This window comes from Catharus ustulatus, chromosome 11, assembly GCF_009819885.2.
Source record: "Catharus ustulatus isolate bCatUst1 chromosome 11, bCatUst1.pri.v2, whole genome shotgun sequence".
Taxonomy (NCBI): Eukaryota; Metazoa; Chordata; class Aves; order Passeriformes; family Turdidae; genus Catharus; species Catharus ustulatus.
Window position 1 is genome coordinate 7,891,849 of NC_046231.1, and position 105,054 is coordinate 7,996,902.

Here is a 105,054-nt window from a genome sequence, read left to right on the forward strand (position 1 = left end):
TGAAGGCACAGCAGAATTAGTCTAACTATTAACATTATTAAATCATAAACCTTAAAGGATTTGTTCTTGACTTGCCTTTCACTTCTGAATCACAGCATATCTCCTATACAAATTACAGTCACTAGAGAACAGAAGAAGTCACTTCACACTGCACAGGCTCTGCTGCCACTGTTCTGAATGCTTTAGAATCATTCATGAATGTAGCCTTATAACATTACACAGAAAGGGAGTCAGTTCTGTGCCACAGGGGATGAACTGTGGCAGTGAGAGAGAGTAGTGTGTGCCACGCCAGATGTGGCACTGCCAGACAACTGGGGCTGGTTCTCCTGGGTCCCTTTGCACTGCTGAGTGTGGAGCAGGGAGGAGAAACAATGGAACCACAGCAAAGCCAGGGCCTTTGGGATACTCAGCACCCCTCTGCCTCCAGTTCCCTCCTCATTTTTTGTAAAGGGCACATGGAAAGAAAATGTCATTCTTAAAGTGAATTTCCTGTAGACATAGGACATTCTAGACATTAAAACCTTTCCCATAGAGTAACAGTAGCTTTAAAGTTACCCTCTCAAGACAATGGTGAGTTCTTGCCACTTCTATAAGAGAAGAATTTTTATTTACAGTTTTAAAAAAGTGTTACATCTACCAAGGCCATTATATAATTGTAGTCAGCCTGGTGATTCTGTGACATTTAGAGCCCAATAACCAGCTTTACCAAACACAGAGTTGTGAGGCTTTGACTGTTCAACACCTTCATGGAAGAGTTTGAATACCAAGCAATGACTTTAGAAGAAAACCTGGCACTTTGTGACATGGCACTTCTGAACAAAAAGGTTATTTTAACATCACTGGTGTTTTCACAGTGGTCTGGGATAGAATGGTGCAAGTTATGTGATATCCCATACAACACAGCTCTGTCTTGAAGGTGTAGGACATGGGCGATAAACACCTTGCAACTCTACTACTGCAGTTGAAGAATCAGAGTTTTTAGCCAAGTGCCTCCAAGTAATTCATTCTTTCAAGCCCACAAGCATGCTCGATGACAAAAGACAAAAACAGCCAACACAATTCACTAAATCAAGAGTATCTGCTGAATGTTGTCCTGTTAGGAACAAGAAGAAAGTGGGAGAGTCATCAGAGTGTTGTATTTAAAATGAGACAACTTACAGCAAATACTTCACCAAGGAAGCTTAGCCACAGAAAATCATCCCCAACTGCACACTCAGAACTCAAGCTGCCACCACCAGTGTGCTATTCCAGGCACAGCACATACCAGGAAATAATGCAAGTACAACCAGAGAGCACAAGCAGCCTCTGGGTGTGCTTCGGGGCAAACAGGAGTCCTGCAAAACCTTGAACTGCCATCTTAGTTATTTAACAACTGACAGCAAAAAGCATGAGTGCTGCCCAGATGTTATTATCCAGTGTCATTATTCAGGTAACTACTGATTTAATCCTCCTCCTGTACAAGGGACTGTGGTAAATGCTGTATGAAGCAAAAAGTGGGGCTTCAAAATTTAAAAAAAAAAAAAAACCATCCTTTTCTCCTCTGGATTCAGCACTGTGTATTCCAGCTACATGGAACAGATTTCACCACCCAACTGCTCACACAGTGCTCTGAGAGATGTTTAAGACGATGCTCTACAGAGAATTCTTGCTAAAATTACGCAGCAAATATTCCTTGCCAGTGTAGTCTGAGGAACAGGGAAGATACAGCCATAACTGCCTCCTACTCAGGTACAGCTCTTTGATTTATTACACTACTTACATCAAACTGTGCATCCATTAACAACTGCAAAATTACAGATGGGATGAAGGACAGAGAAGGAAACCTCATTTGGACCAAAAGAAAGTTCTAAACATCTGTCACAAAGTTAAGGTCAGCTTTTCCTTATTCTTTTAATTTTCTCCTCCACTCTCTCCCCTTTTGCACTGCTGGCAAACACACAAACAGAAGAAATGGCTCTGGCAAGTCCAACAGTTTGCCATGCCTTCAGGATGATAATATGCTCAAACCCTGGCAAAAACCCTTTTATTCCTTTTGCTTTGAATTACAAAAGCAGGCAATTGTTGCTCAGAACATTGATTCAGTGCCCAGTGTTCAGCTCTTGCTTGAGCAGCCTGCAGAGAGTATTTCCATTGCCAGTCCTAAGCCTTTCAATAGTTACCAAAAATAAGGGAAAATCCTAAAATGCCTGACATCACAAAAAAGCACAGCTGTTGTGATAAGTGCCCCAGACCATCAAACTCACTTTTTCTTTGTGAGGAGCTATTGCTTACAATGACATTTTGCACTTAGATACCACAACCCAGGGTTCTTCATCCTCAGTCCCCGAATTTCACAGTGCTCTATGAACAGCAAATGCCAGGGAATGCTGCAGGACTGTGCAGAGAGCAGGGTTATGTTCAGTCATCCCTGCTGGCACTGCCAAAACTGCTGACCCACAAGGCTCCATCATGGTCTGGATGTAACTTGAACAAATCTTCTGATGACAATTGGTCTCTGTGGCTTCCTGCTCATTTCTTCCAGGTACCAAGAAATGAGCCCTAGGATCGGGAGTGTGCAGGCACTGCCTTGATTCCATTGTCTGTGGACTGAAATGAACTTCTCTGATCCCTTTAAACACCTCCAAGCTCTCAGGTACTTCAGGAATGCAGAGAAAAGGAACACACACGCTGGAGAAACAGAACTACAAGTGACCTTGAACCAGTGATGCCAAAGAGATTTCTATTCTCAAGGGGGAGAAGAGTTAATTCCTCTTTGGCTCACACCTCACACACTCTCCCAGTTGTGAGAGATGTCAGAAAACAAGAGAAAAACTCAGATTCAACACAGAAAATCTATCATATGGCAGCTCAGTTAGAATTCTTCCTTGCTAGGTCTGACCCAAAGGAAGGAAAAAAATCCTCAAAGATGGAGTGAATGGAAAACAAAATATGTTTAAAAAAAAATCTACACCATGTACTGAAGTGACAGCAGAGACTCATAACCCAAACAAGAAATGTCACAGAGGTTAAAACCAGCTGCTCAAACAGATCATCTCATTAGATTGTTGCATTGCTTCCAACAACATTGTAAAACTCGAGATGGCTGACAATAAATAAGAAAATGAAAAAATAACTTTTTATATGGCCTATAAAAAGCCAAAGCTTAACATAGAACTTAAAGGCTTTGGGAAAAGTTTGCAGTGCAACAGAGTTCTAAGGAGATGAAGAACTGAATGTGGCAAAACATCAGGAAATTACAAAAGGAAAAACCAAAGCAAATAAGCTCAAAGCAGTCTGGCTACATCTCATAAACACTGCTCAGAAAAAAAAAAAAAAGTTTTTTTTTACAAATATCTTTTACACATTTAGAAACCAGCTGTCAGCTTTTCCAAGTTATAATGAAAATCTACTTAATTTACATCTAATTGCTGCAGCTCATTAACATACATTTCCTACTTTTCTCCCCAGCAAATCAAAGGGTAACTGAACCTTTTTAGGGTGCCTAAATTTTTGAATTACTAAACCTAGTTTCTCATGAACAGCACAAAAGGTGAAGTTATTACATCCACAGGTTAATTGTGCAGCAACAGAGCAATTCTAACAATGGCAAGCGCAAAGAAGGCATTGGCTCTAATTCAGAGGAATAACATCCAAAGGCAAGACACAGTTGGGTAAATCCAGCCTGGATAAATCCATCTAGTGCAAAGGCTGGCTTTGCTGCTGGGACCAGATTGCCCTGGGAGCTGGAGCACATCTGCTTTAGAAGGCCAAGAACCCCACATTTCATCTATCACAGGTCACTGCTGGTTGAAATCCACCTGCCCAGTAAAAGGATCTGTGGAACACTGTTGGTATCCCCAAGTGACCCTGGCAAGAACAGCTCAATATTGTCTGTCACAACATGAACATGTCCTGTGGTGCCAGGTACACTCAGCCTTAACAAACTCTATGGAAACTTGGGGGTTTCTTGTACTTAATGAGACAGAACTGCTAACACAGACCATTAGGATGTACCCTTGCAAGTCCTGACTTCCTTTCCCACTTCCATTTCTTTATTTTTCAGACAACTGAATCCAAGGATGTCTCCAGGCAGCAGCACAGCTGAGGATAGGTTACTGAACCCAGTATCATGTGCACTATTGTAATGCATCTCAGTCAGGCAGCTGACAGCAGAGAGCTGAACAGATCAATTATGACATTTCATTTACATCAAAGTGATGAGATTTCTAGATAATACTGTTTACCATTTGCCCTCAGTCCTTCACCAGGTTACTCTGCCCCTCAGGAGGCCAACAGGCACCTGCTGTCTGTCCACATTCCCTCACTTGAGCCCAGAGCTTATTCTCACTTATTCTGTTACTCACAGAAACTACATTAAGGAGTTCATTACTTGGAATTTTCATCCTTTCAATTTATTTTCTTTTCAAGCAGCTATCAAACTATTTAACTAACTTGGAGCAAAGAGTGGTAACTGAGAATGTGTCCCTGGTGTGGTGGCAAGGATTCACCCTCCCATTCCCTCCAACAAAGACCTCTTCTCTGGAAACTGAGCAAAAAGTCATGTTGTTCCTGCTTCCCCTGCATTTCAGTGGTTTTACATCTAATGCAGTCAGTTCCTCATAAAGCCTGCTGATTTTATGGGTCAGCCACAAAAGCTTCCCTCAGATTCAAGAAGCCTCTTATTGGCAAGATGCTCTCAGTACTGCTGGGAGCTCAGCAGAGAGCCCTGAGGCTCACTTTGACCCCTGCCAAAAGCTCCTGTGCAGTGGCAGCGTGCTCAGGTACGAGTAATTCTGTGTCAGTAGGGATCCACAACACAGGAGCAGCCCTGGCAGTGCAGCAATGCCAACAGGAATCAATCAGTAAAAGCAAATTCTCCTCTCTGAAGTGGTGAGGGAGGGCTCTCAGGGAACACACACAGGGAACAGACCTGTGCATAAGAAAGGGTTACTTCTATCTAGACAGTCAACTTTTCTGGAAAACGAACTTACATAACCCAGAGTTTGCTCCAAAACACGTTAAAACCAGCACAGCTGTTCTTGCTGACTTGAGATTTGACTGGCTTCAAATCAATTCCCTCAGAAAAGGGATTTTTCTCTACTTTGCCAGCAACGTGCTTTTGTTTGAGAAGATGCAAATCCCCAAACTGCACTGTGCTTTTTGCACCTCTGCTCCCTTCCTACTTCAGGAGATCTTTTTAACTTCAAGTCTGAAAAGACACAACAAAAATGCACACTCAAAGCTGTACTAACCTGTTAATTTATGACCATCATTTCCAGCTTCACCTTGTTGTAAAAATACATCATACCACTTCCTTTGCTTCTCCACCTGCACTCCCAAGGTTGAAAAGCAAGAACTGTGTCCTCCAGCCCCCTTCTGCCCTTCATGGATACTGACTGAGCTATGAGCACCTCGAGCACAATTTCACATTGCAGTGGTTCAGGTCTTTGACAGGTAAAACACACAAGCACCTCAAATCATGCTGGATTGCACTGGAATTAAGTGACAGAAGTGTTCACAGGCAGTCCCCAGCCTCCAAAACCACCCAGCTGAACTCCAGCATCCCTTGGCTACTGCCACACCCTTGGGAACTCCTCCAGGTGGGGTTCACAAAAGCAGCTCCTGCCACCATGTCAGGCCCTGCATAAGCTGCCCTGATCTTTTCCCCTCACTCACATTCCCACCTGACAGCTCCCAGCTGTGGCACAGCAAACACCAAACACTGTATTCACTGCTCCTTGCTAATAATGGTCTTTACAGGAATTTAACAGTCAGGGGATTTTTTAAGTAAGAGCTCTTTGGCATTGCTATTCCTCACTAAAACCCAAAACACCATGTTGGCAAAATTTTAGATCAAGTAAATACTTTTCTGCCCTGTAATGAAGTGTGTAATGTGCTGTATTCACCTGCTGGTTTAGAGCTCTGATATTTTGCTTTGACATCATTCACAAACACAGGAACTATCAGTTCAACACAAACTGCTTTGAAAAAGATTCAGAATAAAAGAGTTTGTGTACAACAAGCAGTGGTTTTGCAAACTCTTCTCAGTAGTCAAAACTCACACAGAAGCCACTTGCTGCCCCTTAGGTGAATGTTTCAATGTCTGGCAAAAAAGCAGAGAAATTTCTGCATCCATCTCAGCTGTGAAAAACATCTCCAGCTAAACTTGCAGTAGTTTTTATCAGGTTGGAAGAAGTATACAGGAAACAAGCAAAAGACTGTGATCTACAGAAAAGCTTCCCTAAAGGAACATTATACCACATGCCAGTGGAATTGCAGAAAGCAACAACAGGAATGAAGTTTCTCAGAGCAAGGAATGAGAAGGCAATTTTTAAAGTTTATCTCTCTAAAAGCAGATAGCTTAAGAACAGTTGGGTGTGAATTAGAAGCCTTGAATTAGGGCTCCAGTTGTATGATTAAGCACAGTGATCCATTTTTCCATCTGAAGTTAGTATCTCAGTACAAATATCTGGTAAAAACAGAAATCCAGAGCACATGTGGTACAGCCATTTCCACTCCCAAAACACAAAGTACCCCCCAGTGCTTCTCTGCAGGGCTTCTATCAGGACTCAGGAAGTTTTGCTTCTGAACCACTTTTCTACCTTAAATCAGCACTCAACAGACTCCAGAATATTAATTTTCCTCAACCATTTCTCTGCACTCAAAGCAGTCTCCTGAATTAAAACTAATAAATCATCGATTTTGGAATTCTGCTATTAGATCAGTGACAAATTAATCTCAGCTGCATTGCAGAGACAGCTGTAGTGTAAATGCAGACACACTGATTATCAGAGCTAGACTACAAAAACAGCCCCAAGGCCTGGCACCACAAAGGCAAAATCACTCAGAGGAAAGCAAGCAAACAACAGTGCTGATAAAAGATCCAGGATATAAATGGTTTGGATTTCATATTAGCTGATACCAGGAGTATTTGTCACTAATGTCTAGTGGGGCAGTGCCAGCCAGAAATCCAGTAACAGTACATCAAGATCTTCTCAGTGTAAGAAATCAGGAGAGGAGTTAAAACAAGGGGTTGGATGCTGGGAAACACTGCTTTAATATTCTGCAGAGAGGCAAGCAAGTTACAGCTGGCAAGAGTCCCTACAAAATATCCCTGAAAATGGTGAAATACAGGGGTCTCGTGCTCTTGTTCCACCACAAAAGGAGAAACAGGAAAACTCCAACAAAGTTTGTCCAAACTGAATCAATCCAGTGAAGAGTGGATCCTGGCCATAAAACAGATAAAAATGCCCCAAAACAAGGTTAGGGTCCCACAGCAGTGACTGGCAGCTTTCTCCCTGCCTTCCCAAGACAAGCCATCCCTGCTGGCCATGGTGACAGCCACCTCACACGGTGGGATGACCCACAGCCATTTGGTAGCTTGTGACAAGCCTTTTCTGGCCCTAAACCTGATAATTCTGCATAAAGCAAACCCAGAAACAAGAAGGCAAATCAGTCATCAAATCTGTAGCAAACTATTTTCTTTTTATAGCCAGACCAGTCAAGGAAGATGCAAATCATGCTGATTCCTAAAGGGGTGCTGAGAATTAACCAGAACCCTAAAGCTTCCCACACTGAGCTTCAGCTGAAAGTGGGAACAGGAACCCACCAAGAAAACACCCAGAACAGAGTTATTTATAGAAAAAGGGCATTTCTTTTCAACTCTGTCCAGCCCCACACAGTATCAGTGAACATGCAATGACAGGGCTGGAATGAATCAGGTCTCTGAAGGGAAGACTCAGGATCTGAAATCAGAAGTATGCCTAAGATAGGTGAGTCAGAAAGCACATGGACTGCTCAAGCCTGAACAACAAAACAAGGACACAAATGAGAGAGTGAAAGGTGAGCCACAAATATAGAAGACAACAGCAGGAGGACCTGTTTGCTCCTGCTATCTCAATTCAGCCATGGAGAAGGTGAAAACAAACCTGGTTTGTAATGTCAGAGACTATATATAGTTTACTACTTTAGTTTCTGGGATATGAACTGTCTGAAAGGATACTCAATAGAGTATATTTAGATTGCAAACCACTATGGTGCAAAATTTAAATTGGAGCACATGACATCTTCCTCTTGAGTTCCCACAAAACCTGGGGAGACACTGTTAACAACTGAGATGCTCAGATATTTTCCAATCATGTATTTTTATAAAAACCCCAATCCTTCAGAATGGTTTACCAATTCCATTCATTTCTTCCAGTCTGTGTGCCTCTGTGGGCTCTGCACAGCAGTGTGCACACAGCCCAGGAGGGCTGGCTGGGCCCTGCAGTGCATGGGTGGACAGAGCCTGTGTCCCAGGGGATCTGCTGAGGAGAGACAAGAGTGAGAGCCCAGCAAACTGGAGCCTGAAGGTGCCAAGGCCTGATCTCCAGCAGCAGCTCTGCAGTTCAAGCATCAACTCCACAAAACAGGACACGACTGTTCAAAGAAATTAAAGGTAATTGTGTGCAGTGCAAGAACACAAAGCTCATGATGTGAACTAACAGCACCTGAGGAGTTCCAAATAACTCTACACAGGACTCAGAGAAATATCAGAAAAAAATAACTCAGAAAAAAGCAGCAAGATGTTAGCTCCTCCAGAAAACCCCAGAGAGTGGCACACAAACATGAATGAGGAGAGGAGCATCAAGATTAACGTAGGGAATGACTAGGTGGCTTCAAACATCTCATTAAGTGGCTGTGTCCTAAATAAGAAAAAATAAATCAGATCCAGCAAGTCAGAAGAAAGACAGCAGCACCACTGAGGTTAAAAGGCTTGATGTAGCTGAATATCAAAGCTGTTCAGCTCCAGAAAGAAAAAGCCTGAAGGAAGTACAGGTGACTTGATCTTCAGGCACACATTAGAACACTCCTGTCACTGCCTCTCCTAAGAGTCCAATTAATTTCAGAGAAAAAAATGCCTCATCTTATTGCTTGAGCACCAACTCCCCCTCCACTGTACCTCTGAGCAATAATAGATTTCCAACCCATCTGTAAAAACATGCAGGGCACTGCTGCAGAGCTGCTGGGGTTATGAGTCCTCCCACAACAGCCCAGGCAGCTGAGCTTGTTTGAGCAGCACCAGACCCCCAGGTACTGCACCAGGAGACTGCAGCCCACAAACATGCAAACACAGATTCCCCCTGCAAACACTGACATCAGAACTGCACATACACCCACCAGATCCTGCTGGGACAGGCTCAAACCTCACCTGTAGGCTGACACTGGGAGAAGAGAGCTCTCCCTGGGGTTAACACTAAACTTACACATTAGAGCAGTTCTCACCAGTTTTACTAAGAATTGCACATGTGGTCCAAGACTACTCATCCTTGTATGTTCTCTGCTGGTCCCATCCTCCAAAAGCATCCTTCCCTTTGCAGTGTTCCATGAATTTGAGTACTAGCTTTGTGAACAAAACAAAGAATGATTTTCCAAGAGATAAACATAATGAGTTTGGTAAACTGGCCAGAGTGATGTAATGGAGACATGCAATGGAGACATCCAAAACAAAGTTGGTTTTGATTGTTAGTGCACTGAGGACAAGGAAAACCAATAAATCAAACTAAACTTAAGGTAACTTTTACCTGTGGACTTTAATATGTTTCCAGAAGAGAAGCACCATAATCACTAATTTTACAGAAAAGGAAATTGAAGTAATGAATATGAAAGAATTACTCAGTCACCCAACAGATCAATTACAGAGAAACAAGATATTCTGAATCTCATTATAGTCTTCATTGCAAAACACTAACTCTGATCTGCACAGAGCCAAGCCACAGAATACCACAGAGACAGATAACTGCAGTACTGACTTATTTACCCCCAAGACATGACTAGTGCAAAAAACCCTGGCTCATTTATTTTTAGGGTTCTAGGGCCACGTTCTATAGTCCTGAAAATATCTTTCATTTGCACTCCTTCAGAAAAAAGCAAGAGAAAATTGCATGTATTTCAGGCTGTTTATTACCTTGAACAAAAAGCTGAACACGAACAATTTAAACACATCATTATCTCTTCAACAAGAACAACAGTTGAGTAGCATATTCAAATTAATAGACCAAAATGTTTTTCTGTTACGTTGCCATAAATAGACAACAAAACATGCATTAGCCAGGATATGAAATGTGTCTGGTCAACTGAGCCTGTTTCTTATGTAATATATTATTTAAAAAAAAAATCATATCGTACTCTTGGCTATTAAATCCACTACATGTTGTTACATTAGAGGAATTTAAGACTTTGGAACAATATCCTACTTATTGAAATTAGTAAAAAATTTTGTTCTTTCTTCAACTGAGCCAGAATATGGTTTATTGTTGTTGATTGTTCATTTACCCCACTGGTTCTTTAAAAAACAAAGATGATTATAAATACAAGCTCTTTAAGAAACGCCATTACAGCTATTATTGAACAAAATACATGAGGAAATCCTTTCAAAATTTTGAAAGAGAACAGTTTCAAAAAACCCACAAAAATCTGATCTATTCTAACTTGAAATGCAACTCCTGCAATTTATTTTTTTAATTTCTTGAACATTTTTATATGTCTGTGAAATTCTTTTTAAAGTTGCTTAAGTACATTTTCTGCTACTGGTTTTTTCATCGGCTCAAAAAGTAAGTAAATGGAAACAGGCTGCTGAAAATAAATACTTTTCCTAGACTTTCTACCATGGTAGCAACTGAAACAATGTCCCAGGTAGCTTGAGAACCCAGTGGGTTTAAGGAGTAGCTTACAAAGGCAGAAAAGCAGATTCCCATTCTCTGTGCCACCCACGGCTCTCCTCGGCTCTCTGCGCTCACAGGCTCTGCGCTCTGTCCATCAGGGCTCCAGCTTTGGGGTGAGCTCTCCTCTGCTCTGCTCCTCACACCTTTGCTCTCTGGGGTTCTGATCCCTCAGCTTCTCAGGACGACCCCAGAGCACCCTGCTGAAGGTGACTGCACTGCTTTTCCTGCAGGTCAAATGGGCTCATGCAGAACTTGGCTGCTCATTAAATCACCTCAGGTCAGCCTGCCCAACAGAGTCCTTGTCTCAAAACTCACAGACATATGACCAGCAAAGCTAAAAGTAGTGACAACCAACCTCCACACAATTTGAATGTCAGTCTGCCATCCTATAGAACAAATATTCTGGTCAGAATAAAAGTTTTAATGTGCTGAGGCTCCCATGAAAAGTAAATTTATTTTCAAAGGCAGAGCGTGCAGTCATCATTTCAGAAACACCTCCTTGACGCTGGCAGGTGTTTTGCAAGCCAACAGGCTGCACAACCAGGCCAAGAATGTCAAACACACACAGCACGTTACAAAAGGCACAGAAACCAATTCTGTGCCATCCAGAAAGTTTTCAGTTTCAACCCAGGCTCACAATAAAGCACCAAGGAGTCCCTTACCGTAAATCTCTTTATGTAATCTGAAACACAAAATCCTCCCATGCTCAGACGTAGGGATCTGTGCAGGGCAGATTCTTGGTATAAAGTCCCCATTCTGTTTGTCTTGTCTGGTGGTCACCCTGGTAGCCTGCAGCCTTATACTGAATAAAGCTGCACAGCCTCGCTGGATCTTGCTAGAATTCTGCTTGTGTGATAAACCAGGCATTTCATCTTATCTGACACTACACCAGGCATTTCAATCATTTCACTGCCTTATCAGCAGCACTAAGTTCTATCCATATCCCAGCAGTTCACTTCCTGAATCGCTGATAACAGATACTCCAGGGCACAGAAACAACACAAGATGACAGCCAGACCTCGGAAGCCACTGAGCAGAGCCTTCTTTGCATTTTTTTTGTTCCTTCACTTATTTTAATCCAATTTTACTTGGCTTTAGCTGTAACTTAAGGACAGCACGTTGGCTCCAGCCAAACAGTGACAATACTGTCATTTATCCAAGAGCTATTCTATTTTTCAGTGGCACTGATAACTGCTGCAGGATATTGGCTTCAACACAACACAAATATAACACACGTGGGAATTTCTTGCATGTCCAATTTTTTAAGCACAGGAATAGAGGGAACAATGAATGGACTCAAAATGACCATTCAGGAGGGTTCATCCTCCATCAGAATTCACATGCCTATTATGCCTTAAGCACTGTTTCTACATTTGATGTTAAGCACACAGAGCCATTCCCTTCAAACACTTTGCACATGTGTACCTGCCATGAAATCCATGTAGGCATATGGGTGAACCCCCTAGATCCAGGATCTTCTAATTTATTTCTACCTACACAGTTTAAAATGCAGCCACAATGCACTCAGATTATGTTCCTCTCAGCTAACAAGTTCCTTTTTGTTTTGCCCTGTGTAAAATACGCTTTTTTTTTTTAACAGAATTCTTACCTGTAAATTTGTGTCCATGGAGGACAAATACACAAACAGAACAGACACTAAGATATTGGATGACTAAGAAGGAAATTAATTCTAGAGAAGTAGAAGCAAATCTCTTTCAGTTTTAATCTGTGCCTTCCTTTCCCTCTCAGCCAACAAGCTGTAATAGAATTACCTCTGATTACAAGTGATCTAACATTGAGATGAATCCATCAGGCACAGGCACACGAAATGACAGGCTCTCACTACGGCCCTGCCCTTGAGCAGCTGGACAAGCAGCTCAGGCAGCAGGAGCAGGGTCACATCTTCACTGCTTCAGTCCCAACAGAAGTGTGTTCTACCACAGGATGGGTGCACATGCACTCTCCCCTGGAACAATCAGGGGAGTGGTGGAGATAAGATACTGTACCTTTAACATTATGATCTAAGAGATGTCAGGTCCAGACGTGTGGGTACAGAGCTGGCTGCCCCTCTCACAGCAAAAACAAGTGGTGTGCTTCCAGCTGGGTTTGTACAGCAAAATAACAAATATGCTGTTGAAATATAAAATGGAACCAAGGTAAGTACAGACAAAAGCACAAACAGGTGAGTGAGGAACTCTTGCAGGGCAAAAGCCAGGAGGAGATGGCCATGGTTGCTTTACTGCCTGGCAGGGAATGTTTTTCAGGCTATTTAACAAACAAGGGGACAGGGTTGCCTGGGGTACAGGATGACTTGAGCACAGCTCCTAGAGGTGAGATAGTTCTACCAAGATGTTAGATGTTAGTAGTGTAACACCCTAAAAGGGTCATAGACAACCTGAGGCTGCCTCAGAGGCTGGACTTAAACCTCCAGAGCTGAGACCAGTCTCAGCTGCCAGACCCCTGTGTAATCCCCAACTCAATCTCTGTGCCTGGGCTTTTCCACCTGTAAAAGAGTCAAACCTTTCCTAGCTCATAGAATATTGTCACAGCCGTAAGATCTATTATTACCATTCTGCCCTTTTAAAGTGCAAGAGTAAACCATAAATTCTAGGTCAAAACTGCCCCAAGATTTTTAAGATACATCAGCTTGGTGCATGCAGTGGCACAGGGACACTGGTGCCCTCTGAGCTGACAGCCCTGCCCCTGCCAAGCCATTCCACATGGCTGGGGCAGGGATGATGCTGGCCTTGTGGCAGCACCTCCAGCAGCTTTCCTGGCACTGGGAACACCACTCAGCCACTCTCAGTGGAACAGGAGACCATCCACATGGGCACCAAGCTCTTGAAAACAGCCTTCAGCTTCTTTACTACCATTGATTGTGGGAATTAAAGGCCCCCACTGCAGTACCTAAGAAAAGGACAAATATTAGAGCCGCTCAAGAGGTGTAGGGCTTAACAATGACCTTAGACCCAAAGGAGGGAAAGAAGTATTTTTATATATTTGTGACTTCTTCCAAAAGCACAAATAACCATGCAGTTACTCTAGACACTATTACTTAATGTGGCAGCAGAGGCATGTACAGCATGCAAGCACCATGCCATGGGGGAAAGCTTGCATGACAAAGAGAATCCTCCAGAAACTTTGGCAAGAACTCTGGAATGAGCAATGCTCAGCCTGCAACCTTCCATTAGCAGATCTAAATACAGAACCATAGTGTAAAACAACACCTTCCTGCAGTATTTGCATTAATCAATATAAAGAATATAATTATTATGATTAGTTTCACTGACTGCTTTTTCTCCATTTAGGTTCAGAAAAATAATTAATTTGGAGCTTCTCTCTCCCTCAGTTTAATTTCCAATCTCACTATGTCAGTTCTGGACTATGTGATTCTGTGAGTATTAAAGGCAACAGTTTAGTAGCAACTATATAACTTTCAATCCCCAACAAGGAAATAGCTCACAGAATTAAATAGATTTCTGTGACAATGGACATGGTCTTTAGTATCTTTACTTTATATCTTTAGTATCTGGGTGAAGTCTAATGGATTTTACATATAAGGAAATACAGATCTTGGTGCCTTGCCCTTGAGCTAGAGGCAAAGAAAGTGAACACTTTGAGTATAGGCTTTGTAGGTGTCACAAGACACATTTTACTCCTAGAATAAATGCAGAACTTTACCAAAAGTCATGCACATAATATCCAACAAATGAAATCAAGATCAAGGTTAGTACTTCAGCTTTTAGAGGAACTCTTCAAATCTGCCATACTTACACTCCAAAACTCCTCTCTCAAGCTAGAGAAGTTAGCAGCACATCAGTGCATTTGGAGCACAGACCAAGTCAAGGGAAGAGGTAAAGAGGTTTATCAGAACTGGCTTCTCCAGCCAGCTCCTGACAGATTTGCCAACTCCTGCCTACAGAGTAAAATGAAGGGACTCAGCATTTTTGAGGTGACCTCTCTCACCTCCCAGCATCAGCCTCTGTGAATTAGGAGGTGGGCTGATCCACAAACATCCCATTTTCAGGGAATTTATAATTAGATCAAATGGTTAATATTCCTGAAAATGAGGGGAAGCTTCAGTCACTTGGCACATTTCTTTCACACACACTTAAGAGTTATGAACTCACTTAAGTATTTTAGAACCTTTTTGTCATTAATAATCAAGGGCAGGGAGCTACAAACACAGGTGCCCAAGTGACCATGACTATACCCCAAAGTGAAGGTTGCCAGCTCTCCTCCAAAGGCACTCCAGGCTGCCCTGGTAACTCACCCTTCCATTACGCTTCCATCCATGCAACGAGCTGGAGCTGAAAGCCAGCATGCAGCAGTGTCCCCAGGGAAATGCACACAGCTCCAGCAGGCAGGGGACTGACACCAGAAATGTGCAGGTGCCCTTCTGTATCTGATCAGGACCAGTATTCAGGAGCCTGTGAAGACTTTGACTGATGAGGCATTTTCTAAGAGCAGTCGATCCTGGCTGTCCCTGTGCCAGTATCAGCTCATTGCTAGAGCTGCTCCACTCACAATGGATTAGTATTAAAGGACAGGTCTGCAAGCCTCCCCACCTCATTAATATTCATTTCAGATTTTAAATTCCAGTTACACAAGGACTCATGCCCAAGGCTAGAGCCTCATAAATTATATTCCATTTTTAAACCTGCAGCATTTGCTCTCATTGTTTCAGAAGGAAAGCACTAGCAGAGACAGTTTTAGGCAAGCTGCTTTTGTTTAAAAGAATACTATCTAAAGCCCTGCTTTAACTTCATTGGCCCACAAAGATTTGCACTACAACGAATCCTGCCTGCAAAGCACAAATACAACTGCCAGAAAATTTTAATTCTGTCATTATTCTGCTTTTGTTCCAGCTGCCAGAGCAAGTGCATATAATGTCTGCAGCTGAATAAACTCACAAAAGGCAACTTAGCAAGGGAAGACTTGAAAATAGCAACAACCACCATCAAGAAACCAAATTAAGAGATAAAGTGACTCAATATGTACTTTGTCTCCTGGCACACATGAGTGGGTGATTAAGATGATTTTGCATTGAGAGCTACCACAATACACAGCAAACCTGGTTTTGGTGGTCAGAAGAAAGGCCCAGAGGAGAAGAGATTGAAGCCTTCTCTGTAAGGATGGGGGCCAATTTTTAGGTAGCAGTCTCTTCCTCTGTGAAACACTGAGCCTTGTTACACAGGTGAACCTGACAGCACCTGTATCCTTCTAATCTCCACTGCTGAAGGAATGAACAGTAAAAGCAAAAGGAAAAACAAACTTTTCTCATTTCACCTTCACAAAAGGTAAAAGCTGCTGCAGCACAGACTTCACGTTCAACAGCCTGTTGGTTTAACACATGGAGAAGTAACTGGAAACTAAAGTATTTGACATCATTCTTCTACTTGCCTTCTAAAAACCCTTCAGCAGGGAGAGGAGCAGAGCAGGCACGTTTCCCAGCACAGGGTGAGTAGGCTGTCACTTGCATGGGATGAGAGATTTCTATCAAGTTCCTATTCTGCAGATGCACTATCCAGTCCTTTTTACAAAGAATTAACACATCCTCTTGCCCACCCTGAGGCAGCCACACAGGTGGCAATTACAGCCTCTCATTTAATGGTCCATTAACTAGGGGAGACATAATTTAAGTGAGTAAGCCCCATAAAATACACATGAAGCACATGAATATACATGGGGAAATTAGAAATTATAGAATCCTCTAGACTGAATTTGAAATTCAAAGGTAAATATTTTAGCAGTACTTTAACTTTGACAGCCTGGATTGATTACTTTTTTCCCTGTGTCTTTAAACCACTGTCCCCTAACCAGGTTCATTCTAGCCCTCAAAAACCTTCTTTACAAGATGTTCCCCCATTTTGACTCGGCTGTGAAAAACAAAGATTAACACTCTCAATCCCACTCCCAGTGGAGGTGGGATCTTGTTCAGCTTCCATATAATTTCTGAATCTGCTACCCACAGAAAAGCCCAGTAAACTCACAAGTAATGGTACAGATGGGGAAGACCAAACACAGGAACAAAAGAACACAGCTCTGGAGAATTCCTTTTCCCAACCAATTTCTAGGTATAAAGGAACTGCCCAATTCTGGGAACAGCTGGAATAGCAATATCCTTACTCCTCTGCAAATGCAGCACCTCTCCAGTCACTCTCCAAGCTGCCCTGCTCCTCCTCCCAGCTCTCACAGGCTGAAACAGCGCTCTGCTTCCTTCAGTGATATCCTGCACGTTTCCACCTCACTCTCTCAAACAGCCTGGACACACTCAGTGTTAATTCCCATCATCAGACCTTTCTCCATTCTCTAGCCAAATCCAGCTTGTCTTTTTCCTCCCCTCTCCACTCCTTGCTCCCTCTGTCCCTGCCTGCCCCCATGGCTGGAGCCAGCTGCAGTCACCTTCCTGCCTTTGCTATTTAAGGAAACCCCACTGCAGCTCCAGTGCTGGCTAATAAGGAAAACTGCATGTCTGAAACCCCAGAAACTGAGAGAGAGTACTGCAATATAACACAATTCAATACCAGTCTGTCAGTGGCCTTTTAAGTCACCATGCTTTTGAGTATTACTGCAGTCACAGAGTGCAAGCTGACAAAAGCCCATTAAGATTTCACAGCTTGATCAGCAAAAAAAGCACTGGTAAACTGAAAAGCAACAATCAACAATCAGTAGTAATTAATCTGATATAATGTCAACCCATCTGTTAGCCTCACAAAACATCATTTTTATGACTTTATCAGATTCCCGACGTTTAAATAACAAATCTTCTTGTTTCCAAGGACTGCATTTGTAACACAGGCATTCAAAACAGACATGTCCCCCTGATCTTTACCATTTGTTGTATTTTTATTTTTGATCTTTCTGTAGTTGGTAGGAGTAGGGTTTTGTTCATTTGGATTTCAAATTTTTGCAATACATTAACAGTCTAATAAAGAATTAAAAAGACAAGGTATTTTGAGACTAATTTTCCTACGTACTATTGCCATCAGTCTCAATCACCGAACAGTACAAATTGTTCAAGTATCTGTTTCCCCTTCCAAAGTCCTTTAACCTTTTATTATTTTCCAGAACCACATTTAGATGCACACGCATGAGCTGTAAGCAAACGTGAGCTTCCCTGTTGCTAAGTAACTGTGCCAGAGCCAGCCCTGCCACTGTTGTAAGCAACAGCACCACAGCTGCCAAGTTTGGAATCCGGTCAGCGTCAAGAAATGTAAGCTAAATATCTTGGATGAGACTCCCAGTCTTCTTAAAATGGGTGTGAGCAACAATGAAAGAAAAATAGATCTCGAGATGACCAGACTCATGAGTAATCCTAGCCCTGCAGGACACTTTTCCCTATGAGAACACTCAGGTTGTATTTCAGAATGCAGCTATTAGTATTCATCTAAATTAGGCTTCTTGCTCTAGCTCCACTCAGCCCATAATACACTGCTTTGAGGTACTATTTTCAAAACTTTCCTCTTTGTAAGTGTAAGAAATAATAACTGTGCTCATTCAGCTAAATAAAAAGTTTTAAATGTGCCTTTTTGAAAACCTTTCACCAGATGTCAAGACCTGCCATTGTAAAAAAATCTTGAAAGTAAATTCAAATGCTCAGCTTCTAATCTTGAAATAGGTTAACTGCCCACACAGTTTAGAAGGGAATTTTAGTTGTGCAATTAAAAGCACATTTTTATATAGTTTATAATTTAGTTTCTTGTTTGTCAGCACAATCAGAGGTAAAACTACCTCAGGATCAGGCTCTGAATCACTACTTGGCCAAGACTCAATATCTTGAGCATTTCCTAACTTACTGCACTTTTCCTTCTTTGGAATTGCCCTGTCCTAAAGAACAGAGATCTTTGTCAGTTTTCTAAGATGACAGGAAACAGTCTTTATCCTCCATTGTTTCAGAAAGCAACAATAAAAGGCACTTTTACCTCAAACCTCAGTCCACAGTTCCACAGTGAACTGAAACAAATTGAGCCTTATTCTAACTTCATTCACCTGAGGTTACACACCAACCTTTCAGTTTTAATAGTCCCCAGTTGAGAGGTTCCTGCACAATAAACAGCTGTGCTTTCCCAGAGTTTCTTACACTGGTGACTCTGCACAACAAAACCTGCACCACCTGCAGGACACTGTGTGTGGTTTCACAGATAGATTTCATACGTACTGCACTCTTAGGTTATGACAAGTCTAGACCTAAAGATCCCTGAATTCTGCTGTTACTGTATGCCATTCCTTAAAAATGTCCTTTAACACATCAGAATTTTGTATTTGCTGAAGAAGTCAACTCCACCAATAAACACTATTTTCAAATACACTACACACTGCTGTGCTGGTAAAATCATTTATTCATTTTACTGAAAACCAGAACTCCTGGGTCACCTCTTGCTCCAGCGAGTTCACTGACCCTGAAACACTTCTGGGGTGCTGCTGAGAGCCAGGGGCTGGAGCCCAGAGCAGAGACCCCAACTCCACCACTCCAACCTCTCATCACTACACCTGCTCACATGGCCACACACACAAACACACACATTTTGCTCCACAACTTCTCCAAATAAAGCAACTCTGACCTCTGTCTGAAGATTTCTCTTTATTAGGATGATATTTTCCATTAAATATTCATAAGCTGTTTGTTCCAAGACAAAACCACAGAAACTTGGTAACCTGCCAGACTATTAATATTTGTACTCCTGGTATCTGGAACATTTACTGTTCTTAACAGCATTTTATGGTCCTCAGTGCTGTCCAGGATTAAAAATAGTATTGAATTCTTAACTCCTATTAACAAAATTAGTAATGTATAATTGAGAAAAATAACACATAGTAGAAGACCAAAGGCAGCAAACTAAGGGCTCAGGTTTGATGTACAAAGTTAAAAAGCACCAACCAAAGCAGCTTATGGGGGGGAGTGAGAGGAAGAGGAGGTACCTGACCTTTTTGTGGGGAAATGCTGCATGATGACACCAAATTATTCATGTGAATCATGTTCTGGTTCCTTGAAATTTTAAACCACTTTGGTAAAAGCAGGTTTAGGTTTTCCTCTGCAGAAAAAAAAAGGAAATACAGAGATTTATTTATTTTCATTGCCTCCTGCCTAATCAATTCCTTGCCTCTTGGAATGGCACATCTCAACCAACAGCTGGCAGTGCCAGAAACCCTTTTAAAGTAAGTGCAGGGGGAAAAAAACCCAGACACTTGAGTACATTGATTCACAGATATTTTCAGATCATTATGAACTCACAGTTATCTCTGGAAATCACAGAGTGTCTGATCTGCCATAATACAGAAAAACTGATCTTCATCTCAATCAAAAAACCTGCTTAATCATTTATAATGTTAAGATAACCAGACCTAGAATTCTGTAATCTGTTTTGAAAGTGGTAAACTAAAAAAAAAGGAAATAAAATTATTCTATTATTTATTAGACCTGTCCTACCACCTCTGCAACCAAAGTGGCGACCTCCTTCAAGCATAGGTAAATAGCTGGGGAAAGCAAGACCTCGGAATACTGCAGTTAGATTTGCCACAGATTATTTGCCAGAATCCACAGTGAAATTAATAAGGAGCCTACTACAAAAAAAACTGACAGCACTGTCAGTACTTTGAAGGACAAATTATTTTTAGACTCACCTGAAAGTGTTGGTTGGTAACACTGGCTCTGCTGTATTTCCACAATAATCACAAAGTGAGGCACAGGAGATCTGTGGAGGGGAACAGCTGGTACTGAGAGCCCAACACTGTTACTGGTAGCCCAGGTCCTGCAGACCAAACACCCACTGACAGCTGAAGAATCTTCCAGGTCAATTTTGCTGTAAAAGTCATGTCCATCCTGCTTCCCAAGACTGCTCCATGGTGCAGATCTAAGCACTGAAGTGCAGAGTGCCATGAGATGTGCTTGGAACACACACTCCCCCATGCAAACAAAAGCACTTGCACAGCTGCACCCAGAGGTTACAACACACCTGCACATGTTCATGCACACACAGGGATTCTCCTCAGACCCAAACTAAACCATGGCTTAATACAACTCCCTGCTTACACTGTTTAACCACAGGCTGTCAATACCTCAAAGGTTATCAGAAGCAAGCACCATGTCCTGTTGGGCAGTAAGGTACTAAACATCCTTGGTAGTACAGTCCAAGATACAAGGAACACACACAGAGCTGTTAATAGCCTACATGGTCACTGGTTCACTCTAAAACACCCCAAAACCTAGGAAAACTACAAAAGGGGAAAAAAAAAATCAAAAAGCACTACATAAAACCAACCTAAAGACCTTGTGTGGTAACTGATATTCAAAGCCAGTTATCTTATTTTCAGTCTCTTTCTCAATAAATGCTGCCCAGCCACATGGCAATAATAATCTGTGAAGTATTCCCCAATACTTATCCCAATTTTAACTTCTTCTAATCAAATATAGCAGTATCAGAACAAATAAAACTTGCCAATTAAAAGATGTTCGTAAAATTTGACCAAAGAAAACTTCCAGGGGACTTCCAGGGGAAGTGAAGAATTTCCTTAAACCATTTTCTATTTGACTGCCAATTTAAAGTTCAGAATTCTTTGGTCCTGACAAATCATCCAACTCCAGCAATCCTCACCCCCAAGAACTGATGTTCCACACAGCTGATGAAGCAATGTTTCAGTGCAGACAGCCACTAACACCCATTAGCAGCATCTTAACTTCCCATGTTAGGTAGGAGTGATGCTCTAAAGAAAAATAATCTTGGAGCTTGCTTTCACTGGAAACTTTATAAACACTCCCCTCTTCCTGGCACGCGTGGTGAGAATGCCTGAATCCTGTGAGCTGTTCAGAATACGGCTGCCATCTAGGAGCAGAGCAGAGGAAATGCAGAGAAATCTCAACCAAAATTTGAACTGTGAGCCCACTTGATGGTCAGACATGCTATTACACAAAGTTATAAACGTTGGAAGCACCGTTCAAGGGAAAAAAAAAAGGAAAAGAAGCGGCAGAAAGGAAAACTTGTTAAAAGGTCGTTTACAAACAGACAGTTCCCAATACAATCCTAAACTATTTAATTCACAACAAACAGTTTATCCAGTCGGGCAAGTCAACATGTACAGAGGTGCAGGGGTACTTCATCTTCTTTTGCTCATTAAAAAACTGCAGTCTAATTCACTTTTTCTGAAAGACTCTTTTTCCATGTGAGGTTGCAGGCTACAAAAAATGAAGTGAAACAAATGAAGTCATCCTGAACCACAATGATAGTCAAAAACAGAGCCTAAAATCTTACACTGAAACTAGAGTCCCAAAAAAACCTGTACGTAATCAACTTCCTGAAGCCTTACCATATTTATTCTTGCTTCTCAGAAACTATGCAGTCTCCAAGCAAGTCAGAGCTGCAGTACATAGAATTTTACTCTTTCATCATTCAGCTGTCACTGGCTTTATTTTAGTTTCACAGACCAAGAACAAATACAATTTACAATTATAATCTACAGTGATTTGCCAGTGTTTCATCCATGGATCATCTCTAACACAGAAGAAAGAGCTCTTGAGACCCATCATGTCGATGCCTATTATGTACAAAGCAGATACTTTCCAGCTCAGTTACTGAATATGTTCCAAGAAATCTGTCTTGGCACACCAGTTACCAGGGCTTTTGGAAGAGGCTGAAATGTCCAGTCTACACAGGGAAAAATGGTTTGTTTCTGGTTAGTGGGAAGAGAAAGTCAGATTTCTTGCTTTGCCAAATCCCCTAGCAAAGACCTCCCTAAGGTGTGTTCAAGGCCACCTGTTTCCATCACAGCTTTCTCAAAGAAAGTTATCAGGGGAAGAAAAGTACCATGAGGATATGTGGCAAAGAGATGACAGAAGAGACCTGGGAAATACAAAGAGAAGAAATACAGAAATAGAACTCAAACAGTGTTTCAGGAGAACCTACACCAATGAAGGAGGAAAAATGGCCTTGCACATTTGAGAGGGACAAATGTGATTTTTCAGAAGTATTAAAAAAGACACCAATCTAAATGCAGAAATGAACTAACAGTTTTCTCACATTCAACATCATTAACTTGAGTCCTGTGACAGTAACCAATTCCATGTGCAGGAGCAGGGATAGAAACCAGTAGGAAAGCAGGTCAGAACACCAAAGAGACTGCACTGGCAGCTCCCTCTCTCCCTTCCCAACACAGCACATCTCATTCCAGCAAAAGGAGCAAACACCAGCCTGAGTATATCCTTAAGTCAAAACTTCCTTTTTGTCACTTTAACAGCTTACCATGCAAACATACTCTCTATTCTTAAAATTGTCTCATCTGTCCTTACTACTGGTGTCTGTGACAGGCTACAGTTCTGGGAAGCACAAGTTCAGTGGCGCAGAGAAGTCTTGTATTTGCAATTTCTCATTTACTGGAATAAATACAAATGTGTTTTAGTAGCTTAAGCACATTTCCACACCATTTCTCTCATCCAGTGTTAATAAGGATGCAAATTATTCCTTAGGAGTTAAGAAGCAAAAACCACTTTCCATGCTTCCTGCTTTCACTTACACAGTTTGCATTTGATCAGTGCCTTGTGGCTTAACTTGAAGCTATCACGGCTCCTTCTGTTAATCAGTAACTAATAATCAGCCAGTATTTGATAATCCAGCTTTATTAACAAACACCTTGGCTTCCACCCAGAGATCAGTTCTGTAGCAGAACCTCATTAGGCAATTCTCATTACTCAATGTGATATTGAAAACCACCGCTGATACTGAAGAAAATGACATTTAGTTGCATTCCTCCTCCTAGAATAGAGCAAATGAAAGGTGACTAAACCCCATTGGGACAGATTCTATGAATGTAATTATCTCCTACACCTCCTCCCTTAGGATTTTACACAGCTTGAGGCTTTGGGTTTTTTTCTTGGTAACATAAAGCCCCCACATAGTCACTCAAGGAAGAGTTTTGGCTGAAACTGCACTATACCACTTTAAGGAAGGCTGCTTTGTTGAATGCCTCCCCAGAACTACTGCTATCAAAACTGCTCATTTCTGCACACTCAGGTAGACTTTGTTTTAGTATTTACAGTCAGCAATCCAAACACAATACCAGTAAGAACTATGCTTTTAAAAGTCAGACAAAAAAAAGCTATGGGGAGTAAAAGGAACTACCACATCCTTGTGTTTTGGAAACACCAGTCACAGGATGCCAACTGCAGATCTACATTTCTGATGTCTCCTTCTCTCCCTCTGCAGTAAATAATGGATCAAGAAAGAGTATAAGATAAGAACTTACCAGCTGGACAAGGCAGATACTCAGCAAATAGTTGTTACAAAACAAGTGCTTGGCTCTCAAACTTCAGGAGTCTGACTCCCAAAGCATATGATTTTTAAATGACAACTCTATGGAGCAAGAAATTATTTTCTAGAGATAATTTGTGAAAAACATGAAGTTATCTAACAAAATAATCCTCCCAAATCAAACCACTTTAATTTTCTTCCTACCAGAATTATATCACACCGATTAAAAAATGTAAAACTGAAGTCATACTTAGGATGAATACCAGATTTGTAAGAGGATTAAAACCAACACACCCTGAATATCACAAATGTACTTAATTCTCAGTTCAATAAAATACTGGAATATCAATTTATTAAAAAGTTATGTGAACTGTACATACATAAACTGCAATATAGCTGAAAAATCTGAAATATATAATTTTAAAGGAAAATCATTTATTTCTGAAAATATTTAAAATATTGCATTTCTGGCAGCAAATTCAAAAGAAGTGCTCTGGAATGGGTGCAGTCTCTCTGTGTATTTGTCTTCAAGGCGTGAAACAGGTCTGCTTTCTGATTTTTCACAGCACAATCTTGTGACCACTTTCTTTCTGACTTGTAGAGACAGAATTCAATTTCCATAACAGGAGCAGGAATTTAACAGGAAATGCTATGGTCCTTGTTGGTGCAAACAACACACTTTCCGAGAGTCCATGGCACCTTGGAAATCTGCTAGCCATCCTGCACAAAACTGCATCAGATTGTGCTCACAAGTTACAGAATAAGTCTTTGATTGATAATTTTTCTGTTTATTTCCGCCAAGGCCACTGAAAATACGAAGGCCTTTTCATCTGAAAGGTTAGCATACATGTCAACTTCTTTTTCTTGTTTCTCTGTAGAAGAAAAAAAAAGTCACTATTAGATTTTTCCATTATTTGGAGTTAATGCAAGTTACACAGAAATTAATAAATTATGTGAAGTAGTAGAACTGAAGTTAGACAATCAACTCCTATGCACAGAGGGAGTGAGAAAAAGGAGGAAGTAATAGAGGCACACAAAGGTGCTGGAAGAGCCACAGAATGAGTCAGTCAAAAGCATGACTGAATTTCTTTAACAAAGGAAGAATGAGTCGTTAACATAAAGATAAACAAGTATTCAAGTGTTCCTTCAGGTCTTTTTGGTTTTAGTGGTTTGGGGTTTTTTTTCTTTTACATAATCACCTCCCATCCAAGAAAACAAAGTTATTTTACAATATCCTAATTAAACACAAGATTTGCCCCCTAATTTTACAACTACATGAAAGAAACTCATTAGTTTAATGACAGTGTCAAAGGCCAAAGAGCAGATACTTGAATGAAGTCAGGCTCCAAATTTATCATCATGCACATTTCTGGACTTTCTACACTGCAAATTTCCATCTTATCCCAGCTGTAGAACAAACCTAACACCTCACTGAGCAAGTAAAAGCCCATGAGTTCCCTGTGCTGATGTTGGTTTGTTTCAATGCCACAGACACACAACAGGAAGCCATCAAAAAGTTTTCATACTGCAGTGCTCAAATAAACTAAGCTACACTACAAAAATTCATAAAATCATACAATTTGAGAAATATCACTTTCATAAATACCACCTCCTCCAAATCATGACTAGTTCCATCCCAGTTTAGCTAGCCACAGGGAGCTGACACTAATTGTTAAGAAAATAAAGCCAACCAAGAAACAGTTGCCAGCAGAAGACCAGGCTTGTAGACAGAAGGAAAAGAGAAATAAATTCAGACCTTTCAGCTGTGGAACTCCACCTCTAATCCAGGTTCCACAGTGGCCTGGACTCATTCACAATCACAACACAAAGCTCACCTGAGAGACCCCTCTGTCTCACTAACATACAGTCACACAGGTCCACACTCTGGCTCCACCAAGACACCTCAACTAGCATGGGAATGCCAAAGAAAAGGCAGCACAGGAAAAGCACCATCAGGAAAAAAAGCCAGCATCTCCTATCTTCACCTACCCACACAGTTACCCTTCAACAGGTTCACATTCATAACAATGGTTTTAGATTTGGCTTCAGATTAGTGTCACAGCTATGGAGAGAGCTCCAGCAAACTGCCTTGTGTGTGAAATCAAGTGATTGTGTTCAACAGCTATGTGGAAGAAGCTCCAAAATCCTTTACCACTGTGTTCTGATGTAATACTGATAGAGAAACAGCAGAAAACAGATTTTTGCTGACTTCCTGGCTATGCAAGGCAATATCCTCTAGTGTATTGAGTCTGAAATGAGTTTGAATGCGAGTTTCATTGCCAGTCCTACCCTGCAGTTTAAGACAAATCAGCTTCTGTATGTACACTCTGGGTTGCTCCACTTCCTCCCTCTCACTATTTAAAAATTAACAATGCTGGGAGTTGTTCTGAGCACAGACACTACACACACTGGTTATTCCACATTAACTTTTCTATTTTCACATCTAAGCCCCACCGCTTGTTTCATACTTCCTGATCCAAACGAATCCAGCCACAACTTTAACATATCAGCACCCAGCAAAATTAAAAATACTCCCTCTGCACCACACCCTGGTGCAGTTAACAGACTGTGAACTTCTTAGTTTCCCTTCCTCCCATATCAGCCTTATTCTGAGACTTCAGCTTACTGAAATCTTGGTATCAAAGAGGGATTAACACAGATGTGCAAGCTTCATGCACTCTCAAGACAATTGTAATTCTCATCAGTAACAAGTGAAGAGCTCACACCTGCATGACATTTTATCATGCACTACTCCTAGGACACCACAGCTTTCACACACACCCTGAAAACCTTCCACTTCAGTCTTCAGAGTAGTTTTGACTCATTTCTCTATTATGAGCAAAAGAAAAATAGTACTGTGTTTCTACAAGACAGTAAGACATTAAAAACCTAGGGGGTTTGCTTAACAGCTAAGAAGCTATTTGGGCAAAACTAGTTTTTCTAGTCTCTTGCAACTCCAGATCTCCTGCAACCCCCTTATACTGCAGCCCTTAAAACAGTGATTATGTATAAATCACATATATGATTCCTTCACACATTTTGTATGGAATCATTTTTCAAGATAGCAAGTTACTTCAAATATGCACACTGGGCAAGCAAATGCAGCTTCATAATGCAGCTGGACAACACTGGAAAAAGAAACCTTGCATCAAGAAAATGCATTCAGGTTAAGTTTTATCAGGATACTGAAATGTATGTGTATCAGTTTATGAAGATTTAGCTTGCTAAGTAAGAAGTTCTGCTTTAGCAAGTCTACTGCTCTTACTTGCCTGCTGGTAACCTCTTTCAGAATAACCAATACCACTTCCTCCAGTATATAAGGGTTTTTGTTTGCTTTACAAACAAACACAGCTAGGGTTATTACCCAGATAACAAGGCAACCTGGGAACCAGTCTAGCTGTGTGTCACAGTCCCACACAGTAAAACACAGAACACACCTCCACAACAAAATCAGAGTCAAATTATTATGGAGTGTTTGTACGTTCAAAATACATTGTAGTACATCTGACAAAGAAATTAAGTGAAAATTTTGACAAGCCCAGGTTGCAGGGAGAAGTTCCTGTTTTCCAGGGTCATCACATGGCTCTGAAACATGTGATAGGATAATTTTCTGGGTCCCAGTACTGTCATATCCCCTCCATCTACATCTGCTTCCTCTTTCCTCCCCCTCCACTCCTTCTTGCTAAATCTGCAGGGAAAATAGCTTGTTTTGAAAAGCCTTTATGCTTATTCTGTTCTTCTTAATTGCTGCAGCTCTTTGCATTAATGTAAGCCAGTCACAAAGGACACAAAAGAACCAGTCAAAGGCACAGACATAACTGGGAACGAGCACACTGTGCACAGAATTGCATGGCAAGCAAGGAAGCAAAGCTACAGATGCTACAAAAGCTACCCTCAGCAGGGTCTTTAGGAAGGAAATTTTCACAGATGGATCTCTTCTTCCATGTTAATACAACTGAGGTGTTTTCTGTCTGCCTTTTTTCCATCTACAAATAGATTAGGAGCCAAATAGCAGTGGCTTCTTTTCAAGTCTTTGGGGCAAAAGCACAGCCTCTAGTGGCAAGTAACACATACCCAAGATATCCTGGAGTCATACAATAGGCAAGGAAATAAGATACTGACAGCTTGTACTCCAGAGCTGACTTTCAAAACACACAGACTGCTACAAGGACTAGCAACCACCCTAACTGTAGTAGAATTACAGTTGCTTAATACACACAAACTACACTATCAAGCAGCAGATCTGACAAAGGAATATTATTTCTAAAGTTCCTGCTAATTACTCCACACATAGTAGTTTCAATTCTGTAAGCAGCTTGAAAAGGGAGAGGTCAATGTTAACTTGATTTGGTAATTACTCACAAAAGGATGAGTTCCCTGCTGAATCTATTTTTATAGCCATGACAGACTTATATATCTTTTTTTTTTAACCTGCCTGACAATCAACACAGTAGTCTACACACACTAGTCCGACATAACCAGAAGTAAGAAAATATTCTAAGTCTTCTTACTCCTGAACAATAAGATGAGCTGCACTGGGGCAAAGACAATGACAAATGGGTGTGAGCCAAATCCCTGCACAAGAGGTTGAGGAAGAAAGCCATCACAAGATCAAGAGAAAGGGATGGTAAAAACAGCACAAGATGAAGGCAATCTTATCAAGTAAGATTAAACTTTAAGAAAATAGCAAGAAAAGGCACACCACACACACTCTTATGCAAAGATCCCACTATATCCAGATTTCTTGTTTTCTGCCTCAAAGCAGTGCAGTATTGTCAAACTTTGGAGCTTGCAGCAAGAGGTTAGAAACATTCAGCCTAGTTTTGCATAGGAAAACACATTCTCTAAATATGCCTCCTGCTGTCAAATTCTTGCTCTTTGGAAACTATGAAACACGCCTTGAGAAAATGAATCTTTTCCTTGGCTGCTTAGGCTGCTTTTCTCTTTGTCAGGGGACAGAAAAGAAGATTCACTTTTATAGGGTAACCCAACCAGCTCGCTGGAATTTTAAAACCAAGGCTGTTTGTGAACTGGACTGGCAGCTAAATGCCTAGAAAGGATCCTAAAGGTACCAAAATCCATCTTGGGTCAGTAACAAATAGGGAAGCTACACACATCAACAAGTGATATGCAGTAGTAAAGAGATTAGATACTACAAAGTGCATTTCTATTACAGTAAAACAATTGCCATCTGGAAAATATACAGAAATGCAATTCCATCTCTTCTTCCCACACTGAAAGCACTAAAAAAACCACCAACAAATCCAAATTTATACTTGGTTTTTATATGAAAGAAACATTAAGAAACAGATTTACATTAAACAGTAGAGATATCAAAATTGGTTTTGAGAAGTCTGAAATTAAAGGAATTTTCAACATGGATTAACACCCTTATTTTAAGGTGGAAAGGAAGAAATAATTGCATTATGCTAATGAGTTATGCTACATGATATATTTCAAGACTTCAGGAGTTTTAGGAACAGTATCTGCTGAATATTTGTATGAAGTCTCATTATTCCCTTTTTATCTGCCTTCCAACCTTTTGAAGCTCATGCTAAGTTTTGGACTCATAATTCAGGTTTAAAATTACTATCTCCAAAAACACAGCTAGCAAATTGTCTGGGGTTACAATACAGAGTGTGATAAAAGGTATCTATTCTATCACCATCTGTTGAGGGTGGGGGCAGTGATCCTTATCTCCAAGGGAGACATTCTGCTAATGGGCCATCCATTGAAACCAGGCGGGGCATTGTTCTTTATCTTTTCACAACCCATCCTTCCTCCAGCAAGTCATTTTCTGCTCATGGCCATTGAGTCCCACTGTGGGACTGATAAAATTACTGCATCCCACTGGAAGTTGCTCCAGCCAGGGGGAAGAGCCCAACATTTCTTACCAAGATAAAAACAGAGGTTTTGGGACACTAAGGGAGCCCCTTTCTCCACTGGACTCCAGAGGAAAACCGGATTTCTCCACATCACCACTGGAGCTCCAGAGGGAAACTGCACCTTGTACAGGAGCACTGCTCCAACTGAGCCACATCTGTCACTGCAGGAGGATGCAGCCACCATGGAATGGGACTGCTGCCAACACCCTGCCTGACGGGTGTCAGGTTGTACTCTGACTTTGTCAGGGTTTGGAGTTTGTTTCTTTGTAGTACTGTATTTCTATTTTAATTTCCCTAGTAAAGAACTGTTATTCCTAATTCCCATATCTTTGCCTGAGAACCCCTTGATTTCAAAATTATAATAATTTGGAGGGAGGGGGTTTACATTCTCCATTTCAAAGAGAAGCTCCTGCCTTTCTCAGCAGACACCTGTCCTCCAAACTAGGACACAAATGCAGTGTCAATAGGCTCTTAAAACAAGAGGAGACCTAAGTGACAGTTACACTCTTGAGGGGTTCTAGAATTACTCTAGCTATGTAACAGCCTCTTAACTGTATAATGATTAAAAACAGCAGGCCACTAAGGAACCTTAACAGGCAAGGAAGAATTTTTTCCTCCAGAAATACAGGATGAAAATTCAGGTCACAGTAGCGATTCAAGATGCCCTTTTTACTTTGGCCCTCCAAAAGGTTTCAAGAAACTTTTTAAGTAATCCAGTCATCCTAATCCCCTCTCTGACAACAGATATTATATGGTTTGTCTTTGTGATACTGGCAGCAGCACCTCAAAAACAAAAAAAACAGAAAAAAAAAACCAACCTACTTAACACTTCAGTCCAATGGCTTTCAACCTACATGTGGAAACTTGATACAGTGGCTAAAAATACAGATTTAGATCTTTGTAGTTAGTTTCATCAGACACTGAAACATAAAACCAGAGGTCTCTACACATGCAAATCAGTCTCTTCCCCACATTAAGGTATCAGGTACTGGATGAACTAGTCTAGTTGAATGGCTTGAATGATATAAAGGTTTAGTGATTAAAAAAAGATACAAATAGAAAATCTAACAAACAGATTTCTCCAGCTCTCATACCTCTTTCTTCCTCGTGCTTTTTCGCTGAGGCACTCTTAGGTCTTCCTCTTCCTCGTCTGCTATGATCTGAATGGCTGTTAGACCTGGATCTTTTTCGGTTTTCTAAGTCTTTATTTACTGCAGAGTTTATCTTCTCTCGCTTAACTCTCTCTGTCCGCCTCCTTTTGGCCTCACTCTTGTTTTCTGTGCAAATGAACAGAAATGGCATGATCCAGGGTTGTTCTCACCTTTGTTCTTAAGTTACTCTTAATGCTTACACCCCTCCCCAATCAACCTTTTTCTTTAAAGTGGTCAGATGCCTATACCTTCACAGAACAAATGCATCTGCACGCTATCCATGCAGAAATTAAGGTGCCAGATCCAGAAGGACGCTTCACTTCTTCATTCCAAGGATCAACCCTTTAATTATTTCAAACACAAGATGTCTGCTGGTACAGAAGAAGCTGTTTCCCAATAAGATGGGAACACAAACTGCACACACCACAGCCTTTAAGATACCCTATTGTATCTGTTCCACTAGCAAAAGTTTATCATACAGCAAACACCACAGCACTTGGGCGTGTTATGACACTAACAATGAGATCATTGCTGCTGCTCAGACAAATCAAATGCTGTCAATAAACAGCACACAACACAGTGAACGTGTCCCACCACATCCAGCTTGTGACAAGGCCTCCTCATGCTCACTGCTGAGCAGGAGTGTGGCCTTCCTAAACACCAAAGCCATTAAAAGAAAGGAGAATTTACAAGTTTTATCTGGAAGCTAAGTATGAATTAATGAGCTTGGGTACCAAATATAGTACAGTCATCACAGCACACTCATGGATTAGCTGCACATTTCTAAGGCTGAAGCACCACTCTACAGTAGCTGTACTACTGAAATTACTGAACACTTTCTAGGAGAAGTTACCTTACCTTAGGAGCACAATACAGACACAGTCCCCTACTGTATCTCTCTGGGGAACTGATTTCCTTTGGCTGCAGCTATCCCATTAATCTTGTACAGACAGGGAGTACAAGCTGGACAGCAGGGTGCAGTCACTAATGCTCATACAGAACCTGTATTTCAGTGTCACAGCCAGGGTGAGGTAGCAGGGGAACCTCTGCAGACCCTGTCTAACCCCTGCTCACACAGGGCTACCAAGAGCCAGCTGCCCAGGACCATGTCCAGAGGGTTTTTGAGTACCTCCAAGGATGGAGACTCAACCTCCTGGACAGCCTTTGCCAGTGCTTGGTCACACTCAGAAGAAAGCACTTTCCAGAGCTGCTTTCCAGCAGGATGACCTTCAGCATACATTCATTTTGCCTCCCCTGGTGCATTTCCTCTGTTCAATGCTGGATTATACAACCAGATTAAGGCCTTCAGCTTCATTTGATAACTGCTTTATCAAAAAAAGCAGGAAGAGGAAAGAAAATTGACCAACACTTATTATCTACCACAGACATCTCTTAACCTCCTCCACCTTGAAAGTTCAGTTCATAAATGCATAATGTCACCTAATTCCTACCAGTGGTAATCTACAGCTATCCTTCAAAACATTGATACAAAACATCAAATAGCTGACTTCCATTTTGTAGCTCTGGTAGATGACTTTTTAAAGTACATATTATAGATCAGATATTTGTTGAATTTGGGTCAGGGGTTTTTGGGTTTTTTAAATATATCTATATTCCCTGTCAGGTTCTTTTTCTGACCAATTCCTACTACTGGAGGAAGTGATATAAATGAACACAAGGAGAATGCTATTCATGCCAGAAAGCACATTCAACTGACCTCTTACTGTGTCCATCAACAAAAGACGCACAAGTTAGGCACAAAAAAAGCACTATATAATTTAATCATGGAGAGAGAAGCAAGATACACCCAGTTTTAGATTAAACATTATGATCAATTTTTTATTTTCAGAAAACTCAGCTCAATCAGCATGTGCTCTGAAATCAGATCCTTTTTGGACCTCTACACATTTAGCTTCAAAACAGGCTTAACACAAAGCATTCTGTAAGGGGTTATTTTGCATAGTGATCAATGTGTGCAGCTACAACATACACAGAATAAATGCCAACATCACGAGTACAAAGGAAGACTGAAAACACCAGTTTTCCTCCTCTCAAAATTCAAGAAAAATTAACATATTCGAAGTCTACCATGCACAAGTTCAAGGGAAAGTGAACTGACAACAGTTAATTTACACAGAGAAGTAAAACACTATCTTTTGTCTCCAGGAAGTAAGTGAATTGCTGCTCCCTTCACCCCCCCCTGCCCCCCATCAGTATTACCTGTGATGGGTGGTGATCTCTCACCACGTTTAGCGTGCAAGAGTTTTCGACTGATAAATATGTAGCCACAGGGACATGATTTACATGCAACAGGAACCTGGGAAAACAAAACACAAAATTTTCAGATAATTTCAAATTATGACAAAGCTCCTGTCCCATGAAGAAAAAACACACTTAGTAACTCGCATTTTGTCCTCAGAGATAACTCTTCAAACTCAGTCTGTACTGCAAACTACGTCCTGTTACTGACTTTAAATAATAAAACCAGATTCTGCTGTAAATCACTCGCCAAGCCTTTTCTTTATGCAGTTTTTAAAAATCAAGCTTGAAATGTACAGCTGTTGTGATTGCTTTGCACTACTTTTCTCCAGACTGACAGGAAGGGGGTGGGGGAAAGTAGAGAGCATTAAAGGAAGGCTGAATTAAAACAGAATTACAATTTCTCTTCAGAGCTCTCAAATATCAGCAGTCAAATCAGTCAGACATTTCCAGTTTTGCTTCCTCTACTTGTAAAAAAAATAATTATGAGTTAAAACCATCAGTAGGTTGTGAATGCACTCACTTTCAGCAGCATTTGAAAGCAGCTCCTTTAGAGAGGAGCAGCTTCAGAGGCACAATAGAGCCTGAAGCAAAACAGATGCATTTGTAGCACACTCTGCTCCAGCGCTGCACACAGGGCCGGGTGGGTACAGAAGGACCTCGTTAATTCAAAATGCAAATAACCCAGCCCAGGCAGGCAAGAACTGACTGAAGGCCCAGGAGTTTGAGAGAATACAGTGCTTCTGATCAGCTAAGCAGACAACAGCAGCATGCTTCCCCAGAAAATAATGTAAAAACAAGAAATGCCACATTTAATATGAAAAATAACAAAAATCCACTCTCAGCAATTTTTAAAAAGCAACACTGATAAATAAAAAAACTCATTACAGTAGTGGTGCCAAGATCTGTTGAGATCTTTTGGAGTAGTAAGGAATCCACCATGTTGCTTTGATTAGGTTTAAGACTGAAAACACAAATCAAAGCAAGTTTAGGCAGAGATCTGGAAGAGATTAAACAACACACATTAAAGTGGAGTCATGCTGAAGCATGATAGTGGGGGAAAAAAGCAGGAGGCAATTTCTCAAATGTAATTCTTTAAGACAGGTCACTACAAGTTTGCCAATGTCCACTGTAACAAACAGGAGCACAGAACCACATCTGCCTCCTCAATTTAACCAGACATGGAGTTCCAAAGTTCTACTGACTCAAAAAACCCTGCCAAATTAGAACGTGAGTTTGTAAACGGAAACATAACTGCTACTCAGAATAAACAAATCATTTTGCTTTCTGGAGCACACCTGAACTCCTGCACTTCACCCTACTAAAAGCTTACAGATAGACTTTTGGATACACGGTTTGCAGAACTAGAGATTTTAACTCCCTTTATGGAGACACTGCCATAACAAAAATGACTCCAAGAGAGGTTTATTGGACTTTAAAGGTCAGAATTTAGCAGACTTGTGCGCACGTTTGTCTCCTTGCTCATATGCCAGTGCAACAGTACCAAAGCCCCATTATCTCGCAGATAATTTGTGTGTTCTTAAGGTGATACAGAATTCCTGCTAAATCCATTTCTGAACACTTGGGTCTCTCCAATAATTACCTTTCCAGGCGTGGCCTAAAAAAACACCCAACTTTGGCAAAGCCACCCAAAGGGACTGGAACAGAGTCAGTATTTTTCAAGGAACTCGAGTGTGTTTAACAGAACAATACAGTTCTCGTGTTACAGGTTTAGCACGCAGGGGCGTGGGGCTGTTTAGCATTTGAGGGTGGGGGGCCTGGGGGAAGGGGTTTATCACCGAAACCCATCAGTTATCCTTTGAAGACCCACACTGATAACATCCTGCAACATAATTAAAGCAACAGAGGCCTAAACACTATTTCACACAGTTTAAAATTTTCCTAACAGAAAGGAAAATTTCTCATACAAGACATTTTACCTGATGCTAAATTAAGAAGTGATAATTATTTCCTCAGATTGACTGCAAGTACTTCAGGCTCCCTAGTTTAACGGAGCTGTGCTTTGATTGTGAAAATATTGAAATAGGATATATTATCTAAATTACAACAGAAAAATGTTTGGAAGTCTAAGAAGCACCAGTATTTCGTTCCAAAAATTCTGGCTGTCTAAATATTTCCATGCATGTCACTTCTACTGAAAAAATCAGAAACAAATGCTAAGCCCTTGCTTATGGAAGAATTTAAGAAACACCAGTGCAGGACACAGTCAATTAAGAATTATATAAGAGTTTTCTCAAAATCTGAAATGTAGGCCTTAGTTCCTTGCTCCCTCTCAAATATTTGGCAGTGGAAAACAAGGTCCTATAAGCAATGTGTGCCAGGGTAGGACATATAAGCACATAAAACCCATGTAAGCCACAGAAGAGTTGCTAACAGAAAAATCTACATTGACAAAAACCAAACTCCATTATATGCATACAAGTGCAGAACAAAGTGACAGTTTTCCCATCCGCTTAAAAAGCCTACAATGTTTGTTTACTTATTGTTGGTAGTTTGACATTAATTACATTTATTTTAAAAATCCAAAATAAACAAAAACATCAGCACTCTCTTGTATGACTTCTCTCCCTCGTTTTCGTTTCTCCTTTCACCAACGGAATAACCAGAACTTGGCACACGATTTCTTTCTCAGAAATAGTATTTCAGTGACGTGCTCAACGTGCATTTGCAGCGCTTGATCTGTTGGTTAAAACATGAAAGGACGCCCACACACAGCTCAGCATTCCCGACTGTGCCAGGATGAGTAGGAATACTGTAAAAACTATGCAAGTCAGAACAAAAATGCGATTTTTTTTTTTTAAGCTATGCAAGTAGAGAAAAATTATATGAGGTTGGTTTTTTTCCTAAGCACGGCTAAAGCAGTGCCTAGGGGTGACTTCCCGGGTCACACACCGCGCCGCTGTCCCCGAGCCTGCGGCAGGCGCTGCCCTCGGCCGAGCCCCACGGGCCATTGTTCGGAGCTCCGCCGGAACCAGCTCCCTGCTCTCACACCGGCCCCAGTAAATGGAGAGAAAGCAGCTCTGACACGGCAGCGGTGCAGAGCAGCCGTGTGTGAGTGTGTGAGTGTGTGAGCGTGAGCAGCTCCATTTTGTGCACAGCAGGAACCCGCGGAGGGGCACGAGCAGCGCCCCACGGGCACGAGCAGCCCCCCACGGGCACGAGCAGCCCCCCACGGGCACGAGCAGCGCCCCACGGGCACGAGCAGCGCCCCACGGGCACGAGCAGCGCCCCACGGGCACGAGCAGCCCCCCACGGGCACGAGCAGCGCAGAGCCCTCGCTGCCGAACCACCCCTGAGACAAGCACCTCTGAGCGCCCTCACACCCGGCGCCGGGCACGTTAGCCACCCGAAGGGCAACCGCATTATATAAATCACCCGCTTCATTGTGTTTTTAGCAGATCACACGGCTACCAAACAACACCAGCTCATAAACAAGAGGCTCTGCAGCCGCGCAGAAACCCCTCAGCACAATGCAACTGCTCTGCCACCCTGCCACAGGGACGCGGTGCTCGACCCGCATTCCACGCACACGCTGCAAAGGAACAACAACGCTTTGGTTCCCACAAACAGCGGCTCGCACCGCACGGAGCCCGCTCCGCCCTCCGCAGCACAGCGCTCCGCCGGCAGCCGCTCACCTGCTGGTCGCACTCGGGGCAGGACTTGGTGGCCATCTTCACTTTCTTGGCCCGACTGGAGGACATGCTCGCTGCTGCCGTGGCTGGGCTGACACGGCCGCGGCCGGAGCGCCCGCCCCGGGAGGAGCCGGCGGGAGGAGCGGGAGGAAGGAGGTGGAGTGAGGAGCCGGCGGGAGGAGCGGGAGGAAGGAGGTGGAGTGAGGAGCCGGCGGGAGGAGCGGGAGAGGAGGAGAGAGGCGGGAGGAGCGGGAAAGGCCCCGCGCGCCCCCGACAGAGAACAAGCTCCGCCCACGCGCGCGCGCGAGCGGCCGGCCCCGCCCGCGCCGCCGGATTGGCTGCGCGCGGGCGGCGCTCGGAGCCCCCTGGCGGCCGCGCTGGGAACGGCTGGGGGAGCGGGAATGGTGAGGGGAGCGGGAATGGTGAGGGGAGCGGGAATGGTGAGGGGACTGAGAATGAGGGAACTGGCAATGGTGAGGGAACTGGCAATGGTGAGGGGATGGGAATGGTGAGGAGACTGGCAATGGTGAGGGGAGCGGGAATAAGGGAGCCTGACTGAGATGTCCGTGCCGCCAGTAAGCACCGAACACCCAACACCGCTCTCCCGTCTCCATCCCTGCCCAGAGAAGCCAGGACCGCAGCAGACGCGGATGTTCATTGCTGGCAGCACCGGGGCCTCTGGCAGCCTGGTGTCCGGGAGCAGGGAGTCTGACCAGGCCTCTCACCGGGGTTGCCCTCACAAACGGGATGTTCTCGAGTACAGTGTCCTCAGACAGCTGCGTGCTCCTGCCAGACCACTGTCAGGACCAGGACCAGACAACAGGAACAGCTATCAGCAGGGCCTGAATTTCTGACACATAAACTGCATTTGTGTCCTAGCGCGTATCCTCCAGATTGTCATGCCAGCCCTCTCCATCCTTACAACCAATACAGTACGATGAATTAAGAATCAAGCATCGTTTGCAATGTCCTCTCCTGTGCCAGTACAACCTGTTGAATTGTTTTCTTCCTCTTCCACGAGTCTCTGCCTCGAGCCTGGTTGCCACACAGGGCATGAGAACGTCCTGCTCTGTCCTTGCGAGCACTGGGCTCCCCATGTGTGTTGTGGTTTCTGGCTGTGTACACAGCCACTAGACTGGCTCATTTGCCCTTTTCCTTTCCTCCTCTGCATTTAAGTTATGACTCAGAGCGTGGATTTGTCTCCCTGTTCTCCCTGAATGTTTTTTCCACCCTAAACCAGTCCATTGGTGCAGGTGTTTCTCCAGAGATACACAAAGACAAGACAGGTTTATTTTCCATATAAACTGTGACTGCTGCCAAAATGCAAACGTGTTCTATGTAGGCACAACATCCAGATTTCATTCCTGAATCCAGAACAAATCCACGCAGCCAGGACCCTGAGCTTGCATTTGGATTTTTAATATTTTTTCCTTAATTTATAAGGTCCAGACATAGCAAAACAGAAAGGTATTTGAGGAGGATTTATAACAGCAGGGGGCTCTGCTGAGTATAGTGCCTGGTAAATTAATGAATATACAAGACAATACCCTGCTTTTCTTTATAGAGCAAATAGTCAGGGACAGCCGTTCAACTACTCCATAAAAACAATTTTTTCCCTTACTGAATGAAAACAATATAGTTCCTAGCTAGAAAACTGATTTACCAGATGTGCATTTTTCATGTTATTCTAATTTTTAACACATTAGTTTTGAGTTCTGGAAGTCCAAGACTATTTCTTTTACATCATTTCAGAGGTTTAATCCAGCACTGAGATAAAAACAACAAATACCATTTTAAGGATACAGATATTTTCTCTCTTAATAGTCAAGGCACTTTGCAGGATGAGGCCTTATTTAAAATGTGTTTTACACCAACTCAAAATAGAAAATAAGAAAACTGTGCAATTTTTCTGTCTTATGAAAAGCTACACATGACTTTGTAAGTGCCTCTATGGGTTCTTTTCTTTGCTGCTGTCGCCACAGACTCCAGCTGAGCTGAATGGCCTGAGATGTTTCCACTACCTGCACAGTATTTTGGTGTGCAACTGTAATTTTACAAGGAAACAAAAACTCCAAAGTAGCAACAATTCACACATCTAATCCACCTTAGAGTAGGGGAGAGAAGCACTCCTGAGCTGTATTTCTGCTCAGCACTCCAGGCACTTTGGAAGCATCCTACTCCTGCAGTGTTCCCTGGGAGAGCTGGCAGCCTCGGTCCTGTCAGCCCCAATGTGTTGACAAAACATAGCAAATTGAGAAATTAAATTCCTAAAGTGCTGTGCAACCTTGTGTCAAAAAGGTTATAAAATACATCCTGGTTAAGCAACAGTCCTAATTAGTCAGCTATAATCAGCAGGGGTATTATTCTTTCCACAGCCTAAGTACTATCTAGAGAATTCTTAAGTTATATCTAAAATACAAGATTAGGATGCATGAAGGCAAAATTACAAATAATAGGAAGGGCTAGATAATAATATTTGCAATGTTACCATAAAGGAATTGAAGTTGTCATATGACAGTATTCAACTGGCAAGAAGAAAGTACTGCATAAAAAAATACATTGATTATGCAGACAAGCTTCAATCCTATTTTATTATTCTGATTTGGTAATTTTGATAATAACAATGATTTGTGGTACTTAATAATGTGCTTCTCACCAGTAGGTTTCAGGGCAGCTGTAATGTGAGTCCCCTCTGAGTCCTTTCATAGGGAATCAAAGTCTTGCCTAACAAGGCCTTTGAGATCCCATTACTCTGAATTTGAGCAAGACCAACACTTAAGTGGCCCAAATGTTGGCTCTGTTCTCCAAGTACAGCTAAATATTGAGTGTTTCCCAATTACAAAGCATTCTTTAATTCACAATGTTGTTAAGCATTGATGCCTCTTGGTTTCAGGAAGCCCACGCTTAGGCTGCCTCCTGCCTCTGGCTCAGCTGGGCACATTAAAGCTTGCCTGAGAAAAAAGGCCACAGTCTCAGATTTTAAAAATAAGCTTTTCTTAAAATATCAGTAATTTAAACTATTTAATAGCAATAGCACCTACTGTTCCCTAAAAAATGGCTTCCAACATTTCATTCTCACATATCAGGCCTTTTTTTGTGGGAAACTTTTTTAAAATCCATATGGTGTTCAGAACAGTTCAGTTTCTACCAATTAATATAGTTTCACCAAAAGCTTACATTATGTTCATACAGCATCTTTTCAATTGGTTCTTATGAAAAGAATTCAATGGATTACACATTCCATCTGAGGTTGGGCTTTTTTGTTGGTTTTTGGTTGGGTTTTTTTTATTGCTGTTTTATCAGGAGATAATGAGAGTTGTTAAACATTAAGGTATGAAGTCACTTAACTGAAACTTTTGCAGTTGACTGCATTGAACCTTGCACCAAATCTCAAAGCTTTATGTTCAGTTTGAAGAACAGTAGAAACAATAATTTCTCTGAAGGTGCTCCTTATATTCTGAACTGCTACCATGAGCAGTAGTCCACAGGAAAAAAACATCCTCCTTACTTTTACAGCACAGAAAACCTTGCTCTTCTAGGTTTGAATAAACCTAGTTTTCATAATGTGGTTTCCATTTACATAGTGTGCTCAAAGATTCCTAAATGTCATTAAAAGCACTTTGGCATTTTAAGCTGTTGAGAGCAGTTTTCTATCCAGTGTCTTTATTTCAATGGAACAGCAGCAGCAGGATGAATGCCCAGTTACCACATGTCATTATTGTAATCATGGGGTTTAAACCATGCAACTATTCATGGCAGAGCAGCTTGTTGGAGGTCTGTCAGAATGGGAACACGTGACAGCAGCTGTTAGTCTGTTTATCATCCTTATTCTCCAAGCCTGCATCTACCTTCCTGTGTATTTATGCATTTGCTGCTGTTCTGTATCTCTAGCTCAGCACCATCAACATGAAATCCATTATTTTAACTTCTTATAACTTCAAGAAAAGCAGCCTGTGCCTCTATGACTAAAGCTGGAATGACACAGAGATCAAAGAACCTTGGTAAGCAGTACTGTCCACATTCAGTGTCTGGTTTGTCTGAAACTTGTGTTCATATGATTTGCACGTTCATTTAGGACCAAGTTTGCCTCAACATTACAAGTTCATCCTACACTATTTACTTTCAGGAAAGCGTCTGTATTAAAATAACCTTTGGAGATACATTTACCATGTATAAAGAGAGAGATACTTTTCTCTAACACCACTTCATACTGCATTTACCATGGAAAGGCTTTGTTTCATCCCATTTACTTCCTGTGTGCATTTCTAAAATTACCCAGACTATTGAATCCCAGTTTTCCATATAATTATTCCAATAATTATTTCCATATAATTATTCCAACTGAAACCATTCTGGCTTGTGCCAAGTGCATCTGCAGGTGTCCAGCCTCATTCCAAGGCTGCCCTGTGTTACACACTAACCAGCAAGGTCTGAGGGCTTGCTTGGACTGTCACCAGTGCAGAACCAGAGATGTCAGGGGGTCTGAGCCTTTACATGTGGGTGATCAACCAGAGACATGGGGGCAGTGCTGGCTGGACACTTTCTGCTACGCCAGCTCTTTCTGGGGGGCGGATTGGGGGTGGAACAGCAGCGTATGGACCAAGAGCAAAGGTTAACTTGTGTTCTTCCCCCAGCAAAATTAGTGTTTCCAAATGACAATCCAAATATTGATCTTTAATAGCCCGGGTAGCATTTAAACCTTGATTTCTAAGGAACCATGAAATACACTTGAATTAAGATACCTGGGAAGACTACTTGTATCCGCTGAACGTAAATTTTAGAATTCAAAATAATTTGAACATTTCAGGTAATGATAAAAGCTTACCATAAAATCTGTTTTTGTGGTAAGTCCAACCTTGACATGTTTTACCACAGCTTGAAATATTTCCTTCTGAACTACTTTATATCAAACCTAGAGAAAAGGCACCATGACACAATTAATTATCAAACTGCCAGATTCAGAGAACACTCGGCTTTCCAGACACACGACTGATGAAAACTTTAAAAGTAAAGTATCAAAACATACAGGCTCCAAAACCTGACATTTCAAAAGTTAAAAAGGCTTCAAATATGGGGAAAAAAATCAGATGCAATGTCCTGGAACAGTTGCTGCGGCTTCAAGTAAACAAAAATGGACTTCTTGGAACTTGAATTTCTAACAGAGCACTCTATTGGGTCATTCTGTGGGCAGAATTTTGGAGGGAGGACAAGCAGGGCCAGAAACTCTCCACGTGGCCTTCACACACTGAACAGTAAACAAGAAAAAGCTCTTGGTAAAATCAGTGACTGGAAACAAAAAACAAATGAGTTTTCTGCACCACCTCAAGAATGTTCCTTCAGCACAAAAAAATCCCATCTCTGTTATTTTGTTAACTATGAATTGACTAAAATCCTCAAGCAGCAATTATTTTTAAATTAGCACAAAGAAAGCACTGAAAAATATTGCACTTGAAATAGAATAAGGACTGGAGCAAATTACTAGTGAAACAAAACACTATGGCAAGTAGAAGCTTGTTAGAAAGAAGAAATAGTAAAGACAGAAAAAAAAGGATCAAGACATAATTGTATGTAGTGAAATAAAATCAAACACATCTTCATAAGCCGAGGAAAACACCAAAACAGAACTGAACTCAAGTCTCAAACCATCTAATTTAGGCACCTAAAATTAGGAAGCTGGTTTGCCATACAAGTGGCGAAAGAGAAAGTAAAAAAAAAGAAGGTTCTACAAAAACAATTCACAAATAAGGCTGATTTACAGCCCATGCTCCCACTCAGGGAGGTAACATTAGGTCATAGGAATATTCCTGAGTGAATGATCCCTTATTCCACTCTCTGAGCACAAACAAGGAGGCTCTTCTGGGCACCCAGGAGGGTAAAAAGGGCCTTCTCCTCCCCACGGGCAGCGAGAGTTTTACCTCTCTCTGCCCTGAATTCTGCTGCTGTTGTATTTCATGGCAGACCTCCAGTCATTTGCTATGAAAGCTGAACTGAACCCGAGAGATAAAAACATTTTCATCATCTGGAAACAATGAGGAAACTGTGAAAGAGGACCGGCTCGTTCCCGCGGGAGGCAAGGATCAGGAGCAAATGCTCCCCTGGCAGAGTGACAGGGTGAGGGACGAGGCTCTGGCTGCAGCCTCGCTGCCCGCCCGGCTCCAGAGCCGCTCTCCAGCAGCCCGCAACAGGTGACCCCCGGCGCACCCGCACTCCCAGCGCCAGCCGGGCTGCGGAACCAGCTCCGGAGGCCTTTTCCCCACGGACAGAGCAGGGCAGCGTGGGCAGCGCTGCGCTTCTCACAGCCAGCACGGAAAAGCACAGCCACACAAAGGGAGCGCCCTGTGCGCGGGCAGGCGGCGGCACCGCGGGCTCCGAGGGCAGCGAAGCGCTCCCCGGCACCGCGAACGCTTGGCTTTGCCGTTCCCTTAGGAACATCCCCTGACTTGCCCTGACCCCGGCTCCCCCCGCATCTCCAGCGGCGGGAGCGCGCCCCGCCCTGCAGACAATGCGGGAGCGGCCCGGGGAGGCCTCTGGGTGCGGTAGTTCCCTGCCCATCACCTGATGCCGTGGGCAGGCGCAGCCGGGACTACAGCCCCCGCCAGGCAGCGCGCCCGCGGCGCGGCTGGTGCAATCACACCTTAGCACGCCCCGGGGCCGGGGCCAGCGCCGGCTGCCAGAAGGATGGGTTTGCCCGGGACTCTTCCAGAGCACTAGCACGGGCACTTCTGCCGGGGCCGGAGGGCTGCAGCGCTATTCGGATGCAATGCTGGGATCTATTGCTCCCGTGGTGGCATCGCAACGCTGCAAGATCTGTCGTATCCATTGCAATTAAGTTTGCGGGATCTGGACATGAGAGGATCGAGCGTGTACGTGTAACTGTGCCAGCTCTTCGGCGTTTGTCCTGACCGCACCTTCTGCTCGCGTACATCTGACTAGCGCCCGGTTCCGACTACAAAACACGCCGATCCCCAGCACTCGTATCCCTAATCTGGCTTTGGGAACGACCCGAAGGACCATGCATCGGTTTGTGCTGGTTGCCAGGCAAGCTGCGGCCAGGCTGTGCGGGCCGGGGGGCCGCCGGGGCGGAAGGACGGACATGGCTCTGCGCTGCGCCGCTTCGCTGGCGGCCGGCCGGCAGCCGCGGGGTCCCCGGCGGGAGGGGACGGTGCGCTGGAGCAGCGCTGCCAAGGCCTCCGCCGTGAAGATCAACGAGAAGGCGAGCAGGGAGAAGATCCTGACGCTGGAGTCCATGAACCCGCAAGTGAAGGCGGTGGAATACGCGGTGCGCGGCCCCATCGTTCTGAAAGCCGGGGAGATCGAGAAGGAGCTGCGGAAGGTGAGGCAGGGGCGGCGGGGCGGGGCAGGGCAGGGCAGGGCAGGGCAGGGCTCCCCGCGGCCGCACCGGCTCTGCCCGGCCGCTCCTCCGCCCCGCTCCCGGCTGGGATGTCGCGGGGCTCGGCCGGGACGTGACACCCCGCGGGGCTGAGACGTGACCCTGTGGAAGCCTCGGGAAAGCGGGAGGCAGTACGAGTGCGGCTGCAGTGCCTCGTAGCGAGTTAAAAACTCCCGGAGCACAGCAGCCTTTCCCCATCCCTCTGCTGCCCCGGGCCGGGCCGGCCCCGCGCCCCTTCCCTCGGGAGCGGCAGAGCACGGAACAAAGGAGCCCGCGGGCCGGCTACTGTTTATCTGCTGTCACTGGCTGCCTGAGGCAGATACGGGACACCCCCATAAAGCACTGTTTACATTTCTCCGGCCACTTTGACCCTTTGCTGCAATCCCGTGTCCTTTGTGTTATACAAAGGGGTTAGTGACCAGCTTTCGTCATACTGATAGAGCGTTTCAGTCGTTCATGAGGATTTTAGTGATACTGCCTTGGCCGGGGCAGGGAGAGCCGGGCTCCTGCCAGGTGAGCTGGCCCGGCTCTCCCAGGCCCTGCTCTGCAGCCTCACCCAGCGCTGCTCTGCTCTGGCCAAGGAGATCACCGATAATGTGCTCTCTTGGTTTTAGCTGCAGAAGTTGAGGTGCCTGAGGACAAACCTTCAGAGCACAAACACTCAGTAGCGCTGCCCAAAGTTGTAGGTGGTGGGTACTCTTTGGTGGATCAGAAAATAAAGTAGCTCCTAAGGGTCTGGGACAATATGTGCCAAATAAAGCATCCAAATCAGTCAGTGCTTATATTTTGTTCTTCATATTTCTTTCTTATTCCTCGAGTATTGAATAAAAGATTTAAAAAATCCCTTAGCAATACCGACACGGCTTTTTGCTTCTGCTGTTCAAACCACTGCTTCTTCTCTCGTCACAAGGACTCACTGATTTTTGTTTTGAATAAAGCATTTGGCAGAGTAGTTTTTCTATAATTTTAGTTATTATTCCCTTCTGTCACTGCTTTAGAGAGTCTTTCTAATATCTTATTACAGGTACTGCAAGACCATTTTCATTAGTTCGTATAAAATGCTTTGAACAAAAAAGTGCTACAGCAATTATAACCATAAGAGAGTAATTCTCTGGTCTTCATGTTACTTGGTTCCCCTTGTTTTAGAGGGTGAAGCATATTTTCAGTTCACTGTAGTATATGCATCAATTGTTTATGTCTGACTCAATAATTATTACAAACAGCTCAGAGTGGTGATGGAGGATTAATTTTGGAGCATCTGACTTTCCCCTTAAAACTTGTTTATAAAGGTGTCATTGTGTTTATGCAAGTAGGTTCCCTAGTGGATGCATTTTCCAGAGTATAAAGTCTTCTAGTGTTCTGACTGAGTATGTTTGTTTTCAAGTTAAGATCACAGAGGAGGAGATATTACTTGACAAAACAAATATAAAAGGCCCTTCATGAACTCCGCCCAGCTCCCCTGCTTACTCCAGTTACCAGCTGAATCACTGGCAGAGCGAATAATTTACTGTGTACTTTTGAGAAAATATAACAGCAAATCATTGTTTATAATTTTATTAAAAGATTTTTATGTCAGTTTCGTGTCATGCCTACTTATGTGGCATTTTCCATTTAATTTTTTTTTCCTTGAACCAGTGTCATGAAATAATGTTTGCTATTGATAATGGCTACCAGCATTCCTAGAGGTGACTTTGCTTTAACACAAAAAAAGCAAACAAACCTCCCAGCTGGCAGGGAAAGGGGACAAAATTACTGCAAAAGTTGAGACAGTGTATCTGCAGAGAACACTAATCAACTTAAGTAGAACTACTTTACTTGCTTCCACATTTCTCAAGTTACTTATTCCTCTTTGCTTTTCCAATAAAAATGCTGTTACTCATTCTCTTGTTTAGTCAAGCTGTCTGCTAAAGCATACAGTTACAGTGTTGAGCAATACCTAGGTTCCTTATGAGTGAAATATTATAGGTTATCTAATTGTCTATTTTTTATGCATATGTGTCTGAAATTTAATTCTGTGTGCTCACACGTCAATGGCACTTCTGTGTTTCCTTTTGATTAAGTTGTACAGCTTTTTTCATCCCTCTCAACCTTAGCTCACAGAGTTAGGCCAAGCACTGCCAGCAGAATTAACACTGCTGGATAAAGGGAAGAGGCTGAAGTGGTTGACAGAGGCAGGGGATGCCCCACAGCATCTTTAGATCCACAGCCACTCTTCACTAACAGCAAGAATCGCCCCATAACAACTCTTCTGCATCTGGTGGGGAAGGAGCTTTGCACGGGGAGGAGAGCACAGGCTCCCCACTGTGAGCTGGAAGCACTGCAGTGGCTGGGGGTAACAAGAACAGGCAGGGGTGAAGCAATGGCAGTAAATCTGCATTTATCCTGTTCTGCCCAGATGCCTTTAGGTAATTTATTTCTAAACTAAACGCACCCTGGCTGCAGTCATTGTCTAATCAGATGCGATAGAGGCTCTCGTGTTTAAACTTGGTTCCATTTGGTTACTCTTCATCCTTGTGTAACTCATACAGCTGTTATGGAGACTGTGAAACAGCTACTTGAAGCTGTTTGCACAGTGTAAGCTTTCATCTTCCTTGAGGTTGTTCTGCTGTCTCAGATCCCAAAGAGCAGCTCCCCTGTTATTTTCTCTGGCACTTGCTGCTTCTCAATATTCACTGCAAATGATCACAACAGGAACTGTAACTCCACAGTGCACACAGAAATAAGGACTAAAAGGTTACTAAAGAAGTCTCTGACTGTACAACTGAAGAGATATTCCTTAAAAAAATAAATGAAAGTGAGGCATTAGTTTTAGCTCACATGCCTGGGACTCAGCCAATGTAAGTGACAAGTAAAATACTCAATCAAAGCAAATTAAGATTGATTGCCCAATACAGGTGGGGCGTGCTGTACCTGGATTTCACAAGTTTTGTTGGTTTGTGACCCATATTCATCTAGGTGGAAATTCAGGGGTTTGATATACACTAAGTCTTTCAAGATGGAAATCTTCATGCAAAATCAGTGATTGAATTACTTTCCTGAACCCCCTTTTCATAATTTTGAAATTGTGTCATGCTTCAAAAGTGAAAAACCTTTTTCTCTTCCTCTTTGCTATTGGTAGCAATCAGCTGATTCTGGCTTACTATGATGACAGAAAGAACTGATTCCAACCATTTTCCTTGGTGTTTCTGGCAACTTTTTAAAGCAAGCTAGAGCACAGGCCTATTTTAATAAATGATTACACTCTAAATAGAACTCAATCAAATAAGGCCTTTTTTCTACTCCCTTTGTGTAGACTTGCTAACAGATGGCCACAGTATCAAGTATTGACTTTAATTACATTCAGACTAGAAAATTGCTTCTGAATACAAATTCAATGCAAGAACAATGCAATCTCTGAGCAGAGCCCTTCTCTTTACCAATCAGTAAAAACAAACTAACTTAAAACTTAACCCAGGCAGGACAAATACCTGATTTGTTGCCTTGCATTCATGCTAATTTTAGCTGATCTTGTTATGGAAAATCCCTTCATATCTGTTGCTCTGATATGTCACTTATACTCTCCTTTTCTCCCCAGCTCCTGATTAGGTTTTACATAATGTCAAGTTCTGTGTTGGGTTAAGTTGCCTTACATCTCCTTGCAAAGTGTGTGCATGTTAAACAGCATTTCAGGATGCACAAGTCAGCTCAGGTAACACTGGAAGCAGTGCCTGGCTCAGTGAGGGTACACAAGGTCCTTCCAAACTTTCCAGGTACTGAAAGAGAATTGTAGGGGGGAAAGGGGGAGAGGGATGGTGTGCAGGGATATATTGGGAGCATGTAGAAGTTCCTTCAGATAGCACAGCTGGGTAACGCATCCCAGCCCTGGGCCTGCAGCCATGGGCCTTCAATGGCATTATACAGTTTCTATACACTGAAGCCCCTATTTTTCTTTTACCTTTTCAGTGAAAGGGTTGTACATTCATCTCCTGTGCCCACGCATTTCATTTGCATAACTATTGCGAATAGGTTCGTGTTTCATGTTTATTCAAGCCACTTGTTCACTCCCTACATTGCTATTTAGACAGTAAAACTACCAAAATCCTTCCACTTAGATAGCTGAAATCTCAGGCAGCTTCTACTAAAGTGTTTTGGTTAAAATACTGTAGAGTTTTTTTTTTTTCCCTCACTAATTCATCTGGCTTTTAAATTGAATAGAAAATATCTGACTTAGAATCCAGCCGTAATAGAAAAGATCTGACTTAGAATCCAGCCTTAATTGCAAATGTGAGTTGACTGTGTCTCTGGGAGTTTTGGAAAGATAAAACACAATTTAGACAGTGACATGCAGAAATATAATTTAACATGCCAAGAAAAAGATACAAGATTGACTGGTACACCCAGTAATGAAAGATGTTAAGCTTAAATTACCATCCTATAATTTTCTGCTTTGAATACGTGACTGTGTGCACACGAAGAAAGTATCTTCCAGGCAAGAGCATCTGACCTCATTAAGACAGAACTGTTGTTCCTCAGTTGTCTGTACATGTTGCATACATAAGTGAATCTGTAGTAAAACCCATGGGTTTTAAGAGGGCAAAACCTACTGCAGATTAAGGTGAAAGAAAATTGGTTTCAAGAGCACAATTATCAACCCACAGAATCCAGCGTTTTTTATATTTTCTGGTTGAATACATTAGCAAAATTTATTTTAAAATAGACCTTTTCCAATAACTTTTCAAGTTAAGAGGGTCTTAATGTATAATCACTTTCTAATGAGCATTATTTTAATTCTGTCATTTGATTCTGTTATGAAATCTAGTGCTTTATCTATATAGGCAAAAATTCTGAATGCAAATCCACTTTGATCAATGTGTCAGGCAAAAGTAACTTAAGGACAAGTCCTGAAGTTCTGTAATCTCTGAATCAGATCTGCCAATTAATGTTCAGCCCCCACTGATTTTCTCATGTGATATGAGGGGTCATGGAAGTCATCACTGCCCTTTTAAGTCAAAATCCAGAATTTGCCTTCTTCTTCCCCAAAACAGCTCATGTCAGCTTGAATTACACAAGCACAATACAAACTCAAAGCCTTACTCCATGGTAAGCAGGTCAGGTTTATTTTTCTGCTGTGAGTTTTTTTAATAAAAAGATTGGAATGCTAATTCAGGTCTTCAGGTCCCTATTAGTTAAGGGCCTCTGGGCAGTGCTTTCTTGGCCTCTTGAGAGGAGGAGAGAAAAAAGCAAGCAAGCAACTTGGCTGCTACAGCATAGATCTCAGCTATGCTGAAATGTTTGGGTTTGCCAGCTCTGATTGTACAGCTTGTTTGTGCAAGTCACAGCAAAAGCAGTCTCAAGGAAATAGTTCAGTGTTTCATAGTGTGATGTTATTGCCTGATAATCAAGAGGAGGCACTAAGCAGTGGTGATGAAAATGAAACAATTGGGAGCAGCCAGGAGCAGGCAAATACTGAAACTCAGAAATAGCTGTAATACCAAGTTCTCTTCTGGGATTAAAAGCAGCTCACATTTTTGTGGCCTCCTCAGGGGAACTCTTTTCAGTTCTTTCCTATTGCCATTACCAAACCCACACATTCTCTCTCCAGACTGATGGTTTTCCTTTGAAATGTGCTGAAGATTTAACAAAGGCAGTGTCAGGTCAGTTTGCACCCTTCTTTACTCTTTCTGGGCACAGTGGTATTTTGCAGTTTGCCAGCATTGTCAGATGGTACCTTTGCAGGTGCACTAAAACTCCTAAGAGACAAAGCAGCCCCTGGCAGGGTGTTGCCCCCATGCTAGTTCTTTGGGGTGGTGTATGTTCTGGCATCACATTGCTTCTTTGATCAAGTAATTCTCCCTGACTTCTTGCATCATGACTCCCTCCTTGAGAGACAGCTCATCATTTCATACTGTTCTCCTTCCCCGATGGGTTTCCTGAGGCTCTGGGGATATCTAGCTGAAGAGGAAACTTCCCCAAACCTGGTTAACTGCATAAAGGTTTATATTGACTTTGCACCAATGTATTCTAGTTCATGTATAAAAATCTCTTCCCCCAATTTTGCCTGATATTTAAATACAGTTGTTAGAATAATTGTGTCCGGCTTGCTTCAGGTTTCATCAGGTTTCTTAAAAGATCCATTTCCTCTAAAAAGACCAGAGAGACAGAGGTAACTGTTGAAGGAAGTAACTTCAAAAGAATATGTTCCAAATCCTTGAAGATTCTTTTATTCCTTTAAAATCCTTTCATTATCCAGAAGATGGCTACTAAAAGACAGTACGTGTTTTTATATTTTCTCTTTTACACGTGGAAGTGAAAGATGGCTTCTACAGCTTTAAAAAAGGGCTACTATCATAAATCTGTTTGCTAACACTGTCAGAAGAGTGGCAGGAGCCTGGCCTTGTTCTGAGCTGAAGCTGAATCACGTTGTGAGCACAGTGTGAGGTGCTGCCAGGGGCGGGAGGCTGGAGCAGAGCTTGTTTTGTAGGGCTGGGCATTGCTGTGCCCTTGATGTGGTTTGTACCCTCTTCACAAGGCAGGAGAATCAGTCTGGAACTTACTGCTCACGAGTTTGTTATTAGAGCTCCTGTTATGCAAGCTTCCCTTCTGCAAAGCTCTGCCTGCTTGAATCCAGCCAGGCTGCCTTGGAGTGCACCTTGCAAGCCTGCCTGCAGCAGGGAGAGGATGAGACACAGGGAAGTGTGGTGGGGGATCCCTAGAGGAGAGCAGAACAACTCCAGTGGCCCAGTTTCTGCTGCCCCTGTGTGTTTCTTGGCTTGCAGGGACATAACTTGTCTCAGCTCATGTGTGTTGCTGACATGGTTAAAGACTGCTTAGCCTTCTGCAGTGAAGGAAATCTGTGACCTGTTGCAGCCTTTTTTCTCTGCTCTATAAATTGATATTGAGGCTATCAACATCACATTCACATTTCCTCCTTTCATACAGATCTTTTCACAGACCTTCCAAAAAGCATTTGGCATAACCCTCCCCTTAGATATCCATATCCATCACCATAGGAGAAACCTTGACACAAGTAGGCATGACTGATGCTGCTCTGAAGGATCTGAGCAGAATTCTGCCTTGAACCCATCTGCAGAGTCAAAGGCACTGTCAAGATTTCTCTTGCTGCCAGCTTTTGATATTCCTGGTTTGAGACTTTGACCCATTAACATTCAGTACTTGTTCTTGCTTGTTGTTTTCTGTTCCTTCTTTTTGAAATGGTAAGATGAAACTTTTGGTTCTAAAGAACTTGTCTAGATTTTTTTAAGAACTTGTTTAGAACTTTTTGTTCTAAACTAAATCTGAACAACTTCTGATACTTCTTTTTTTTCCCTAGAGAGACTGGAAATCAAGTAATAGAAAAATACTAAGTGGCCATAGCAATTTTTGTATAGATTTCACTAGGAGAGGATATAGCAAGTCTCATGAAGACAGTTCTCTAAAGAATTGCTGATATTAACTAATTTTCAGGGGAGGAAAAGGCTCCAGTTATTTAAAAGCATTTCTCTTTAGAAAGACAAAGAAGACAATAGCTCTTGTAGCTGAGACCAAGAAATACAAATTAGTCAAGAGAACCATGGGCCTTTAAGCCCATGTGGGAATTGAAACACAGAAAACACAGCATTCATTCTCTGACAAGATTTTATGGTGAGAGAACTATTGTGTATGGTTTGCTATTTGCTCCAGGTCCATCATTTGAGAAGCAAAGGAAGTGTGGGGTTTGTGGAGTACTATACTAGCAGTAATGGCAAAACCACTGAGTTTGGCCCTAGTAAAGATATAAATGGCATCAATGCTAATAAGCTACATTATTTATGATAAACCTGACATAGGCACCAAAAAGGTCTGTAACCTTTGTTTTAATAGCTGTACCACTATAAAAACTCAAAAAATACATTATGAAATGCCAGGTACCTTTCACCAACAAAAGAAGCAGCTATTTTTTTACTGCAGAACACAATAGTAATTGTGAGCAAAAAAATCTGGTTAGTCTAATGTAAGGTATTTCTATTATTAGGGAGTTGGTTTGTTTTGGTTTTAATCTGATAAACTGAAATATTTCTATTTCATGTTGCTGTGTTTTCAGACTGCTTAACTTAAGCCAAAGAAAGTATCATCCATATTCCTTAACAGATTTGTATTACTTTGCAAATCTAGTGAACTGATTCAATTTGCTGTAAGGACCAAATGCAACCAAAATATGTGAGAATTTTTATTCATTTCAAGCAAATGGAGTTTGTTCTTCTTCTGCATACACCTTTCTCTTCCTATTTATTTGTAATTAGAATGAGACAGTGTTGTGCTCTCAGTGGACCCCAGATTGCTTGAAGAGAACACATTTTTAGCTGTTTACATTACTCATAAATTAGTAAACTTCAGCCCCAGATAAATGTAATGTCTATATGGCATCCCTATTTCTAATTCTTTATTTAGAGCTGAAATGCTGCTCTTAGTTTGGGGGCTCACTTAGATCAACAAGCATAAAAGCAAATGACTTGATGGACTCATTGTGTCACTTTCAATTTTTTAAGTGAGCTTTTTTTTTTTTTCCAATTGCTACTAAATGTAAGGCCATATGAAATTGACCCTTCTCATTCAGGATCATGTAAGCCAAATTTTCTGGTCCCAATGCCATTTCCATTTCTAACTACATACTTAATTTTAAAAGAAAAAAACCCAAAGGCTCTCAGATATTGGATGGACTGGATCCATCCAGTGGGGTACTGTGAATTGTGCAGCCTTAAACCTCCAGATCTTGGCATACCTGGGAATCTGTATCCCTGGTGACTGCCTGTATTATTGTTATTTGCACATCTGGCTTCTGGTCTGTCAATGAAGTCCAACACCATAGTCCATGGTGAAAAACAAAAATTAGTTAAGGCTTGTAGCCACATATTCTATATCCAAATCCAGTCATTGGCTGTAAATACATGGATCAGGAAGAGGCTTTCTGAGTCCATACCAAGTTGTTATAAGTAATTTTCTACAGAAAACCAATCACTCTGATTTTGCAGTTCCTTAGTCCACAATTCTGTCACTGTTAGGATGCCTCCCTATTTTCTCTGAAATATACATTAGAAAAACTCTATTATTGCCTCTCTCACTTATTCATCTTGTAATGTTGGCCTTCCTTTTTTTATTTAAACCACTGGTAGTTTTTTCAACCACGTCAGTTCCTTGCCTTTTTTATGCCCTTATTTTATTTCACTTTTTAAAGAGCTGTGATTATTAATCAACATTCATTAACTTCTTTCCCCGTGTTCTCATGATGTATTCAGTTTCTCACAGCAAAAATGGCTGGCTGTTCAGATTTTGGAGACTAGGAAGCTTTTAAATATTCATGGTGATTATTTAGCACTTCTGCTGTTTATCATACAGAGCCTCACTATGATATATTTTGTGAAACATCTCTACATGGAAAAGTGGGGTCAAGGAATATTTAATCTAAGTGTAAAGTAAGGAGTATCTTTACTATTTTTACTCTAAAAGAACTAAAGGTCTTGAGGTTTCTTTTGTTGGTGGTTTCTCAAATATCCTCAAGTCTTTTTAGCTTCTTGACTGATCCATCCCTCCCTTAGGTGTCTCAAAGAAGTTGCTCTAATACTGATAATTCAAAATGGCTTTTTGTCATCTTTTCTTCTTCAGTGTGTAGTTTCCAGCCAAGTCAGTCTCTTACTTGCAGCTGCAGAAAAATAAAAGCCATCCTATCATTAAAAATGTGTTACAGTCAACACAATTTCTGTAAACCATTTAAGATTTACTGGCAGTATTGTGTAAGAAATGATTAAGCTTTACATTAAACACTGTAGCTGTTCTGAGATGGGGCACTGTTTAGTTACAGCCACATGACAGATACTAAAAAAGAATCTTCTGCTTCAGCCCTAACAAAATATTCTGAATGATCCCTTTCTAGGGAATCAAAAAACCTTTTACTGAAGTGATTAAAGCCAACATTGGAGATGCACATGCAATGGGACAGAGACCAATCACCTTCCTCCGTCAGGTAAGACTACTATAAAATATTATTATTTATTTTTTATTAGAACTCCTTAAAGCTGCCTGATATAGGTATTACTATAAATTATTCCCTAGATGCAATTAGACTTAAAATAGTTCTTTTGTAAAGAATTAAAATGTTCATTTCTGAGCCAAAGTCCTATTGTTTGCTGCTTGTCCTCTTTTAACACAGTAGCTTTCCTTAGTTTCCATATCATTCCCCACCCATACTTTTTCCTGCCACTTCTGTGTTATCAGTCAGCACATTCATTGTCAATAATGTTCTTCAAAAAAGGAAGTGGTTCTCTTTAAAGAAAAAAGCAAAAGCCTTTCTTCATCTGAGAGAATACTTTGAAATCTGCACGTAGCTGGGTTCAACTGCTTGTACTGTGCCTAATTTTGCACATTTTACCTCTGGGGAAGCTACTGGGCAAGCTAATTGGTGGGTTAGCTTTCAGGAAAGATTACAACAGAATTCATATTTCATATTTTATATTTATATATTATTCCTATACACAAATAAGGTTAAAATTAGTATCATATTATTTACTGAGCATCCCTCACACCCTCATGTAAAATCCATCTATAATAATGTAAAGTCAGAGTTCCAGGACTGAAGCCTTATCAAACTAAGAGTCCAGGTGCTGACATTATAAAATTGAGCTATGTAGCAAACTAAGGAGAACTGAGCTTCTTATAAATTATTCAAATGTATTACATGTTATTCCAATGCTATTAAATAAAAAAGGAAATTCATTCTCCCCATGACTGTGTGCACACATGGATTAATTCATTCTCATTGTCCCACAAGATGACAACAGCCTATCATATTACACCATGTAACCATAAAAATGAGAGAGTCTGGAATAAATAAGCTGATCTCAAGAGAGACCTCTCCATTCTTTGTGTCTTACATTCCTTCATTAATTTAATTCTGCTGGGTTGTGTTTCTGCTTTTACTATGTTCTATATCACTGCTTCTTTTTCAAATTAAATATTTCCTGATAATTCAAATCAGTAAGAACTACAAGTTATTTTGGGGAAGGATTATTAGAACATTCCACTATGACTTCAGAATTTGATTGTATTTCTTAGTTCTGCTCCATATTTAAGGTGTTGATTTCTTTTCAGTAAAAGTGGGCCAGTAATACACAAAGAGTGGAGGATAGATCTTCTTGGACATAACATAGGAGTAAATAACTGTGCTTTACTGTGTTTGCAGTAAGCTTAGCTCACCTGCAATCTTCACTGTCTGTAATACAAATACTTAATAATTCTAGAACTGTTTTTACAGCTTAACTTGGTACCCAATAAGATGTTTTTCTCTTCTGTGAGCACAACCCTTAAAAAAAAACAATTGCAAACTCTTCATCAATAACCTGTGTTTTAAATTAGCCAGTATTTATGATCTTCATTTCCAAGGGAAGTTAACAAAATATCATTAACTTAAAATACCCATTGAAAAAGTGGCCAATCGACATTTTCTTGTCACTGCAGGTAGTGGCCCTGTGTACATACCCAAACCTGCTGGACAGCCCCAGCTTTCCAGAAGATGCCAAAAAGCGTGCCAGGAGGATCTTGCAGGGCTGTGGAGGAAACAGCTTAGGTAAGGCTCTGGTCCAGTTGCTCCTGTTGGTGCTAGAAACAACAAATGTGGTTTCCATATCAGCTGATAGGGGCAGTTTGCAATGTGGTAGTGGTGACCAATGGTGCAAACTTTTGGCAGGACTTGTGACAGAGGAGAAGGTGAGGATTATACATCTATGGAGCTCTTACCACAATGACATCTAGTCATAGCTCTAAATGGAATGCTAGATTTTTTTGTACCAGGAAAGTGGCAGAGAATACTAATGAGGCTCTGTTCTGTTGGTATGACATCTCTTAATCTGGGGGTCTGTTTTTCCTGCTAAGACTGGGTGGAGGGTTTTACACTTTCACCTTCTCCAGTTGTTTCTCTGCCAAGGAATCCACTCTCCCTATAATGCTGGTGTCAACAAATAATATATGTCCATCTCAGCTGAATCCAGTGCACACTCCTGGATCTTAATTTTGAACCATCAGTTCAAGTATGTTTTTTGGGGTATCAGAAACTCTGGTACCAAGGTGATGATCCTCTGCAAAAGGAAAACTACAGTGCTGAAAGGTGGTAGTCTTTTACCTAGTTAAGATTGTTTGAACTGAAGTTGTCAGAGCTCTGTTTCTCCAAGGTAAAATAACTCTTGAAAGAACTACAGAGCTCTGTTCTTCAAACACTGCTCCTACAGGAGTACACATCATATACACGTACTTACATAAGTACAAACTTTGCACATTCAGTAAAAAGGAAATGGGGGACAAAATTTCTTTTTCATCTAGTGATTATGCTGCCCACTTTTACCTGGAAATGCCACAAGAATTTCTACTTTGCAGATATTGCAACAGCTGCTGGGTGCAGCAAAGTATCTGGCACACTTACTTTCTTTCAAGTAGGCAAACAGTGACATTTCAGAGGACTTATGAAAGTAATTGGCATATTTCTTAATGTTTGTGACTGCAGTGCCTATTTGCACTGATATATTTTAAGAGTAGGTGCTGTGAAACAATAAAATATACAAAACATAATAAACAAAACATAAACAGTGATTGCATTAGCAGTATTTCAAGCTTGGACTATTCCTAACAACACAGCCTAATACAGAATATATTTTATCTTCACCTTCTTTGTATAGGTTTGTCTTTTAATGTAGATCATTAAAAATACATTTATCAAAACTGAAGTTCCTTTAGCTCAATGAATCCCCTTCCTGTCTTACTTTGGAACAATAAACCCACATAGTACTGTTGGCACGTAGGAGTTACTGGGGATACATTTGAATTTTGACTCAGCCTTTCTTTGTAGTGATTCTCAGATTCAGAGACAAGGAAGGAGTTCTCAGAATGATTAGTCTTGACCCTTGGTGCTCCCTTCCCCTTATGGGCATGGTGGCGTGGGACACCACAACCCCATGTTGGAGTGAACTGCAAGGAATTCAGCCTTGCATGTTTCAGAAATATGTTCCTATTTTTTAGAAGATCACGCATTTCCCATGATTTCTGTTAGCTCAGTAGATTCTGAGGAAGTAGGTCTGAAACAGTTGCAAACAAGATGCTAATTCTCAACACACCCTGTTCATTTCAGTGGATAAATTGAGGTTCTGTAAGTAACTGGAGTCTACATGCTTTTTAATCTTGAAATTATTTATGCCAAGATCAGCTGTACCTCTAAACTGCTGACAACTAAAGCCACTAAACACCTTCCTGATGTGCTGTACTGTTTTCTGCCTCCTCTCCACCCTCTCTATCTCCAGTACCCTGTATTAGCGCCTTCTTTTGCCTCTGGAGCTCTTCAGCCCCTGCACAACATCCCAAAACACGCAATAAGAGGCACAGGGACGTGCAGCTGAACAGAAGTCACCCCTGTCACTTTGTTGGTAGTCTGACAACTTCCTGCTGTTCTCTTTATGGCTGAGAAGGAGAAATTGCCTTTCTCATGAAAAAAAAACAAAGATTAAAAACTGACTCTGCTGTGTTGTATTCAAAACCTTATTTTTTAGCAAATTTGTCAATCCAGCACAAAGGTGAAATCACTACATATGGTCAAATCCGTTTGAACTGCCCCACCCACATCTATACCAGCCTATTTAAATGTATTAATTGTAAAGTTAATATAAATGTATTTTGTTCTGGAAATCAGCTACAATACCCTCACTTCCAATGAATATTTACTTGGCAAAACCCTACTCATGGTTTTGAATCTCACTACTCCCAGGCCATGTATGAAGGCATAGATGTGTCCTCAACTTGTCCTGTGTCCAAACACTCTGGGATTCTACTGACACCACTTACTTTGCATGTGGGATAACTGGCATATCTTTCTAGACATTTGAGACATCTCTCCTATATATAAAAATATGTAATATATGCAGCTTTTTGGGTTGGGTATATTTATTTGCATCCCACAGTGCAAACACTGGGTTTCTATTCAAAGCCATCAGCTTTGCCAACAATTAAGTGTAGAAATACGGTGCAATTAAATGTTCTGTATACCCTCAAAGTAGTAGGACCCAGTACCCAAAAGATAAACTTAGATTTGTTCTCCTCCTTTAACAGCATCCTCCTGGCTGTGGTCAAAGACCCATGTACAGTCCCAATAAAACTTCTAGTCCTGTAAAAGTAAACATTCAGGGAGCTTTGTGCCCTGAATCACCATTTTGTCCCATACAATTGTGCAATACTTGCAAAGGTTCTTTGTCTTTTTAAATCATGCTTTCACAGAAGTCTTACCAGGCAGACTACTAGCAGATAACTGAGCGATAAGAGTTAAGTCAGGCATAATTATTCCACTCCACCCAACAAGCAAAGAAGATTCTGCAGCTTCCTGACAGTGTTCTAAAATAGATGTACACTTGTCACTTCTTTGTCCATCAGTCTTAGGCTTCATAGCTTGAATTCATTCCTCACCTTGACCTAGGCTTATTTTTACTCTTTATTTGCTGCACATTTTCAGCAGTGATGCACACTAACATCTCATTTTATTTACTATTATTAGTTGTACTTTATAAACTGCACGTGAGATTGGGGTGATTTCTGCTGAAAAGTGGTTGTGGGAGATGCTGTGGGGGAAGGAGAGAAGCAGTTTAGGATTTTTTTTGTTTCAGATTGTGGGAGAAAATGATGTGTTATTTTCCTGTTGCAAATAAAATCCTTATATTTATCATGGATTAAAAGGAGTTACTTTCCTTTCTATTGCACATACTACTTCTGTTCCTTGTTCCCACTACTTAAACAGGAGTTGGTTTACGTTCAGGAGTGCTTCCATCATAAAGAAAGCAACTGAAATATAGTAAAAATGGAATTGCTATCCCAGTTTTCAGATTAGACTTAAAGTCACCCTTTTTATGAATCCAGTACATTATTTTTGTATTTTAGTGATACTTATTTTATTTGTCTACTTCTAAATTAATTTTTTTGCTTTATGAACAAACCAGCTTTCTTTCCTCCTCCATGGTAAAATAAAGCAAACCTGTCCTGGGGATCCATATCAATATAGCTTATGTATACAAACTACTCCATACAATGCTGGCTCAGAAGTTTTGCTAGCAAACAGAAAATCTGATGTACATTGCACTCAATTCTCATCTCATTCTGTATTTTTCACAGGATCCTACACTGCCAGTCAAGGTATAAATTGCATCCGCGAAGATGTTGCTTCATATATTGAAAGAAGAGATGGAGGAGTTCCTGCAGATCCAGATAACATTTACCTCACCACTGGGGCAAGTGATGGCATTTCTGTAAGTGTTCAAATAAAACCTGTCCCTTCTTGGTACAAACTGTAGCTTATCAGGTACCACTGCACATACAGATCCCTGTTGAACCTCTGGTCTCACAAAGTCCTGTGAGTTTGGTCTGGCAGATACTGCAGCCACATTCAATGGGTATCCAATACTGTGAACAAACCAGAGAAGTCCCTGTGTGAATGTCAGGAGCCAGCTTAGAAGCATGTGCAAAGCCTCTTAGTATACATTAAATTGCACCTTTCTGTAAAGGTAATATTAAATGAACTGCAGGTGTCTAAATATAAATTTAGAAGATTCTGTGCATTCAGACTAAATTATGGTTGTTCTCAGTGGTTGAGACACATAAACACTGCAGATTAGAGGGTATCAGTCAGTGGCAGAGGGAAGAGGGAATGACCTCAGAGGTGAGAAGTCTCAGCTCTTCCAAGTAAACTCTTCTAGTGCAGATCAATGCCACTGAAAATCCCAAAGATTTATTTCTGTTTGTGTATTTTAGTTAGTTTGAGAAGAACTTCAGGTTTTGGATTCAGCCAAGGGTCAAAGATGGTCCTCAGTTAAGACAGGAACAGCAGTCTCTGTCAGACTGCTCCTTTACACAGGCACTTTCCCTGGTAGTACAGCAGCAGCCTGGCTCTTGCGAAGGGAGCCTTTGGCAGTGTTGTTGGTGAAGTTGTTTTTTAAAGGACATCTAGTGGCAGAGCTCAGAATGACAGCGATCCGGCAGGAGCAGCTCTCCAGAGGTCTGCAGTCAACTGGCTTTCCAGAGTTTCTGACACTGGCACCTCGTCAGGAATGGCAGAGCAGCACATCTAATCTGCACCATGCTGACTTGATCTCACCACTGATGTAAAGTCAGCACTACAACGAGTCTCAGTCTTTGGCCCTTCTAAAGATTAAACAACTATTGTTTCACACCTCAGGGGAGCAAGGGTGTTGAGGAGTTTTTAAATATGCATTTGGTCCTGATTATATGTTTTGGATGCTTGGTATTTTTAAACTAGTGGTGGATACAAAATTATGTTGATTATAAATAATTAGCTTAGCAGCTGAGTATGTGATGAGAGGCACAGAACAGCAGATTTTGTACTAGAACCACAAAGAAACTAAAGGATACTGCTGCTGAGAGAAAAGATATTTTTGGATTTAGAGGCCAATTACATGCTGATAAGGATGCTTGCTTTGATTGCACCTGTACTTCAAAGTTCTCCTGTGGTTATAAAGACAAGAAATCTCTCTGCTTCCTGCCCCTCATGCACTGTTTTATTTAATTCACATGTGAAAAGCTTCCACAGCACACAGCCATTGAGCACAAGGAAATTGTCTGCACTGACCTTAGCACAAACTTTACCTTTCTGCTTGTATCTTCTGGGCATAAGCTACACATGACTTTATTTCCATCCCAAGACATGCAGACTTTGGTCTGTTCTGTTACTAGAAAATGAAAACATAATTGTTCCTAATGTAAAACAGGTTTCTCTGTCCCAAGGGAGAATCTGCACAGGCCCCAGTTCTAATTTCTGGTTTTATTTATTGATCTCTTGTGGTTAATGAGATAAAATGAATGGAAGGCAATGAACAAGAAGTAGCTAAAGCTTCTTTGCTTACAACAGAGCTCAGAAAAAAAATCATGATATTCCTGTTTCCAACTTGCCCTCTAGCCTCGTGCTCCAAATGTTTTTCCTAAATTTTGCAGTTGATCAGGCACGATCTTTGGAAGTTATGACATGGGAGGATTCCATTAAGCTTAGGGCATACTCAGACAGCCAGTAATAACTTGAAACAAATAATTCTCTTTGGCTATCTGCTTCTAGGACAGAAATCCACCTTAATACTACACTTTTTTAGGAAGGAAGTTTAGGAAGTTTAGTAATTTATTCAAGAGAATATTATTAATTCTGGTGCGTGACCTTTTTATTTTTTTAATTCCTACTTTTTCCCCAGGCAATTTTAAAGATCCTGATCTCAGGAGGTGGCAAATCCCGAACAGGAGTGATGATTCCTATACCCCAGTATCCCTTATACTCAGCAGCCATCTCTGAACTGGATGCTATCCAGGTGAACTACTATTTGGATGAAGAAAACTGCTGGGCACTAAATGTGAATGAACTTCGCCGTGCCTTGAATGAAGCTAAGGCATATTGCAATCCAAAAGTCCTCTGCATTATCAACCCTGGAAATCCCACAGGTCTGTGAGAATTCTGTTTAATGAAGGGGGTTTTAAGACCATTTTCTTTCCTTTTTCTTTAATTTGACATTGCAGGCAAATCCTAAGTACAATATTCAGAGATCAGTGCTCTAAGTAGGACAGTATGCTTTACTTTTAGGAATTAATTTTCAGTATTATGGAACTCCAGAAAGGAGGGAGCAGATTCACTTCACTGGACCCCATTTGAAGCTGCTGCTTCCACTGAAGTTTTCCAGACTTGTGGAATGACTTTCAGTCACTTTTGATCTTTAGGAAAGCTCTTGCCTCTGGTATGGCCTGTAACCTCTTGGCTTCTGAGAGGCAATGACTGTGATAACTCAGAACTCAGTGATAAGCTTCTCTCAGAATTTAGCTTTTTGAGTTGTTGAGGTTGATTGGTGAGAAGCTGGCTCCCACCTAACCATCATGCAGGAGAGCATTTACAATGAGTAGCTATACACAGAAGTCCTTGATTGATTACTGTATCTCACACTCCCTTTGTTTGAGATGGACTAAATTACCTTGCACCATAATTCTTCCAAAAATGCTCCTTTATTTCATAATTAATGAACTGAATTCTAAAATTCAATAGTACTTTTCTAGGAAGACGGATATCTTCTTGAAAAGCTGGTAATCTGAGTAGATGTGGGTGAAAAGATTGGTATGTGAACACTCCACTAACTTTCTTCTTGCTTTAAAAATCAAATTACAGGACAGGTGCAGAGCAGAAAGTGCATTGAAGATGTGATACACTTTGCTTGGGAAGAGAAGCTCTTTCTTCTGGCTGATGAGGTAATGGAATAATCTGTTCTCTCAAAAGCACAGCTAAGAGTACTCATACGAGGTATAATTTTGTTCCATGTGTGGTATTGGTATTTTTTAAGTACAGGGAACAGACTCTGTTATCACAGTATCAATATAACACGTGGCTTGATCTGGGTTTGAACTAGAGAGAAAGTGTAGGGGACACAAGGAAGAACTTTACTGGAGCAGAGAAACCTATGTGGTGCTCAGACCACTTCAAATGGAAGAAACAGAAGGAAAATCAATTTAAACTAAAGGTTAAATCATACAAAGAAGCTCACTGTTCTTTCTAAAGTCCCAGCCTTTAAGTGTGATCACATCAGATAAAAAGTACCATTACAGTAACTATTACTTAACAAAGAACCTTGTGTCTTCTAACAGCTTTTAAATTTTGAGTGTAAGCACTGTTTCTTCAGTTCAGATCTGCCTCTCTAAAGGCCGTGTTTTATCCTTAGTTGGGGGAACAGAGCACATTAATGTCTTCTGACTGTTCAGGTTTACCAGGACAATGTGTACTCTGAAGGATGCCAGTTTCATTCTTTCAAAAAGATTCTGTATGAGATGGGACCCGAGTACTATAACAATGTTGAGCTGGCCTCTTTTCACTCCACCTCTAAGGGATACATGGGCGAGTAAGTCTGATTTAGTTTTTTTTTTATTTCATCTTCCTCATTAATCTGGTTGGAGCCCTTTCATATTACTGACCTGAAGGTAATCCACCATAATTAATCCTCTATTAATTTTAACTAAAGACTTTTAAGAAAAGGAAAACAAGCACAGAGTAATGGATTAACTCAGTGGTTTTCAAAGTACCGCATAATAAGCATATTTATTTCAGACATCTAATGCCTAAGTCCCACAAAGGTGAAATCCTAAGTCCCAATATGGACCTGTGATAAAGGAAAATTGGCCTCCAACATTCAAGGGAACAGCTCAATAATCACTGGGATATTACAAATGTTTGGGTTTGGTTGTTTTGGGGAGAAGGAGATGAAAGAAAGTGAATTTTGTTATTAAATGTATGCTGCTATAGCCATATGCTCTTGTTCTGAAATCCATGCTGTTAACTTGCCTACCAGGGAAGCTGCATGTTCACCTTTAGCTCTGTATGGGATACTAGGACTTAATAACATGTCATGCAGCTCCATCTTAAACCATTATCAGTGTGGCAGCTGTGTCAACAAGCTGTGTCTTACCTATTGTGAGATTCTCACCAATTGTCTTTCCACTTCTGCAGTCATTTTCATTGTTTTGTTGTATTTATAGACTTGAGGGTAACCAGCCTCTTCTGTTCACTTTGTCACAGATGTGGCTACAGAGGAGGTTACATGGAGGTGATAAACTTGCACCCAGAAATTAAAGGACAGCTTGTTAAGCTGCTTTCTGTTCGCCTCTGTCCGCCAGTCTCAGGACAAGCAGCCATGGATATTGTGGTGAATCCTCCAGTACCTGGAGAAGAATCTTATGCACAGTTCATAAAGGTCAGCAATAATATGCTTGTTCTTTTGTGCATTTCCCAAACCTATCCTAAGTATTGGGAACTCAAATTATGCACAGAGACCAGAGTTTTCTTTCCTTTCTCCTTGGGCAATCTGGTATTAATACCAATTTACAGAACTATGCAGAGTATTGAAAATAAACTCAGTGTGACATTTAAAAATACTAGAAAGGCATTATCAAATCAGCTTTCTTACTCATAAATTCAACATTTTTCCTGTGTTTAATATGACAAAAGGTTTACTAAATAAGATGTGCCATTACTAAAATCAAAACAGGAATATAAGTTTAAATGAAGTTATAAAATCAATCTTTTTCTTTAATATCCAGTGCCTCTATATACTGAGCAACATGAAAATCTGTATTGAAGTATATATATATAATTTCTCACTTGTAAAAATGAACCTAAGGCTGCTTAAGATATTACATTATCAAGTCAAATCAAAGGTTCAATTAACATGGTCTCTAAAAATAGCCAGGAGTGGATGCTGAGGAAGAGGACTGTAAGAATGAGGGCACACAGATAGAGACTTCTGCAGGTCATTGTCTGTCTGCAACACTGTAATTGTACCCTGCTAAAGCCTTTTTGCACTGGAGTTTTTAAGAGCACAAATGGAATTTGGAACATGGTTTGCTCCAACAGCTCAGCAAAGCCCTACCAGTGTTTCATTTGGGGGAGACCTTTTGAAATATTATTGTTTCTCTTGGTGTTTTTATTGCTACTTGAAATGTGTCCAACTTCCTTTTGAAATGTGAACACCTTCCTTTTAAACAGGAGAAGGAATCTGTTTTGAACAATCTTGCCAAAAAAGCCAAACTAACAGAAGACATGTTTAACAAGATCCCAGGAGTTCACTGCAACCCCCTTCAAGGAGCTATGTATGCCTTCCCACAGATCTTTATTCCTTCCAAAGCCATTGAGGAAGCAAAGGTCAGTCAGTCATTCTTATCCCAATCCATTTAACCTCCTGTCACCTGTGCCTGCCACCTCTAATGATGAACTTTGATTCCAGAGATGGAGTATTTAATGTACATGCAGTATTTCATGGGCTGGGTATGATCTTAAATATGACATAACCTTTATTTGAAGAGAGGAAAACAGAACAGATCATTTCATCCCAGTGCTGAGGCTGAGACTCAATGTCCCCAAGGACATTGATGTTTAAGTCACACAAGTAGCTGGCCCTGTGCAGTTCCAAATTGCTGCCCATGCCTGGGTTAAGGAGATCAGCATGTGTGAGTGGCAGTGTGCTACTGACCCTACCAGAGGAGCCCCATTCACCAGGAATGAGAGAGAGGGATGGAGGTTTCCTTACAAATTTCACCTTTTTGCCTTTGGGACAGTAACTTATGTTAATAAATGAGAAGTCTTTCTGTTCCTAAGTAGAGCTCTGAAACCTAATTTGTAATATTCATTTTGTAAAGGGAATTTTATTAGCACAGCTGAGAACAAAAATAGGGCTGCTTTTCAGCTGCTTATTTGATTAGGTGTATAACCTGTACATATTTAAGAACTTTTCATAGTTATTAATCAGGGGACTTCCTAGGCAGCAGATTATTCTGTGGGAAAAAAATAGTAACTGCCAACAGAACTGGAACACACAGTTCTCAAATTAATTTAATCTTATCAAATGTCAGTGCCTTAGATTTTTCCAAGTACAACTTTCAGACTTTTGACAAAAGTTACAAGCAAGTCAAGGGGAATAACAAAATTACCTAAACCCTTCCTTTTGAAGTGAGTTTTTGTGTAAATTCTTCAGCCCTGTTCCTCCATGAAGTGCTGTTCTTTAATTCAGTGTGAACTGCCCCATTAGCAATTGTTCCTCATCTTCTTTAGTAAATTGAATAAGAAACTAATAATGTAACATTAGGTTTCAGGGGAGAAAAAAAGCAATCATGAAATTCTAAATATTAGGAATATTATGACTTCAATAATTCCAAGGTATCCATTCCCTTAGGCTCATAAAATGGCACCTGATATGTTCTATTGCATGAAACTTCTGGAAGAGACTGGAATATGTGTTGTACCTGGAAGTGGATTTGGCCAGAGAGAAGGAACCTACCATTTCAGGTACGGTCTCTGTTTGTTTAAAAGCAAATTAGCAGTAATAAGCAAAGTATCATCCCAGTTCTTTTGCTTCTGATTAAATACAAGGGGTTTTATTTCAGTTTATGTTGTCCCAGTTTCTACTGGACAGTTGCTGTGGACTGACAGCAAGGTCAAAGACCTGGTCTGCTAGATGAGCTATACAAGTTGTTTGTGGTGTTTTCACAGCTTGCTGGCATAATTTTATTCTATTTTTACATGCTGGCATTTGAAATGCCTTCTCCAGGAATACAAACAGTAGTAATAGTTTAAACTTTCATTTTAAAGTTAGCTCTGGAATTGCAAAAATTGTCCTTGCATTCTTTTGGGGAGAGGAGGGGGTTAAACTGTGTTTCCATATGGAGAAACTGCATGAAAAATGCAGTATCTTCCCTATAAATCTGTTCCTTAAACACTCTGTATAACTTTACCAAAACAAGATGTTGAATTAAATATTCAAATACCAAAACTGTTACTTTTGCTTCCAATAAACAGAACTTTACTTCAGCCAAGCCACTGATAGCTAGAATTTATCAGGGAATTTAGACTTCCTCAGTCTGAAACAACACAGCAGAGGGTATCTTTAGCCTTGGCAGTTCTGCACACAGGCAGCTGGGTCAGATCCCTGGGTACACACAACTCCAGGAAAAACCTAGACTCCATTCCTGCACCAGTGTGGGAAAACCATTGTGTTCTGTGGGTCTTGCACACAGCCTTCCATCCACACCCCATGGCATTTTCAGGGTATGCAGAAAAAGGGAAAAAGGGACTAAAACCTGCAGAATTGGATGTTGCATTGTTTTAATGCTTCTGAACTCAGTTTTCAATTAAAGAAAAAATAAACATTTACTCATAACTGACAACTCTTAAAGCTCAAAAAACGGGGTATAATTTGGCATAACTGCCCAACAGTGGAAACTGAGTTGCATTTATTTCTTACTGATAATCTCCTACAATACTCAGAAGAAAATATCAGTTCTTGAATTCCTGTATTCTAACCAATAGAAACAGTAATTTAATAGTATAGTTCAGTTAGAATAGAGATGCAAAAAAGAGAGAACCACATCAAAACAGATGCTAAACTTAACATATTACTCGCTGTGCCTCGAGATTAATCAAAATATGATATGCAAATATGATAGTTTACTTGGTTCTGAAGACTATATGGGCTGGGTTTTTTTATTTCTTTAAATATTATTTTTCAGAATGACCATTCTTCCTCCAGTAGAGAAGCTGAAGATTCTACTGGAGAAAGTGAAAGACTTCCACATAAAGTTTCTTGAAAAATATGCATGAAACTACTGTGGCTTTTCCCCCCTCATCCCCTCCCCTTCAAGGCAAATGCAGACAATGAACAATGATGTGCTGAGAATGTGCTGTTTATCTAATTTAAGTAAATTCAAAATAGATAGAACCAGACTCAGATACTGCTACAACGTAATGGACTATTAAAGTTGTGTCTGGTGTAGAAGACATTGTTACACCAAGTTTTTTTTTAAGGGGAAGAATGCGAAGAAAGCGGTGAGAAGAAAGTCAGTAAATGTTTTTGTGCCTTGATTGAAAGTTACATTTGTGAACTTTTGACTCAATAGGTTGAGGGAATTGCTCATTAAAATCACTACTGTTATGTGGTTTTTTTCACAAAACAGAAATGCCAAGTTCAATTGTTTAGATAGGAATGTGTTTCCCATCTTAAAATTCTAAGAAACAAACCTCCAAACTCCTACATTATAGATATTGCTTGGTTTAATTTTTGTTGGTTTTGTTGTTAAGTGTGTTCTCCAAACCTGATCAAGATGTGGGGACAGTGAGCTTATTTAAAAAATCTTCAGCAGATGTGTGCAGATACCTTTGAAATGTTGCTGAAAAGAAATCCTGCCATCCCAGTATATTGGAATGGAATATATAGTTTTGATCAGAGGAGTGAACGTGATGTCTGCTTGAACAATATTTTTATGAAACTGAAACAACAAGGAATACAATCTTCTTCCTGTGCCATTTAACACATGAGAGCATAAGAGCACTGAACACTTCCTGCCATAACAGCTCCAGGAGTCTCCAGGAGTCTCCTGTTAACCCACATCTTTTTTACACAGGGAACAGAGTAAGTTACTGTCTCAAAGCAGATGTGAGTACAGTCAAGCCTTTCAAGTAGGGTAAAACACAACCCTTTCAGAACCACTCTGTCTGTGGGGAACATTTGTTTGGAAACATCACACAGCCCCTCTAGCTGGCTAAAATCCAGCTGGAACTTACAAGGACTGACATACTGTTACCAGGAGAAATGCTGGGGCTGATTTCTAATGAAGAGGAAGATATTGAAAGGAAAATGTCTTGCACCAAGCATAAAGATAATGCTAGTACAGCTGACACTTAAATCTTCCACAGTCCTGCTGCTGGCTGAACGATCCTGAGTGCTTCTCAAAGCCCAGCTGAACAAGGTGGCTATCTAGGAGTACAGCTGAGTGACTCCACTAATCTCTGACAGCTTCCTTGCAGAACAAAGGACAGCTTCTGTTTCTCTAGAGCTGGAAGCTGAACACCTTCTGCTAGCTCTGATAAAGGGCTAAAGGAACAGAGTTTTCAGTATTCAGATATGAAAGCATTAGCATTTGTTAAGCTTAGGCTCAGCATTTACAGAATTTATTAATCAAGAATATCACATTCAATCTAGTCATTCATTTAAGTTATTATTTAGAGGTGAACTCATTTTAATGTCTACTGGCACTTTGTGAGGCTGCTGTTGTAGCTGGTTGAACACCCTGTGCAAATCCAGCTTACTAAAGCCAAGGGCTAGAGAAACCCCGTCCAGATAAACCTGTGCCAATCTGTCACGTGAGGAAGGTGAGCTGTTGCCTCTAACTGTCCTTGCCACAGCAGCCCCAGTCTGACCCAGCATTAGCAGTGAGCTTCTCACAGTTCCTTCCTGAGGCTTGTGAGAAGAATTTGTTCCTCTCAGTCACCTGCCAGGGGTCACAGGATGAAGATGGCATGGCTGCTACACAAAGCTGCTGTGGAGGATTGGAGGAAAAAAATTCATTTTTCTCCTCAGAGCAGTGCTCTTCTGGGAGCAGAGCACAGTGAGAACACTTATGCTGCTACCATCCACTGAAAATTACAACCTGTCAGCACTCTACACTTGGCATCCTTAATATGCACTAATAAAACAAACCCAGAAAGCAAAACCGTGGGAGGAGGTCAGAATAATGATGTGAAAATAAGACAAACAGCACTTTCCTACTCTAGGAATGTGTCCAAATCAGATCTGGCTTTGGACTCTTACTGCAGTGTAGATTGAAACTAAGATCTAACAATGGGAGTTAGAATATTTTTTATATTTTTGTAACTACAGCTTTTTCATGGGGTAGTATTTGTAATCTAATAAGTCAATAGATTTTATATTTGCCTTGCATTTGCACCTGATACTTCTGGAAAAAAAATGTAAAGGTTTACAAGTTTATAATGATAATTTACAGGTGTGAAAGGCTTTTTGTTTTAAGTCGGGAGAGCAATTCTTACACTTTTGAATCAAAATATAATGGCATAAACTGAGTTTTTTCTAAACATTCTATTATGGTGCCTTTTCTGTTTCTGACATTATAAGGGATAACAATTTATTCTTGACGCATCTCATACGGAAGGGTGGTGATTTCTATTGTCCATCCACAATATTTGTATGTATTGTGATAAGGTTAATGTGCATTTTTGTGGAACAATCCTGTAAACCTAAAACAGAAAGGCTTGTTTTCCATGTCTTTGAAATATTTCATTAATAACAGACAATCCTTCCTTTCAAATGCATGCTTCTAGGTTTGATCTTCCTCCAGGTGCTCCTTATAACAGTACTTCAGATGTATGAGACTTCCAAATAATAAAGCACATGTTAAAAAAATGGTCATACTTCTCCATTTTCTATGTCACCAGAGCAACACCAGCTGGATTGCACTATGATACATTTAATCCCATGTTCAGACCAGTATTCACTAATATTTAGTGCCCATGTACCAGATCATTAATTTTCTGCATCACTCCAATTTATGAACTTGATATTTGTCCAACTTATTACCACAAAACTATTGGCTACCAGTACAGAACTGTAAACAGAGATGGTCTTAGGCAACTTTATGCTCATAATTAATCCTATAATGTAAGGAGTTGTAACCAGGAGTCAAGCAAGCCTCAGAGAGAGGATCAGCCAGGCAGCTGAGGCTGATCAACTGTGTCCTGAAAGCTTTGGTGAGGGTTTCTTTTTGTTGTCAGTTCCCTTTAAAAAAAACTCCTTACATGGCTTGTAGGAAATAAAATTTACAGAGCAACACTATCTTGTCTTTTTGCAGTGACACTTCAGAATTATTTTGGAGGGGTTTTTTTGTGATTTCAAAGAAAACAAAATCTAGGGAAAGGGAAACTAGTCCTGCTTCCATAAACATATATGCATATGCCAGAACCACCAAAAGCAGGACCTTCTTTTCTTTGTATCAGGACTCTGAGTGTTTTCTGGAACAAAAACACTTAACTGTTTGTCCAGAAAGGTTTGTTTTTGGGGGTGTGGGTAGTGCAGTATGTGGTTTGTTTTACAAACAAGAACATGGTCTGATACAAAATGCTTATATTAAGAATTGTCAGACAGATTTTTTACAGCTCTTTTTGAGTGGCATAGTCTGTCCCATCTGGCTTAGGAGGTGTGCCAGATGCATATGATACAGAAAAAGCTACTCACTTCAGAGAGCTTGCAGCATCTGTATGCACCATGTGAAAACCACTAGTGTTTTAAAGCATTATCCAAATGCCTTCTTGCACAGTTCCTTGCTCAAATTTGTACAAAACCCAAGATACTTACACCTCTGGTATTTTTTTTTATTATTTAGATACATGCAAGACAAGTTTCTTCAAGTAATTCTGTATTTAATGATATGGATTTGAATGTCTTTATGTATTCAACACTTGGTATAGCCATGCCTTTCTAATGTTCCCTGTTACAACACGTTTATTAAATCCTGTCTTCACCCGACCAGAATTTGCACAAGCTGTAACCACTTGCACTGGACAGAGCAGGTTATCCTCCTGGATAGCTCTGAAAGCCTGCATGTTCTGCACACTGAACAGCAGTAACAGCTACACTGAACAGCAGTAATGTAGCTAAACCCAAAGCTGGGCTCTGAAACGGTTGTTCCTATGGAGTACAGAGGCTTCCCAGCACCTGTTGAAGCCCTGGCAGCACAAGCAGCACCTGCCCCAGCCCTGAGCACTCCGGCTCTGGTCACAGTTCCCGGGGATGGAAATGCTCACCTGCTCCAGCACAGCTCCTGTGAGCCCGGGGCTGCTCCAAACAGGGAACAAAAGAGAGCAGTTCATTTCTGCCGCCAGGACCGACTGTGTGTGTCTGTGTGTGTGTGCCTGTGTGCCTGTGTGTCTGTGTCTGTCTGTGTGTCTTTGTTTCTTTGTCCGTGTGTATGAGCCTGCCCAGCTCCTGCCAGGGAATAATGATCTTTAAATCATAGAATGACAGAATGTTGAGGGGGTGGAATGGACGTTAAATGTCAGCTTGTCCCAACCCCCTGCCTGGGCAGGGACAGCTCCCACACGGCGAGGCTGCTCAAGGCCTTTTTCAGCCTGACCTTGAGCACTGCCAGGGTGGTGGCATCCACAACCTCCCTGGCTTCCAGTGTCTCACCACCCTCACAGTAAATAACTTCTATTATCTAACCTCTCAGTTTGTACCCATTTCTCCTTGTCCTGTCACTACAGGTGCCAGCGCCTGAGGCACCTCCGAGAGGGGCACTCCCCGCCCCGCTCCCCTCACGCCGCTCCCTCCCCTCTGGCAGAGCCGGGACCGCGGCCCTCACTCGCCGCTCGCCTCTCGCCTCTCGCCGCTCGCCCTGCCCCGGCCCGCCCGGGGGTGTGTCCGGCCGGGCCCGCTCCGGGCGGCTCCGGGCTGGGCTGAGCCGGCTGGTGGCCATGGCCCCGGGGAAGGGCCCGTGCCGGCGGCGCAGCAGCGACTCGGGCGTGGAGCCGGACCGCGGGCCGCTGCTCCGGGACAGGGAGCAGCTCAGCGCGCTCTCCCAGAAGAAGAAGGAGCAGCGCATCGCGCTCTTCCTCAGCGACTTCGACCAGCAGGGTAGGGCGGGGGCCCGGGGTGGCAGGGAGAGCCCCGGGCTGGCTGCTGGACGCTCCCGGCGCTCCGACTGGATTGCTCCGGATAAATCGCTGGTTTAACTTTCTTTTACAGCGTGGTCTTGCAGTGCTTATATTGGAAACATGTGACACGCATGGCAATAAAAGCGTGTTTTGTTTTAAAGCCAAGGAGCACATCCAGGAGATGAAGAAGGAGCTGGATTCGCTGCTGCAGACAGCGGAGAAGGCGTTCGCGGTGGAGCTGCTGACCATGCCCGCTGCCGTCAGGAAGATGAAGAGGAAAGAGGTGCTCGGTGAGAGTGCTCGGGGCGCGGACACCGGTGTGCCCGGGGCTGCGACAGAAAACCGGGGAACTTGGTGGTTTTCGTGAAAAGGTTTGCTTTGTCTGCCCTGTATTTTAAGCAGATCAGCAGTGCTGCTACCCAGCAGATGCTCGCTGAGCACTCCTGTTCAAGACTGATCGGTGTAACACAGGATATAGAATTAGTTGGTGACTGGTCTGTTATGTGTGCACTTAAGTAATCTTATTTAAAGTCTGAAGATACAAGAAATAATTACAAGCCTAGTGTTTTCTGTGTATAAAAACAAGCATTTCTTTCATTGAATCTGTTCACCCTTAGCCAGAGATTATTTTCTGTTTGTCAATTTGAACTCTCCTGAGCCATTTTAATCTGGTCATATACCTGTGATGATAAACAAACTTAAATTTAACTCCCATTGATGCAGAGGTTTAAGATGTGTACAGAGTATCAGATGTATATTCTGGTGAGAACTGATGTTTCTGGAATCTTTGCAGCTGAAAATTGTAAGGGCCACACGGAGATCAAACCTGAACCTCTTGAAAAACTTGAATTTACTGTAAGCCTGAGTATGTATTTTGGTGTCCTGGAGAAGCTTCTGCCTAAGAGCATTAGCTGTCTGCAGTGCAATGTGTGTATGTGGTGGTTCTTTGAATTCAGGGGGATACCTTATTGTGACTACACTCAGGACTCTTTCAAGGATTAAACACTGAAATGGCCTTAGATTTTCATTGTTGTTGTGTAGGAATGACTGTCCTACAAGACTGGAATCTTGTTCAAATGTAACACATATGGTGACCTAAGGTTGCCTAGCCCATAAGATAACAATCTGAAGATAAATATTATGCAAGTAATAGTATCTAAATAAATTATCATTTCTTGAGTTACAGATTTGCAAGGACGGGAGGAAGTGGCTCTTGCTGCTGCAGTGGTAAGTATGTGTTTTTAAATTTTATCACAGTTTACAGAACAGAATTCTTCTCTCCCAGCTGTAAATACTTCAGACAAATGATTTCGTTTAGCTGTGTTTTTAAATAGAAGATGATATGAAAAGACTAAACAGCCAGTGCAGTTAGGAACACTACCTAAAGTTTTAGGGTCATTTGCTGGCAGAAATTCAGATGTTTCCAAAACAACTCCTGGTGTTTAGCCAATCCCATTTCCTGTTAGTTGCTTTCATGCCCTTTTAGTTCATTGCCTTTTGTAACATAATACACATCTACTGGGAAAAATATGACAACCTTCCCGTGTTGGATTTTTTTTTTTCAGAATGACTGCTCTCTAGAAGACATGCCAAATCCCAAACTGGTGAGGACCAACAGCAAAAAAGGTAGGTCAACTAAATAATGTGGTTCCTGCATTATCTTTTCTGTTTTTTTTTTTTTAGAAGAGACAGATTTAAGGCTTTACAGCATAGGAGCAAAGTCACTCCTCTTTTCTTAGGTTTCCCTCAATATTCTGCCCATGGAGCTTTGTAAGAAAAATACCATTTTTCTTCATATTCCCAAATATGCAATATGGAACACAGCACCACTGGGCTGTAATTTGTTTTTGTTTGTGGGCTGAGGGATTATCTGGAGTCTTTTAACTGTCCTGTGTGTCCCAGTGCCAGTGATGAATACACAGTTTGCTTTGACCTGTGTCCCTGGTGCATGACATTGGATAGCAGAAGGGGGCAAAGCTGTCAATAGGGGGAAATAGGCTGAAGTGGTGTTTTGTGCTCTTCATGAGATCTTTATTTTCCTTGTCTTGCTAATACATTTCTAGTTAAGGTAACTACAATTGTTGAATATGAAGATTCCAAGCACAGTTCTGCAAAGAAAATAACTAAAAAAGTAAGTTTATTCTGTTTTTATTCAAAAAACATAAGAACTTAATTAGTTCTGACCTGCCACAAACCCTGCTAGATCCATGACCAGGCAGGCCAGTGCTCTGCTGTCTGTTGGAAAAGTCACTTATTTTAAATGTAATTTGAAGTTAAGCAAGACTAACAGTAAATTATTTTCATAATGAAATATGGTATCTGCACTTCTAGTGACTAATTCACATGGGCTGGCAAGTACTGGCATAGTCATTCTCTCTTGACTTGACAGAAAGTCTTGATGGTTTGAGAAACCATATTTTGTTGAAACGTTTTTTATTTTTAAATCCTATTTAATCCATGCTTTTCTGTAACTGAGTAGTGCATTCTTGTCTCTAAACCAAATCAAGTGTTTCAGTTTTACCACCTCAGTCTGTCTGTGCAGTGTAGCTCCTCAGCCAGACACTGATGTAGCAAGATGATAACAAATACAAAAAAGATTCCGTGCAGTCACAGACTTTTACTGTAAAAAGGCTTAAAAGTTGGAAGGGTATATATTAGACAGGTGGTAGCTTATACAGAACTTCAGTAGGAGTAAATATGTTTTGGCATTATGAAACTTCTTTTGGAATGCATATTTGGCATTTTCTAGATATCTATAAAAGGCAGCACTATGGGCCTTAACTACCCTTTTTCAACAGGAATGTTTACAGTATTGTTTCCTGCAAATACCTATCATTTTGCTTTCAAATGCCACCCTTTTAAACTGCTACATTTATATATATAAACTTTCAGGTTTCCAAAACCAGGTCACTGGTTTCATTAGCCTCTGGTTTAAGTGGCAAACTGAACTCTCTTTCTAGGTAAGAAACCTTTGATAGTTTATTTAACTCACCTGAATTTGTGAGTGCTGAACACAATTATTTTCAAATATAGTAGCTGAGATTTGAGCCCAATGGGAATACATCTGATAAGGATTCTTTCCATAGCCTGACTGAAATGCTCTGTGGTGATGTGAACCCGAACACAAAAGCACCTGTAGCTGATGAAGGCATAATGGTGCACAGCTCTGAACTTACGGGAGCAATACAGATTCCCAAACAATACTAATGGAAGAGAGCATGTGAGGGAAGCATCTTTGCTGTGCTAGTACTGCTGAATTGTTCTGTAATAAACACCTGACTTGGGTATTGCAGCCCTCCCTTGCCCAGTAACATAAATTGTTATTTTGTTCTTGTATGGTTTTAAGTCCCACTCTGTCATGTTTACCTCAGGAGGGCTCTTTCATGCGTTTTTCAGACTAGATTCCTGTCACAGTGCATTCAGCATTCTGTAATCCACTCTCTGTCTACCTTCATCCTATCTAAAACTCTGCAGTAGAAGTAGATGAGGAAGAAATAAATAAAAATAACAAACCAACAAAATAAAACCCCCAACAAAACCAATAACTACTTTTTATTTTTGTATGTGTTTACTCTTCTGCTAGTGTGGCTTGCAGAAGGATGTTAAGTCTCTTTCTTTTCATTGCAGTGCCACAAATCTCAAAGCCACTCCAAAGGGAGCTAAAAGGTAAGGGGCTTTTGGCTCATTCTTAATAAATAATTCTGTTCAATACCAAGACACTATATATTTATATTATTATCAATCTAGATATAACAGATCTTTGTGGTCTGCCACTGAATGTGACAGCAGGGATGCCAAACCAGTTACACCTCCTGCTTTGGGTGTGGGTGTTAACTTAACTTACATTCTCATGGAGGCACAGGATTTGATGTCCTAAGCAAGTCAGTGTGAAGAAATGTATTTAAAGTATAAATTCTGTTCTCATTCAGTATTTACAGACTTACATCTCAAACTTGTTCTCAGAGCCCAACCTTGATTAAAATGTCACCAATACTGCTTTGTTAAAAGAAAAAGAAACCAATCCCCACAAACCCCTTAATCAAATACAGTGATAATTAGTTCTTGGCATCTTGAATAGTCAAGATTTTCAGTTAGTATCATTTTCCATACACTACAGAATTTGCTTTTGGCACAAGCTGAAGTGAGGGAGTGAACAACTTAAATGGGTCCTGAAACCATCAGTTTCACCTTGGCCTGCTATGAATGTCAGAGACTGGTTTCCATGCAGAACACATCCAAATCTTACATTTTTTTAGTAGAATAAGAACAACTGTATAATGAAAACTTAGGAATTCTGCATGGCATAAGGCATGCCCTGTGCCTCTGAGAGGTAGCAGCTTTGGTATTTATTGGTATCTCCCTCTGTAGTAGACAGATACAGCACACGTCTTATCTTAAGCCCTGAGGCATGAAGTTTCCTCTTTCCAAAACTTGTAAACATTCACTGCTGATATTGGAGAGTGGATATTCTAGTTACTGAGTGGCCAAAATGTCATCTTGTGTCACAGGCTTACAAGGTTACTGCAGTGGCAGTGTCATAAAACGTTACCCAGCAGTGCACATAAGTGCTGCTCGTGTTGGATTTCTGTAGTCTCCTGGCAGAACTGGAAAAATTTAAACATGACTGCCTCTCTCCTAGGTGTATTTCCTACTACTGGCATTTGCTTCATGCTTGAAAATTTCCAGCAGAGCATAGAAAGTTAACCTCAGAGTAACGTTTTCATTGTACTCTAGTGCTGGATTACAACAGACTGCCTCAAGAACTTTACCTCCCAGTGGAAGAGTTCAAGGCATGCTAAAAAGAAGTAAATCAGTACCCCAACATAAAAGTGTTCCATTTGTCAACATTCCCCTGGCTGATGGACAGGTATCTTTATTTTTTTTTTAAACATTTTCCTCTTACAGTAGTTGATTGATGTAAATAGTCTGATAGTGATAGCTATCCTAGTGATTGCTATTTCTGAATGAGTTGCTGCTAAACAGAAGGAAAAATGTTTGCTAAAGTTTTGCAATGTACAGGGGAGCACATGAGTCTTAGAGAAGCTGGGCATGAAGAAAAATCTTTTAATCTTATAATTGTTTCTCTTCACAGACACTCTGTACAGCTGGTGGAGACCTCCGTAATATTGACGTGCAGCTCCTAAATCAGGATACAGTACAGCACATTCATAACCTGGTGGTAAGCTTGAACCAGGAGATTTGCAGATCTGTGTATTCAGACAGCTGGTCCTAGGCTTTCATGTCAGATTGTCATGAATGAAAATTTAAACTCTTTGGAGTTTAAGCCTAAACTGGTTGGCATCAGTTGGAGGGAGAGGAGAACTGCTGCAGAGGGATCCCATGTAAAACTAACTGCACTTACATAAGCATGTGCAGTTTGGTGACAGCCTGGGCGACCACAGGAGCTTAAACTCTTCCTTCTGCAGTGCTCTGGTGGCTGTCCTACCCTGTGAGCAAACTGCCATTCTCTTATCTCTCATTCACAAAGGCTGACAAAGCTATGGTTCAGTTCTGATTCTTCTTGCAATCATTATTCTGTGTCCCTTGTGCTGAGTAAGTAATACAACCTGTTAATGCTCTGCTGCAGTTGAACAGGATCTGCCTTAATGGTTGTGAAGCAAAATAAAGGGGAACAGAACTTTGTAGCACATACTGCCCACCCCTCCTGAGGGTACCTGGGCTATTGTTGGAAGTAACAGAAATCTATCCAGACGTGAAGGTATTAACCAGTTTACAGTTGTGCAGGTGTAAAGACCAGTGCAGCTGAGTCAAGCTAAAGGGCTGGGAGCTGTTCTGTGTTTTTTGTTATGGCCCTGCCTCTAGGCAGACAGTGGAGAATAAGTGCTCACTGCTTGCTTTAACAGTAGGGACCCTTTCTTCTTCCAGATTATTTTGGGTAGCTTGAACTAAAATGAATTTTTCCCCCCTCAGAGTGAGCTGACTGTTCTGTGTGGAAAAGTAACACCTAAACCAAGTTAATGGAACTGTCTTGTGACTACAAAACATTCATGACTGCTCCTGCCTGCTGCCTCCAAAGTGTTGAAATTATGTCTATTATGTCTTAATAAAGCTGCATACTGCCCAGTAAATGTTTTTATAAGTTTTTATATCATGTGATGTGTCTTATTAAGTTCTTGTTATGAAGATACCAAAAAGCAGAAGAAAATGCTACTTCTTTATAGAAGGCTTAGCCTAGATTTTAACTAAGTTTACAACAAAATGAGCAGTAAGAGGCTGTACATAGGAAATAAGTTTCTCTAACATTCAGCTCACAAATAAGAAATTTAGTACCTTGTACTTCAGTTTAACAGCCTTAAGACACTTTAATTTCAGTTATGTGGTAGCATATATGAATCTAACACAGGAATAAAATTTATTTCCACTCTTGTGTGTGACATGACAGTAATGCCTTAACAGTAATGTGCAAGATGACAGGTAAAATTAGAATTTGTTATCAGGTGCTGCTGGCAGGAGCCCAAATTAATGCCAGCTGAGGACTGAAACAGAACTGCCCTACAGTGATCAGCTCTTCTTCCATCCCTTCACTTCAGCTATCCGAAAAGTTGCCATTAATCCCATCCTCTCTTCCCCTTCAAAAAAACCAATCTGATTGGGGATTAAAGGTTTTGAGTAGTACTCTATTTTGCTAGGAGTTACAAGCAGAAGATAGGTGTTGCAATTGTTTAAGCACTGCAGGTTACAAGAACTGACTCCTTGGTGAGATCTGTCAGGAGGAAGGATCAGCATGTAACCATGGCTTCACAAAAAGCAATCCCAAGTTTTAATAAATGAAAATAAAAGACCCACTAGAGAATGCCACATCATAAGTCAGTACTGAAATACAGATCAAACAGTATTTATTTTTGCTTCATTTTTAGAGTCTATAACAAGGATGGTCAGCAACACTCAAATGCCAATGTCTACCCAAGCACATTCAAACCCTTGGAGTTTGTCCCTCCAACCTCATCAATAAAGTGTCAACAACTATCAGAAAAGTAACTAAACAAGTCACACTTCAGATTTGTAAAGAAAAGTAGAGCTTCAACTTTCTCACTTAAACAGGAGAGAAACCTTGCTATAGAGGCAGCTTACCAACCCAACACTGTTCATGCACAACAGTTCCTTAGTTAAGGTCACATTTTTGCTTTGTTCTGGCATTTTTGTCAATTAATAGTAGTAGAACTGCAGCTGGAGATCTTAATATCTTCATACTTAAACCAAAGTGCAAACTACTAGAAAAGTAACAAAACCATCTACATTTATTATGTTTCCAGGTTAAATTTTTCTTTAAACTGGAAACACTTCTCGAGGAAGTGAGGCTGAATAAGACTTTGAATAGGATTCAAAGGCTAAAAGACACCATTATTTCAGAATTTAATCATTCCCCATTTAAGGGGTTTGTTATCTTTACAATGAATTCAGATATCCTTGTGTTTTCTTCACACAAAGGGGACATGGCTGCAGCTTTCCCTGTGCCCATTTAGTCATCTCTTATTTCAGGAAGAGACTTGAATGTGGCACAGAGTTGTTAGCTAACCTTCACCTAGTCTTAAAGCAGCTTCAGCCTCCCTGTATTTATAAAATATCTATCATCTACATAGTCTCTTCATACACAGACTAGTTAAAGCCACTGGAAAAGTAAGAGTTACAAGGCAAAAGAAATATATTATACACCAACTGCTTTTATTTAATTTCAGAAACCGTTCACAAGATGGTAGAAAAAAAAACTTACAACCACTTCTAATTTAGTCTTTCATTGTTCCCAGTCAGCTCTAAACCCATTATGTGCAAAGCCCATTTACCATGCATCTAGATGATAGATACAGGCTATGAAATTCTTGATTCTACTTGTAGCAGCTTATGCAGGTGCAGCCAAATACCAAGCCTCAGGACAAATTGTACACAAACTTTACAATGTAGAATTTGAATTTAAAATATGAAACTTAAAATCTACACAAAACTGGTAAAAATCAAGCACAGATACGAGGACAAACTTAAAACCCATGTGAAAAGGAGTCTCGTCTTCCTTTCAAGTGCTTTATTCTGCTACACAGTCAAAATGAAGATGTAAGCTTGTGGTTAGTTTAAATTACACTCTGTAGATACTATAGACCAATTTAAAAGTTACACATACAGCAATAGATGTCCATTGGTTCATCTGGATTACTTATACAATCCAGCTGGATTGTTGAAAACAAGTCAGGCAAAATTTGAAAGAAAATCCTTGTGCAACTTTTTAGACAAATGTTTACTGGTGGGCACACTGTACCCCAGGTCCATGATGGCTGCTTTCTTCATCAGAACTATCATTATAAGCTTCACGTCTCTGGCCACCACCTGTACCACGAGTGGTATCAAATTCTTGAAGATCTACCTCTTCTGCATCACCAATTACATTGGGAAATTCTGGTCTAGCTGGCAGAAGATCTTCAAGTTCCTGCCCCAAAAAAAAGAAATGCATTCAGTATTGCAGCTACAACTCCTAAATAAAGTGACCAGTTTCCCACAACTTCAAGACACCTCCAAGAGCAGGTTTGGCTTGCAAGTCTATGCTGATGAAAGCTCCAAACTGCAGAGTCATTCAGAAGTATTTGTATCAACTGGAAGACACCATTTCAAGAACACCAACAAACAGCTCCACATATCATCAACCAAAAGTGCAATCAGTAAATACAGTTGCACTCCAGACTTATCACACAGCAACAGAAAGATTCTCCTCCTGCCCTCATCTGTGAGCCATCTGTACAGCTCTTAAATACAGCTTCCACAAACTCATATTTCAAGGGGTATTTCCAAGTAACACATGGGCCATAAAAAAGGTTAAAAGAACTGCACTTGCATCTAAATTTAAGCACTTGAAAACAAGCCCATGAGGTACAACACAGGCTCTTTGCACACTCTGTCAAGTAAGACACCACTTTTATGCTTGAAAAATGACTTACTGAGAGCTTTTCTGGGCTAATCCAGTTATTTTCAGGAAACTGAACATCAAATTTAATGTAGAGATCCCCCTTCTCAAAAGGATTGCGATACTGTGGCATTCCTTCACCTCTGACTACACGAACACAACCTGGAATTCAAAGAGGAGTGAAGAAATCAGGAGAGTGCTACTGCAGAGCCATTCTCTCTCCATACAGTTCTCTCTGTTTCCCCAGCCAAGGTTCAGCTAACAGGACAATAAGGGTGGCATTAAGTGCTGAAGAATCACAAAAGCATAAACAAAGAAATCCTTATTGGCTCAAGCCTACCTGGTTCAATTACTTTTCCAGGAGGATATTTAACCACAATCTGACGTCCATCAAGGTGCTTAAATGTGAATTGAAATCCACACAGTGCTTCAACAAGTCCAATCTTGTGTGTCATATGCAAATCATTCACATCCCGCTGGAACACCTGGAAAACAAAGGAGATGTCCATTCTAGTACTAGAATAACAACTCCACCTGACTCATTATTGAGAGTTCATTATTATTCATCCTTAAAATTCCATGTCAGAGCAACAGCCTTTGTATGAAGTGAACTTGATTCTCTTAGATGGCTTAACATGCTTGGGAAGCTTGTGCCTGACCAAGTGTCATCTAAAATAAGCCAAACCACACCACATACCAAGGTAAGATTCAAATTAAACCAAGCCTGTACAGCAGCACTGCTCTTTCACTCCCAACATATTCTAAACAAGCAGCCTATAAACAAAACTGTAAACAGTTTGACACTATCTCCCCTGCACTGTGGTACATAAACCACATCTTTGTTTTTCAGCTCTTGTCCTCACACATATCTGCTTTAGCTACCTTGACCTACAGCAGGACTTTGATCACTTAGTCTACTGCTGTCAGAAGAGCTCTTTAGGCCACACAGCTCAGGATTCTTCATCAGTGTAAATCTTAAAATTTGCCCACTGGCAGAACCATGAGTCCCACCTCAAGAGAACTTAAGAGAAAAGTCTATCTAGTTTTACTCACCAGGACAAAGTACAGACTGGCAGATTAGCAGTCCTTGACATAGCTTTGAAAAGCTTACAAAGTCCCCAATTAGCAGATAACCAACATTATATGAGTGGAGTTTAAATCTGTACCACATACTACTCTGTCACAACAAAGTCCCTCCTCAAGTGCAACACACAAACTATTTCTTATTTCACCATAGCTATATCTGGTATTTTTTAACAATAGAATTAAAAAAGGAGCAGTCACCTCAACTCTGCCTCACACAAATCTTAACAGAAGATAAATTGCAATATTTAATTCCAAAGTGCTGTGTATATAGTCCAGAATACAGTGAACTAAGTCTTACCAAACCAATATAAAATAATAATGTTTGTTATGTTAACAGAAAATGGTGATGTTGCTGATTCACTTATTTCCAGAACCATAGCAGGAGACACAGAAAGCATCTGGGGGTTTTATCAGGAGTACCCTGCCATGTCACAAGACATGGAAAAAAAATCACACTTAGAATTTTGTTAGTGTCATGAACAAAGCAGATTAAAGTTAATATCCTGAATGGCTTTTCACAGTATCTACTGTATCAAAGTCAGTCTGAGAAAGCTACCCCTTACTAGCATTAGGAGGCACCAGAAGCTGCCTGTCGTCTGGCTAAGGACTTGCCCAGTGTTTTCTGGCTCACCATGCAAGCCACATTACACACTATAAATCTATTAAAGGCTATTCACCATCTCTCCCAGAGCTGCAACTGTATCAATTACTTTAAATGAATGGCCATATATATAACTTAAATATTAACAACTTGAATAAAAGGCATTTAAAAGATAAACTCAAAAGCATTACCTCATTCTCCTTCTCTTGCAGTAAAAGGACAATATCCCCTGGTTCCACACCGGGAGCCTGATCTGCTTCTCCACTGAATGTAATTCTTTGTCCATGTTTCATGCCTTTATCTACATGGACTTCAAGTATTTTTACCTCTTTGATCACCTTCTTCCCTTCACATTTTTTACAGCGGTCTTTTTCATTAATTACTTCACCTGAATAAAGACAAATTTGAATTCAAGAGATTTTGACATAGTTGTATCCAATTCCTAGGAAAAACTATTTGAAAGCAAGCAGAAGAATTTCTGCAACACAAGTAATGATTTAGATGCTGCTTTATGAATTTCTCACAAGAGGAAATACAGGCTTCATTTACCCTAGCTGAGACAGGGGGAAGGAAGGGGGAAAAAAAAAGTTCCCTGACTGCTCCATCTCCCAGAATATCCCCACAAGACAGTCCTGAGTAAATGCAGCCAGCAGAACTAGAGTCTTGCATACAAAAACAGGGAAAGAGAGCTGGTCACATCAGATTCACCCCTACAGAGGTAATTACTATTTCCAGCAAAATGAAGGGCAACAATCTAAAATGGCTTCAATGCTCTGTTCTACCTCACCTTTATTTTTCCAGTGAGCTCTTGTCTCTATACACAGTAACCAAAGCATTAGGACACATGGACTGTAAAGTTTCGGCACTAAGTGCCACAAACAGATGCACTTGGCTTAAAATACTAAGCTTCTCACCTTAAATCACCTTTCTGTGAAACAATGCATGACATTATGAAACTAAATAGGTAGGTTAGGCACATGAAGTGCTAAAGACAACATCATTTATGAAATGTTTTGACAAGTCACAAAATACAACTCTTTGTAGCTTGAGTGTTGTGACAAGTAAAATCATCCACAAGGTGATGCTACTATTCTGCCAACTGCAGAAGGCTCAAAAAGAAATCATATGAAGTGAAATCATATAAACTTGTTACCCCTGAACAGAACCAAGTCAGGCAAATATATAATCTTAATTTGAAGAAGTTAAAAATTCAACTTTAGGTTCCCATTTTTAACCTAAAACTCTCCTTGGTATCAGGAGATGCAAAAAGACAAATAGCTCCTAAACCAGCAACATCCTGGATTTTTACTTCAACACAAGAGTAACAACAGTAAGTAATATTAATATCTAAATGTTTCTAGAGATGATCAATCCCTACTGCTTGAGCTTCTAGGCTGCTTTTCAGTACATTAAACATTGTAAGTCCTGCTGCTGTTCTGACTGAAATGATTTCTCCATGCTGCCACAGAGTGAGATGCAGCTGACTGGGTAAGGGCAGAAGTGTCCTGGATAAGTTTCTCTGGAGATTTGAGCAGGAGGCTGGATCCAAGCAAGCACATTTAGTAACAGAGAGAGCCTGGCCTACCTTCTCCATTGCAGTCAGAGCACACGGACTGCATCTGCTGCACCATTCCTGGGGCCAGCTGCCGGATCATGATGCGCACGCCCCGGCCCCGGCAGGCGTTGCACTTCTGAACGGAGCCAGCCTTCCCTCCCTGCCTGCAGCACAAAGCACCAGTTGCATGAAAAGGAAGCTCTTCAGAAAGAAACCAAAAACCCCCTCCAGCAGCAGGTTAACATGCCTACATGCCCAACTGCACTGCCAATTACAGTTAGGAGCTCTGCTCTCCCACCCTTCCCCCACACAAAGCCCTTGAATAGTTCCAGTTCCATCAACAGCATCATTCAAGTTCAGCAACTTGCTGGTCTGAAAGCAGGCTCCAGTAAGTCAAACAGTGATAAAGATCTGACACAGGAGATCCTTCATTACACTATCTGCCAACAAAGCAATCAGAGAATTCAAAAATACAAACAAACTTACCCATTACATGCACTACAAAGGACATTCTTGCTAAGTTGTAGTTTAGTTGTCTTTCCATTATACAGATCTTCTAAAGAGACTCTACAAAATAAAGTATTTCTCCTGGGTTATCATTTAACAACTTACTTTGCCCATGTAATTAAAATACTTGTGTAGGACAAATTAAAAAAAAAAAAAAAAGAAAAACCACCCAGATATTCCTAATAAGACTAAGTCTGCTATCAAAATAAGATTTTAAAGCACCACTTTGGCTTCCCCAAATAGTTACTGAAAAAAAATTCCATATGTATCAATATACACTTGTAACATAGTTTAAGAGAAAAACTGTAATTCAATCAGAAGAAACCAGATAAGCCTGTTTCCTATGGAGAAACACCGCCAATCCTATCTAGAATTCTATGTGCTATTATACAGCCATAATTATTATTTTTAATTCTACCAGGCAGGTGAGAAACAAACCTCTATACACACTCCTGACAATAATACTGTCTATTGCATAAATACCTAAGAACACATATAGAATACTTACTATTGTATCAGGTTTTCTACCCAAGAGTTTAGTGGGGAGGGGTAGCACGTCCCCAAGGACACTTAACTCCTTAGTATTTCTCCTAAAAGGGTTTGTTAGTGGACAGAAATTTCAACTCAATGTATTGAGAAGAGGTTGCATGGCATCAGTATTTACAAATAACAAAAACAATGTTTATTAGTAATATACCATGGAGTACTAGGTACTAAACTAAGAAAGCATGTGAAGTTAAAGACTTCACCAAGCACGGTTTGCCAACCACAGGAAAGATGTTGCTTAACTGAAGTTCTTAAAAGGGACCTGCTCAGCAGGAAAAAAGCCAGCCATGACTGCAAGAGATCTCCAAAACACAGTTAGATGTGATATTCAAGAATGGCTTTGACAAAATAAACAAAATCAAAACCAAAGCCACCACACACACTTCTCCATTAATTATGGGGTTCAACCACAGTTCCAGCTGGCATTGCCCCATGAATTCAAGTCTTTCCAGGGCACCTCCATTTCTCAAGAATGTCTGGTGAGTAATACTTGGCTGTTGAAGGCTTTTCCAGATTAGAACTACCAAACATAATTAAGGACCAAAACAGAAGCTAACAAAGCACATAATTCAAATAACCTGGCAAAGCAGTCTTCAGATTAACCAACCAAGGAAAGTAACTCCAGGTGACTGGCCCCTGCTCTACACACAACATTCAGCTCTGAAGAGTAGTGCAGACTGCAGATGATGTCAACTGAGAAGTGTATCAAGAATAGAAACCAGCAGAATTTCTATGGTCAGGAAAGCCTCAAAGTATAAGTTGCATCAAGGTACTCACTTGAGTGGATGCATCATGTCTTCTCCTCTTCTTCTACCATTGCGACTTCTACTCTGGCCTCCCATGAAATTGAACAATCCACCACCAAAGATATGAGAGAAAATATCGTCCATTCCACTGCTTCCACTCCCTTCTCGGAGCCCCTGCTCTCCATATCTATCATACAGCTCACGTTTCTCAGGATTTGACAATACTTCATAGGCAAAGCTTATTTCTTTGAACTAGAAGAGGAACAGAGTCAAAACAGTACATGATAATTTAGAACTTCAAGGCAGCATTTTACAAATTTCTCCCCTTGCATGAACACCTACCAATTAAGAAGGTACACAACAAAACACTTTTCCACCCTCATTTTAACCTAACTTATTTTTACCAAGACTTTAAAGTCAGATTTAGGCTTAGTTTTGTTACATCTTACCATAAAATAAGACATTTTACTGCAAAACTTGGCTGGCTTTGTTCTTTACTAGCATAAGACAGATTTTTTACAAAAAAAAAAAAAAAAAAAAATCCAACTGAAGAAACCCCCCCAAGAACACAATACTGCAGAAGCCAAAAGGCAGAATACTCAACAGTTACATACTAACAGCAAAGACTTCAAGATGTTGGACACTTAAAATACACTAACAATTAAGTAACTTACTGAAATGTATATTAATGCATTTGGGAAATTAGTATCTTTTCAGTCATCTCTGCTCACCTCTAAGAAGCCATCAGAACTCCCATTTGGTTAAAGATAATCAGCTGAGTCAACTTAATTGACAATTTTAAAATTGCTTTTAGCATAACAAATCTAATTCAACCTTCCCACATATGTAATTTGTTTTATGCTGCAGCACTTTTAAGAATCTCCACATCTCTTCCATGTTGGAAAAATCTGAAAAATTGATAATCTTTTACAAATTCCTACGTAGACGTCAATGCCAGCTGACATTATCTCAGCAAATGAGAAGCATTTTTTTCCTCTCTTTTTACCTTCTCAGCCAATTTGACTCAGCCAACTGCTGCATTTTGTCACGAGCTACACTGGCAGATTTCGGAACTGAGGAGTTGACCAGACAATGCTCCCTCTCAAAATATTGTTTAACAACTTAAACAGCAAGCCTCCAACACCTGCATTCAGTTCTTTAAATGCTGCTGTAATAGCAAACTTAAGGTATTTTTAAAAAAACATTAGTGTTTCTTACTTTGTCCCCTGCATTTGGATTCTTATCAGGATGGTATTCCTTGGCCAGTTTTCTGTATGCCTAGTTGAAAAAAGTAGAAAATAAGTTGAAATTTCCATTAAACAGTTCTTTTCTGAGAAACTCAAGTAGTATCCCCAGGAAGAAAGGATATCCTAATAAAACAAAGTGAAAATACAACAGTGTTTCAAAGTCACTCATACATTGATATGACCTAAAAAAATGTAACATTGCTACACGCATACATTAACCAGACTTGCGTTTAGGCACAGCTATGGCACACAATAGCTAGAACTAGTTTTCCTGCTTATCCTCATTAACTTAGAGGGAGAATCCCATTTGATTTTCATTAACATGACTTATTCTTCAGAACCCACTCAAACCCTACACCACAACAGTAAAATTGAACCCGTTTGTCTTTGCCCTCAACCACAGCAGTACAGTAACAAAATGGCTGCCTCAGCTTCCCATTCAACCCTACAACCATTCCTCACAACAATTTCCTTCTTCTACCTACCACTAATGGAAGAGTTCACCTCACTTCGAGCTGAGTATATGAGTTACATGTGCAGAAACGTACACAGCACTGCTTTTATTTAACTTCATTGCTGTAAGTCAGTAGAAGTAAGTAGAGCCAAATCCCCAGAAGGGACTTTCCAGACTGCTTTTTTCTGACCAGCACTTTGACACTCGGGACCATCACTGGTTCTTGAGCAGCCCTTCATCTGTTCTGCTTGCACTTGAGAGGATCAAAGCAAACAGCACAGCAGGCAGAGACTTTTCCTACCACTGGAGCCAATGACAGTAGAAACTTCAACCCTTCCTCTACTCCACCTCAACATCCCTCAGAAAAAAATCGGGGTACAGATATTAAATTAGATTGCATACAGGCTTTTATTTTTCAAATTACACCTATTAAAAAAACTACAGTGATGTGAGTGCAAAAAATTGAAGTATGAATTCTTGGAGTGGATTTTTTCAAAAACTTTTTTCTGAATAACTGAGTACCTAAACTAACTCTCTAGAACTACAATGTTAAGAGCTTTACACACAAAGCTTTACAGAAATCACAACTTCACAACTTCTGAAAAAACAAATTTCTTTTATACCCAGTTATTTCTCATTACTGATTTTATCTTGAAACACTCTGTATTTTTGCATGCAATCAAGACATGACAAAGAACTAATGAAATAAAACCAATGTTGATAGTACAAGCCAAATATTCTAAAGCACAGTAAGTGTAAAAACCAAAACTCCTACATCTTACTGGACAAATCACACATCAGAACAAAGCAAAATGCTCCACAAACCTGTGCATTCTGTTATAATGGATGTTCCCCATATATTTTAAGTATTACAACCAAGAAAAAAAACCAAAACACCACTAAACTGATAATCTAAGCAACATTATCTAATCAGGGGAAAAAGGAACTTGCAAAGATGATCTCTGATAAGAAAAAGCCCTCACATCTTCTGATAACAGCACTCCAGGCCAGAGCAACTCTTACAACTGCCCACGATCCTAAAGGAAGCCACCACTATTTATTTCATCAGAACCAAATCCAGAATCAAGGTCTACACTGGGAACATATATAACTTCAGTAAAAGTTAATTTAGCTACTATAAAAGCCTCTTCAGACTAAAATTCAGTTTCACTTTTTCCATACTGTTATATAGGTTAAAATACCAGATTTTAAAACATATATGAAACCTCTCAATGACAGCAAGATACACATCATCTCCTTGGTGTTGCAGACAGTTGGAAAATTTACATTCCATGATTAGCCTAAAATGTGGTAATTCATACTGGGTGGTAGAGGCTATCCGAGCAGAAAACTGCTCTGCTTTTCATTCTTTCAAGACACAGACAGCTTTAAGCGAACTCCGTAAGAAAATAAAATATTCTGGTGGATAGTGCTGTATACAAAACACAACCTTCTCACCGCCTGCCTTCCATCTCCAGCACAATTTCAACACTGCAATTGCCTATCCCTGCACAAATTAGGCTGCCGCGTGCATGCCGGGTAAGGCGCAGTTGTTGGTGCCAGCACCACCCACCCGCGGAAGCCTCTGCTAGTGAACCGTCTGGTTCATTCTCCTCCCTCACGTGTAAGCGGTTATTAAGGCCTTCCACAAAAAAAAAAAAAAAAAAAGGAGAAAAAAAAAAAAAAAAATAAAATAATTGTTATTAGGATACAGGATGGAATTGCTATAGTGACGACCTAGCTCCAAGTTTTCACCTCCCTTCTTTGTTTACCTCGCCTTGCCGCTTTCGGCCTGGGAGGAATCGCATCTAAGAGCGCGACAGAATCCTCCCGAGGTCTGCACGTGGGGCAGACAATGGCACCGGTGAGGACCGAGCCGCAGGGATTCTTACCCCCAAAAAGCCCTTGCGGCCGCGCACGGCGCGGTGCCGCGGGGGCGGGACGAGCTGCGTTCCGCCCGCGCCCGGAGCCCACGCGGGACGCGCCGGGACAGGGACGCAGCGAGCGCGGCCGGGCCCCGCCGCCCCCCGCTCCCGCCGGGCCCTTGCCCTGCCCGCGGCCTCCCCGACCGCCCGGCCCCGGGCGCGGCCTACCGGGCACGGCGCCGCGCCCGCACCGCAGGCCTCATCCGCGCCGCCCGTGGGCTGCCCCCCGCGCCCCGCTCGACCCCGCTGGGCCCGGCTCCCCTCGCCGCCCGCCCGCCTGCGAGGCCCTGCCCGGCCGGGCCCACCACCCCCCCCACCGCCCGGCCTCCGCCCCTCCGCCGCACCTTCTTGAGTTCATTGTCGGAGGCGCCGGGCGGCACGCCCAGGATGTCGTAGAGCTTCGTGTCGGCCACGTTGGCCATGGCGGGGCGGCGGCGGGGCCGAGCGGGGCCGGGCAGGCCGAGGGCGGCGCGGGCAGGGCCGAGACCGGCGGCAGGACACGGACACGGACCGGCCGCGACGTCACCGCGCACGCGCTGCGTCACCGCGCCGCGACGCGCGAGGCGCGCGGCCCCGCCCCCGCGGCGCCCCTGACCCAGTTCCGGCGCGGCGCGGCAGGGGGCGCTGTGCGCGGGGGCTGTGAGGGCACGGGCGGGGCTGCCGGGCGGGGAGCGGGAACACCGGGAGCACCGGGAACGGCGCCCCGGGAACACCGGCCTCAGCCCGCCTGCTACTGCACAGGGTCGGCGGGCTTGGAGAAGACTTCTGAGATCGTCCAGTCCCACCTATGACTGAACACTTCCATGTCAACCAGACCGTGGTACTGAGTGCCCTGGCCGGTGTCCAGTCTTTTCTTAAACACCCCCAGGGACGGTGAGTCCACCACCTCCCTTGGCAGCCCGTTCCAATATCTAACCATTCTTTCTGTGAAAAAAATCCTTGCCTTGTTCCAGGCTACCAGTCCCCCAGTGCAGCTTAATACTGTTCTCTCATCCTTTTACTTACTGGCTGGGAGAAGAGCCTGAGCCTCACCTGGCTGCACGCTCCTTTCAGCTTGTAGAGAGCTTTCCCTGAGCTTCCTCTTCTCGAGGCTGAGCCCCCCAGATCCCTCAGCTGTTCATCAAACCTGTACCCCAGGTTCTTCCCCAGCTCCACTGCCCCTTCTCTGGACTCGCTTCAGCACCTCCATGTCCTTCCAGGACTGAGGAGTCCAGAACTGGACACAGTACTCAAGGCCTGGCCTCACCAGTGCCCAGTGCAGGGGGACAATCACTGCACTGGTCCTGCTGGCACCCCTATTCCTGATACAGGCCAGGGGCCATTGGCATTCTTGGCCACCTGGGCACACCTGGCTCATGTTCAGCTTTTGTTGACCAGCACCTCCAGGTCCTTTTGCACCAGACATTTCCCAGCCACTCTGCCCCAGCCTGGAGTGCTGCAGGGTGTTTTTGTGGCCAAAAGGTAGGACTGCCACTTGGTCCTGTTGAACCTGAAATGCCAACACTGTTGGTCTTGGCCTGAACTGTTGAACCTGAAATGCCTGTGCACACATGTCTCCCAAGCCCCCAGCTCCTGCCTCCCCAAGTGTGTCACTGAGGTGTATGGGGCACACACACACAGCCTGCTCTCAGACACCAGTGGGTCCTCCTTCAGGGACATACTGCTAAGTGGATACAAATAGCACTGGTACCCATCTGCTCTGATTTTGTGCTTTGCTCCACTGCTGGGATCTGAAGAACCAGTTGCTGTGTGAGGCCCAGAGTGACTCACAAAGCACACCAGCCCCAAGGCCCCAGTTGGACACCATTCTTTGCAGGCAAATAAAAACCTGGTTTGTGTTTAATTAGATGTTTGTCTCCTGAAGCTGGGCTAGGAGAACTAAGCCTTTCCTCAGTAATAGTCTCTTGGTCTTTACCCCCTTGTTAGGCAGGGGCTGCTCTAAGAGCTGTGGCATGTGCATGGCTAAGAGTGATGGCATGGGATCTGTATAAGGGCAAACCCAAAAACTGGTTCCTTGGCTTTTCTCTGGATAAGACCAGGTTGTGCCTCAGAGAGGATGCTCCCTGAGGAGGAGGTGAGCCAGGCTGAGGCCTGAGGAGAGGCTGCTGGGAACAGATTATTGGCCTGACATGGGAGAGAGAACAGAAAAGGCCATTTCAAAAGATTGTTGTGCTTGTGGCATAGAAATTTGAATAGGTCCCTTGCCTAAGGGGAACAGATCTGAGTGCCTGAAGGCTTCTTCCCTCTTGGTTTGTAGGAGTACACTTCATCTTGACACAGCCTGTGGTTGCAGTGGCTGGATTGGGAAGTACTGTACTGGTGACTTCTCTGCTGCTTATTGGCTGGCTGGTTTTAGGGCCCTATATTCCGTCAGTCTGTTTATTTGGCCTGTAATGACCTGGTTCAGTACATGATGGTAATACTTGCCTCTAGGGCTGCAGGCGTGGCAGCAATCAAGAGCTTCAAAAGAAAATGGAGACTAGTTTTGGAGGGAGAAGAAGAGTGGAAGGGCAGAGAATAGCTACTGGAAAACAGTCCTATGGACTGTAATTATTAGTCTGGTTCAGAGATGCACAGGAAGAAAGAAAAGCCCTTGTAAGGAGAGGTATTTTGCTTTGGTGTTTTTGGAGGCTGCCTGTATAGCATTTGGGAATTTCATGGTTTAACTCATGTAGCTATACCCACTAAGGCTTCATGATTTGGTTTACCTGAGTATTACTTTACTTGGCTTCATCTTTTATTTTGGTAAGGCTAAATTCATCTACTCTAAGAACTGTCTGCTGTGCATACCTTGTTTGACTATTTTAGATTGTACTTGCTGACAGATTGATATGTTTCTAGAGAAGATTTTTTTTTGTCATACAGATTTTTCTTTTAAGTGGGCAGTCAGGTAGGAAGAAAAGTTAGGAGTGTGTGGAGGAGTGCTTCTTTGCCCAACAGCTCAGATTTGTATTTTTAGGCGTTAAGCAGAATCAGCAGGACTGATACAAGCAGTATTTCACATATAAGGAATGTTTAACATAGTATTTAACATACAAGGAATACTATAGCATTTATGTTTTCTTTGCATTAAAAAATAAAGCTCTAAGAAGGTGAGTTTGCTCAAACCAGTGGGGTGCCATTCTTACCTATGCCTGTATGGAGGAAGTTCACTGAAAGTATGAATCAGCCCAGACTTACCTGTCCTGGCACCTGAGTGGCTTCTGAAGGCACTTGGCACCTTGAGGCCGTGTTGGCAGCCAGACCATGAGCCAGGAGTGCTGGAATGTGGGCAGCACAGCCCACAGACAGAGAGCTTGGGGTGAGCTCTGGTATGAACTGCAGCACAAGCCAGGGAAGCAGCTTAGAAGCAATGTTTGCTACTTTCTTCTTCCTTGCCAAAACAGCCTTGTTATTACAGGCCTGGTTTATTTCTTGCACAATCAAACTAGGTAATGAATAATAAGAAAACTCCTCTGGGATTAAACTTTACATTTTATATTTAAATGGAGCTAAAGAATCATAAGCTGGGATGATTAGCTCTTTATTGAATTCAAATGCAGATGAAGAGCAAGATGGTGTTTCTTCTACCTGCACTCTGCTTTCGCCATAGACTGTACTGACAGAACACATTAGGCACACAGCTGCCCATAACTCACATTTAAATTGCTTCCAAAATATCTTCAAATGGAGACTTTCCTTGGAGTCCAAAAATGTGTCCTCCCCCACTTCTTTTGGTATCACTTGCACATTCTTTGTTTTCTTTGTATGTATGTCTTTTTCATTTTTGAAAATGATTTTATTATTCTTTCAGATAAGAGCTTTTCATTTAGTTCTAATGTTATTGTTATCACACAATATGATAAAAACCAGTTGCTATATGAAGGTTTGTTTGTTTCTAAATAGACTGCACAATTCTCAGCTCTTTGAGATATTGTTTTAGCCTTACATAGACACCAAAAGGAGCTATTCAAATTCAGTTATTGTTTCAGGCTTTTTTTCATTCTTTATGTAAACAAATCTAATTTCTTTTTCAAAATGGAGCATTATATGATGCTTTCTTAGAAATAAAATAATATTGATCATGTTTATCACTGGAAAATTGGAAAGACATCGATTTCATGTTACTACAAATGAAATAACCCCTGCTCAGGCTTATTTATGAAGTTATTTTATGTGTTCAATGTGGTCTGAACATGAAAATATGACCTGGCATCTCTAACTCCTGCTTTATTACTGAACAATCAAATTCAAATTACAAAAAACGTGTCCTGTTTAAATACTGTTAAAGAATGCAATTACACCAAAAAAACCCCAAAAAAACAAACAACCAACTTGCTGAGCCTGTATGGCCATTGCTTTGAAATGTTTTTGGTATCAGCATTCATCAGATGAGGCAGTTAGTGTATCCTGCACACCGTCTGATTTTTAGACCTTTTTAGTAATGGAAAGCGAGCCAGTAAAGAACAAAGAAACGACATGAAATTTGGAGGGAATTTTAGGGCTCTGAAGAGGAAGTGGGGAGCTCTAAAGGGTGCAACAAGCAGTGCCAATCGCTGTTCCCACACTGATCAGGAAGAGCACCCTGCCTGCCTCTCCCGGAGTTCTCCAAGCAGGGCAGCAGGCTGGAGCTTTTGTCATGGTCAGAACAACAGATGTGGTTTATTGTCCTGCCCGGGTGTGGTGATGAAACCCAGAGCTGCCTGACAGGTACCTCTGTGCAGCACCAGGAACGAGCTGCACACCTCGTTCCTTTTGCCACTTCCTGGCCCTGGTTTTTCCTGTCATTACACCTCTGTTTTTCCAATGCAGGCTCCTCCCAAATAAACAATCCACCCCTAATGACTTGTTCCCCATTGGCTCCAGTTTTGCTACATCTGCACTCAGATTTGGGTTACTTAGATAATCCCAGCCTTACATGGTATTACTGACACGGTTACCCTGGGACTGGTGGCCTCCTGTGACTTCAGTCCCTGGAATGTCCCTAGCAGTCCTTTCCAATTCTCTCTGCAGTCTGTCAGTTTCTCTAACTCCTCCTTAAGCACCTGTGGGACCAAGCCACCCTCGCAGTACTATCTATAACTTTTGTCACCCCCTCGTAATGTTATTTGTAATTCCTAGTGAAATTTTTAATATCATGTCATGTCAGTAGTTTCACACATTTTGTTCAGTTAACTGCATCTTGTGCCAAAATCAACTCCTTGGTCTGTCATTTGCCTGCAACCCCAACTGAGCATAGCTGAGAGAAAATCAGAAAGTTACTTACTTTTTATCTGAGTGCTGAGCATGTTTTCCTTACAAAATTAAAGCAGACATCAGCAAGGAGGGGAACAGTGGCAGGTAGTGCTAAACAAGCAAAAAAGCCTGCACTGTGGAGTTCTGTAAGGGGGAGCAGGGAGGGAGAGAGTTTAAGGGATTTTCCTTCTGAGTTAGCTAGAAGAGTCTAGGAGTTCTGCCTTTTTAAATGCCAAATTATCAAGGGCATGACTAGGTTTTTCCATCAGAAGGGTATGTGGCAAATCCTTTTTTTCTTGAAAATAGTATGTCTCAAATTCAGATTTAGGTTTTGGAATTTTTGGGTGTAGAGTCAAAAGATCACAGAGCAACATGCACTGGGGGGAAAGTGATTTAATTTCTTCCTCACTGAGACATTTCTGTGATGAACAGTGTTTTGTATAGACCTTTTTCAAGACTGGGAGTGATCAGAAAATATACCAATTAAATTTATGAACCTTATCTTTTCCTAATAAACTCTTGGTCACACACATTTCTCTGTGAGCCAGAGCAAGATATATTGAAAGTTTCAACACAGCTTGGCATATGGTGTCTGAGATGAAGTGATGAAGTGCTAAGTTAGATTATCAGGCTGAATTTATAATGGTCTTTAGCAAGATGAAAAGTCTTTTTTCCTAAGCTTGGGAGAAAGCTCAAAAGGATTGTTATTTTATCCTGTGGTAAGAGCTGGATGAGTTAAAAAAAAAAAAAAAAAAAAAAAAAGTGTATGTATATAAAAAGCTAAAAAGTGTGTGTGCATACGCACATTGAAAAGTTGACATTGCAAGGACCTTCCTTCCTTCTGCATTTGAATTGCAGCTGATTGGACCCATCACTGATTTCCCTGGAAGCTTTGTACTAAACAGTGCTTGAGAACAGCCTGTGCATTTCTATCTGTGTCTGTGTCTTAACTCTGGATAAGCATCAATACCCTATTATTTTATTCTAATCCTAATTTTTGGTATTATTTGGCAGGTTCACCTTGTGCAATTGTTTAGCTTGTCTGCTGTTCCTGATGTGCTAAAACTGTGCTTTGGGGGATTTTTATGGAATGCAGTTTATTGCAATAGAAGAGTGATACAGGTATGTTATATGGGTATCAATAGTGAAAAAAGGTGTTGCAAAATTTAGTTTCTGTAAGGGAATCAGTGTTTTACCTTAAACAAAAAGAAGTGGTTTTTAGAATTTGTTCTTAATACCTTTCAAAGATCCTAACTTAAGACTTGAGATTTTTTGTGAGAAGTTTATTTAAAACTCACATTTTCTATCTTTGCCTGAGAGCCCCTTAATTTGAGAATTATAATAATTTGGAGGGAGGGAATGTACATTCTCCATTTCAAAGAGAGGCTCCTGCCTTTCTTAGCAGACACCTGTCCTCCAAACCAGGACAGCCAGCAAAACCAAAACATCTTTGCTGAAACATGATTTTGGATTAAAAGTATAAAAATCAATGCTGAAAAACGATCAACCAACCCTGTTGCAGTCTCTCTCTCTCTTATATAAATTCCTGAGGTCCAGCTGCCTTCTTTTCCTAATGTAAAGATCTCAGTGCTACTGTAATCATAATAGACAAAAATGTTTTTAATGAGATTTGTGCTTGGAAAAAGTGTTTCAATTGATTAGGGTGTAATAGTGCATGTAACAGCAGAGATGTAAAAAGTAGCCTTGGTGTTTGTTTCTTTTAGTTACCATGGTTTGTAGTATAACTGTTGTGCTTGCATTCAATACTTTATATAAGAGTTTTCTTTTTTTCCAGTGTATAGAAAGTCCCTGAGTTGGATGCATGCAATATTTTAATTTTACTGACAATTAAAGTTCACTTACACTGCAGGAACTCTTCACAAGCATTACTCTGAAGCCCTGCTGATTGTGTGCACTTTACTCTGTGTGGAGTCAGAACAAAAGACTTTCATAAGATAAAGGCTACATTTGGTAAAAACACCTGCAAACTCACCATCTCTGTATGCAACCCCAGATTTACACAGGTTTTCTATTTTCATGCTTAAAATTTGGATTCAGCTAAAGTTTACATATTTTTGAACTATCTACTTTTAACAGTCTCTCCTTTTAGGGCCTGTTTTCTGTAATGGGTGGAAACATTCTCAGTGAAAAAAAAAAAGTTCTGTCATTTACTGCTTTGTGTTGCATCTATTCTTTATGTGAAGGCCTGTTCTCAATAAAAAGAGAGTACCAAGGACGTTTTCCTGCCACATAAATGTAAAGAACCTGTTGCTACACCTTTAGATGTATTTAAATTTTCCTGAAGTATGTTGGAGCTGGTACAGGTAAACCAGGCCCTCTAAAAGTGGGGGGAGAGGGGAATGGCTGTGAAGAGTGGTGGTAAAGGTAGTGGTGGACAGACTGTGAAAAGATTTAAGCCAGGATGAAAGAAACTGTTAGTGAAGGTAACAGGACAAACAGAAGTTGTTTAATGTTTACTTATCTTAAGAATACGTTAGCAAAAACCCAAAACCAACAGCTTCTGGAGGTGATAAGATCCCTCTGAAGGTCCATGTGCTATACAACATACCTTTTGAGAAGAAAAGAGGCAGCAAAGGTGTGTAATATTTTGAGGCTGGAACATGTGACAACTATAATGGAAGTATTCTGTAGAAACAATTCACTGAATAATTTATTTATTCTATGGAGGAAACCACACCTGCTCATTAGCCTACCCATAATCTGTCTTAAACAAAGCCAGCCCAGCTTTTGACAGAATCTTTTCCTGCAACAGGGTAAAGAGATTCCTGAAAGTTGTTACTGAATTCCAGTTGGTGATGAATTGTGACTCTTTTGTCTATGCTTTAAGCTTACATTTTTAATTTTATTATAGCTAAGAGTCAAATTATTACTACATCAACACATTCATAGTCAGTGTTTAGGAAATGCATAAGGAATGTATTAGAAACTGCTGAATATCAGATTTCTGCGTTTTCATTTTCCATTGCACACAGTCTTCCCAATTTACATGGTGTCTCAGATAAATTACTTTACACAAAGTATTTCACTACAGTTATTTTCATGAGTGCAAAAACTACAAAACAAATAACAAAGAATAATGTTTCATCCTAAGTTATGAAGGTATCTGCATTTTCTCTTGTCCTTTATAGAGCCAAAATTTTGATGTCTAGAGTTATGTGTTATTTTGGAGAAAGTGCATCTGATAAAAGTTTTATGTACAAGATAGATCCTTGTGCTTAGAAAAAATGCAGAGGATTGTCACATTTGGAGCTTTCTAAAATGAAACACTTTTACAAGCTGAAGCAGCATTTCTTGACCAGTTCAAAAGTGCTGTTTCAGAGCTGTGTACTAAAGGGCACATCTCTCCTTGTAAAGAGATTTTTATGAGTTTGTTTAACCATCAACACCTATTGCATTATTCGCTGTAGTTCTAAAGGTTACTTCATAACTTTAGTTTCAGATTTGTTCCAGTTGATTTGACTTTTGCCATTGATTTCAGCATAAGTGTAAGTCTGGAGCTTTACTAACGTCAGTCTGGTCTTTTCCAATTTGAAACATGTTTGAATACCAAGTTAAAATCAGAATAATTTTTTTATCTATCACTGAACTAATAATGTGGACAGACTATCTGAAAGTGAGATTTTTGCCTTTCAGCTACCACCAATCTCTTCAGCCTGCAGGAATAGTACGTAACTTAGGGGAGAGAAATACTAAAATTGACTTGCAGATAGTCTCTTGTATTAAAAGCAGGAATTGTCTATTCATGCATCTGCTACCTTTGTACTCTGTGAAAATGTGAAAAATAACTGTTAGCTTATCATCATCATCATACTCCTCTTGAATAATGACTCATTTCTGACTTCTGAGAAGTCTGGGAAAGATGAGGAAATTGAATCTCTTCCTGTGTTATTTAATGACTTTTTTTGTTTGGTTAGGTTATTTTTGTGTGTGTGGTTTTTTGTTTGTTGGGGGGTTTTTTAGGTTTTTTTTTAGTAATTCAAAGTAGGAGAACAAGGCCTGAATGAAAAATAATGAAAGAGTTTGTGAGAAACAGTAATACTTAATATATTCAAAGATGGCTGTCCTGATTTGGTTGCAGGGTTCACATATAAGATGGGGAATTTTAACATCATCTAATCAAACTTCCCCACAAATAAAGGCCAGACTACCTCGTTCTCAGCTAAGACTATTTGTGATATTAAGCTGTTGTTCTAAAGAATTTGCCCCAGTGATGCATTTTGGTTAATGCTTCTAATGGAGCACAGTAGTTATCCCTTTCATAAGCTAAATGCAGCATCTTCAGCTAAAATCTGATTTGCAAATTAATCAGGAAACAGGAAGAGTCCAGACAAAAGGGTACTGTGAAGGGAATCTGACTTTCTCTGTGTATACCATTTTCCCACCTTTTAAATATAATTTAAATAGTCTGTGTTATGTTGGACATGCATCTTAGCATATCAGATGAGTATTTGGAGATGTATTTTTTGTTTGTTTGTTTGTTCTGTCATCTCTGTAAGGAATGAGGGAATTTTGCATCTGCTGCATGTGGAAAAAATTTCAAGCGAAACTAACTCAAATGCTTTATTCCACTTAGTTTATCTCTGCTAGGGATACCCACTGCAGCCCCCTGCAAGTCTGCGCCCACGCCTGGCCCGTTTCCTGCACACAGCTGTGGCCAGGGAAGTTCCTGCAGCCAGGCTGAGCTCTGTTGAACTGGAGGTGGCAGTCACTGACAAAATAACATCTTAGCTAGAGGTCTGAGGCGTGAGAACCCCCGGCTTTTCTCAAGGCCGGAGCTCTCTCTCCCTGGAATGCTTTTCAACCCCGTGATTAAAGCTGGGAACAGTTCTTTAAGATCGTGTGCCAAACGATGGCTGTCATCAGGGTGTGCTTTGTGCTGTGTTACATGCTAGCAGCTCCCTCTAGGAGAAGTCTGTGGTAAAGGACTTAAACTCGTTTCTCTTGCTGCTTATTTGCTTTTTCCCTGCATCTCAGAAATCTTCCATGTGGCAGTGAAGCAGAGGCGGACTGGCTCTGTGATAAGGTTTGGGCTATTCCTGGTGCTGTAGTGAATGCACTGCTGGCAGCAGTGTAGTACTGCTGAAGGCACTGCCTTGCTGAAGTCTTCCTGTTCTGCCTTGATTCTCAAAGAAGCAGGCACGCTAGGAGAACAATTACAGAGGTTCATCTTGAGTATCTTCAGATGAATTTGAACTTTGAAATCTCCTTTCTATCTGGAGAGAAATTAGTCCCCCTCAAATAAGATGAAATGGGCATACTTAATTTCTGGTTAAAGCTGAAGCATGCAGTTCAAAGAACATTCTTGTTCCTTTCTCATTCTTATCAGCAAATCTGATAAGAAAAAAAAATGAGAGAGAGAAAGGCCTGGTGTTTAAAATGTGGCAGTTTTCCAAATCTAAGTAATGTTGGTGACTTAAAAAAAATTCTAAAAAATACTGTGTGTTGTGACAGTTGGGGATGCAGCTGACCTGAGCTGAATTCAATTACCTTAAGGTGATGAACTTCCTTATGTCCTGGGTATTATTTCTCCCTCTTAACCGTCTCCTTTCATTAAAGGATTTTTCGTGGGCAGCCGAGGAGCTCAGCCCTTGTGTCCCCTGCTCGTTCCGGAGCCCCCGGGCCGCCGTTCTCGCCGCTCGAGGGAGCTCTTGCTTGGGAAATGATTCCGATCCCACCTGCCTCTACCGTGCCCACACCTAAAATCCTGCTTAAACTTCCCCTTAAACTTCACTTTGTCACACTAAACATTTTACATTAAAATTACTCATCTTCAATTTTCAGTTAGGACAGAAGTATCAGGAATTGTTGCCATAGTAACTTGAAAATAGATGCTTCGAAACACAATCTACTAAACTGACAGTAAATTAAATTTGGAATAGTTTTGGTAATGGGACTTCTGTAAATTTATTAAACTATCATTTTCAGCAAAATCTGGTCCATATTTCCTGGTCAGATAGCTGTGGCAGTCGGTTATATTTTGGTGCAAGGGAAACCAATTTGAATACAATCCAGTGCTTTCCAGTTTGGACCTGGTAACAGAAATAATAGTGAGAAGAATAAGGTCATCCGTTCAAAAAGAAAGGCAAATAATAAATTTTTAAACCTATAGGTAACAGCAGAAAAGAGGAAAAAAGATTTGTAAATGCAAACAAACTGAAAGCAGAGGATGACATGTTTGCAATAGATCCTGCAGAAATGGGGCAGTGTAGGGAAGTGCTGTGTCATGGAGAGTGGCAGCCAAAGCCACTTTTCTGTTTCATGTCATGGGAAGTGCAGCCACCTCTTGTCAGCGCCTCAGGATCATAGCTAGGATTTGTAACACCCCGTGCTGTCTTTGAGTAGAGATCAAGCTTTGTTAAGGAAATTCTTTACTTCCTGTTGAGGAAACAAGAAGAAGAACTCATTCCTTCAACAAGTTTAGAGATTATTTCCTAGGTATCCAAGTTATGACAAGGCCTGTATCTCCTTGCCCCTTTTAATATTACTTTGGTGATTTTTAGTGAAATAGTTAATCAGAAAATAATTTTGAACCTAAACAGTCAAATTTTCTGTTTTCCTACTGATTGATAAGAGTTAGTGAAGGCAACCTTTTCCTTTTTGCAAGTCTGTAAACTATGAATGAATACTTTTTGGAGCCTTCAGATGACTCAGAAAATAGAACTAAAGAACTAAATGGTAGACAGCAAGCCTTTGCCTGGTAGCCAAGAAACAAGCATTTGGCAATAATCCTGGGGCTTCTGATTACAAGCTGAAAGAGAAAACTTTATTATTTAAAGTACAGAAGACACTGAGAGAAGCTTTTTCTGTAGTATTCTTGATTATAGGAATGTAATCTGTCATTTAACAGAGATAAAACACTCTGCTGCCAAATCACATGATGTCAGAAACCAGAGTGTAAAGTAAAAATCTAAGGGCAAAACAGGGTGATGCAAGCTGTTGCTTGTTTTGTGTGTATGTGCATTTTAAGAAAGGGACGAAATAACAATATCAACATTATTTTAAAATACCCTATAGAAACCGTATTGCTTATTTCTGACTAATTATGTCAACATGTTTAAGATAGTATCCTGAGTGAGTTGTCTATATATGGTTCACTCTATAATATATATATAGTTATATATATTTGTAATAGTGATTTGCTTTGAAAATTTTTATTTCTAGACAAGTAGGTTAGCATCACCTCAGGTATAATTTCAAGAGATTTCAGGTTTCAGGACAGACTTTGAGAAATACATCCTTGTAAGAGACTCAGTTTTGCTCTTTCATAATTTATAGCCTATATAACAATGAAGCTCAGATTTGTGGCTTTTTACTTTGGTATTCCAGCATAGAACTGGTGTCACAGTGGTGCACGCTGGCTTCCTAACTACATTCAGTGAATGGGGAGAAGAGCTTTTTTTGAACTGCCTGTGGGAAAATGGTCTGTGTGTTGCCAAGTGGTTGTTGCCTTATTAAGCTTTAAAACAGTTTGGCTTATATAGGGGAAAAAAATCTGAAACCTTGGGGCCTTTAATTCATTCGGTTCTAATTGGCTAAACCCAGGAACAATTACAATTAATCAAACAAGCTCATCTGGCTCAGGAAATAAAAATACAGTACCTGGTTTTGACATGCTGACACTTAAGTGAGCAGCTGACTTTGGCTGAGTATATGTATTGATAATTTTGTGGCTGAGATGCCCTGGTGGGGTAAGGTCTCATAACCATAAACACTGTATTTCCAGCTGGAGAAGTGAGTAATGAGCCCAGCTACCCTCCAGCATTGCTGCAGCTCACACTCTACCTTCAACATTGCCTGTTCCTGTCAAGTGTGGGAACATGTGGGCAATAACAGCTCAGTGCTCCTGACAGGGAGCGAGCCAAGCACTGCCGTAACAGGGGGAGAAGGAGAGTTCAGTGCTGGTTCTGAGCTGAGAGAGAGCACAGAGCCTGCCTACAACAAAGCAGCAAGATGAACTAAATCAAATAATAGTTTCCTCCTACTGCTGGCAGAGCTGTATCAAAAGAAGTGTGATATGGCTGGAGGAGATCAATAGAGGAGAGAGCCATCCCTTACAAAATACTTCAGACATTCTTTGGAAAGGGAATATGCTGTATTAATCCTGAGAGACAAGTATTTGGTATAAAATAGAAATAACTACTTAAGTATTGAGGATCTTTTTTCTTTCTATAGTATATGCATGAAGTCTTCCAAAGTTAAAGACCATGCTCAGAGAGTGCTTGTATGGGGTTTTTTTGTTTCGTAAATTAGGATTTTAATCCTAGCATCTGCTGTTCTCCTGAATAATTAAACTAAGCTCCTTAGACTTATGCACTAAGATTCCAAACACTTCTACACAAGTAGTAAATAACTTGCTTTTCAGAACAGCCAGATTTACTTCATTCTCCATTCTGACCCAGTATCACCATGGATAGTAATAGCAAGATTTACATCATGTGTATTTGTTCTGTCTAATATACTCCAATTTTCCTTCCAGTACAAATAAATTAAATAATTTATACTCTCTAACATGTATACTGCTGATATAAATTTATACTAACACTGTTCAGATTAAATTTTTGCTGCAGATAATAATGGGGAAGGGAGGACTGAGCTATTTACATTTTTATATTAGTTATGAGACGGATACTGGCCTGGCCAATAATTCCTGTTTCTGCCCTTTGGCCCTTATTGCTACATTGCAGTACTGAATCTTGCCTGCACTGGTGAAAAGCCTTCAGCTGGCTTGGTATGCAACTGTGTTAGCAGTCAAAACTCAATGTAATTTAAAGTAACTCATTAGCTGGTTGATTCTTTGCCTTCATTTCATGTTGTCAGTCAGAGCAATGAAAAAATGCCTGAAAGCTTGCAATCATTTCCAGCATCTGAAGATCCTCCTGGACTGGTGTTTCTGGGGAGGTGTGTTAGGAGGAAGATTATTCTAGAATATTTCAAATTTGTTTTCTTTTGATTTTATATAAAAGTAAATGTAATTGTGTACCTGTTTAAAGTGTATTATGCAGATACCTCTTGAGTGAGCTGAGAGCTATGCTATTCATTTTCATTTTAGTGAGGAAGTGACTATAGGGATTATGATGATATTTACTTTTTTCTGAATGTCATATTTTCCTTTAAATATTATGCTTTAACCTTTCTCTCACTGTAGTTTGCTTCGTATGTTAAGGTAAAATTGATTCCTGAGCAGGAATTTGACACAAGACTTGTGTGCTTCTTAAATTTTGTGTAAACTCCAGGTGGTGCATGGGATTTAAACTGGTATTTTGTAGAGTTGAACTTCACCTTTATGACGTGGTTAAGGCATTTCTAACTTGATGTCAGCAGGTCACTTGTGAGGAGAGACACCTGGTAAGAGTTGATTCAAGCTTCACTTTTTTCACACTGAATTTCTAGAAGCTTTGAATAACAGCTGTAAAGAGTAATCCCTATTTCCTCATTGTCACAAGACTGTTTTCAACATCTGTTACCTCATGCCTGCCTACTGAAAGGTGCTAAGGAACTGTCACTCTTATATCCTAGACTGTCAGTACACCACATCAGCTCATCATTTTATCTGTTCCTGTGGCCAGTTTGCCATGATGCCCATAAATGAAGAAATTCCTGAAAAATGCCTATCCTTAAAGACTGACTTCAAATATGTACAATTTGGGTACTTAATTAACATTTGAAATGGAAGTTGTCATATACTTTCCATACAATCCATTTTCATTGATGAGTATTTAAATTTGGACTCTATCAGTGCTGTCAGTCAGACATGCTTGATTATTCAGCATTCAGAAAAAATGTTCCCCAGCCAAACTGTTGTATTCCTTGTGAATATTGGCCAATACCTTAACTGTTTAAGGAGCTTCTCTGTTTTCAGGTATGCTTCCATTGTGATGAATCAGGAAATGTTTCTCTGTTGTTCACTTGTTTTTATTTATTAGGCTGGGGATCTTTGGTTTCGTTGTTGTATTAGTCCTTGTACCTGAGGCCAGAATACTACTATT

General features: G+C 41.2%; 4 protein-coding genes across 5 annotated transcripts; 2 read left to right on the top strand and 2 right to left on the bottom strand.

Annotated features, from left to right (window-relative positions):
* Positions 1–24,258: 24,258 nt before the first annotated feature.
* On the bottom strand, positions 24,259–37,018 carry C11H16orf87 (chromosome 11 C16orf87 homolog). The gene is made up of 4 exons (XM_033070006.2): positions 36,875–37,018; positions 33,180–33,276; positions 30,903–31,085; positions 24,259–24,795 (listed from the first exon to the last, which is right to left on the bottom strand). The coding sequence occupies exons 1-4, from the start codon at positions 36,938–36,940 to the stop codon at positions 24,677–24,679; spliced, it is 465 nt and encodes a 154-aa protein (XP_032925897.1). The 5' UTR covers positions 36,941–37,018; the 3' UTR covers positions 24,259–24,676.
* A 6,447-nt stretch (positions 37,019–43,465) lies between these two features.
* On the top strand, positions 43,466–70,015 carry GPT2 (glutamic--pyruvic transaminase 2). The gene is made up of 11 exons (XM_033069814.1): positions 43,466–44,204; positions 54,148–54,237; positions 55,728–55,836; positions 59,409–59,542; positions 61,490–61,733; positions 62,446–62,525; positions 63,033–63,169; positions 63,844–64,018; positions 64,810–64,965; positions 65,993–66,105; positions 67,326–70,015. The coding sequence occupies exons 1-11, from the start codon at positions 43,884–43,886 to the stop codon at positions 67,414–67,416; spliced, it is 1,650 nt and encodes a 549-aa protein (XP_032925705.1). The 5' UTR covers positions 43,466–43,883; the 3' UTR covers positions 67,417–70,015.
* A 2,023-nt stretch (positions 70,016–72,038) lies between these two features.
* On the top strand, positions 72,039–80,232 carry LOC117001294 (borealin-2-like). Of its 2 annotated transcripts, XM_033069506.2 has the most exons (10): positions 72,039–72,238; positions 72,420–72,548; positions 73,445–73,485; positions 73,824–73,884; positions 74,322–74,389; positions 75,151–75,218; positions 75,886–75,924; positions 76,993–77,125; positions 77,351–77,437; positions 78,190–80,232. In XM_033069506.2, exons 1-10 carry the CDS (start codon positions 72,079–72,081, stop codon positions 78,235–78,237), a joined length of 834 nt encoding a protein of 277 aa, XP_032925397.1. In that variant the 5' UTR covers positions 72,039–72,078; the 3' UTR covers positions 78,238–80,232. The 2 variants fall into 2 exon arrangements, with proteins under 2 accessions (XP_032925397.1, XP_032925396.1); XM_033069505.2 differs by having other exon boundaries at positions 77,351–80,232.
* DNAJA2 (DnaJ heat shock protein family (Hsp40) member A2) lies at positions 79,094–90,352 on the bottom strand. Its single transcript, XM_033069504.1, has 9 exons — positions 90,178–90,352; positions 87,426–87,485; positions 86,239–86,459; positions 84,895–84,975; positions 84,439–84,572; positions 83,045–83,241; positions 81,507–81,651; positions 81,201–81,328; positions 79,094–80,695 (listed from the first exon to the last, which is right to left on the bottom strand). The coding sequence occupies exons 1-9, from the start codon at positions 90,253–90,255 to the stop codon at positions 80,507–80,509; spliced, it is 1,233 nt and encodes a 410-aa protein (XP_032925395.1). The 5' UTR covers positions 90,256–90,352; the 3' UTR covers positions 79,094–80,506.
* Positions 90,353–105,054: the final 14,702 nt, after the last annotated feature.

Excerpts from the sequence above, each read along its gene's own strand:
- C11H16orf87 (XM_033070006.2), bottom strand. The coding sequence starts at position 36,940 with ATGTCCTCCAGTCGGGCCAAGAAAGTGAAGATGGCCACCAAGTCCTGC. Across the intron at positions 33,277-36,874 it reads GCCCCGAGTGCGACCAGCAG|GTTCCTGTTGCATGTAAATC; the intron begins GTGAGCGGCTGC and ends TTGTTTTCCCAG. Across the intron at positions 24,796-30,902 it reads AAAGCACGAGGAAGAAAGAG|AGAAACAAGAAAAAGAAGTT; the intron begins GTATGAGAGCTG and ends TTTCTTCTACAG.
- GPT2 (XM_033069814.1), top strand. The coding sequence starts at position 43,884 with ATGCATCGGTTTGTGCTGGTTGCCAGGCAAGCTGCGGCCAGGCTGTGC. Across the intron at positions 55,837-59,408 it reads CTGTGGAGGAAACAGCTTAG|GATCCTACACTGCCAGTCAA; the intron begins GTAAGGCTCTGG and ends TATTTTTCACAG. Across the intron at positions 63,170-63,843 it reads TCTAAGGGATACATGGGCGA|ATGTGGCTACAGAGGAGGTT; the intron begins GTAAGTCTGATT and ends ACTTTGTCACAG.
- LOC117001294 (XM_033069505.2), top strand. The coding sequence starts at position 72,079 with ATGGCCCCGGGGAAGGGCCCGTGCCGGCGGCGCAGCAGCGACTCGGGC. Across the intron at positions 72,549-73,444 it reads GAAGAGGAAAGAGGTGCTCG|ATTTGCAAGGACGGGAGGAA; the intron begins GTGAGAGTGCTC and ends CTTGAGTTACAG. Across the intron at positions 74,390-75,150 it reads CAAAGAAAATAACTAAAAAA|GTTTCCAAAACCAGGTCACT; the intron begins GTAAGTTTATTC and ends ATAAACTTTCAG.
- DNAJA2 (XM_033069504.1), bottom strand. The coding sequence starts at position 90,255 with ATGGCCAACGTGGCCGACACGAAGCTCTACGACATCCTGGGCGTGCCG. Across the intron at positions 83,242-84,438 it reads CTCTGACTGCAATGGAGAAG|GTGAAGTAATTAATGAAAAA; the intron begins GTAGGCCAGGCT and ends GTCTTTATTCAG. Across the intron at positions 81,329-81,506 it reads TGGAAAAGTAATTGAACCAG|GTTGTGTTCGTGTAGTCAGA; the intron begins GTAGGCTTGAGC and ends TTTGAATTCCAG.